The sequence below is a fragment of the Canis lupus genome, chromosome 5, assembly GCF_003254725.2.
Source record: "Canis lupus dingo isolate Sandy chromosome 5, ASM325472v2, whole genome shotgun sequence".
Taxonomy (NCBI): Eukaryota; Metazoa; Chordata; class Mammalia; order Carnivora; family Canidae; genus Canis; species Canis lupus.
The window spans coordinates 42,558,348-42,702,526 of NC_064247.1; the positions used below are offsets into that span (position 1 = coordinate 42,558,348).

The following is a 144,179-nucleotide window of genomic DNA, read 5'->3' on the forward strand; positions in this document are numbered from 1 at the left end:
ACACAAGGACCGTCAGTGAATGGTGGTTGGGGAGCAGGATGTGCAAGGTGTCAGAGTACCACCTGCGGGTGACACTCGTTGTAAAGGGGGCAGGGTGCCTCTACATGGAGACATCTGGTGTCACCACCTTAACAGGCGGTTCCAGTTGGGCATCACCACATGGGGGATCGTTGACACCACGCAGCACTAGCTGAGAATCTACATCTATTTACCCCATCACCTGGAATGTCTCCTCCCCACTTGGAGCCCAAATCCAAGCAAGTGTGCAGACCTATCATTCTGCTTCCAGGGGGCTAGAGGAACATGTTAAAGCACAGGGGACAAGCCATGAGAGATGCGGATGTGGGACATTGTATAAGACAGAGGCTGAGTCCATGTCAACCAAAGAAAGAAAAAGAAGATAAAAGAAAACAAAGAGCAAAAGGGAAAGGACTATTCTAGACCCCAAAAATGACTACACAGACATAATAATGACATGCCACGTGTGACCCTCGGCTGGATTCTGATTCAAAAGAGGCAGCCAAGAAAATCTTTGGACAACATCTGGGAAATCTTAAGTATGGACTAGATATTGGATGGGGTTTCAAGTTATTATTGATTTTCTTAGGTGTAGAAATGCTAAGTGTAGGGAAGAGAAGGTCTGTGTGTTAGGAGATGTCTGCTGGAGCGCTGAGGAGTGAATGTTACACCTTCTGCAAATGCTTTCGGGTGTCTCAGCAGGAAAGTAGACTGTAGACAGACACCAATGTGAACACTTGTCAAATGTCACTGGAGGGTCCATGGGTATTTGTTCTCTGTTACTTTTAGCCTTTCTCTGAGTTTCGAATTTTTTATAATAAAGAATTTTGAGGGGATTTTTTTTTAATGGACAGAGAAACTAGATCTTCCCACAGAAGTTTGCGGCTCTTGCTATAGAAACTGCTGTTTGCTTTTTTGAAGTGGGTTTTGCTAAAGTATTTAGAATTTCTGAGAAACTAACACAAATCGAGGGAGGGAGTGGGTACTTTAGCAACGTAGGAAATTCACATCTGAGTCGCATATGTAAATTGCAATCATGAAAATCAGGGCTTTCACTGCATTTCTAAGAAATGCCCTTTTTTGGATACTCTTGCTTTTGTCTTACCTCTAGGACTCTCAGAGAAGGTTCCACAGCATGGCCTCAAAAGGGCCTGGGGTGGGGGGTTGGCAGGTGCCAGGGTGCTGCTCACCAGACAAATCCCCACTGCCTCAGAGAGACCACGACACCGCTGGGCAGGAGTTCTCAGGCCCAAAATATCGCCGCCGTGCTTGTGTAGAGTGGAACAGTCCTGTTGGAAAATATTGATCATGGGCAGCCCGGGTCGCTCAGTGGCTTAGCGCCGCCTTCAGTCCAGGCGTGATCCCGGAGAACCGGGATCGAGTCCCACGTCGGGCTCCCTGCATGGAGCCTGCTTCTCCCTCTGCCTGTGTCTCTGCCTCTCTCCCTCTCTCTCTGTGTGTGTCTCTATGAATAAATAAATAAAATCTTTAAAAAAATAAAAAGAAAATATTGATCAATGTGACGTCTCCTTTGACCAAATAATCCACTTAGGGAATTCAAGCCATTAGATGAGACACAGAGATAAAATATATATTAAATGAATATATGTAAGGGGTTTAAAATAGTGCCTGGAACATGGTGAGTGCTACGTAAATGCTCACTATTGTTATTCTTTGTAATAGGCATTTTATTTTTTATTTATTTATTTATTTATTTTTTGTAATAGGCATTTTAAAGAACTCCTTTAAAAGGTTAGGTTTGGGCTGCTGGGGTGGCTCAGCGGTTTAGTGCTGCCTTCAGTCCAGGGCCTGATCCTGGAGACCCAGGATCGAGTCCCACGTCGGGCTCCCTGCATGGAGCCTGCTTCTCCTCTGCCTGTGTCTCTACCTCTCTCTCTCTCTCTCTCTCTCTCTGTCTCTGTCTCTCTGTGTGTGTGTCTCATGAATAAATAAATAAAATCTTAAAAAAAATAAAAAGATAAAGCTTGATAGAATATATTGGGTGAAAAAAAAAGCCAGATGTTTACAGTGTGTTGAATCCGTATGCACAAGTAATTGTGTAAAAACTGTGTATGGGGGTGGAGGGGATGGGGCAAAATCTATCATCTATCGACGTGTGCATGCATGTAAATGTCAAGGCTTGGCCGGAAGCCTGTGTGAACCAGATCTGGTCACAGTTGCCACCTTTGAACAGGGAAAGGGGCCATCTAGAGTATCTAGATAGGAGAAAAATTTCTTTTTTGCTATAGTCCCTTTCACACTGAATTTTTCTTTACCATGTGCTCATTTTAACTGTTTAGGTGACCCTATTTGAATGAATCAGCTCCCAAACCTGGAGGTATACAAGGTGCCTTCACTCTGGGTCCCAGAACTCTTCTGTCCCCTTTAAATGTGGGGACTTAAAATTAGAATCCCGCGTCCCCCCCTGGGGGAGACAGCTCTCGGAGAGGGCTGGTTTCAGAATGATGTTCAGAAACCTCCAGCACCTGTTCTGAGGGAGCCCAGGGAGGAAGGGAATCTATTTTCATAGGTCATGAAATTTGAGCTCAGTACCACAATAATAAAATTCCTTGCAATTGTGTGGCACTGGTGGGGACAGATCACACATGCTTTGGTCTGGGCTGTCCTGTTTGAGCTTAACATTCATCCATTGGATCAGGAGAAAATGAGGCTTGCAGAGGCTAAGCAAGCCCCCCCGCCAAAATGTCCCACAGCTTTGCTCTGTCTGGTTTAATAAAATCTAGTAACAACGGAAAGGAGCCAGAAGAAAGAAGTGGATAATCCCATCTGTAGGTTCCTGTTTATACGGTCAGGAACAGACAACATGAATCTGTGGGGACAGAGGTCAGAATGAGGGCGATTCTGGGGTGATGTGGTGGCTGCTGGGAGAGGCAGGGAGGGGGGCTTCTGGGGGCCCCAAGTGTTCTCAGTCTTGATCTGGGTAGCATTACCTGGGTATGCACATCTGTAAACTATTCACTGACCTGCACACTTCAAATTCTTGCATTTCACTGCACGTAAATTGCACTTTTAAATGAAGAAAATAGAAAGCAAATAAGATCCATTATTTGTAAAGACTGTTCCAGCAAAAGCATTAGCAAGCTGTGATCAGCAATGAGACATTAGGAAACCCTGCCATCCCGTTCTTGGCCTCCCCGGGAGTCAGATCTGATTCTGTTTGACTTTTGTTTCACGTGTAACTTTTGTTTTGTTGGCTTTAAAACTCAAAAGTGCTATCTCATTGAGCAAGGCAATGTGTGTGGTTCCAGAGACCAGCAGTCAGTCCAGCAGGTCTGCTTCTGGAAGGTACAGTCCGCTCAATAGATGGAGACAGCTTTCCAACGGTCAGAACTAACCCCCTGTGAGCCAGCTGCTCTGTGAGGTGCTGAGAGCCCCAGCTCCGGGGAAGAAGATAAGGGGGAAGTGCACTGAGGGCATCCAACAGTGACTCTGGGCTTGCCCTGATTCCACAGGCAGAAAGTTCCTGGCAACAGAACCCATGATTGCCTCTGGCTCTCGAATCCACCCCGCCTGCCTAGCTGTTGGCACAAGTAATACAGATGTATCTTCTCTGTGTAAACATTAAGAAATTACAAGTAGGGCTAAAGTCCCTCTTGACCATCACCCCCAAATCTGGTCCCCTCTTGTCCTACCCAGAGGCAACCATTGTCACCATGCTCATCTTGTCAGATGTCGTCTGTCTGCATCACGTTCGTATGTATGGTGTCACTGAAAATGCGATTTGTGATTTTATTTTACTAAAAGGTATCATGGTTTGTCTTGACAGTCATTCCATGTCACTGCTTACAGATCCAGACTGATCTTTGTAACCTTCTTGTAACCCTTCTTTGTAACCTTTGCATAATATTCCTGGTTGTGACCTGTGTACCTCACTCGGCCATCCTCCGCTGGATCGACATGGACGTTGCTTCCAGATGCTCCCTATTATTAACCACGCCTCTGCGAACATCCTTGTGCACCTGTGGTACACGGGGAAGAATGTCGGGGTTGTGAGTTAGGTGTATGTTGTACAGTTTAATGCACCCGGCAGGTTGCCCTCCAAAATGGTAGTAACAACAGCCTCCCTCTGGCAGGGCAAGAGATCGCATCTCCCTAGGTACCCCCCATATCTCCCTGTTATCAAGTTCGAAGATTGTGCCAACCTGGTGGATGAAAATCCGTTTTTCATTGTTTGTGTCGCTTTGATCATGAGATTGAGCAGTTTTTAGGTTACCAGCCCTATTTCCTCTCCGGTTGTGTTCACTATCATCCGGGTCAGCCTTTTGTTCCCCTCCTTTCCACCCTCACTCCTGCCGTAACTCCTCCCTGGATGTCATCCCACTTCCCCTCCACCTACCCGATCCCTCAAGGTTTCCTTCCTCAATGCCATGGGCTTCTAAATCTGTCTCAATCCAGTCTTAATCCTGTGGAGGTTTCAGGGGAGTTGGGAAGGCATGGAAAACAAGTTCCCATAGTGGGAAGGGGGCTATGGCGCTGATCCTCATCGTTTATTGAGAACTTACTATGTGCCAATAACTTCTGCTAAGGATTTAACTGGGTAACTCCTTTCATTCTCCTTTCCTTCTGCTAACTGTGAGCAGGTATTATCGTTATACTTACTCATGAGAAGAGAAAATGGAGGCACAGAGGCCAAGCTGAGATTCAATCCAGGGTGTCCTGCTCTGATGTCAGCCTCTCGAGTACTTTGATAGGGCTTAGGAAACACAGAGAATGGGCATTTAACCTGGTCTGGGACAGTCAGGGACAGCTTCCTGGAGGAGGTGGCCCCTCGGCTGAGCCTGAAGGCAGATCAAGAAGAGATGACCAAGCACTGAAATAGGAAGTGGTTGTCAAGAAGAGGGAAGGGCCTGGGAAGCCTCTTGTCTGGAGGCTGGAGACCTGGGTCACTCTGGCTGCAGCCTGGAGCGTGTGACACATCCAAGGGGTGGGTTGGGGCCAGATTGGGGTCATACCAGTTTCCATCTCTTCCCAAAGCCAATCCAACCTTTCCCTTGCTCTGTGGGTGCTGACGGGCGGTGTGTGGTGGGGGCTCTGCAGACAGCACCGGTGGGGACTCCGGAGTAGGCGCAGGCCGCCCACCTCGGCTCCTAACACGCAGGTGCAGGGGCGGGTGGGGGTGCCGCTGATTTACATCCTACAGGTTGGGGGGGGAAAACCCAGGAAGTGCAGCTCAGGCACTAATCAAATCTAAGGCTAATAATAAACGTCCTGAGTAATGCGTGGCTTGGGCCAGAGCAGGCGAGGCAGCCGGACTCGGACGGGCCAGGAGGAGTGGAGTGAGTAGTCGGGGAGGCGGCCAGTGGGGGGGAGTGGGGGCGAGGAGGGCTTGGCCGGGGCACAAGCTTCAATGGGGTTTGATGGGCACAGCACCCACAGCAGACGGGTAAGCTCGAGCAGTCTGGGGGTCACCCCAAGCCTCTGCACGTAGAGAGCCCCAAGTCTGGGAGCTTTAGGGGATCTGTACCTCGCATTCCAGGAGAGGAGCCGGGAAGATGGAGGGTCAGGACATAGGTGGGAGTCCCATCTGAGACAACCCCAACCCCACTCCTAAGCTGGTCAGGGCACCTGAGCCAGGTTGGTCCGAGCGTTTAAAAGTATTTTATTTTGGGATCCCTGGGTGGCTCAGCAGTTTGGCGCCTGCCTTTGGCCCAGGGCGCGATCCTGAAGTCCTGGGATCAAGTCCCACGTCGGGCTCCCTGCGTGGAGCCTGCTTCTCTCTCTGCCTCTCTCTCTCTCTCTCTTTCTCTCTCTCTCTCTATGTCTATCATAAATAAATAAATATTTTTTTAAAAAGTATTTTATTTTGAAGTCAATGCCAAAGCGGAGAGGAGAGTTTAATGCACTTTCTGCATACATCCCCCAGCTTTGGCAATTATCGACACAGGGCCGGCCTTACATTTTCTGTGCTTGCCATGTTCCCCCTCCAGCCCCACTGGATCAGTTTAGAGCTAATAACCAATTTCATATTGTTTGATTCATGGGTACCTTAGCATTAATCTCTAAAAAAACTCTTTAAAGGCCAAAAAACTAACCATCATGCCCTGACCAACTAAAAAAAGAAGGATCCCCTAGTATTACCAAATAAACAGTCAGTGTCAAGACTTCCCAACTGTCTTATCAATGTCTTTTCCAACTGATTTGATCAAATCAGGATCTGAACACAACCCACGTTATACCTTTGATTACATATTTTAATCTAGAACAGTCCCCATTTGCTCTCCTTTCTTCCCCCTGCTATATATTTATTGAAGACCCTGGATTACTTAGCCTGTAGAATTTTTATGAGAGTTTTAAAGATTCATTTGAAGGCACAATCCAGGAAGCTCAGGTTGCTGGAGTAGATGAGTCCAAGTCCATCACTGTGCAGAGGGGACCCAAGGCTAAACATGAGAGGGGCTGTCAGGGCCCTGGGTGGCCCAGCCCGGGATCCCACATTGCCGGCTGCTGCTCTGTCCCCCACGAGTCAGTCTCTGATTCCTTTCTTCATCCAGTGACCATGGCCTCAGACATATCCCCAGCTAAGGGCTCAGAGTCAAGACCAGAGGCCCCCTTGACTCAGGGTGAAACTGCCCAGGCCCCCAGGACCACAGGCCGGGACTCGGTCGGAACTGTGACCGGGCACCGAGCGTGGCTGCCGAGTATAGCAGAATCAGCCTTGGCCTGGAGTCCTAGCTCCCGGTGTTCACGGGCTCACTGGGTGACCTTGGGAGGGTTCTGCACCTCGCCAGGCTGTTTCCTCGGCTTTACAATGAAGAGGAGCCTCTGCCCCACCAGGTGTCCCCCAAAACCTCAAAAGGGCTTTGCCCCCTGCCAGAACCCCTCTTGAGGAGTCAAAGGTTGAGAGAGGGGCTGCAGTTAAAAGAGCTTTGACTTTCTTTAATCCGGCATTTTTCCAACTAAGTTGACCACAGAGGTCCTTCTTGGTATGGAAACTATTAAGCCAAGCACATGAGGACTCACAGGCAGAGGCCCCACAGTCATCCCTCCTGGCTGCTGTCCGGTCAGGGTGCAAGGTGCAGGAGGTGGGGGGTGTGAGCCTGGTCCGCAAAAGCAGGCGTGCAAGAGGACTTCTTCCCTTCTTCCCTACATGGCAACAGAACTTTCTCAAGCTTCCATTATGCCTGGCCAGTGTCAGTCTTAGGATTTTCCTGCCCCTCTTTGGGGCTGGACAATGATTCTTGAATTTTATGTAGATGCAGATGGTGGTGGAGGAGTGGGGAGCAGATACGGTGCCCTCCGGTCCGTTGGGTGTCTGCCGTCAGGCCAGTTGGGAACTATGTCCCGTCAGATCTCACAGCTCGGTGGCTTCCGATCATTAATGTCTTGGAAGCTCTCCATGTCTACATTGGAAGCCCAGAAAATATAAAAAGGTATATAATATGAAATCTTCCTTCCCTCAGTGTCCTTACCTTCCCAGTTCCTGCCTCTCTGGGAATAAACAGATTTGCTGACATATAATTTACGTGTCATAAAAGTGTACACGTCAATGTCACATTTAGTATATTTACAGAGTTGTGCAATCATCGCTATGATCTAATTTTAGAACATTTCCACACACTTCATTCCCCCTACCCCTGGCCTTAAGCTAACACTAATCTGCTTTCTATCTCTAAAGATCTTCTTGTGTTTTTGTTTTGTTTGTTTATAATGTGGAGGGAGGGGCAGAGTGAGAGGGAGGAGAATCCCAAGCAGATTCCCTGCTGAGCATGGAGCTCGATGCAGGGCTTGGGCCCAGGACCTTGAGATCATGAGCTGAAATCAAGAGTCAGCCACCCACGCGCCTCTAGATTTGCCTGCTTTGGACAATTTTATAAAAATCAAATGCGGTGTTTTGCAAACTACCTTCTTCCTCTTAGCATGATGTTTTTAAGGTTCTTTCATGTTGTAGCATCTATCAGCACTTTGCTCATTTTTATGGCCAAATAATATTCCATTTAATGGGTATAGCACATTTTATATATTCATTCATCAGTTGACGGACATTTGTGTTGTTTCTACTTTGGGGCTATTATGAATGATGGTGCCATGAATATCTGTCAAGCATTTGGATGGACATGTTTTCATTTCTCTTGGGAGTGGAATTTTGGGTCTTATGTTAATTCTATGCTTAACATTTTGAGGAACCACCAAACTGTTCTCTGCAGTAGCTGTACCATTTGATAATCTTGTTTCACATATGAGGATTCCAATTTCTCCACATCTTCACAAACACTTGTCATTATCCTTCATTTTCATTATAGCCATCTTAGTAGGTATCTCAGTGTGCTTTTGATTTGCATTTCCCTAATGACCAATGATGTTGAGCATCTTTTCATGCTCTTATTAGCCATTCACATATCTTTTTGGGAAGATGTCTAATTCCTTAACCTATTTTTAAATTGGATTGTTTTTTCGATATTCAGTTATAAGCATTCTTTAGACATTCTGGATCCCTTAACATATATATGGTTTGCAAATATATCCTCCCAGTCTGTGGATTGTCCTTTTATTTTCTTGATAGTATTCTGTGAAACACAAATGTATTTAATTTTGATGAAGTCTAATTTCTTAATCTTCTCTGTTGTCACTTATGCATTTGGTGTCATTCCTAACCCCAAGTCATGAAGAAACTCCTGTTTTCATCTAAATTTGTCATTTTAGCTCTTACATTTAGATCTATGATCACTGCGAGTTAACTTTTGTATAGGTAGGAGTCCAAATTTTTTCTTCTACACATGGCTATCCTGTTGTCTCAGCACTATTTGTTGAAAAGACGATCCTTTCTCCCATTGAATTGTCTTGGTATCCTTATTGAACATCAATTGACTATAAATATTGGGCTTTATTTGTGAACTCTGAGTTCTATTCCATTTGTCTATGCTTATCTTTATGCCAGTAATACCCTGTCTTATTTACTATTACTTTATAGTCAATTTTAAAATGGAAAAGTGTGAGTCTTCCAACTATGTTTTTCTTTTTTGAGATTGTTTTGGCTCTTCTGAGTCTCTTGCATTTCCATATGATTTTAGGATCAGCTTGTCAAACTCTGCAGAAAAGCCAGCTGGGATTTTTTACTAGGATTGCATTGACTCTATAGAAAAATTTGGGGAATATTGCCATCTTAACAATATTAAGTCTTTAATCCATGAACATGGGATGTCTCTCCATTTGTTTAGGTCTTTTAAGATTTCTATTAACAAGGTTTTATAGTTTTCAATGTACAAGTTTTGCACTTTTTAAAAATTTATTCCTAAGAATTTTATTTAAAACACCTTTTTTTGTTTGTTTGTTTCTTAAGTTTCTTTATAGTGTTTCTTTGTGAATATGCCAACACTTACAGATTTGAATTTCCCCCTTTTTGCAAAAAAGGAAGGAGGGAGGGAGGGAAGGAAGGCAGGAGGGGTCTCAATGAGCCATACTGTTATGTACCTGTTTGTTTTTATTTTTGCTTTTCCACATAATATACCTTGGAGCTCTGTCCATAGAAATATATAAAGAGCTTCCTAATTCTTTTTTTATAGATGCACAATAGTCCCATATATAAGCATACTATAGTTTACTTATCGGTCCTCTATTGATGGCCGTTTGAGGTTTCACCAATCTTCTGCTATCACAAACACTGCTGCAAAGAATTTATCATTTCACACTCTGGGATAAATCCCAGGGTTTAATCACTGTATCACTGATCAATGCATCAGTAATTTTGACAAATGTTGTCAGCTTGCCCTCCACGAGGGTTATCCCTATTTCCTCCCCTTTCAGAGTGAATGAAAGTGCCAGTTTCCTCATTACTCTGCTAATAGAAGGTGTTATTAAGCTTCTGGATTTTTAGGTCTATTAGAGGGAAGATAGTATCAACATAGTTTGAGTTCACCCATCTCTTAGGAATGAGACCAGACATCTTTATGATGTTTTTCTCTGTCTAAGAACTGTCTATTCATTGTGTTTGCTCAATTTTCTATTGAGTAGCTGGCCTTTTCCCTTCTGTTTATAGATATGAACTGCAATGTTTTGTTCTCATTTTTCATTTCCCTTTAGACTTCTTTGAAGGCATTTTTTGCCACATTTAGGGGCTTTTTTTCTGTAGTATAGTTTATCAGTCTTTACAGATTTTGGATATGGGGTCACAGTTAGGCCTCTCATACTCCAAGTTTACAAAGAAATATCAGATCATTTTTTCTCTAGAACTTTTTGTAATTTTATTCTTTCTCACACTTGAAAGTGTGAGAAATTTTATTTTCTCTTTGATTGGGCTATTTGCCTTTTTTTTTTTTAATATAGGGGAAATTATTTCCTGTGCTTCCTGGTTTCTGGCCCCAGTTACCTCGTCTCTGCCAAGAAACCTCTCCCCTAAGTATTAAAAGCAAAAGCCAGGATTTTTGCTTTCCCCTCTCCCCACACCAGGACACCTCTGCCCTGAGTCTACTTGCATGAAGGAAATGCAGGCAGAGGAGGGGGCAGAGTAAAACTTAAATATGTCCCAGCCCAGCTGTCTATAACTCAAAAATGGAGACCGCTTTTCATTCCACAAGTCTTTACGGAGGACAACGATGTGTCAGGTCATTTACGAGCATTTATTAAAGACCTGCTATGTCCCGGTATTTTGGAAGGCACCAGATTCAGAGATGAATGAGACAGTGTAAGGAGACAGAATGGCTACACCCTCAAACGTAAAGTACAAAACCAGAAATACCACCACGTAGACATGCTCAGGCCACATGGTCATCCAGGAAGGCACATGTAACAGCTCAGAAGGAGAGGCTAGAGGACAAGGCAGCTCTGCGGGCAAGTGTTTCTAGAAAATTATGATGCTTAAGCCACAAATTGAGATGGTGGGAGCATGAGATGGTGGGAGCAGTTCTCAGTCCTGGAGAGCTGCTTTGATGATGCTATCATTATTATTAATAATAATATTCTATCATCATAAATGATTCCATGGTTTTATATTACTCTAAAATGATTATAACTGTGACTATAATTAATCCATTATATTTTATATCACTTATACCAGATACGTAACTATCACTTGGCAGCCGAGTCTCAGGCCAGTTACATGTATGTTATGTACATGTCCTTGAGAGAACTTTCTCTGCAGAGGAAAGCCTATAACCTCCATTTTGCAGATAAGGAAAACCAACGTGCCCTTTCCCAAGGGAATTCAGTGGTGTCCCAGAGCTGTGCTTTCCCCACCACAGGCACTTGTTCCTTCACACTTGTTCTCTGTCACTGAACTGTGGCAAATCAATTTTCAAAATGACCTACCTAATGAGAGGCAAAAGTTATAATGGGTAGAGACGGTTGTCCCCTTCTTATAAACACAAAACTGAGAAAGTTACTTGACTGTACTCCCAGGACCTAGTTTAGTTCTGACTTAGATCCAGCACAGGGGTGATGGGCTCACCAGCCTCAGAATCTCTGGAAGGTAGTTTGGGGTGGGGGTGGGGGCTGGCAGGGGTCAGTCTCAGAGCTGTTCAGTATTGCAAAAAAGCCTGGTAGGAAATCACATACAATTAACTGAAGTGAAAAGCCATCTTCTTTTTTTTTTTTTAATTTTTATTTATTTATGATAGTCACACAGTGAGAGAGGCAGAGACACAGGCAGAGGGAGAAGCAGGCTCCATGCACCAGGAGCCCGACGTGGGACTTGATCCCAGGTCTCCAGGATCGCGCCCTGGGCCAAAGGCAGGCGCCAAACCACTGCGCCACCCGGAGATCCCAAAAAGCCACCTTCTTATTTCCTTCTTTGTCTCCTCCTCTCTTGTCCTCTTCTCTCACCGCCTCAATTCCTCCACCTCCTCTTCCTTCTTTGCCATGTGAATAACAGCAAGGTCACCAATGACCATTCCCAATTCTCCCGTGGGCGCCCCAGGTGTCAGGCTGTGACCTCCTCCAGGACACACACCCCTTCTCTTTATGTTGGAATCCCCTCCTGACCACACCCCACCAATGAGAACTTAGCTCAAAATTCCCATCTCATGTTGTGTTTACTCAAATATTGGATGAGAAATTGCTCCTGTCTTGAAGCTTTTATTGTCCTTTCTTTTCAAGTCACATTGACAGATTTTCTTGGCAAAATTGTGAAGATTAAGAAGGAGGAGCCAAGGCTTTCATTCATCCTGCTCCTTTTTCATGGGGACAGGACCCTCTCCCCACCATGGAGAGAGACATGGAGTTGTCTTAAGCCCTTGTGGCAGGATTGGCCCTTTTTATTCTTCCTTGACCCACATCCACGCCTTGGCCGGCACATTACTCTATATTGCAAGGAGTGGCAGTATTAATAAAGCCAAAGCTCAGGGGGTTAACCTTTTACTAATTGCACAGTACCATGGCAGGCAAAGCACTTGCCATGCATGCAATGCTCATAATGGCCTTATGAAGTAAGCAATAACATTCCTATTTTACAGATGAGGACACTGGGTTTCAAGGAGATGAAGTTCTACCCAACTTCACACCGCTAGGAAGCACTAGGCCCAGGATATACAGTCCAGTGGTTCCCAGCCATGGCTGCCTGACGGCTTCACTGGGCTCACTCTCGAAGAGTCTCAAAATATAATACTAGCAGACATACACTGCTAGTTCTGGACGTTTCAATTTTATACATTATGAATTAACTTCCCACTTTCTAAGACGAGAACTCAGTTCTTATATCACCCTCTGTATACACACAACCTCCCCTCCACCCAGTCTCACAGAGCACCATGCTTAGTTAGACCAGTGGAAACTGTGAATGACTCTGATGCAGACAATAAGGCTGACCCACAGTGGATGTGGCAGGACCAGCAGTGTGCCCAGACAGCCTGGCACATCTGCCCACTCTGATGCTGCCAGGGTTTCCAGAGAATCCATCAATAAAGGAAATTCTTTTGGATCCCCTTAGCCAACCCAGGTATTCAAGGATAGACTGCGCTCTTTGCTACCAGCTAATCAGTTTGCCCACACATGTAAAACTCTCTACGGTTTTGTTCTTCCTTTTCTCCTTTCTCTCTTTTAAGTCCTGGTATTGCCATTGTTCATTGACAGTGTTCGAATGACTATCTCCGCTCACAGAAATGAGTAAACTATTTGATGCTGGACATAATACAAAGTCTTTGAGTTATTTATTAACAGTTGCTCACACATTTATGATGTGGATTTCATTCACAGCTGAGTCATACAGGTACTATGATTTCCCTGGAGTTGATAGTGCCTCAGTTTTCTCTGCATGTATCAGTAATTTATCCTCAGCTCCATGACCAACCCAGCCTGTCAGTTGGCCAGACATACTCACTTGTCTATTGTTTCAATGTTTCCATTGGAGACCTTTTTTCCCTCTTTTCTTTTATTTTAGCTGGGATAGGATTCCCTCTAGGCTCATGGGCAGCTGTCCCCAGAGACTTCATTCATCATCACTCTGAGAATTTCTACATTCACCTCTTTGCTGAGATGGAGCCTGTCTTTCTCCCCGACTCCCCATTGTTTTGTATACTCCCTACATTTGATGGAGCATATCCTCCATTAGAAAGAAAAGAAATGGTGCATGGATAGAAGATAAAAGTTTTCAGACTTTTTATTTCTCATAACATCTTTTTTAAAAATGTTTTTTTGAGAGAGAGCGAGAGAGTGAGAGAGCATGAGCAGGAGAGGGGCAGACTGAGAGGGAGAAGCAGACTCCCCACTGAACAGGGATCCTGGGGCTCAACCCCAGGGCCCTGGGATCATGACCTGAGCAAATGGCAGATGCTTAACCAACTGAACCACTCAGGTGCCCCACCTCTCATAACATCTCTATTCAACCCCACACTTGATTAATAACATGTAGTGTTCTAGACTGAAAACATTTCTATCATAAATTTGAAGCACTGTTCCACTATCCTCTTCCTTCTGGTAAGATATATATAATAAAATTTACCATTTAGTATTTTTAAGTGCACAAGTCAGTGGCGTTAAATACACGCATAATGTTTTGCAACCATCACCACTCTCTATACCTAAAATTTTTCATTGTCTCAGTTTACCCTCCCCCCAGCCCCAGATAACCTCTAGTCTACTTTCTGCCTCTATGAACTTGCCTATTCTAGGTACCTCATGTAAGTGAAATCATACTATGTTTGTCCCTTTGTAGCTGGTTTATTTCCTTTAGTATAATGTCTGGAAAGTTCATCTATGTTGCTGCACATGTCAGTACTTCACTCATTTTCATAACCGAATAATATTCCAATGTAGATAGCACTTTTAACTTTTCCTTTCATCTAGAGATGGACATGTGGGTTTTCCACCTTGTAGCTTTTGTGAATAATGCTGCTGTGAACGTTGGTATGCAAGTATCTGTTTGAGTTGCTGCTTTCAGTTCCTTTGGATATCTTCCTAGGAGTGGAGTTGCTGGGTCAAATGGTAGTTCTATATTTAACTTTTTGAGGAATTATCAATTGTTTTCTATAGGGATTGAAGCATTTTGCATTCTCACAATCAATACATGTGGGCTCCAATTTCTCCACATTTTTGCCAACAGTTGTTATTTTCCCTTTTTTGATAAGAGCCATTTTAATGAGCATGAAGTGGTATCTCATTGTAGTTTTGATTTGAATTTCTCTAATGACTAATGATACTGAATATTTTTATATGCTTATAAGTCATTGGGGGAAATGCCAATTCAAGTCTTTTGTTTAGTTTTGACTTGACTTGTTTTGGTTTTGGTTCTTGAGTCTCAGTATATTAATCCTTTATCAGAAATATGATTTGCAAATATTTGCTCCCATTCTGTGAGCTGTTTTTTCACTCTCTTGATGCACAGAAGTTTTAAATTGTGATGAAATCCAGTTTATCTAAGAGTTGTATCAAAAGTGTCATTGCCAGGGATCCCTGGGTGGCGCAGCGGTTTGGCGCCTGCCTTTGGCCCAGGGCGCGATCCTGGAGACCCGGGATCGAATCCCACATCAGGCTCCCGGTGCATGGAGCCTGCTTCTCCCTCTGCCTGTGTCTCTGCCTCTCTCTCTCTGTCTCTCTGTGACTATCACAAATAAATAAAAATTAAAAAAAAAAAGTGTCATTGCCAGATTCAATACATGAAGATTTTCCCGTGTTTTCTTCCAAAAGTTTTATAGTTTTAGCCTTAAGGTCTTTGACGCATGTTAAATTAATGTTTGTATATATTATAAGGTAAGGGTTCAACTTCACTCTTTTGCATGTGGTTTTCTCAGCACCATTTATTGAAGACTGTCCTTTCCCCCATTGAAATATTTTGGAAAAATATTTGACTGTTGAAAATCAATTGACTGTTTATGTGAGAGTTTATTTCTGGATTCTATTCCATTCCACTGGTCTGTATGTCTGTCTTTATTTCAGTATCACATTGTTTAACTGTTTACTTTAGCTTTGTAGGAAGTCTTGAAATCAGGAAGTATTAGTTCTCCAACTGTTCCTGTTCTTCAATGTTATTTTGGCCTATTTAGGGTCCTTTGAAATTCCATATGAAGTTTTAGGATGAATTTTTGTATTTGTACAAAGAAGTTATTGGAATTTTGTTAAGGATCACATTGAATATGTGGATCATTTTGGGTAGTATTGCCATATTAACAAGCCTTCCAGTCCATGAACACAGGATGTCCTTTACTTAGGTCTTCCTTAATTTCAGCAGTTTTATTGTTTTTCAGGGTGTACTTTTTTACTACCCTGGTAAAATTTATTCTTAAGCATTTTATTCTTTTTTTTATGCCTTTGTGAATGGAATTATTTTCTAAATTCCCTTTTAGGATTGTTTGCTGCAAATATATTTTTTTGTATGTTGATTTTGTATCCTTCAACGTAATGTTAACACCAACAGGTGTGTGTGTGTGTGTGTGTGTGTGTGTAACTTTTAGGGGCTTTACATATAAGATCATGTCATCTGTAAACAGAAATAATTTTACTTTCTTCTTTCCAATTTGGATACCTTATTTCTTTTTCTTATCTGATTGCTCTGGCTAGAATTTTCAGTACTATGTTCAATCGATGCAGTAAATGTGGGCATTCTTGTCTTGTTGCTGATCTTAGGAGAAAAGCTTTCAGTCTTTTACCATTCAGTAGGATGTCACCTGTGTTTTTCATATATGGCTTTTATCATATTGAGGAAATTCTCTTTTATTCCTACTTTACTGTTTTATTTGTTTAATCATGGGAAGGTGTTGAATTTTGTCAAATAATTTATCTGCATCAGTTGAGATGAGCATATAGTTTTTCTTTTCACTCTTTTAATATAGTGTATTACACTGATTGATTTTCATGTATTCAACCATTATTGCATTCCAGGAAAAAAAAATCCCACTTTGTTGTGGTATGATTATTCATAGTATTCTCATAATCTGTAAAATCTGTAGTAATGTTCCTGCTTTCATTTTTTAAATCTCATTTTCCCCCACTTTATTTTCATCATGGTAAGTATACTCTTTAATCTCCATCACCTATTTCACTCATTCCACACACCCATCTCCTCTCTGGTAACCATCAATTTGCTCTCCATAGTTAAGTCTGTTTCTTGGGTTGTCAGTGTCTCTTTCTTTTTTTCCCTTTTCTTAAATTCCACATGTGTGAAATCATATGGTATTTGTCTTTCTCTGACTCTCTTATTTCACATAGCAGAATACTGTCTAGCTCCATCCATGTCTTTGCAAATGGAAAGATTTCATTCTTCTCTATGGCTGAGGAATATTGAATTGTAGATATATACCACATATCCATTTGTCTATCCATGGACACTTGGGTTCCATAGTTTGGCCCTTGTAAATAATACTGCAAGAAATACAGGGGTGCATTTATCCCTTTGCATTAGTGTTTCTGTATTTTTTAATTAATTAATTAATTTATTTATTAAAGATTTTATTTATTTATGAGAGAGAGAGAGAGAGAGAGAGAAAGGCAGAGACACCGGCAGAGGGAGAAGCAGGTTCCATGCATGGAGCCTGACGTGGGACTCGATCCTGGGTCTCCAGGATCACGCCCTGGGCTGAAGGCTGTGCCAAACCGCTGAGCCACCTAGGCTGCCCATGTTTTTGTATTTTTAAAAAAGATTTTATTTATTTATTTATTCATGAGAGACACACAGAGAGAGGCAGATACATAGGCAGAGCAAGAAGCAGGCTCCCTGCAGGGAGCTCAGTGGGGGACTCCATCCCAGGACCCTGAGTCAAAGGACCTGAGCCGAAGGCAGACCCCCAACCACTGAGCTACCCAGGTGCTCCGCGAGTTTTGTTTTGTTTTGCTTTGTAAATATCCAGTAGGGCAATTCCTGGATCGTAAGGTAATTTTATTTTCAATTTTTTGAGGAACCTCCACATTGTTTTCCACAGTGGCTGCACAAATTTGCATTCTCACCAACAGTGTAAGAGGATTCCTTTTTCTCCACATCCTCACCAATACTTGCTGTTTCTTGTATTTTTTATTTTAGCCATTCTGACAGGTGTAAGGTGATATTTCATTGCAGTTTTGATTTGCATTTCCCTGATGATAAGTGATGCTGAGCATCTTTTCATGTCTCACTTTCATTTCTGACTTTAGTGATTTGAGTCTTTTTTTTCTTAGTCAATCTGGCTAAAGGTTTGTCAATTTGTTAATCTATTCAAAGAACCAACTTTTGGTTTTGTTGATTTTCTCCAGTACAATTTTTCTGTTCTCTATTTTATTTTTCTCTACTGTAATCTTTATTATTTCTTTCCCTCTACCATCTTTGGGTTTAGTTCACTCTTCATTTCCTCATGGTGTACAGTTAGGTTATGATTTGAGAATTTCTTCTTTTTTAGTGTATACATTTACAGCTATAAGTTTCCCCCTTAGCATTTCTTTTGCTGTATGCCATAACTTTTGGTAAGTTGTGTTTTCATTTTAACTTATCTCAATATTTTTTCTAATTTTCCTTATGATTTCTGCTTTGATACAGCAGTTGGTTAAGAGAAGGTTGTTCAATTTCCACATATCTGTGAACTTACTAGTTTTCCTTCTGTTATTGATTTTTAGTTTCATTCCATTTTGAGCAGAAAAGATACATCGAATGATTTCAGTTTTTAAAAACCTATTAAAATTTGTTCTGTAAAAAAAATAAAAATAATTTGTTCTGTAATCTAATTTATGGTCTTTTTTTTAAGAGAAAGAGAAAATGAGAGTGGGGGGCAGAGAGAGAGAATCTTAAGCAGGCCCCACACCCGGTGTGGAGCCTCACTCGGACTTGATCTAATGACCCAGAGAGCATGACCTGAGCCAAAACCAAGAGTTGAACATCTAATTGATTGAGACACCCAGATTCCCCTATGATCTAATATATGGTGTATCATAGAGAATGTTCCATGCACAGTTGAGAAAAATGTTTATTCTGCTGTTGTGGGGTATAGTGTCCTGCATATGTCTGTTATATGTCACTAGTTTATAGATTTGCTATTTGTAATTGATTTATAGTGTTGTTTATGTCCTCAAATTCCTTATTGATCTTTTGCCTAGTGCGTCCATTACTGAAAATGGGATATTGACATATCCCAATTTATTGTAGAAATATCTATTTCTCTCTTCAATTCTGTCAGTGTCTGTTTCACATATTTTGGGCTCTGTTGTTAGGTGCATGTATGTTTACAATCTTCTTGCTGTATCAAACTTTTTATTGATATATTTTGTCCTGTGTTTCTTATAACCTCTTTTGATTTAAGGACTATTTTGTCTGGCAATAATAACCACCTCAGCTCTGTTTTGGCTATTATTTCCATGGAATATACTTGTTAATTGTTTTTACTTACAATCTCTTTTTTGTTGTTGTTGTTGTTGTTTTTTTTTATCTAAAGAAAGTCTGTTGTAGACAGCAGATAGATGGATTTTTTTAATACAATCTGCAACTTCTCCCTTTTATTTATTTATTTTTTTTAAAGATTTTATTTATTTATTCATGAGAGACACAGAGAGAAGGAGAGGCAGAGAGACACAGGCAGAGGGAGAAGCAGGCTCCTCGCAGGAAGCCCGATGTGGGACTCGATCCCGGGTCTCCAGGATCAGGCCCTGGGCTGAAGGCGGCGCTAAACCGCTGAGCCACCCGGGCTGCCCAACTTCTCCCTTTTAATAGGAGAATTTAGTCCATTTACTTTTTTGAGATTTTTATTTATTTATTTGAGAGAATGGACAAGAGAGAGAGCATAAGCAGGAGGAGGGGCAGAGAGAGAAGGAGAAGCAGGCTTTCCGCTGAGCAGGAAGTCCAATGTGGGGCTCAATCCCAGCACTCCAGGATCATGACCCAAGCTGAAGGCAGATGCTACCCAGGTGCCCTAGTCCATTTACTCTGATACAATTATTGATAAAAAAGGATTTACTTCTGTCGGTTATCTGTTTTCTGTATGTCTTACAGGTTTTTTGTTCCTTAATTCCTCCTTTACTCCCCTTTTTTATATATAGTTGATTACCTGTAGTGTAACATTTAATTCACTTTTTATTTCCTCTTTTGTATTTTTAAAAGTTACTTTCTTAGTGGTTATCTTGGGGATTACAATTAACATCTTAAACCTATGACAACTTAATTTGAAGACTAACTTAGTTTCAATAATATACACTCTCTTTCTATATCTTTGTCCCCTCTCATTTATATTGCTATTGTCAGAGATTGCCTCTTTATACATTTTATGCCCATTAACATAGGTTTATAGTCATTGTTTTATGCATTGGTCCATTAAGTCATATAGAAAAAAAACAGAGGAGTTACAAACCACACAAAAAATACAATAATACTGGCTTTTATATTTACCTATGTAGTTACCTTTACCAATATCCCTTATCTATACTTATGACTGTGTTTATGTCTAGGATATTTTCATTTCAGCAAAAAAGATTCCCTTTCACATTCCTTGTAGGGCAGGAAATGGACTGGTAATGAACTCCCTCAGCTTCTGTTTATATGGAAATATCTTAATTTCTCCTTCATTCTTGAAGGATAGTTTGCTGGATATATACTTCTTGGTTGGCAAATCTTTCCTTTCAGGAGTTTAAATATATCATCCCACTGCCACCTGGTCTCATGGTTTCTGTGGAGTAAGTAGCTATTAATTTAATTGAAGATCACCTGTGTGTGACAAGTTGTGCTCTGTTGTAGGTTTTACAATTTTCTCTCTGTCTTTGGGTTACCACGTTTTGATTACAATGTGTCTCAGTGTGGGCTCTTTGAATTTAGAGACTTTGAGAGTTCACTGAGATTTTGGAATGTATACATTCATGTCTTTCCTAAGATTTGAAAAATTCTCAGCCATTATTTCTTCAAATATTGTTTATTCCCTCTCTCTCACTCTCTCTACACTTATGGTGGCATGTTTGATGGGGCCCCACAAGTTCCTTAGGTTCTGTTCACTTTTCCTCATTTTTAAAAATTTCTTTTTTTTAAAGATTTATTTATTGATTTATTTATTCATGATAGACAGACAGAGAGAGGCAGAGACAAAGGCAGAGGGAGAAGCAGGCTCCATGCCGGGAGCCGGATGCAGGACTCGATCTCGGGACTCCAGGATCATGCCCTGGGCCAAATGCAGGCCTGAGCCACCCAGGGATCCCATTTTTAAAAATTTCTGCATCTCCGATAACATAATTCAATTGTTTCATCTTCAGGTTCACTGATCCTTTCTTCTGCCTTAGCAAATCTGCCATTGAACCCCTTTAGTAAGTTTTTTTTTTTTCCTTTCAGTTATTGGACTTTACAATTCCAGAATTTGTGTTTGTTTCTATTTCTGAGTAGACTATTTTTTAGAGCAGTTTTGGGTTCACAGAAAAATAGAGTGGGAAATACAGAGAATTTATACCTCATACCTCCAAACATGCACAGCCTCCTATACTATCAACATCCTGTACTAAAGTGGTACATTTGTTACCACTGATGAATCTACAGTAATGCATCATTATCACACAAAGTCCATAAGTTTGTACTAACATTTACTTTTAGTATTGTGTATTCTATAGTATTTCACAAATAAATATAAGTACATGTATCCACCATGGTAGTATCAAACAGAATACTTTCAGTGCTATATAAAGTCCCCTCCTTTATCTCTCCCACCCCAAACCCCCAACAATCACTCATCTTTCTACTGTTTCTGTAGGTCTGCCTTTTCTAGAATATCATATAGCTAGAATCACACAGTAGCCTTTTGGGCTTGGCTTCTTTTAGCTACTAATATGCATTTAAGATTCTTTCATGTGTTTTCATGGCTGATAATTCATTTCTTTTTAGTGATGAGTAAATTCCACTGTTTGGATGTACTATAGTTTATTTATCCATTTACCTACTTTCTTCCAAGTTTTGGTTTCTTTTTTTTTTCTACAACCTCTATCTCTTTATTCATATTCTTATACATCATTCATGCTTTGTTTTTCTGATTTCCTTTAGTTCTTTGTCCATGATTTTCTTTAGCTCATGGAACATATTTAAGATAGTTAATTTAACATTTTTGACTAATGTTTCCAATGTCTAGACTCTCTCACGGATAATTTCTGTCAAATTCTTTTTTTCTGTGAATGTGTGATGCATATTTTTCTGTTTTTTAAAAATATATTTTGTAAGGTTTTTGAGAACTGAACATTTTGAGCATCACGTTGTAGTAATTCTAATTTTCCCATTCCTCAGGGATTTCTGTATCTTGCTTGTTGGTTGCTGCAGTCCATGTGTGGCTTTTCCAAACCATTTTTGCAAAGTAGGTATTTATTCTGTGTGTTCACTGAAGTTTCTGTTCCTTTATCTCTGCACTCAGCCAGTGACCTGAAAAAGACTTCCTTAAATGTCTAGCTCCCAAGAGTGGAGGAGAGTGCTGCCCCTTTAAGTCCCCTGGAAGTCACTTCAGCTGTTGGCAGTTGAAACAATGGCCACCAACCTGTGTGCTAGCCCCTCACTGATCTAAGAGCAGCAAACAGCAGTCAGAATCTACAATCTCAATATTTGTAGAACAAGGTCCTTATTGCCCATCTAGGGGACCAGCAATATGAGCAACTCTGCCCCACCCCACCCCCCGCCACTGCATACGTGAGGAATGGTAGCCACCACCATGAAATAGGCTGAAATGCACCAAAATTTCAAAAATTCACCAGTCTCTTCATCCAGCTCTTTCCTGGATAAGTTCAGAGTTCCAAAACAGTTACTTCAAGATGGTTGCTGCCAGCTTGATAGCTGTTAGGTGGAAAAGCAGATTACTAGAGCTTCTACTCTACCATCTTCCTGGACATTGCTCTCACATCCCAGTTTTGATTTGAGATGTCCATTGACGTCCTCACAAAACTCTGTGGATAACCTGCTTATTGTCAAAAAAGATTTTAGAATCTGCTCTTAATTTCTGGTTCCCCTAAATTCTATGATGATGGGTCATGGCTTGAGATTTTATTATATCAGACATCTGACTGGCTCTTTGAATCTGGAAGCTATGTCTTTGAAATCTGTTTTCTCTAGAATTCCCATTAGTTCAACCTTTGAACCTCTTGAAATAATTCCATAATTTTCATGTCTTTTCTCTCCCTATTGTCTCTCTTGGCTCCCAGTATGTTCTTTCTGCTTGTTTTGTTTGAGTTCTCTTTCAGATCAGGTGGCTCTTGATTCACAGCTCAGACTGAGGCAGAAAGAGCTGATTGGAAGTTCTGGGTAAACAAACAGGGCCGTTAATAAAGCAGCTTTGCTGTCAGATGGTCAAGGAGCAAACTTGATCATTTTCTTGAGAGAATCTCCCAGTCAGTGCCTTTAGGCCTCTTCCTTTGGATCAGTTTTCTCAGAATCTGCTGATTTCCTGCTGGCTGCAGGATGGGGAAGGAGACATTCTTAAAAACCTGGCCACAGCACTCCTCAGGTTGTGTTTTGGGGAGAGTGGACCTTATGGCTACCCTCAGCTGTGTCTCAGAAGACCCCCAAACTTTTGCTTGGTTTTTCCAGAGGCCATTACATGCTTGGGATGGGATTTACCTGGGGTCAGGCCCTCTTTGTATAAATTTCCAACCAGTCTTTCTTCCATTGTCTTGCCTTGCCATTCCCCACTGTCATTAAACTTGGTACCTCCAATTCCAGAGACTTCCTGGAGTTCTGTGGCTCAAATCAGCTTCCTTGTCCCTGAGACCTTTAACTAAAGTCAGTCATCCCAGGTCACATGCCTTCCATATTCCAAAGTATTGCTCACACCTGTCCCCTGCTGCAATAACTTTTTTCCATTCTCTTTCTCTTTGAGGACAGGTATCTTTTCTTCTCCTTTTAGTAGGGTTTCAGGAGGGAAGAAAGATAAGTCCATGTGTTTAAGCTGCTACATTAAACCAGGAGCCACTGGTCTTCTCCCAGCTTACTTTCAATGAAGAGTAAGCAAGCACCTTGCAAAATGTTTAAAAGGAGACATTTGGGGGTATGCCTGGGTGGCTTAGTCAATTAAGCATCTGCCTTCAGCTCAGGGTACAATCTCAGGGTCCTGATATCTGGCTCTTTGTCCTCCCTGATCAACGGGGGGCCTGCTTCTCCCTCTCCCCCACTTGTGTTCTCTTGCTCACTTGCTCTCTCAAATAAATAAATAAATCCATTAAAATATTGAAAAACTGGGCAGCCTGGGTGGCTCAGCGGTTTAGCGCCGACTTCAGCCCAAGGTGTGATCTTAGAGACCCAGGATCTAGTCCCACGTTGGGCTCCCTGTATGGAGCCTGCTTCTCCCTCTGCCTGTGTCTGTGTCTCTCAATCTCTCTCTGTGTCTCTCATGAATAAATAAATAAATAAAATATTTTTTAAAAATTGAAAAATTAAAAACTTCCGTCACATGAAGTTAAACTTTAAAAAAAAAAACAAAGGAAACATTTTTGGTGAAGCAAGTATCATGAAATCAGGCAGAAAATTATAGAAAAAGTGATGCATTCATATAAAGGAAGACTTAGCATACAAAACAAATGACTGATGGAGCCTCAACTGAGATGTGTTTCAGATATCTTGTGGCGCCAACAAAACAGGACACAAAGGTTCAAGAATGGGCAATAGTAACAACCGACAGTGATAAAAATCAGAGTACAAGTTACCTCTGGAAGTATTGGATGGGGAGGAGACCCAAGGGAGTCTTCAGGGTGCAAAAAATATCTATACCTTATACCTTGATGTGGGCTGTAGTGACACAGGTATATACATATGGAAAAATACATCAAGCTGCATACTTCAGATTTGTGCACTTTACACACATCATTGAGTGTGTCTCGTACTTCAGTAAAAAAGAAAAAATGGAAGAAAAGGACATTTATTGAATGCTTTCTGTACGCTAGCCACTGGCTAGATATGCTTTTCTTTTTCTTCACTTAATGAGCACCTACTATGTCCTGGGCACTATCTAGGTTCTGAGGACCCAGCAGTGAACAAAAAAATTAGAGTACTTGCCTGCATGATGCTCACAGATAATGGGGGAGACAGCATCCAATAGTCACAGTTATAAAAGTGAAGTGAAAGCGGTGACAAGTGAAGGACACATCACTGCACAGAAGAAGTGGTGTGTCTTAATCTGGGAAAGAGAATCAGGCTTTTCTGAGGAAATGAAATTGAAACAGTGATCTAAAGGATCAGGAGAAAATAGCCAGCAGAAGGGCAGGGAAGAAGAGCATTTTATGCAAAGGTACTGTGGTAGAAAGAACCACAGTAGGCAAAGAACAGGGCTGAGCAGGGCACAGGTAATCTGAGAGAGGGAGCCTCGAACAGCCATTTCACAAATACAGAAACTGAGGCTCGAGGGAATGAGGTGGCTGCCCCAGGCCCCCAGCAGATGCAGCTGGGGTTGGAAGCTAGCTTTGTCCGGTTCCTCCTCTGCTTGCTGAGACAAAGTAGAATGTGAGTGGGAGAGGCTATCTGTGTTCTGACCCGTAGCAGGGTGCCAGCTGCCCTCATGCTCCCTGCCTCTCAGCTCCACAGGGCCTGCGGATGGGGATGGCCATGGAGCCCTGCCCTGAAGAACAGTACTGGGATCCCCTGCTGAACATGTGCCTCTCTTGCAAACCCATCTGCAGCCATCAGATTCCTCGTACCTGTGCAGCATTCTGCAGTGAGTTCTGGGGCCTGAGCCCCATGGGCTGGATCACCCCTTCCTTCCCTCTAGAGGTCCCCCAGGCCCTATTGCGCTTGGGTGGCTGAGAAGGAGATGGTAGAAGGAGATGTAGAACATGGCACCTCTTTACCCCTCAATCTTTCTGCTCTGGCTACACTAGCCTCCTTGCAGTTTCTTGAACATGCTGTGGGGTTTTTTTTCTGCCTCAGGGCCTTTGCACATGTTGTACCCTATGCTTGGAATGCATTTCCCTGTTATTCTTCCCTCAGCTCCCTCTTACTCAACCTTCAGGTCTGAGGCCAAATGTCAGAAGTCTTACCTACCTGTCCAATAGAAATGAGGCCCTCCTTTGTTTTCCTCTGTTCTGACTTTCTTTTGAAATTTTTTATTATAGGAATTATTGCAGAAAGGATAGCATAATAAATCCATTTCTGCCAATCATCAGCTTTAAAAATCTGCTGTTTTATTCCCCAACCATTTTTTTGCTGGTATAGTGTAAAGTAAATCCAAGAATTCATATAATTTTACCTGTAAATACTAGATCATGAAGAGCCTTCAAAATACAACCTTTATCTCTTATCATCCCCGGCAATAATTCCTTAACACCCTCTGTATTCAGGCTATATCCAATTTTCTCTGATTGTCTTGAAAAAGATATTTTGTCTACTGTTCTTTTTTCATAACTTATTCTTTTCCTTGATGGAACTTCCCATGATTTGCGTAACGTTCTTTTGTGTGCATTTGTTTCATGTCTGTCTTGACCCTTTGGACCGCAAGTTCCTTTCCTTATTTGAATCTTGCACAATGCCTGACACATAGTGAGTGATTCATCAATACTGATTGAGTGGAGTTCAGAGAGGCTGAGTGACTTGCCCAAGCTCACACAGTGTAACAGTGGATTTAAACCAGGACTCTCTGACTTCAAAACCGTGACTCCGAACCACTATCCATTAATGAAGTGGAATACTTGTTGTATCACTCCACATATATTCATGGAACTCTCCAGCCCCTTGAAAATGGGAAACTGACATGATCCTTCAAGAGGGTCATCGTCTAATGGAAGAAATAAATACATTTCAACAGAGAAGGATAAAGTGCCATAAAATGCTACAATTGGGAGAGACCACCTATGGCTAATGGGTTAGGGAACAGGGAAGTGTTCCTGGAGTAAATGCCACCTGAGATAAATTGTTAAGAGTTGGCAGTCAGATGGTGGGAGGTGGCGGGGAGGATACTCTGGAAGGAGGACCCGTGTGGATGAAGGCATGGACATAGAAAAACACAGTAGGGAGTACCAAGGCCCAGAGGGGAAGTTTTTGAGGTTGGGTAGTGAGAGTTGGTGGGTCTAGGGAGCTCAGACACCACCTGCAACAGCCACAATGGGGGCCTGAGGAGGGGAGGAGGTCATACATAAAACCCTAGGAACACCACTGCTGTCCTGTCAACTCCGTCCCATGAGTGGCACATCTGGCTTAGTGGAATCCCCGGGCAGAGCCAGGGCAAGAAGAGGTCATTGATCCCATCTGAGTCTTCCCTCAGGTCCCAGTTTCACCATCTTCCTGGTCTTTTCCTTTACTCTTTCAAGGACGTAAGAGTTGGTGTGTTTGTGTTGCAAAAAGGCACAAATGAATATTTTACTTAAACTTTCCATTAACCCAGCATTTATTTATTATGCATCAGGCATTATGCCAGGAACCTCAAATCCTCATGGCAACTTTAAGAAGTCAATATCAGGGCAGCCCCGGTGGCGCAGCGGTTTGGCGCCACCTGCAACCTGGGGTGTGATCGTGGGGACCCGGGATCGAGTCCCACGTCGGGCTCCCTGCATGGAGCCTGCTTCTCCCTCTGCCTGTGTCTCTGCCTCTCTCTCTCTCTGTGTCTATGAATAAATAAATAAAATCTTAAAAAAAAAAGAAGTCAATATCATTATTACCTCTGTCTTGGAAATGAGGAAACTGAGGCATGGAAACTCTACAACCTGCAAGGGTAGACTAAGGATGCTCTCAAATCTGATTGGCCTTGAAGCCTGTGTTCTTACCTGCTATCTTTCACTACCTCTGAAATGTGCCCTTAAAATCTCCAGTGTGAGTCACATTTTCATATAAATAGAATCTTAGCTTAAAGATAAGGGAGGGGATCCCCGGGTGGCTCAGAGGTTTAGCGCCTGCCTTTTGGCCCGGGGCGTGATCCTGGAGTCCCGTGATCGAGTCCCACGTCGGGCTCCTGGCATGGAGCCTGCTTCTCCCTCTGCCTGTGTCTCTGCCTCTCTCTCTCTCTCTCTGTCTATCATAAATTAATAAATAAATCTTAAAAAAAAAAAAGATAAGGGAAACCTGCCCTGTGAAAGTATAGATTTCTGTTTTGCACTCAAAATTGCTCTTTTAAAGCAAGCGTGATTCATTTCTTTAGTTTGCTTGGCTTCTGCATTTTGGCACTGATGGCTGTTTAGGTTCTTATAATTCTCATTCATTAAGACAGAAGAAACATGAGTGCCCGGGTAGCTCAGTCAGTAAAGCATCTGCCTTCAGCTCAGGTTGTGATCCCCGGGCCCTGGGATTGAGTCCTGCATGGGGCTCCCTGTTCAGCAAGGCACCTCTGCTTTTCCCTCTCTCTCTGCCCCTTCCACCTGCACTTGATCTTGCTCTCTTTTTCAAATAAATCAATAAAAAGGCTTAAAAATACAGAAGAAACACTATTATTTTGAGCTTTCCCATTTTCTTTCCAGCCTCCTCCCTCAACCTGCTGAGGTGGTTTCTAGCTTCCTTCTCCAATCCTTATGTTAATAAGAAATATGTTTCTCCTTTATGAAGTTTGAAAAGTGCAATGAAGAACTTAATGAAAATGAAGAACTTAATGTAATAACCTAGATTTCAATTTTGAAAGATAACTGGAAAATTCTTATATGCTTAGAAACTAAGAAATGCACTTTCAAGTAATCCATAGTTCGGAGACGAAGTAATAATGAAAACTGAAAACATTGAAAGTAGATACAGGAAAAATACTACGTGTCAAATTATATACTGCAGAGATGCCTGGGTGGCTCAGTGGTTGAGCATCTGCCTTTGACTCAGGGTGTGATCCCAGGGTCCAGGGATCGAGTCCCACATCGGGCTCCTTGCATGGAGCCTGCTTCTCCCTCTGCCTGTGTCTCTGCCTCTCTCTGTGTGTCTCATGAATAAATAAATAATATCTTTTTTTTTTAATGTATACATTGCAGCTAAAATAGAACTTAGAGGACAATGTATAGCCTTCCATTTACATATTGGGAAAGGAGTTGCACTACTCTGGAATTGCTTTTGGGGAATTGAATCATAATTTTTGTAAACTGTGATGCCCTTGAAGGCCAACTTCACAGGGCCTGCAGGTCTTCCCCAGTAGCATCACTCATTTCTGTCTCCTAGAGTCACTCAGTTGCCGCAAGGAGGAAGGCAGCTACTATGACCAGCTCCTGAGGAACTGCATCAGCTGTGCCTCCATCTGCGGACGTCACCCCAAGCAATGCACATATTTCTGTGAGAACAAGTTCAGGAGCCACGTGAACCTCCCACCAGAGCTCAGGAGACAGCGACCTGGGGAAGCTGAAACCAGGTCAGACAACTTGGGAAGGTACCAGGGAACAGAGCACAGAGGCTCGGAGGCAGGTAAGCTCCCCCCCTCCTCCCAGGTCGGCTGGCATAGTGTCTGAGGATCCCAGCGGGTGGAATGCGGAGTGCCAGGCATAAATAACAATGGTCTGCAAAACAGGAAGTCCAGAGTCCAGGCAAATGGCCAGAAGGCAGGGGAGGGTCATTTCAGGATAGAAAAAAATTTTAAGCAAAATATCTAGACGTCTGTGGGCCCAAAGGATGCAGGAGGAAAAAAGGTCTGATCATTGAGAGCTTATAACAGAGGCTAAATGAGTTCTGAAAACACAGATCTGAAAATAACCAGCAGAGCTAACCTCGTGAGCAAGATCTCTGATTCCATTTAAAGACAATGGGGACTTCCTAAGAATGAGAAGGAAAGAAGTATTACAAAACGATTGATAGTAGGGATTGGCCACTTGGGACGTAATGAGAAGGGTCCCTTGAACTGGGCATCTACTAAGTGTGGAGCATTGAAAGTGTCTAATTATCCTCCCAGAAAACAGCTCTTAGCTTACCTACCCTGCTCTGTGGTGTCAGAAAGGATGGGACAGGAATGCCATGTAGATCAATAAACACTTGCCTTAGTTACACTGCTCTCAGTCTATCAGTGGAGAGACAAGAAGCCCGAAGCTCCTGGAGCTATGACTGGTTTCTTTCCTCTGTTGTGACTTTCTTCACTTCATTTCCATGGCTCCAGATCCTAGTGCCAAGATACCAAAGGGAGGGAAGGTATCATGTGCCCTGATAATAGAAGTTGCCCATCCCCAAATTCTACTTGGTTAGACTGTGGTCTTTTACTCCTTTCTGTTCTCTTGTCAGTAAGTGGTTGCTGTGTAACAAACAGTCCCAAAAAATCAGTGGCTTATAATTCTCATGTGTCTGGGTTTGGGCTGGGGTCAGCTGGGTTCAGTTGGCTCAGCTAGAGGTGGCTCTGCACCATGTGTCTCTTATCCTATTCCTGGGACCAGCAGACTGACAAGGCATGTCCCTCTCATGATGGCAGAAGTGTAAGAGGTAGAAACACAAAGCTTGCTGTCACTAGGCTGGGGACATGCACTACATCCTCACTGCTGAATCGCAAAGCCAATCAGATTCAACAGAGGCTACCTTTTGGTGGGAGGAGATATAGAGAACTTGTAGCCATGGTGAGTTTGTGGCTGATTTTAATCTAGCACAGCCTCTCTCTCCTGAGAACTGTAGATTAACATGCAGAAGGGCATGGATACGAGAGGGAGTGATGTACAGAATCAGGAAGTAGGGCTGGGGGTGGGGGCAGACCTGCTCCTCCAGCATCTGGTGACCATGTTTGTCCAACCTACACTTGGCGATGTCTTTGGATTCTTCCAGCCAAAAACCTAGAACTTTCCCATCTTTGATGCATTAAGGTTCCCTTCAGATCAATTCTGCCATTTTGCAGATCGAGAAACTGAGCCTCAAAATTCAGAGTGATTTCTGAGAGTCGTACAATGAGTGCATGAGCAATGCTGAGCTGGGATTCAGGCCAGGTCTATGGGTGCCAAAGTGTATCCACTTTGCAAGATCAAAAATCCCAGAGTGGCATTCATGGGACTGTCACTTCCTGAGCGTCACCTGCCGCCCGTGGGACATGATTAGCTATTCTTGTTTGTGACTCCCCACCAAGCCTCATCCCTGGAGGGCACTGGGTAGAATCTGGGAGCCTCATCTTGGCTCCAGGGATAGATTCCTCAGGATGTGCGGATGAGGGTGTGTGAGAGCATGGTGGGGAGCCAGTGGGGTCAACATGACAGGTCATGCCCGAGCCTGCAGCGTTAGCTGTCCCATTCGTACTATGGCAGAGCCGAGGAGACCACATGCCCTCGCAGGGACTCGGTGGCTTAATGACCGTCTTGCTGTGGCCTTAATGACTGGAGGTTTGGGTCCGTTCTGGTCTCCTCTGACATGTGGGTGTGCTGGTGGGGCCGGAGCTGGGCTTGGGGGATGATGAGCAGGAAGCAGCAGGGCCCACACTGGGAAGGCTAGTTGTGCACCTGTCTGAGAGCATGGACTGGAGGATGCCATGTGGCCAGGCTGCCTCTGGCTGCAGCCAGCGGTGGAGCCAATGTGATCCCATCTCTCTGGGAGCTCCCCCAAGCCTGCCATCCCCCCTGCTAAGTCCCCATCCCTGCCAGGCCCCACCTCCAGCCTTCTCTACATCTCTTGTGCAGTCTTTCCAGATCATCATTCCTTCGTTTGACACATCGCTGTGAGGCTTTGCTGTGCATGGGTGAGTTGGCAAGAGCAAGGCAGATCCTGTCCCTAACCCCATAGAAGTCACAGTCCAATGGGAGAGACAGACAATAGACAAGACTCAGGCAACAATGAATTCATCTCCGTGCATGGTGGCAATGTCACCCACCAGGGGTGCGATGGGGGCAAGGCAGGCAGTCTTCTCTGAGGAGGGGCTTTCAAGGAGGACTAGAGCGATGCTGGAGGCCGTGGAGCCAGACCCCAGTTGCATCCCTCACCAACTGTGGGGCCTTGAGCAAGTTACTTAACCTCTCTGAGCCTTGGTTCTGTGAGAATGAGGTCATACATCTTCACGGAGTCATTGTGAAGATTACAAGAGAACGGTCATCAGGATCGATGAGTGCCCACCAAGCACATGGCAACTGCTCATTTAAAAAGAAAAACGTGTGTTTAAGAGACAAAGTGGAGGGAGAGTATTCCAGGCAGAGGGAACAGCAATGCTGTACAGATGCTCAGTAGTAAAGTTGCTGTGCCGTGAAGAGGATCTCTGCTAGAAGGGAAATCCGAGGAGAATGACACTTCATCTCTGCATCAGAGGCTCCCAGCCTGATGGCAGGGACCGCAGAGGCAGGAGGGACCCCCACCAGAAAGTGTGGCTGCTTTGAATGTTGAGATTGATGATACCACCCACTGGCCTTGAGGGTATAGAAGTCTCGTGGTCCACATAGTGAGGCATTCAAGGGAGCAAGCTGGACAGCTGACATGATGAAGGAGCCCTGGCTGGGGTTTCATTGTGGGCAGGGGTGGCCAGGTGACAGTTCCCATGTGCAGGGGGACATGTAGGGTTGGCATCTGCCACTGGCACTGAGGGCGGGAGCCCCTCGATTTTCCTGTCAGCTGGCCCGGTGTGGTGCAGAGTGTGGAGCTCGGAACATCAACATACGGGGTCCTGCTGCTAGCTCAGGGACACTCTCGGAGGGCTCAGCAAGGTGGAGGGAATGTCCCCTCTCCCTGAGCAGATGGCACGGCCAGGGGCTGCTCGGCTTCTAGGGAAAGGCAGGTGGGCACTGGGCTCAAGGGTGGAGGGAACAGAGGAGCACCCAGGGCCCTGGGGGAGGATCAGACACTCGATGACAGAGGGTCCTATCTGCCAGGCTGGGGACACTGCCGCATTCCTGGAGGCAGGGCAGCCACAGGCCCAGAGCGTGGGGACTAGGCTGCAGGGAGATCCCCCGGGGCCCCTGGAGGGTGGACCCTGGCGAAGGCAGAAGGGACCCCGAGAGGCTGTTTGGGCTGTTGACAAGGGCCTGGATCGTCCTCGAGGGGCGGTGCAATGGCGCGGGCTGGGGGGCGACGGAAGGGCCCTCAGGTCCGGACCGGGGTGGAGGCGTCGAGCACGGCAAGCTGCTCGGGCTCTGGGACGACCCGGCACCGGGGAGCCAGGCTGCGAAGCATTTTAAAGCGCATCAAGCAAAGCACATAGGGTTACGGAGACGCCAATGATGTCGAGACACTATTCACGATAGCATCTCGAAATACTAAATGAAATCACACGTTAAATCAAAATATTACCGCGGTGTTGCACAAATCAGAACGAACCTGTGCGCCTCCAGCAACGCGGCCGATGGCCAGGCGGAGCGGCGGGCTGGATGCGGACAGCGGGTCCAGACCACGCTAAGCTCAGAGGCGGCGCAGGCTGCTGAAGCCACGGCGCGGGGTGCAGAGATACCCCGGGTTCCGCAATGGACAAAGCCACACTCCTGCTCATACCACGTGGGGCTGCAGCCTCCACGTGCAGCGGAAGCAAAGGCTAAATCTCAGGGGCCATCGGTGGGGTTAACGACGTGTTTTTCTCATCCACGTCCACGGAACCCCCAGACTCTCCACGGGCCCCCGGGGTCCAGGTTAAGTGCTCTGGGCGTGTTGGCAGCAGGGCGCTATGCCAGCCTGCCAGCACCTGGATTCCAGCCCACCTCCCTGGGAGACCCGGAGAAGCTTCTGGACCACCTGTGCCTAACAGTCCCCACCTGCAATGATGATAAATGCACCGACCTCCCGGGGCTCTCTGGAGGCCTCCATGGCTCTGATCTGGGGGCACAGACCTGGTTGGGTGGGAAAAGCACAATGTGGGTCCCTTCCTGGGCCGGCTGCATTAGTGTCCTGTGGCTGCTCTGAAACTGGGGCACACATGTCCTCTCTCGCTGTTCTGGAGGCTGGAAGGTTGATACTCGAGGGGCTGGCAGGGCTGTGCTCCCTCCAAGGCTCCAGGGGAGGCTCTTTCCTTGCCCCTTCCCGCTGCTGGCGCCCTGAGGCAGCCTTCCCTCAGTCCCTGCCTCCGTCCTCATGGTCCTCATGCGGCCTCACTGTGCGACCGTCCTTTCTCCTCTTATAGGGGCACCTGTCACTGAATTTAGGGCTCACCCATATCCAGATGACCTCTTCTTGAGGTCAACTGAATTACACAAACTTTCTTCTTTCCAAATAAGGTCACAGTTGCAGGTTCCGAGGGGGCATCTCTTTGGGGGGATGGAAGGAATCAGGGTTGTGGGGAGGGAGCTGGAAGGAGGCTTGGTCCCTCCTTCCTACAGACAACCCTCCCTGGCTGAGCAGTGGAGGAGTGGGGACACTTGGGGATGAGCAGCAGCATCAGCCCCCCAGGCCTACCTGCCTCGTATACATTTATTTGCACCACCTTGCAGATGCCAAGCAATGCTGGCAGGAATCCCATTCCCCATTTTACAGAGAAAATTGAGGGCTGAGGAAGCTGAGGGCAGTGTCCAAAGCCACATTCAACTCAAGCAGTTGTGGCTGCAGGGCTCTCGGCTCCATCCATCTGAGGCCGTGCCACCTGGGTCCCCGGTCCACAGAGGCCGCTTTGCTCTGCCCCTACGTGACGAGCCATAACATTGACCACCTGGCCACCGGAGCCGGAGCCGGGGACCGCAGCAGTCTGGGGAAATTCTATTTTTAGATGTGAGAAGGCTTAGAAGGCAGTAAAACAAAACAAAACAAAAACAAAAACCCGCTTGGAAATAAACTGCCCCAGCGGAGGGCCAGCCTGGCTCCGGCGGCCAGAAGCTGTGTGTGGTGCCCTCTGCAGGTGGTTCTCGGGACCTGCACCTCCAGGGGCTGTGTCCTCAGGACTGTATTTCAGGACCAGAACAGAGAATGCATCCCTTTTACCCATGATAACTTTGCTTTTTTTTTTTTTTTTTTTTTTTTTTAATTCATAGAGACACACACACACACAGAGAGAGGCAGAGACACAGGGAGAGGGAGAAGCAGGCACCATTCAGAGAGCCTGACGTGGGACCCGATCCAGGGTCTCCAGGATCACGCCCTGGGCTGCAGGTGGCGCTAAACCGCTGGGCCACTGGGGCTGCCCCCACGATAACTTTGACTGTGTCCCTTTGCTCCCGGGGTCAGCAGAGAGGGAAGGACGGGGCAAGGCCTCTCTGCCCTGTGGGGGTTGGGGCACTGAGGGCCAAGAGAAGGCAACTTCTGAGGTCGTGACTCAAGAGACCTTCGTGATTGAACATAGGAGGGCAGAGAAGGGCACACACACACCCTCCACCCCAGGAGCGTCTTGGTGCTCCCAGCTGCCAGACGCAGGGCCAGGCCCCATTCAGGTGGTACAGAAAGAAGCAGGGGACGGCTCTCCCGTTCATGGGACCTCCAGCTGCTGGGACTCTATGACTTCCTTGGCCTTCTGGTCGGCCTTTACAAGGCCCTTTGGACATGTGGGAGACCAGAGCAGCTTCGAGTCCTTTCTCTGTTTTGAATAGATGACACACATACAAATCATTTAGAAAAGAAAAGGAAGAGGGGCGCCGAGGAGGCTGTTGGTTGAGTGTCCGACTCTTGGTCTCAGTTCAGGTCTTTGAGATCGAGCCCCATGTCGGGCTCTATACTGGGCATGGGACCTACCTTCCCACATTTCCTCATCTAGGGCACATCTTCAGCTTCTTATGTGGTTCACACCGCTGCTGGCATCCAAAGTGCTCACCTCCTGCTTTTGCTGCATACCTCTTGGGGATTGGGCCATTTTAGGACGACCCAGGCTGCGGCTCTGAACAAAGCTCCAGCAAACCCTGTGTCTGTGTGGGTGGGATGTGGCCCTGGAAGTGAAGTTGGGGAATCCACGGGAATCGGGAAAGGGTGTTCCCCATGTTGGTAGATGGTGCCAAATGGCCCTCAAACTTCTCCCCCTAGCACTACCACTAAACGAGGTGCTCTTGTGAGATAGATGGGACACCTGTACTTTTAACCTGTGCTTCCCTTCCTCGTTCGGGGGCTCTGAAGCATGTACTAGGGACAAGTCACCAGCAGGTCCGCGGGAAGCCGCAGATCGCTGCTTCTGGCCGAGGGGTGAAGAGCAGTGGGGACTAGCCCCTCACTCCCTCAGGAGCACAATCTCCATGCTGTTTGTCTACTGCAGCCTCCAAAAGCCACCAAAAACTTAGTGGCCTACAAATAACCCCTTCATTATCTTGCAGGGTTCTGTGGGTTCCTGGGCTCAGCTGGGCAGGTCTGGTGTCCACTTGGGGTTTGTGTGCAGCCGCAGGCAGGTGGTGGGAGGATGGAGTCACTTGGAGGCTTGGCTCCAAGTGGGAGGCTGGGCTGACCGGGCCACGCTCCTCCCCACGTGACCTCTCCCTGGGCAGAAGCCAGGGCTGCCAGGCCTTCGGAGGGCTCAGACCAGGACGGGCACAGAGGGCACTGCTGCCTCCCACTGGCTGCAGGGAGGCCCAGCCCAGCCATTTTGAAGGGAGGCTACGAATGGGAGGCGGTTCTTTGGGGACCATCTGGGAATACGTGCTGCCAGGTTTGGGTGTTAGAATTCGTGCTGAGAACATCTGAACTATGCAGCTGTTTAGACTCTCCTTGAATCTACGTGGCAGTTCATTTGTACCCAGCAATCTGGCGGCCAGGCATTCCAGCTCTGACGTGAATGAAGGCTGCTGGCCTCTCCCCTGTGGATTCAGTGATCTGATGTCATTTTGTGTCAGAGGCGAGTAGGAGCAGTAGACAGACAGAAAGACCTGGAAGTTGGGAAATGGGAACGGTTTCCTGGCTCTGCCCTCTGCCCTATGACCCTTCCCTGCTTCCTTTTTCCTCTGAGGGCCTTGGTCTCCAGATCTGTAGCACCCGAGTATAGTGGGTGTGCCCTGCTGGGGGTCCTTTGCTTCCCCCTGCCCCATGGCCTTCTTGAGCTCTGGGCAAGGGGCACAAAGGACAGCACTGCCCAGAGCCCCTGTTCTCCCTCTGTAAATGTCGGGGTGGCACCTGCCAGTTCTGTCACTTTATAAAACTCGGGATTCTGAGGCACGTGTGTAGGGAGTGGTGTCCTTCTCGTTGCCTCTGTGTGGCCAGCCCAGAACACTGGCCCAGAGCCCATCAGACCTACTCCCAGTGGCATCTGTGACCAGGAACAGTGTGACTCTAAATCGGTTTTGTCACCTGCAAAATGGAATGTAAAATGGTGCAGCCACTGCTGGACATTCCCCAAAAACTTAAACAGAGAATTACCATCTGACCCAGAGATTCCACTCCTAGGTATAACCCAAGAAAACTAAAAACATGTGTCTGCATGAAAACTTGCATGCAAATGTTCACAGCAGCACTATTCACAATAGCAAAACATGGCAACAACCCACACGTCCATCGGCAGATGAACGGCTAAACATGTTATGACCATACAATGGAGCATGATTCAGCCATAGGAAGGAGTACAGTCCTGCCACACACGACAGTGTGGATCAGCCTTGAAAACATGCTCAGCGAAAGCAGCCAGATGTAGAAGGACACAACTTGTATGATTCCATTCATATGAAATGCCCAGAATAGATATCACAGAGACAGTAGATTAGGGGCTGTCAGGGTCTGGGGCAAGGGACATTCAGAGTGACTACTAGTGAGTTCACAGGTAATGGAAACTTCTCCCAATCAGATGGTGGTGACGGTTACTGAACCTCGTGAATATACTAAAACCCACTGAGTTGCTCACTTTAGAATGAAGAATTTGATGCATATGAGTTCTATCTCAATACCCAAAGGTGGAGTCATCAATCCTCCTTCCCAGGAGCAGAGGAATCACGGGGGCCACTCCCCAGAGGGCCTGCACGTAGTAACGTAGTAAGGGCTCAGGGGGTCATCCACATCATCAGTGTATTACATACATGTATTGACTCTGGCCCATCTGTCCTTCCACCTGGGGCCTAGGGGGTGCCCTGATTCCAGGGGCCAGGAAAAATTTCAAGGGGAGGGCTTTGGAGCTGAGTCTTCCTCTGGCATCCAAACCAGAGGCTCAAGACCCTGAGAAGTGGGGTGACCAGCACCCCAGTTCTCCTGGGCCCTCCTGGTTTGCTATCCCAGATTCATTAGCAACTGGACCTGTCCCACTCTCGAAGTCTGCTTCCCCAGGAAGGCCACCTCTTGGAGGAAGGCCCAGGTCAGGGCAGAGTCATCTGCCCAGGACTATTGTCTCTTCACTTATCCATCCACCTCTGGTACTGGCCCGATCTAGGTCCTATGGGAAAGAGCAGATGGCACACAGAGCCAGCTCCAGAGGTGTCCAGCTCTGAGCTCTTAGAAGAAGTTGCTACCAGCCTGGGGTAGAGGGGGCTGATTGTCTCCAGAGTCTAGAGAAGGGTCCACACCAGGCAAGCCTGAGTGAGGCCGGGAATCAACTTCTCCAGGAGCCAGACAGGTGGACAGCATGCTGGGGCTGAGGGCTCTGCCCTCCAAGGGGGCAGGTGGATGGGACGGCCATGTGGCTTGCTTGGGCTCAATGAGGGAAAAGAAAGATTGCAGGACAAGGGGCTGCTAGCCTGCAGGGACACTTCAGAGAAGGGCCCTGGGTGGTGGAGAGCCCCTCCCAATCTCGTGCCTCACGGGAGCTTTGTGGCACCCCTCAGGGCTGAAGCTGAGCACCGAACAGTTGGCCCTGGTCTACAGCACTCTGGGGCTCTGCCTCTGTGCCATCATCTGCTGCTTCATCCTGGCGGTGGCCTGCTTCCTCAAGAGGAGAGGGGACCAATTCTCTTGCCAGCCCTCACCAGCACCATGCCGGACCCAGGCCAAGTCCTCCAAGGGTGAGCACAGATCGGGCCCTCAGACTCCCGGGGCCTGTGGGACAATCTGCTGGTCGGCCTTCTGTCCTGGCACTGGCCCTGCTTCCAAAAGGACAGCAGTTTGCCAGCCCTTCCTGACAAAGGCCTGGGGCACATCCCTGCAGTACTTTTTCTGTCTGGTGAGATCAGTTCACATCAAGACCTGAGGAAGCGTGGATGTGGGCTGCCGGCCGCCGGCTTGGCCCCGCACAGGGCTTCCGGGCTGAAACCTGGAGGAGGTGGTCCCCCTGGGGGGCCTAGGGGTGGTCGGCCAAGGGGCGAAACCTGTTCCTTCCCAGCAGAAAGGCAGCTGGCGCTGGGGAGTGGGCGAGCCGGCAGTCCGCTGACCGCGGGGAGCCCAACTGGCCGACAGCCCAGCCGGCCGCGGGTCCCCTGGGGCAGGGCAGGGCGCTGAGGACGGGCGGGGGCCAAGGCCAAGGCCATCGCCCTCCGCCCTTCCCGCAGATCACTGGATGGAAGCGGGGAGCGCCACGGGCGCGTCGCCGCCAGAGCCGGTGGAGACGTGCAGCTTCTGCTTCCCGGAGCGCAGGCAGCCCACCCAGGAGAGCGCGGGCGCGCCCGGGACCCCCGACACGGCGCCCTCGGGCCGGCGCGGGCTCCTCGGCCTCAGCGCCCCCGCTCGGCCCTGCGCGCGCGCCCCGGACCGCGGCCTCGAGGTCCTGTGCGCCCCCGCCCAGGAGGGAGGCCCCGCTGCCTGACGACGCGGGCAGGGTGAGCCTGGGGGACGGCTGGGGCGGAGGGGGAAGAGGTGGGGAGGGAGGGGAGGGTGGAGAGGGAAGGGGAGGGTTGAGACAGGGGGAGGGAAGAGAGATGCGGAGGGAGGCGGGGAACAGGTCGGTCACCGTCTTTATCCCACGTGTCCACTGCAGGTCACCACCCCTGCATACCTGCAGTGAAGTCATCCTTGCCTGCCGGACTCAGCCCCCAGGAGCCCTTCCTTAGAAATAAAACCTTCTCGGGCTGCCCACTCCTCCCTATCCCTGCTTTCGGTCGTGTCTCCCCTGCGGTGACTCTGGAGGTCCCACCTCTCCCGCTCGCCTCCCTGGGCTCAAGGCTCCACCGCAGCGCAGCCGCCTGGTTTCCGAAGACCTGCGAGTTGACGGTCCCCACCAGGCTCAGGACCCGCCGAGCTCGGTGACCGGTGCCGGTGGGAGGCAGCGAGCACACACGGGACTCTGCTGTGCGCTTTCTTTTAAGAGGGAAAGCCAAAGGATGGAGCGAAGCCAGTGTGCCTCTACAGGAGGGCTGGGCACACCTGCATTTCTTTTCTGAAACAAAGTCCCCACTGTGCCTCCTTAGGCATGGTGAAGCATGGTGCAACGTGTGTGTGTGTGTGTGTGCATCTGTGTGTGTGTGTGTGTGTAGTGGGCTAGGGGTGGACAGGAAGGTGCAGGCTGAGCCCAGGGCGCCAAGCTGCTCTGAGCCCGAGGCTCTTTGCCTGCCCCCCTCCCCAGGAGCCTTCTCATTTGCAGGCACCTTTGGCCTCACCTAGCTACCAACCTGCACGTCTCATGGCTTAATATTCTTTATATTAACTCCCCTTTTCTTCTAGCCCTACTTTAATCTCATGCTGAATTTTATAAGTGATAACACTAAGAATATCTGAGCATCCACACATTTTCAATGTTACCTATATTTTCTATTTGTAGTAGCATTGAAATCTATATTTCAGTGGCACTGAAAATGCATAATGATTCTTAGAAGCATTTACACAGTAAGAGAAATACACAATTGTGTAAATTAAAATGATTCATCCTGTGCCACCCAACATTACCTTGCACAGCTACGTGCACCAGAGGTTCACATAACACACTTTGGGAGGTGTAGACAGGGTGCCTGATGCTCCATCTGTCCACCCTCCAAGGGCTAACAGGCTGTCCCGGCTTCCTGAGGCAGCTGTAACAAAGTAGCACACACTGGGTAGTCTAAAGGCGAAAGTCGCTGTTCCCCACTTCTCCAGGTGTGCCATCTGGAATCAAGGTGCCAGCAGGAGCTGCTTCCTTCTGAAGGCCGCAAGGGAACCATCTGTTCAGGGCCACTATGCTTGGCCTGCATCTTCCTCTCTGTGTCTAGAGTCAAATTCTATCCTTTGTACAAGGACACCAGTCATATGGGATTAGGGCTCACCCCCACCCCTCATTTAACTTGATCACCTCAAGATTCTAAGTCCAAATAAGGTCACATTCTGGGGAACTGAGGGTTAGGGCTTTAACACATGAACTGCCGGGGGGGGGGGGGGGTGTGTGACAACATCATTCAGCCCATAACACAGGCCCTGCCCCAAGCCCACCTCTGCTTCATCTTTATGACAAGCAAGTTGGCTTCTAAAAAGTGTCTGCCCAAGACACGTGTCTGTGGCACAGTCAGCCCCACAGGGCAAGTGGTGACGCCCTGGCTGCAGTGTTTCCTACAGCCATGTCCTTGCCAGTAGCTGATCCTATTACAGGATTGAGACTAAAGCCCTGTAGCTGGTGTAGATGTCCCAGCGTGGTGACAAGATAATGGCACACTTGGGAACCTCACAGGTGCCGCTTAGGCGGGAAGGCTCCCTTGGAAGGTGTGCGGCTTTCTACCTCTTCTCAAGTTTTCCAGCTCTACCCATCCAAACCCAGAGACTCTAGGGGATGTTTCTGGTACTGTGGGGGCGGGGAGTCAGGGCTGCTGAAAACGTAAGGTGCTGAGTGTCCGATCCTGGCAGCCATCAGACCAAACTTATCTTGTTTTTTGTCAGTCATTTGATTGCTCTTTGGTGTGTGTGTGTGTGTGTGTGTGTGCGCATGCGTGCGCACATGCTTGCACATATGTGTTTTAATACAGGGATCTCGTTGGTAGACAGTAAATCTGAAACTCTAAATACTGTCCATTTTATACATGCTCTGGATAAAATTCTGTTGGTTCTATCTGAAGCATCTATTCTGACTCCTGCCACTTGTCACAGGCGTGGAGGCAGGCTCCTGTCACTGCTCCCCTGGGTGAGTGCACCAGCGTCCCCTGGCCTCTCTGTCACCTCCCTGTCCCCCAGCCCAGGGCTCAGCAAGCTTTGCTGAAAAGTATCAGAAAGTGAGTATCTTGGGCTTCAGGACCATTCGGTTCCTGCTACGGCTGCCGGACGGTTACTCAGCCCTGCCACTGTAGGGTCCATTCAGCCATAGACAGTATCGAGCAAGCAAGGATGGCTGTGTTGCATAAAACTACTTCTAGAAACAAGAGGCAGGCCAGATTCGAACCTCAGGCCATACTTGCCAAGCCCACCCTATTACAAATCCCTGCCTAATAGCTTCAACGTCCAGATCACTTCTGACCCTGGCTCTGTGGAGTGATTTGTCTCTCAGCAGTGCATTGTTTTCACTTGCTCACTTGTGTGTCTTGTATTCCTTTAAGGAATGCCGGATCTGTGTGGGGCAGCAGTCAGACAGAAGGAAGAGGTAGGGATGCCTGCAAATGGGCACACCTCTTCTCCTGCCAGGCTGTCAGTGTGAGCAGTCAAGTCAGCCAAGCTAGGAGCTGAGCTGGGTTTGGGTTTTGTTGTTACAGTCACCTTTTGTGCCTTGCTAGCTGCAAAGTGCCCTGGTGTTACCATGTTCTTGGTGGCAGGGGGTGGCTGGGCTGGTGATATTCCTGCTATGAACTCGGCTTTACACCTTCCCTGTGTGCCACTGCCTAAAGAGGCTCTTTCTCCATTCTTTGCTCTCTGTAGGTGGTAAGTCTACCATTACATCACTTGGTGCTGGCCCATCTGACGGGTGGCGGAGCCACCTTCCATCCTGGTGTCAGGCAGGCCATGTTCCTGGGCTGAGGGGCTGAGCCTTTTCCCGTGATGCTTCCCTCCCCTGGGAATGGACAGTTTCCTGCCCCTAGATAGAGTAGAGGGTATTTGCCTTCCTACTGCCCACAGTGGGTATATCATCTGTATCCTGAGTTCACAGCCCCTTCCCCAGCTTTGGTTTGTTGGGAAAGAAGAGTCTGGGGGGCTGTGAATACTTCCAGCAGCCAGGGCCCCACGCCTGCTCCTCTGATAGAGGCTTCCTGTGGTCCCTGCCTGGTGCCTGGTTTTTATGAGGTCCAGTGGAAGTCTGTGGAGAAGCACCTGCAAGTGGGTATCAACTCCACTTGTTTGACTTTCCCAGAAGTTCTGTGCTCTCATGCAAGCCTTCAAATCATGGGAGGACTTGCTCTTGCCCATTTTCATGGCAGCTTTGCCTTCTTCCTTGCACTTGGCCACAGGTGGCCACTGTTCATGTCCCCTCTCTCCTTGGAGGCACCTGCCTTCCTTAGACTCCAGGCTAGTCGGTTGCCCTGCAACTTTAGCTCACAGATGGGCTCAGAGAAGATATAGTTTTGTGGATTATCCAGCTATATTATCATTTGGGAAGGAGTGGCCTTCTCTCTGGCTTTCTCCTTCCTAGGTGGCCTTGGAAGCCAGGGTGATCTTATAAAAATATCAATGACATCGTGTCTTTTCACTGCTTAAAACTCTCTCATGGGTTCTTGACACAGAACAAAATCTCCACCTTTTACAGGGGCCTCTGAGCCCATGTGTTCTGGCCCCTGGCCTCCTCTCAAACTCAGCTCATATCACACTCCAGGGCACCCACCACCCTGCAGCCCCACTCACCCTCATCCTCCTGCCCTGAGGCCTTTGCGTTTGCTGTTCCCTCTACCAGGAATGTGCTTCCCTGCATCTTCACCCAGGTTGGAGGGGGTGCTCCTTTTTAAAAAAAAAAAAAAAAAAAAAAAGATTTTATTTACTTATTCATGAGAGACACAGAGAGAGGGGCAGAGACATAGGCAGAGGGAGAAGCAGGCTCCATGGAAGGAGCCCAATGTGGGACTCGATCCTGGGACTCTGGGATCACACCCTGAGCCGAAGGCAGGCGCTCAACCGCTGAGCCACCCAGGCATGGAGGGGGTACTCCTATTGTGCAAAAGTCAGCTCAAATGCCATCTTCTCAGAGCCCCCTCCCCCCACCCCCAGCAGTTTCTCTTTTCCCTGATTTCTTAAAATCTCAGAAATCTCAGAGAAATGATTTTGGAAACTTCTCAAAATTAATTTTTGGTACAAAGGAGATAGGGAAGGGAGAGATTTCCTCCAGCTGTGCTTCTCTGGCTCTTGGTATTTTACATGAGCTATCTGGGCCGGCAGTTCTCAGCCTTAGCTGAACATGAGAATCCCTGGGGGGAAAAATCTGCAAAAAAAACTCCCAAAACTCCAGATGCCTGCACCACACTTTAGATCAATTAAATCAGATTCTCAAGAATGGGGAGGGCCAGGCATCCAGAGGCTTTTTAGGCTCCCAAGTGGCTCCAGGTGAAGAACCAGTGGTCTGGTCCTAAAACGGGCCATATCACCCACCAGCCTGACATTTGATCTCTTTCCAAGAGACCAGGGACAGGTCCACCATCTGCTTAGCAAAATACCTTGTTTCTCCTTCCTAATTTTTGTTGACACTCCCTCATTTATAGATTCATCAAAGGAAAAATACCAAACATATGCTAGGAAATGGACATAAGGGCTTGGTATGCATTTTTCCTTGTGAGTCAGAAGGCACACCACAGATCCCAAGAGCCCCAAGCTTGGCTTTCAGGTTTAGGGTTTTAAAAATTATTTATGTAAGTCTTACTACATGCCACGCATTTTTCTAAGCACTTTCCACATATTAACTCAAATTTTTTCCATATAATAATCCTATGAGAGGATACTAGTAGTGTCCCCCATTTTCTAGATGAGTTTAAGTAGCTCACCCAAAGGTACCCAGAACCAGGATTTGTGTGCAGGCAGCCTGGTTCCACATCCTGTCTCTTAATCACTGGACTGTACCACAGAGAAAGTTTAAATCACAAGTGAAAACATTAGAGAAGCTGGAACTTGCATCTTAGCATGCGGTGACATGCCCCTGACAAGGCAGAGAAACCACATGAATGCATCGGCATGGAAAGCATGAAAAATCCTGGCTGGAGACCAGGAGGAATTTTTCCACTGGCTGCTCAGGAGAAGCAGGCCACAGCATAGGTCAGAGGTGGCAGTGGTCACACAGTGTCTCTCCCCCAAGCCTTCCAGACTTGGCTTTTAGAATTGACGGGAAACCACGGCGTGGGCTGGATTCAACAGTGGAGCCAAGGGAGCTCGCTAAGGTGTCCCTCTGAGCCTTCATCTTCCCATCTTCAAGGACACGCTGTTCCTTTTACCTGGAATGTTCTACCTCTGATAGCCTGTGCTCAGTTTCTTACTTCCTTCAGGACTCTGCTGGGAGGTTGTCTTATTGAAGAGCTATTTGACCACCTGTGTAAACAGCACACCCACTGCTGTCGCGCTCTGGCCCCCAGCCTCTCTACGCAGAGCTCAGCACAGTCTGACGTATATGTGTGTCCCCCACACTGACTGTACCCTCCGTGAGCACAGGACTGTGGGCTCGCTCCTGATGTCCACAACAGTACAAGCCCTGAATGATACAGGGCGTCAAATAGTTGCCAAATGAGTGAATTCAGGAGCCCAATGGGATCACTGTTAAACTCTACTAGTTTGAACACTCTATAGAAATGCAACTTATTTACATTTCATCTTTCTCTCTTAGCCACTGGCATGGACATCCATTCATGACTGACTGGTATCACCATCAGGAGAAGCAGGGAGAAAAAAAAATCTCTAGACTCCTCAGATGTCAGGATTGGGGAGGAGTGTTTCCCAACCACCCATTTTAAACTCTGCCTCTTCTCATCCTACAACGGAGGGGCCAGAGGGCTCAAAAGAACCACCAGCCCGAGGAGCACCCTCAGTGAGTGCAGAGCCCCAACTAGTGCTCATCTCTTGTCCCCTGAAAAGATCCTTTCCTGTCCATCAAACTGCTTTTTCAGGAGCAGACCGATCCACTGACAGAAATGGGGTGGGGGGGGTGGACGTGGAGTTACGATCAGGCCACAGTAGTATTCACAGATTTGCTGCATGAGGAGTATTTGTCTCCAACTTATAGGAGCTCCCACACTGGGATAAAGTGTGTAAGATTTCAGGTGGATACATTTCTTCTTATGAAAAAGGTGGAGTATGCCTCCTTCATTGGCAGAGTTGTGTGTGCAGACAGGGAGCTGGGGACCTGGAGAAAGTCAGGGGGTCCTGCCCCAGGAGACTGGTCCAGGTTGGGGCTTCAGCTTTGCCCTGAATTACACTGGCCATCATGCCCATTGCAGGAGGGGACTTTGTGTTTGTTTTAATGCATGAGTCTGAGAGTCCCAGGAGACAGAGATGTCAGAGTGCGGTGGATGCTTGGTGCACACCCCAGGCCCTCCCAGGACTGAAGCATCCGGTTCCCCCTCTGGAGGAGGGAACAACAATCAACAGGGCCACCTCATCCACACCACTGTTGCCCCTGTCCTGCTAAGTGTCACTTCCTCAGCCAGGCCCCCAACTGCCCTGTAAGGTTGCCAGAGCACTCTGTACCCACGATTGTTCACAATTCTTACAGACATTAGGTCCATGCTTATTTCCTTTCCTGCAAGTTCCTCAGGGACAGGACCTGGCCTCTTTCTGCTCACCATCACACTCCACTGGAGATCTGTTATCAAAGTCCCACACTGAGCAGGAGAGTCATTTATTCAGTGAATACTGTGGACCAGGTGCTATGTTAAGCGCTGTAGACTAGATCTGGGCCATCCCCATTTTCACATATCATTCTTTTATTGAAGCAGCCCAAGACAATAGTTTTTCTTTAATCAAAAAAAATTATCTCTTGCTCACGTAACATGTCTGTCCAGTCACCTATAGGTTCTCCTCCATGTCATCCTTCCCCCAGGATATTCTGGTTGATGGAGACTAACTGAACTTTGCCAGCTGTTGTGGCAGACAGGTAAAGAGAGCGCAGAGAAACATGCACTGGCTGAGTCTGCCCAGAGAGCGTGCATATGATTTTTTTTTTTTTTTGTAATGGAAGTATGTTTGACCCATTCTGATTATTCCCCCAGCTCCCAAGTGTAAAGTGGGCATACTTGGCACTTTGGCAGGATCTCCATGTGACTTTTAACCCGCTAGGTGAGGTCTACTGTGGTTGGAAGGACTCTGGAAATTCCTGGAACTTCATCTCCCTTACCAAGACAGTAAACCAGAAGCAATACGTATCCTTGGGGTGGGGGGTGGGGGGAGGGTCTTTTCTTTCCTTCTTTTTTTTTAAGATTTTATTTTAGAAAAAAAGAGAAGATTTTATTTTAGAGAATGAGCATGAGTGGGAAGGAGGGACAGAGGGAGAGCAGCAGACTCCCCGCTGAGCAGGGAGGCAACTTGGGGCTCAATCCCAGGACCCCGGCATCATAACCTGAGCCAAGAGCAGATGCCCAACCAAGCCACCCAGGTGCCCCTCCTGGGAGGACTTTGGATTTACACCCCCATCAAAGAATTAAAAGACACAGCAGCGGTATTACCAATCACAGTCCCATTTAATTCACCTGTATGGCCTGTGCAGATCTGTGGGAATGATGGCTGACTACTATAAGCCTAATCAAATGCTGTCCAGTTGCAGTTGCTGCCACAGAAGGGGTGCCACATTTACTGGAACAAATCAACATGGCTCCTGGCCCTAAGTATGCATCAATTGATCTGATGAATGCAGTTTTTTTTTTTTTCCATACCAATTTATAAGGACCACCAAGGCACTTTGCTTTTATGTGACAGGGCCAGCAGTACCCCTCACAGTATAGACTAGGGCTACATTAATTCTGCTTTCTGTTGTAAGAGTCTATATACATTATCTACTGCCTTGATATTCCATAATTCATCACCCTGGTCCACTATATTGATAGCACTTTGCTGGCTGGACCTGATAAGCAAGTAGTAGTAAATCCTACAGAAGCTTTAATAAGACAAGTGAACCAAAGCATGAGAAATAAACACCCCAAACCTCAAGCCTCCACAACTCAATGAAGTTTCTGGGGGCTCAGTAGTCTGAAGCCTGTTCAAGAGATCTTCAAGGTAAAGCATAAATTGCTGCAAGTTATACCACCTACTCTATAGAAAGAGGAACAATTCCTGACAGGGCTTGTTGGGTTTTGGAGGTAGCATACACCACAGTTGAGTGTGTTAATTTGACCATCTCCAAAGGCAGCATATGGCTCCCAGTTGCATAAGGACTTAAGTTCAGGTTGTCATACATGCTATACTATCACTCAAATCTTATAATCCAGAAGATCCAATGATACTCAAAGTGTCCATGGCAAATAAGGATGCTTTACGGAGACTCTAGCAAGAGCCAATAGGAGAGAAATGACACAGATCTCCAGGATTTCAGGGCGACTCCAATCTATGTCCTCCTCCTCAGATATGTATTCTCCTTTCTAGAAATAGCTCCTGCTTATTTCTTGGACTTAGCAGATTGAACATGTAATCATAAGACATGAGTTGGCCAGGCAGCCCAAGCATCCCGTAACAAGTGGTCTGACCCACTTGGCCTTAAGGTTGGGCTTGTCCAGTGGCCATCTATCATGTATGGGAATGGCATGTGGAAGAGTGAGTGTAGGCATGTCCAGAAGGTAAATTGCATGAACAGGTGCCTCAGACTTGCAACAGACACCTACTACATGGCATCAAGTGTTTTTTTGTGGCCAGATGACTGAGGACACTTACAGTGATGAAGGAAAATCCTGAGTGAAACTCTGAGCTGTGCATCTGGGTACCCACTTTGTCTGGAGTAAGAAAGGGCCAAAAGTAGTGACCTACATTGATTTGTGGTAAGTTGCCAGCAGCTTGGCTAGATGGTCAAACACCTGAACAGGATTGACTGATTGATTTAAAGATATTATCTATTTATTCATGAGAGACATAAAGAGAGAAGCAGAGACATAAGCAGAGGGAGAAGCAGGCTCCTCACAAGGATCCTGATGTGGGACTCAATCCTGGGACTCTGGGATCATGCCCTGAGCCAAAGACAGATGCTCAACCACTGAGCCACCCAGGCATCCCACCTGAACAGGATTTAAAGAATTAGTGACAAGGTCTGGTTGGGGACAGACCTCTCAAAATGGGCACCGACCACAAAGATATCTGTACCCATGTGAGCCCACCAGAGACTCCCTATAGGTGATGCTCTTAATGATCAGAAGACAAAATGGCATGCCGTCTGGATGTGGTCAGCTTCCTTCCCCAGGAAGACCCATGAACCGAAGAGCCATGAAGACGGGTGGGAGCTAGAATAGGCTCAACGTCTTAGACCTGCTCTGCCCGAGACTCACTAAGCTAACTACAGCTGAGTGCCTAAGCAGCTAACAACGAACACTAACACAGAGGCCCTAGGATGGCATTTCTTAAGAGGACCAGCTAGCCCCACCCGGTGGCAGGTTGACTTCACTGGGCCTCTTGCATCATGGAGGGGGCAGAGATTTGTCTTCACTGGAATAAACTCATATTCTGATGACAGACAGCCCTGTCAGCAGCACCAATCAGTCACATTCCACAAATTGCTTCTGATCACAGAACCCAAATCACAGCAAAGGGCATTTGTGAGCAACAGGCTTGTATCCATGGAACTAACTGTTCTCACTACATCACCCCCCTCCTGGAAGCAGCTGGGCATACTGAGGACTCAGCTATGGTGAAAGAATGAGGTTCTACCTTTCAGGATGATTTTTTTTATGTCTTTAGCCAGAGACCATTATCTTGTGCGGACTCCCTCCCTTACAGCCAGAATATATGGGTCTGAGGATCAAGGTGTGGGAGTGGGGTTGGCATTTCCCAGTACTTTTTTTTTTTTTTCTTAATTCATGAGAGAGAGAATGAGAGAGAGAGAGAGAGAGAGAGAGGCAGAGACACAAGTAGAGGGAGAAGCAGGCTCCATGCAGGGAGCCTGACATGGGACTCGATCCCGGGTCTTCAGATCAGGCCCTGGGCCAAAAGCAGGAACTAAAGCGCTGAGCCACCCGGGCTGCCCGGCACTTCCCAGTATTACACTAATAATCCAATCAAAGCATCTTTTTATTCCACGCCTGGAAAATTTGGTCTTTGTTGGCTTAGTAGTCTTAGACCCTAAGGGGAATATTTTCCACTGAGCGACACAACACTGGTTCTGAGTAATAGGAAGAGCATGCTACTCTGTGGGGACAGAAGACTACACCTGGGACTCGGGGGGATTCTCCGGTATCTCTTGATGTTTCCATGTAAGGGAAGTAAAGGCAATTGCAGCAAAGGTTCCTTAAAAAAAGGGTATTTCAGCAATAAGGGTTTGGGTCAACCTGGTAAAAAATCAGTTAAGGGAGTTTCTGAGGACAAGGGAAGTGTGGAGGGAGTAGGAATTGGGGGGGGGGGTCACAAATGTCAACTACAATCCTGTGACCAATTACAGAATCAAGGGTAGCCATAACCGTGCACATTTTCTCCTTATATTCTCATGCACTTTTCTCATTTGGGGCACTTACTCCAAATGCATGTTGTTATACCACATCCTGGGCCTGGTCACTAAACGTGGGCAAGGATTCCTGCATTTAAGAAGCTCCTCGGGATGCCTGAATGGCTCCGTGGTTTGGCACCTGCCTTCAGCCCGGGAGCATGATCCTGGAGTCCCAGGATCGAGTCCCACATCGGGCTCCCCACAGGGAGCCTGCTTCTCCCTCTGCCTGTGTCTCTGCCTCTCTCTCTCTGTGTCTCTCACGAATAAATAAATCCTTAAAAACTAAAAAAATAAAGAAGCTCCTCTGTTGACTATTCCAGTGACTAACTCTGAGAGGGCATGGTTGTCCTGAATCCCAGATATGTCACCATGCTGCCCACCAAGAGGAAGAAAGGAGGGTCAGAGAAGCAGTGAGCCAATCAGAGAAAATGAGAACATGTGGGGTGCATGGACATCCCCCCACCGCCCCTCCCCACCCCCCAGGCAGTCACTGGACCCGCCCAAACCAAGTAGGAGCTCTGGTCGCTGACCTCGGCAGGGTTCCTGTCACCACAGCTCAGCCCTGGCATCCGCACACAGGAGCCTCTCATCCACAGCACCCTCTCTGGCTGCTGTCATTAGGAAGAGGAGAGTCGGCTAGTTTTCAGAGAAAATGTTGCTTTATTATGACATAGGAAAGACTACAAGCCATTAAGGGAGAAGATTCGACAGTTCCTCAAAATGACAGGTAAAAGGGAGGTGTAAACATCTTGGTAATAAAATCCACAGCACGATCATTGGAATCTTTTCTTACAGTTTTTGTTTTCAAGGTTATAGTAAACAAAACAGTCACTTGAATTGTCAAAAGAACGGCCATTTTACCCAAGGAAAGCATACACACCAAGCCAAAGGACAACAGCACGGGGCTATGTGTTGTGGGGGTGGGGGCGCTGCCGCAGGAAGGAGGCCTGGGCGATCCCGCGCCCTGGAGAGGAGGCCCGGCTGCTCGGGCTGCCCACCCCCGGCCCTAGCTCGCCCCCACTCTCCCAGCACAGACGCTGCTCAGAACTCACTTCAGACCTCAGAAGAGGAAAAAAAAGCCCAGTTTCACTGTGAAGCACTGAAGTGATAGCCAAGATCTCAGAAATACAGCTTATTTTAAAACCACTGGAGGGAGTGCAGGAGAGGCTCACCCAATGATCCCTTAGTGTCAGATGCACTTGGTAATGACCTGAACACATACACAGGGGTGGTTACTAGGAAACAAGGAAGCCATTTTCCTGAATCGAATAACTGGCTTGGGAGCAAGAGAAAAACTCCAGGCCCATCAGAGTATTTTGTTGGTAACAAGGTAAATCCCAGCACACTTGGCGGTGGCAGGATGTCCTGCTGGCAGCACTGCCCATGGTGCCTGCAGTCATGGGAGCTTCCCAGTGGCACACAGACAGGTGACTAGTTGGAACCCTAGTGCCAACAGGGAATAACGAGAATGAATCTGGATATAAACATTTATTAAAATCCTGTCTACAAAAGATAAACGTGGCCTCACTGTCCTCAGACTTCATGCTCTTGGAACAGCTGAACCCTCCTGAACATAAGCAGAAACAGATGTGGGAAGCAGGGCCGGCTGACCACAGGGAACCTATCAGAAAACCCAGGACAATCCAGTAGAGCCAGGTCACAAGGTAGCAAAGTTCATGGCTCAGAACTCTGCAGGTCAGCTTTAGTCAGCTCCTCTTTTTGCTTCTTAAGAAAAGGCAATGGCTCTCCCAAAAAGAAATCTCCAAGTCTCTCTCAAACACACACACATGGCTCAGGCATGTGGGGTTTGAAAACCAGCACCCACCCATATTTCTGATGATGACGATCTTAAAATGCATATTCCTAAAATGCAGAAACACATTGAGCCTGAACTGAGCAAGTACTTTAAAAGCTGCATCACTAAGGACTTTGTCATATATGATGCTGCTGCAGCTATGGATCGTTGTTTCATGTATTCTAGCGTCTTCCACATTGAGCAATAACTACCCAGCTGCTGCTGCTCCTACCCACCTCCTAACCTGACCAGCTAGTGAGCCAGATTAGGAGCACTATTTTTGTATGGCCTACCAGCTAAGAATAGTTAGCACATTTTTAAATAGGGGGGAAAAAAATCCATGATATGTGAAAATTATCAAATTTCAGTATCCACAAAAAGTTTTATTAGAACACACCCATGCTCATCTGTTTATGTATTAACTACGACAGAGACCACATGGCCCAGAAAGCCTCAAATATTTACTCTCTGGCTCTTTACAAAAAAAAAAAAAAAAATTTGTGGTGAGCCTGAAACAGAGGGGCTCCCAGGGCAAGCAGTGCGTGTTCTAAGAACTACAGTAAAGCAGTTTCTCCTCCCTTACATCTCTGGGTTAAGTTCTCAGAAATGGACAATCTACGTGTGGGTGTGACCAGACAGATGCATGCAAGATATCTTACAAGGAACACTGCAAACTGTTCCATCTCCCCAGGCGGCTCCTCCCTCTTCTGACCGGCTCATCACAAAGCCATCTCCCCACTATGGTTTAACCAACATCAAAGGTAAAGCAGAGGCAACAGCACTGGCATGCAGACTCCGCTGGAAGCCACCCCGGCTTCCCTCCCACACATGAGCCGCCATGCAACGACAGGGACAGTGAGTGGGACAGGTGGCCAGGAAGCAAATAGGAGGAAGGGGACAATGAAGCCACTGGACCCTTCATTCACTCCAAAGATTCCTAGGAGATACCTGTTAGCCTCAGCCTGACTCTTGTCCGCTGCACCCGTCTTAACCAGGACATCGATGCTTCGAAAGGGAAGGGGAGCAACAAAACCACCACCGATCAAAAAGCAAGATTCACTCTCGAGAATAAAGGAAAACAATCTAATAAATTTCAGTATAAATTCAATAATTCATTCACGTTACTACCATTACGTTTATGAAAATCACCATTGTGGAAAAAGAGAGAAAAGGGGAGAGAGCTCAGAAAATGTCTATTTCTAAAAAAAAACAAGAGAGAACACCTGGGCTGACGCTTCCACATGCAGTTTGATGCTAAGTTATTTGTGGAACAGACGTGCTTGGAAACCCGTTAGTGTCTTCTGTTCCACAGGCTCGGGGACAAGGCGGAGGTTAAGAGCTCCACGCTGTATGTATTTAATACTAAACTCACAGAGAAAGATGCTTTGTGGAGTCCTCTGTCCTTACACGATGTCTGTGGCTCCTGTACTTCGCTGCTTTAATGGACCCATGACTCTCAACCAGGCCGGCGCCTTGTTAAACTGCACCACCGAGTGTAAGCACCGGGACCAGTCCCGCTCCCCCCTCCCCCCACCCCCACTCTCCCCCATGTGGTCTCGAGGGGCACCGGAGCAGAGCCAGTGACACATCAAAGGTGCCCAGTCCCGCACACAGCGCGCCTGCCATTTGGCTGCTTCTGTCATGCGGGTCCTGGAGCCTGGTTCCAAGCACAGCGCTTGTCCATGCAGACGGCACGAGCCCAGGCACCAATTGTGGCTGTGGTGGGGCCCAGACCACAGAGGAATCCGATGTTCTCGGGGGGCACTTCTGTGTGGGTGGTGGCTTCATGACGGGGAGAATGGGGATCATTCTGTGAGGCTAGCCAACTGATCGCCTTCATTGTTTTCAAACCAACTGCAGATAAGGCTACTCATACTCCAGGAACTGTTTGTGGTAGAACAGCAGGTATCTGAGGAGGTGAAGACAGGAAGCATGCTTATAGTCTAACCCATGGAGGTTGAAGCAAAACCAACCCTCCTCCTGCAGGAACACTCGTGTGGTAGGCTCAACACATGCTGGTGGTCTGTTTGCTGGGCTGGGTTTGGGTCCTTGGTCCCCATGGAGGAGGGGCCTTGGCTCAGCAGCAGTGAGCCCACAGTGAATGCCTGTCCTCTCACTTGCGCACCAGGAAGTCACAAGCCCCATCAGCCCTGCTTCCCACACACCCCCAGACTCCGCTTCTTTGCTCTTCCATAGCTACTGCCCTTGTGGTGGAGACTACTCTGGAGGAAACTCTTGCAGCGGCTTCTAGTTCAAAATCCACCCCTTTGGGCAGCCTCCTCACTGTCCACAAAGCCATCCTTTCAAGCACAAATCCTTCTACACAGACTTTCTCAAAGGGCACTCCACTGCTTGGGGTAAACAAAGTGCAGATGCCTCCAGAGTGCTCATGGCAGCTCATCTCAGCCTGTCCCTGGACCCGGGGGCTCTATGGACAGTCTCGAGATGAACAGGGACTTAAAGTAAAAGGTGGATGACAATGGGCCAGGAAGGGATGAAATGGGCAAAGAGTAGAGGAATTCCCTAAGGACCCACATGGCTGCTCATGCCATAGTGAACATAAATGACCACCACCCCATTATCTGTGTTAAGTGATCGACAGTGACCTCGCCCATCCAGTGACCAATCAAGGCTGGCTTCCTGTCAAGCCTTGTTCCTTCAGAGCCTCAAGGCAAACACCCCAGAATGGATGTACACCAAGGTAGTTAGCTGCCAGCCTGGACCTACCCCTCACTGTCCAGCACGTCCTCAATGCTGGCCTTGGTGATGATGGCATCGTCACATTTGAACCACTGGTCCTTGTGCTGCCGAATGAAGCTGGTGTAGTGGCCACTCTCCAGGGTCCCCTGGTGGTTAACTACGGCAAACAAGGAGTACCTGGATTGGGAGCACGGGCAGGGGAGAGATGGAGCAGTCAACTCAGTTTTATTACCACCAGAAGCAGCTGGAAGCCTGCAGAGTGAATAGCCCACTGACCCCAAATGGGAACACCCCAGGAATGAGCGCTGCTGTACAGAGAGCATGAACGCCTGCCTGGTCCGCTCAGCTCTCCAGCTGCTTTGCCAGAAACCACACTTTGTGGAAGTGCAGACAGCTTCAGTACTGGGGATGCTATAAGCAGGTTGTCCTTTGTTCTATCAACCCACGGTAAGCAGGGTAGTAAAGAAGAGAACAGAGGTCTTCCTGCAATGGGAGCTTTATGGTACAGGTGTGAAAAGTCCTTTCCCAACAGGGCTTGAGCATTCTCAACAAGGCTGGATAGCAGCAAGACAGGCAGCAGGCCAGTGGCCAAAAGAAACCAGGGCTCTGCCATCATGGAGCCCTCCCTGCCAAGCCTTCCAGTGGTCCCCGGCTCCCCACTCACCCTCGAGAGGCCCGTGGCAAACCCACAAGGCAACCACTTACTTATTGTCATTGTTGAGACTATCCGTTGGCTGCTGGTACTGTCCATTCATCCTGCTCTCTTTGCTGTAACAAACAACAGCAGCTACTCAGCAGTACTTAAAATAATCAACCGAGCAGACGCATGGCTCCAATAATGATGGTACTACTACCACTGGGGCCTCCCAGAGCAGGTGCAAGACCAGGTGCGTTTCAGACAAGCTTTCTAGTTCTTCCAGCAACCCTGCTTTCTAGGGGGAGCCTATCCCTGTGTGAAGGTGAGGAAGTGAGGCCAAGGCCAGCCCACACAGACCTGACGCCACCTTACTGCTTCAAGCCGAGTCTGTAGTGATCCCCAGGAGACTAATGCACGTTGAACGTATGAGCAAGTGTCACAGTTATTAGGAGGATATATTTTAAGTGGTCCAGGATTATCAAGATTTAAAAATGAGGGAAACTGAATCTATAACTGCAAAATCCACTGTTGCTTAGCTGTATCCAAAGTCCATGACATCAACAGCCACGCTGCTTTGTGTGATCCCACCCGATCACTTGCCAAGTCTGACAGAGGATTTGCTAGAGAAAACTCAAAGCTGAAGCAGCAGGGCTGAGGGAACTCAACTGTGTCCTGATTTAAGATCAGGATAACAATTCAGTTTTAGCAGGTATGCTTCTATCAATGTCAACCCCGGACCCCATGGAGCCATGCCCTTCCGGATCACACATATAGTGTGCCAAACCCTTTCATACCTGGATGCCATGAAGGGGGTCATGTCCAGTTCCAGGGGGAATGACACGTATGTGGTGATCTTCCGCCTCAGCTTGGCCGAGTGTTCAAATCGCTAGAGAAATTGGGTAGAAGGGGAGAGAAGGAAGAGGATGAGGCTATAGGGATTTCCTCCAACAGTGTGTCTCTGGGCACTCCCAAAAGCGGGCTTTTTCATTTTCTTTCTCAACTGCCCTTTGGCCACATTCAGAGCGTTGAGACTCAGTAACACAGTATTAATCCATACAAATCTCATTTGTGGGGTCCAAAAACAGTCTTAAAACAATGGGATTGTTCAAGGCGACTGACACCAAGTGTGCAGGAAAGTAATCTTACATCAAACCCAGCAAAGTGTAAGGTGGCAGAAAATAGAACAGGTATCCATAAGCTCTGGAAGCAAAAATGGACATACTATTCCTCTCACCAAAGACATTCCTTTGACTAGACTGGGGCTACTGAATCCAGCTAGCAAGCCAGGAATGGTTTGGATTTTTTGTTGAAAGGGTCATAAAATAAAACAAAGACCATAAAAACAAAGATCCTATGTGGCCACGAAGCCTAAAATACTTACTATCTGATCCTATACAGAAAAGGCTGACCAGTCTCTGGACCGGATCATAATGCTCTGTGTTTGTTTGCTTTTAAGTAAAAGAAAACCAGAAAACTTTGGTGTTGGGTGTGGTGGTGGTGGGGAATCTGGGGAGGAAGAGGACTAAAATCTTAACCCCCAGCCCCAGTAGAGTAACTCACACCCTACTTTCTTTATGAAGCGATTACTCTGGTTCACCACAAACCTCTCTGGGCAACAGAGAACAGGGGAAGAGTTACAACTTCTGTTCTTCACTGTTCCTTACTGAGTCACTAGAGTTACAAAATGTACCTCTATACACCAAACCCACAGACTCTAAATTGTACTGGGGTTTAAAAATTGAGTTGGCTACTGGAGTCTGCTTTCTAGAAAACTTACTTTGAGATGAAAACAGGCTACAATGGGCAGTTTCTTCATGGTGAGCTGCTTGGTGGACTCCTGGTAGCTATGGCAGCCACTACACTTGATCTTGGCACTGCTTCCTAAGTGCTCTGGTCTGGTAAACCTGCAAGGCATTTTAAAAACATATTTTTAGGGGAAAAAAGATGAGAGAGGAGAAAAAAGAAAAGAATTAGTTTATCATTTTCAATGGATTAATTTCTCTACTAAAAACATGAATACAGTTAGGAGTATTTATAATTTCACAATGAAAACAACAAACTATTTCTTCTTTCGTATCCCCTTATCACTTTAAAAGCTATCTTAAATTTTTTAAAATTAGGGCAGCCCAGATGGCTCAGTGGTTTAGCGCAGCCTTCAGCTCAGGGCTGATCCTGGAGACCCGGGATCGAGTCCCACGATGGGCTCCCTGTGTGGAGCCCGCTTCTCCCTCTGCCTGTGTCTCTGCCTCTCTCTCTCTCGGTCTCTCATGAATAAATAAAGTCTTTAAAAAATTTTTAATTAAAAGTCCAGTGAAATAGTAGTAATAACTTTCTAACTACTTTAAGACCCACCAATTCAAATTTTCAGAAAAATGAGAACTCACGTTCTTGAAAAAAAAAAACTGTACACAAATGTTTTTGGCAGATTTTTTAATAACCAAAAATCTCGGAAGCAAGAGGTCCTTCAGTGTGTGAATGGTTAAAGAAAATAGTACATGATGCCATGGAACACTAGTCAGGAACGAACAGGAACAAGCTATGGGTACACACAACCTGGATGAGTCTCCCCAGAATGTTGGGGGACTGGGGGAGGAGACCCAAAATGTTACATGTTCTATGATTCCATTTACATAACATTCCCAGAATGTTGAATTTGGAAATGGAGCACAGACTCATGGCTGTCAGGGGTTAAGAGGCAATAGTGGTAGGAGGGACCCGCAGGGATGGAAATGCCTGCTTCAATGTCAACATCCTGATTGTGATATTGTACTATAATTTTACAAGCTGTTAGCACTGGGGGAAACTCAGTAGAGAATACTCAGTTATTTTTTATTTATTTTTTAATTAAAGATTTTATTTATTTATTCATGAGAGACACAGAGAGAGAGAGAGATAGAGAAGGGCAGAGACACAGGCAGAGGGAGAAGCATGCTCCATGCAGGGAGCCCGACGTGGGACTCAATCCTGGGTCTCCAGGATCACACCCCAGGCCAAAGGCAGTGCTAAACGCTGGGCCACCGGGGCTGCCCCTCAGTTATTTTTTATAAATGCACGTGAATCTGTATCTTAAAATAGAAGTTAAATTTTAAAAATGGGGAAATGATCATTTTCTAATGATGAAAATAGATCACACCATAGATAGTAAGTTGGCAAGCATTTCTGACACAGGTGGTGGCTACTAAAAAGAAAAATCCATAAAACAGATGTTTCGGTATGGTGTTGTTTTTTTTTTTTTTTAATTTTATAAAGTATGCTTCTTTCCTTTTTTTTTTTAAAGATTTTATTTATTTATTCATGGGAGACACAGAGAGAGAGAGAGAGAGAGAGAGAGAGAGAGAGAGAGAGAGGCAGAGACATAGGCAGAGGGAGAAGCAGGCTCTATGCAGGGAGCCTGACATGGGACTTGATCCCAGGTCTCCAGGATCACACCTTGGGCTGAAGGCGGCGCTAAACCGCTGAGCCACCCAGGGTGCCCTCAATATGGCAAAATTTTGTAAATGTAAAGCTGAAAAACAAATAAAATTCACCTTTCACCACTGGGTCTGGAAATCTTTGTTTACCCTTCAGAACTCTGTCATCTCACTAGGGCAAGACGATGCCCCCTTCTGACCACTGCCTGCCCCGGAGGTGCCCCGGGAGTGGGAAGCCAATGAGACAGCAGGTAGATCTTATAAAGGAAGAACACAATAAAAAATAAAAAAATAAAGGAGAAACACCAGAAAACAAGGCATCTGAACTGTGGAAGGAGCCTTGGTATCCATTGACAGATGAATGGATAAAGGAGATGTGGTCTATGTATACACTGGAATATTTCTCAGTCATTAGACATGACAAATACCCACAATTTGCTTCAACGTGGATGGAACTGGAGGGTATTATGCTGAGTGAAGAAAGTCAGTTGGAGAAGGACAAACATTATATGGTCTCATTCATTTGGGGAATATAAAAAATAGTGAAAGGGAATAAAGGGGAAAGGAGAGAAAATGAGTGGGAAATATCAGAGAGGGTGACAGATCATGAGAGACTCCTAACTCTGGGAAAGGAACAAGGGGTAGTGGAAAGGGATGTGAGCGGGAGGATGGGGTGACTGGGTGACAGGCACTGAGGGGGGCACTTGACGAGATACGCACTGGATGTTATGCTGTATGTTGGCAAATTGAACTCCAATAAAAAAAATAGGATAGGATAGGATAGGAAAGGAAAGGAAAGGGGAAAGGAATCTGAGCGGGCTTGCTGCAACCTACAAGAACGAGCCCATAAATGCAATCTGCAACCTGCAGAGCATGGGTAATTCTGTGGAAAGTGATGTTGTCTTTTCAACATAGAAATGGTTAAGGAAACCAAAGGGAGACTGAAGCCTACGGATTTGCGAGGGGCTTGTGAAACCAAACAACGAAGTGTAGTGTGTAGGCCTCATTTGGATCCTGAGTTGAATGGACTGTACAGAATAGTTTTTTATAAAGCCAACCAGGGCAGTTTGAACACTGGGTATCTGACTGGAAGAGAGAAGGTGCCCAGGTTTATAGTGAAGACTTTGGATACACATGACTAACCATGACACTAGCTCATAATCCAATTTTCCAACTAAAACCAATTTGGCACCACTCCAACCCAACCACTCAGGAACACACTGGGGGCCACGACCACTTCCCTGACATCTACATGGACTTCCCCATTCAGCATAGGGTGACAGCAGGGCCTAGTATTCAGGCCAGTGTCATTACCAGGCAGAAATAGCACTGTGCACTGAGGATAAACACTGACTCTTAGAACTGAAGTCCAAGGCCGGCCCACAGCTGAAACTGGGCTGAAGACTCTGCCCATCCAGCAAGCATTCAGAAAACAGGTGACTGATGGTGGAAAGCAAAGTGCCTGAGGCAACAAACCTACCCAGCCTGGTGGCAAACAACACTTCCTTAAAGGAGCCCTCAAGTGCCTTCCCCAGTGAAGGAAGGAAGCGCCTCTGAGGCTCGTGCTACCAGAACTCACTTCCGTGATAGGTCCGAGTTTCCTGACATGCCGCCTTCGTGGCTTGTGAAGTCACACTAGAGGTGTAAACATTTTACTCACCCTTGCATTTGGATAAACATGCTTCAGCCAGTTATAACCACTTTGCCAACTAGTACCAATTAACCAACTTATCAATAAACAACACACTGCTTCTCATGAGGAGGCACGTTTTTTTAAACATACGCCAGTGCCGTAGAAAATGCTGAGTCCAAAGTCCTCTTTTGATGTTTTCTCATTTATTTTTCTGGAAGTTCCTGATACTTTGTCATTTTTCTTTCCATGTGCAGTGCCCCTAAACTGAAATACACTTATCCCCATATCCTTGTCATCTCTGCCAAATTATGCTAACTTTCTGGCACCAAGTATGTCAACCAAACCTGCTTCAACACGAAGAAAACATCCCACAATGTCAGACATGAAGAGGGTCCTACCTTCAAATTCACATAACCCTGAGTAAAGAATGGACAACAGAGCTCAACTCACATATCTTCTCCATTATCTATCTGTGCTACCCCTCCACCAAAACTAGGTGGGAGACGGGATCCATCTTCCTTCATGAAGTTTACCACAAAAGCCAGGTATCTGCTTTTCCCACCCACTAGCAATTTGGCCACACGACCTACGCTCGACCAGCTGAATACTCCTAATTTGGAATCTATCTGGAAAAATCGTTCTAAAGAAGCAACGGTAGGAACAATGTGTCCTGCTGGGAGCAGCACCTCAACTGCACCTGAGAGCGTCCAGGCCAGTAGCAGGCTGTATGTTTCTGGATCCTGGTCCCCAAGCCATCTCAGGGTGACCACCTGTTCACTAAGCTGCGTCCTCTCTAGCCTTCCTGTGGATGTTGTGAGCTAACCAGTATCTCTGCCTGCTTCAGTCCACCAGAGTCCATTTCTGCCACTTGCAGTTGCCAGCACTCTGACCTGGTATACACAGGTAGTCACACGTGTGTCGGGCAGAAGACCATCACCACGCAAGGTGCTGCGGGGGGACACGAACGTTGTAGGAGACAGTCTCCTCCCCTGAAAAGGCTGCATTTCAATCCTGACTGAGGAAGTATAGCACAGACAGTAAGAGCTGAGACAGCAACACAGTGAGGGAGCCAAGGGCTCCAACCACAGCCACATGCAGGCTATCATATCTTGTCTCATTTTCTATATCGGACATTTGAAAGAAAATCCTACTGGGCCCCGGGTGGCCCTGAATTTCTTAGGACTTTCCTCTGACCAATACTACCCTGAGGAGCCTCAAGGCAAGGAGAAGACAGGTGCCTGCATAGAAAGACCAGTCTTGGGACACCTGGGTGGCTCAACGGTTGAGCATCTGCATTCAGCTCAGGGCGTGATCCCAGTGAGTCCCAGGATCAAGTCCTGCATCAGACTTCTTGCAGGAAGCCTGTTTCTCCCTCTGCCTATGTCTTTGCATCATTCTGTGTCTTATGAATAAATAAATAAATCTTTAAAAAAAGGAAAAGAAAAAGAAAGACCAGTCTTTGTCTACAAAAGCGCCATTGGCAATCTTACCTCCTCAAGCAGTCCGTAAGCGTAGTGGTTCCTGCTACATGGCTTTCCCCATTCACCACGCTGCCTTCACTCCCTGGGCTCAGGGGCCAAAACGGGGTGGAAGAGCCAGGCAGATCTAAACTGATGTCCCAGAAGGGGTCTATGGTGGTAGAGACTCCACTAGAAGCAAGAGGAGATAAACATACCAGTGAGAATGGACAGCCACATGGCTTCAGAGGTAGCACCTGGCCAACAGCATCCACATGTTCTCACAGCTCTGCCCTTCCATCCAAATGACATGGAAGGTCAGAAAACGCAGGAGAGCTCCCACTCCATGCATCCTGGGCTTCCAAGGGGGCCCTATGGAGGAATAGCAGGTAAGCCACTTCAGGCAAAGGCTACTTTTACAGCAACAGTTTCCTAAAGAACCCAGAAGATCATCACACTCATTTTGAGGTTTTTCAAAAAACTGTAAGAATCAGGGACACTACCTTGGAGATCATAGAAAAGGAAACTGAAACGAAAAGCAACACTCTTTGGAACCCAGGTGCCAAGTGTTTGCTGTCTGTGTGCCAGTCCCTCTGGAAGGCAGGGCTCTCTTATTTAGCTCCTGGTGTTAGGGACTCCAAGGGAAGCAGAGATTCAGTGGGAGGCTTCGAAGCACACCTCACTGGGTGGCAGAGGAATAAAGATGGCCCCGGGGACCGTGCTCCAGATGACCTGCACCACTCAGGGTGACCTACTCATCTGTGGATCTGTCCTGGAGCTACTTTATCTCAACATATCTGATGGCTTGGCTGTTTAAGCTCAACTTGTCCGGCTTCACATCTGGTTGCTGCTGCAGATGCTCCTCTATAAAAGCCAAACAATCTATTTATCCACACATCACCAAAAAGATACAGCTGTGGGGGAACCCACTAAACTTCTGGCTCTAAGTAAAACTTAGAGAACACAGCAGTTTTGTTAGCTGAAAATGTACCATGATGTCCAATAAGCAACACCCAGAATAAAGTAAGCCTCACAGACAGGACCTGGGGTACCGCATCCCGATCTGGTCAGAAGAATGCACAGTGCTGTGCAGGAACCTCGCACTTACTGGCAGACTTGGCAGGTGACGTCCGACTGCAGCCCGCCCGTGAAGATTTGATCTATGATGCAGTTGCAGTGATTGGGGTTGTTGGCCTTCTTCCCATTATCGTCACCTGGGGATAGATCGCAGCTGTGTGATTTGCACCTGTGCCCCCGAGTCCGCAAGTTTCCGAGAGCTACAGGCCCAAGGCATGAGGCCATTCACCTGCAGAGGTGATGAAGCCACAAGGATCGATACTTTCAAAAGCGCACAGAGAACCCTAGTTCAAACAGGGAGACTTGGTGGGCAAAGAGGAAACAACCCTGCTAGTTTATTTTCAATTTTCTTCTTTTACTCCATTCCCTAAGACCTGCTTGGCTTCTCTCTAGGTACCAAGATATAGCTAATGCCCAGTCACTGGGGAGAGTTACAGATTCCCCTGTTCACGCAGAGAACGACTAAACTGTCATGCAGTGGCGTGGTGCCACATGCTGCCAGCAAAGCCCCTGCTCTCCCCTCCTCTCCTCCTACTCTACACGTACACGGTGCCCTGGCTTCAGAAAGTGTCCCTGCAGGACTCACCTCAGTCTGCTTTGCTCATCAGCTCCTGCACTCTGGAACTTCAGGAACAGTTCTGCTTTCCCATCAGCAGCACATAGAGAAGTACCATTCCTATCCTCTCTAGTTCAATACAGGTTTTATTTCTATATTTGGGTGCAGATATATGGATACTAACTAAGCTTACATGGTGGAATGTAACACATGTTGATATATACCATAAATACATACTACAGAACTTTCAAATAGACAAAAGGACTGGACTGTGTCTATCTGCATATGTATCACTTATCTAAAAAGTGAAATTATTACATAGAAATAAAGGATGTCCACCCAGCCTTTTGACAGCAAACTGCCTGGAGCAATTATGGAGAAAATGCTACCCAGAAAGATTTCAAATTCATGAGACAAAATGTTAGGAAGTAAAAAAATACATATAGGAAGACACAAAGGAAAAAAGGCCTCAAGATAGCTGAGGCTCCCAACCACCACACAACCAAGTGCATGGAGGGCCTGGCTGTGGCAGTGAACTAGGAGGGTTGAGGGAGGATTCTGAACACTCTGCTTCCAGCGAGAGAAGCCTTACGCTTCTCGTGATTTGTGAGATGGAAATACCTCAGACAAGTGCATCACAGTCACTGCATTGTGCTTCTGTCCCCTGAATGTTTTCACAATAAAGCCTTTCAAGCAGCTGATTTTTCAGGTTAGACTAACGCTGATAACAGAAGTCACCTGACTATCCTCAAGTGCTGGAATAATTTCACAGCCTTACACACCAGCTCTTTTGTTTGTATGCTGTACTCCATACTAGGAAGCTAAACCTTACCTAAGCTATTAAGCACCGTTTATTTGGTTCCTCAGGTGAACACTGAAAGGATGTGTATGTTTTTCAGGAGAAAAAAATTCAAGTACACAAAAAAGCCAGAAGCCTGACAGCTGATGAGAACAAGCCATCTTATTTGGAGTTTGGCTTGCCTCTCAGCTGTAATGTCAGACAACACATGTTGAGAGCAGCCCCGTGACTAGGGAGAGGCTGAGGAGCAGCAGTAGGAGGCAATTCAGTAAGACCTGGAAGACAGGCAGCTGTACCATCCTGGAGGCCACAGGTACCCAGGTAACTTGGTTACCCCGCACACCTCCACTACACTTGTGTGTGCTCCCCTGAACCGGCAGCCTCAGCATCACCAGGGACCCATCAGGAATGAACACCTGGGGCAGCCCCGGTGGTGCAGCGGTTTAGCGCCGCCTGCAGCCCAGGGCGTGATCCTGGAGACCCTGGATCGAGTCCCACGTCAGGCTCTCTGCATGGAGCCTGTTTCTCCCACTGCTTATGTCTCCAGCTCTCTGTGTCTCTCATGAGAAAATAAATAAAATCTTTAAAAAAAAAAAAAAAGGAATGAACACCTGCCTTTGCTCCACACCCACTGAACAGGAACACCAGCAAGCCCTCCAGGGGACGCTGACCCACAGTTAAATTTGAGAACCACCCCCCCCCCCTTCATAGGACACCTGTGTCAGCACACTTTGGTGTAGGGCCTTCTGACTGGGAGCCCGCCATGGGGAGGGGAAGAGGAGGAACCATGGTGGCTTGTGATTCAGTCCTAAACTCCTGCTCCGAATGGAAGAGCTGCTGCCCACTGTCCCTTTCCCCAGACTATCCAAACCCACACATATCTGAGGCCCCTGAGGAGGCTGTCACCCTCTGGGGGCCAGGCTGTGGGACAGAAACCAAGATCCAGTGAGATCCAAAGAGAGACTTTAAAAGCCCCTGGCTGGATCCCAGAAGGAACATGACTGAGGGTTGGAGTGGCCCTGGCAAGTGTGCTGGTCCAGTTCTCAGCTCTCTCTCTAGCTACCTTAAAACAACAATCAAAAACAAAAACAAAACAAAAACAAAACAAAAAAAACAATCAGTCCTTCTGGAGACCCCACAAGGGGAGGGGCCAGTTTTGATGGTTCTGCTGTGTCTGGAGCAATTTGTAAGTTTCCAGCACACCACAGGCTATGACAACCCCAAGGAGCCACACATGAGCTCCCTCACAGTCAGGCCCAGAGGACCCCAGCAGCAGAGGACTCCAGGCAAAGGCCCGTCAAGGACAAAGAGTCCTGCTCACTGTTACAGCTCTTCCAGGACCAACCACCATGCTGGTCCACTCCCAGAAAGGTCGGAGGGAACACCCCAAACCACTTCCTCCTCTCTTCAAAACTATCAAGAACCTCTTCAGGGTATGAAGGATGTTTCTCTTCTTGTGGGGGGAAAGTCACAATGAAAAGACAAGTTCCCCAGAAGAGGTGCCTGCTGCGGCAGTGCCCCCACCCCTGCCCCAGGCACAAGGACAAGGAAGAGGACGGCCCAGGCGCACCTTTGCAGTGTCGGTGCAGGACGTCCAGGGCTGCGATGAGGAACTCGTGCGCATCCTGCTGCTCGTACCCCGCCAGGTGCCGCGCGTGAGTCCACACCAGGTGCAGCAACTTGTACGGGATATGGGGGGAGCGGTGCCCCGAGTAAAACTGCTCAGACGTGGAGAGGAAGGAAAAGGGGGAAGATGTCAAGAAAGAGTACACATCACACGTGACAACAAACATGTAACAGCAGCCAAGAATTTCCTGCAGCTGCTCTAATGGAAAAGGATTCCATTTTATATCCTTGTTTCCATTTTGTTGTTGTTTGCAAAATATATTTTTATGTGGACTCACTGGTCTTTCTGAATCTATCATTTTGTCCCTTTCCATTGTTGGTTTTCTACCAATAGGTCCAAACGATGAATCAGGAGTGCCCAATGCGTAAACAAGGCAGGTGGCTGCTGAGTGAGTGCAAGATACTTCAGGCCAGATCTGCTGGCTCCTCTGCTGGACCCCTAAAGTACACCTGGGCACTCTCAGCAACTAACAGGGCACATACCAGCCCCATTCTGTTGCCGAAGCAGCCAAGGGACTTCAGGTCAGAGACCCTTTCCAGTGCTTGGGTGCAGAAGAGAATCCAAACCCAGGACACCGGAGCTCAACCTGCACCCTATCCTGCCACATGGGGACAGGTACGGCCTGAGAGCAGCCTAGGATCTAAACAGAACAGACCCTCATGCTCAGGGTAGAGAGCCACAAAGCCAGAGATGGCCACAAAGCCAGAGGTGTTCTGCTGAAGCACACTCAGGCCTGGCAAGAGAAGGGCCACTCACCATGAGAACAAAGGATGGCAGACCATGAGGGAAGGGTAAAAGGACCATAGCATTTACGGACAAATGTCTTCCCCTGGCAGGGCCCCTTCGAAAAGGCTCTTTCTTATCCTCCAAGTTAGCACCATGCTTCTAAGTGATGCCAACAGACCCTAACGATTCCCTTTGGAAAAAATGTTCCCGGGATGCCTGTGTAGCCCAGTGGTTGAGCATCTGCCTTTGGCTCAGGTCGTGATCCCAGGGTCCTGGGATCGAGTCCCCTTATCAGGCTCCCCATGGGGAGCCTGCTTCTCGCTCTGCCTATGTCTCTGCCTCTCTCTCTGTGTCTCTCACGAATAAATAAGATCTTAGAAAAAAAAGTTCCATAATAAACGCACGTATTAAGTATTCACTGTATATAAGATGTCAGAAACCTGCCTTCATTAGGTCAATCTTTTTTCTTTTTTTTTTTTTTTTTAAAGGAAAAACACAAGTGGTTACAGAAGCCATACACTGCCAAGGTCAAGAGCGCTCACCTCCTGAAAAAGTGACGACATCTCACAGACCAGACATGAGCTGGGGCTCTGCATCTCACACCGGTGCCTGTCGGAGAGGAAGAAATCTCGCAGAAGTGGCGTGTGGGTGAGAGCCTGGACGATGCAGTTCATGAAGCACGTGTTTCCAAGGTTGATCAGTCCCCGCAGACCTGGCCGGGAGGCAGACAGGAGAGTGGGGCTGACAGGCTCTGCACCACAAGGACCACTGAGGCCCGATGGCACTGCTGTGCCTCTACATTTATTCACTCATTCAAGAGGTAAGAGGAAATGTCTTTTTCTAATTTTTAGGCCTTTTCTAGTAACTGTCCTGAGGAATGTTTACCATCATCCTTCCGCTCACCTCAGCCACTAAGTTTTGATAGAATGACCCACAGATAGAGCAACAGGTCAGAAAGGAGCTGCTCTAACAAAACCTATTAAAAAGCTTCTAAAACATATTCTTGAAGTGTTAGAAAACCCAGAGAACCCTCTCACACACACATTTCTCTCCCTAAAAGTCATGTACACAGCGTCAACCTGACCATAATGAGTCTTTTTACAGGATAGACTGTCAGGGCTGTTTCCATCACTATGGGGCCCCCCTCAACCTCACTGCAGCACCACCTCCCAAGAACAGGTGTTCCAGAAGTAGTGGGGGGAAAAGGGGGTGAAGACAACTGATGTACAAGGGGTTAGAGAGAACTGCACTATGCAATCCTCCTGTTCACATCTACGTTGGAATAGCCAGCCGTGCTGGCAGTGACAACAGACCACCACGCCCAGCACTGCCACCCACCTACCTATGGTGCAGTTGGAGGTGATCTTTCGCCTTTTCGGGTTGTGTTTCAGCAGTTCAAGCTCTCGTTTGGTTGGCTCCCAAGTTGAAAACTTCTCCCCAACACCTAAACACATGGAAGACAGTCCAGGTGCCATGAGCTCAATACTCATCAGGCGTGTTTGTAAGTAAAAGTGATGGTGACAGACCACTTATCAACTTGTATTTCAAAGATGGGCATCCACAACATGAGGTCTTTCTAGAACCATATTATATTACAACAGACTAAAAAAGAACAATTAAAAGGAGTTTTAGAAAAATGTGTGGTGAATGAGTTTTCCCCTGAGAAAGAAGGAAATGCCTCCCATCGACGCTACTGTAATGCTAATGCCAAGATGGTTTTTGTTTTTTCTTTTGCAAAGCCTATAATCCTTGAGTAGACAGAGGAGAAGCGGGGCACCCCGAGGTGATGTACCCTCCCAGAAAGAGTGAAAGCAACAAGGAGAAAACACTGGCTGAAACACCGTCTGAAAATGCATCATGTTGGACAGCTGTCCCCACAAGAGACTTATAACACAGATAATGGTGCAGATGCTAATTAAGTGTCCCAATACCTACTTGTTTCCCACGACTTGTTTCCCATATTTCTGCAAAATTCAATGAACTTTAAAAGACATAATATCTCATTGACACATGGGAACTATAGAATGATTTAGAAAAGCTCTGATTTATTCTGGGCCATGCATTTCTTAGTTCTTGTAGGGTAAATGTTCTTCCCAAAGAAATAATATATTCAGACTCAGTTGCAATGTTACTAAATTATTGAGGGAGAAAAGAATAGGAAGTTGTTCTCCAGAAAAGATTTGTTACATACAAACAAATCTGATCACAGAGAGCACCTGTTTGTATTGTTTCATTCTCGGAAAATGGTGTTTTTTCAAAAGCAGAGCAATTAAGCCCAAAAAGTGTAAAAGAGATACTGGGTTCTCTTTGTAAACAGTGACGGTTCTGCTAATTGACAGATGCTCACCAGTCAAGCGGGGTAAACTACACCTCTTACTGTTGTAACCCATGAGCATCTATCTGCTGGAAATGAAAACTAAAAAAAAATCAAGGAAACAAGAAACAAAGAAATGAATAGGGAAAACATACGTATGAGGTTTGTGTGTACCCTGACTACATATCCAAGGAAGAAAGTGTGAGGTCAAGGAAGTGACAGCAACTGAGAACCGCATGCTGGTACCACAGCTACTAGGAGAAAACAGAAAACGTATGTATTGGTCTCCACCCCTGGTTCCTGGCACAGGGTTCTTAAAACCCTTATACTCTCTAAGTGATAAGAGAGCAGAAGCATCTTTTATTCTAATGAGGTGACTCTTGGTGGGTTCCTGGAGAGGGGCTGGTCGCCAGAAAGACCACCAGCCATGAGAAGCTTGGATTTCCAGCTGCCTCCCCGGGGCCCCTGCAGAAGGAGCCTGCACACCTGTCTGGCGAGTCACTTCACCTGCTTTTCCTGGATCCTCAGCTGGTGCCTACAGGAGGAAGTAAGCAGCTGTGGGGGTTCTTCCCACTAAATCAGGACCCACCCTGCAAAAACCCAGCTGCTGTCCTATCTCCCTATACTGACTTTTTCCCTAGATACTGATCTTTCTCTTGATCAGCTCTGCCCTGGACAGACATGAGAGAATGCAGGATTAAGAGACAAATCAGGCACATAAATCTAGGCAAAACCAAACCTTGCATTTTCCAAGCTTTCCGCTGTTCCTCTTTGGCAATGATTTCTATATCTTTGTCATATATGTAGTCCTGACACAAAAAGCAGTAGATGCCTCCATACATAAGTTCTATGGCTGAAAAGAGAAAGGAGGAGAGAGAGCAAATTTAATTAAAAATGTAAAGGCAACATTTAAGGTTACAAATGAAACATCTAAGTGTTTTACACATCTTACTGTTTCCACTGTTTCCCTACTCTCAAATCACAGAACCCCTTTTTATGAAAGGATTCATCCCTCCCACTTCAGACCTTTATCCTAAGCAGGTACAGTACATGTAGTTTCCTTGGAAGCTCAGGACTTACAAGTCTGAGGAATCTGAGTGAGAATGAGAGCCATCGCGCGTCCACATTTTACAAAAGACTTAATCCTCAAGTATGAGGACTCTATTTTCTTTTTTTTTTTTTAATTTTTTTTTTTAATTTATTTATGACAGTCACAGAGAGAGAGAGAGGCAGAGACACAGGCAGAGGGAGAAGCAGGCTCCATGCACCGGGAGCCCGATGTGGGATTCGATCCCGGGTCTCCAGGATCGCGCCCTGGGCCAAAGGCAGGCGCCAAACCGCTGCGCCACCCAGGGATCCCAGGACTCTATTTTCTGAAAGAGTGGTATTTAAAACAAGGGAAGGGATGCGTGGGAGGCTCAGCCAGTTAAGCGTCTGCCTTCAGCTCAGCCCCGCCCCCTCAACACGTGCTCCTGTTCTCTCAAATAAATAAATAAAATTCAAAAAAACAAAAAGGGAAAACTTTCATCGTGTATGATCAGTTCATAAGGACTCTTAGCCACCTGACATACATAACCGTGTTCTATTATATCTAGAACTCCTGATACGATTACGAAAAGGAATGCAGATGCTGTTTGCTTTAAGGACAGTGGTAAAATGTTCCCTAACCAGATAATCTTGACTTCTTGACCCACAGAGTTGGCTCCTGCCCACCTGTGAGTGGGTTTTGTGCACTTTCTTGTCTGCATCATCTATAAAACCTGCTCTTAGTTACTTCATTATAAAGTAAGATAAAGTCCTTTAATGTAAGCACCTGGAAGAAAGGCATCTCAATTGAACAATTAAAAAGAATTTTTTCTGGCTTAGATTCACCAAGCCACAGAAGCAACGCAGCATGAAGAGCACAGATGTAGAAAACTGGTCTGCCTCCTAGTTCTGCCACTTACTAGTCACGCACCACTTCTTTGAGTCTCAGCTTCCCCTTTGGCATAATGGTAACAGTAACAGCACTGACACCTCACAGGTTTGTGTGATAATTTTACAACTTTACAGTACACCTCGTACATGGGAATGTCTTCATAAATCACAACTTTTTATTCCATGTCTTCTGTCACCATGACGCAGATCAGTAATATTGTGGTGGATCTTTAAAGTCCTCTAGAACAGATGTATTAAAGCTCAATTTAAGAATCCCATGCCCGAAACAAACAATCCAATCATGAAATGGGCAAAAGACATGAACAGAAATCTCACAGAGGAAGACATAGACATGGCGAACAAGCACATGAGAAAATGCTCCGCATCACTGGCCATCAGGGAGATACAAATCAAAACCACAATGAGATACCACCTCACACCAGTGAGAAAGGGGAAATTAACAAGACAGGAAACAACAAATGTTGGAGAGGATGTGGAGAAAGGGGAACCCTCTTGCACTGTTGGTGGGAATGGGAACTGGTGCAGCCACTCTGGAAAACTGTGTGCACGTTCCTCAAAGAGTTAAAAATAGATCTGCCCTATGACCCAGCAACTGCATTGCTGAGGATTTCCCCAAAGATACAGATGCAGTGAAACGCCGGACACCTGCACCCCGATGTTTCTAGCAGCAATGTCCACAATAGCCAAACTGTGGAAGGAGCCTCGGTGTCCATGGAAAGATGAGTGGATAAAGAAGATGTGGTTTATGTATACAATGGAATATTCCTCAGCCATTAGAAACAACAAATACCCACCATTTGCTTCAACGTGGATGGAACTGGTGGGTATTATGCTGAGTGAAATAAGTCAATCAGAAAAGGGCAAACATTCTATGGTCTCATTCATTTAGGGAATATAAAAAATAGTAAAGGGAATAAGGGGGAAAGGAGAGAAAATGAGTGGGAAATATCAGAGAAGGTCATGAGAGACTCCTAATTCTGGGAAACGAAGAAGGGGTGGTGGAAAGGGAGGTGGGCAGGGGGTAGGGGTGACTGGGTGATGGGCACTGAGAGGGGCACTTGATGGGATGAGCACTAGGTGTTATGCTATATGTTGGCAAACTGAACTCAAAAAAAAAAAAAATCCCATGCCTATCCCACCCTTGCCCCTAACCCAAAACTGACAAAATTCCTACAAATTCTTTGAAAGTCTCCAACAAAGCTGTTGCATGGAGCTTGGCAGCCCTTTAGCACTGCGTATTCCTTAAATGGGATAGTTCCTGGCACAGGGATACCAAAGCCAGAGGCAGACTACAGCGAGGATGACAGAAATTTTCAGGAAAGCAAAGGCAGTCAATAAAAAATATGCCAAGCAAGCCCCTCATTGAGCTCTGTGCTCAGCAGGGATTCTGCTTGAGATTCTCTCCCTCTGCCCCTCCCCCCCCTAAGTAAATAAGTAAATCTTAAAAAAAATATATGCCAAGCATACAGTCAACAACAGCACAATTACCAGCCCGGGGAAGGCATATAAATATTTCAATGTGTGTTCAAGTCTTCCTAGACAAGGTCTTCTTCAAGGCACCTTTCCAAACTCAACACCTAACTATGTAAAATTAGTGAAGTCTACTGGAGTGCCAAGATCATCCAATGGAAGAAGTACCACCTGCTCAAGAAACAGTGGTGGGATGACCAGAAGTTCAACAAACAAAAGATGAAGCTCACCCCTACATCATATACAAAAATGAAGAAGGGATCAGCAACCTCAATAAAGCACTAAGGGTACAAAACCATTAGAAGAAAACCTAGGGGTTAAGTCTTCATGACCTCGGATTTGGCAGTGGACTCACAATTTGACACCAAAAACATTAACAACTGAAACATGAACAACTAAAGAAAAAAACTGATAAATTGGGCTTGATCAAAACTAGACTTTGTGCCTTCAAGGACATTATTAAGAAAGACAACCCACAAAATGGGAGAAAATATCTGCAAAGCATATATCTATATCTAGTCAGGGTTCACTACCCAGGAGACAGAAATCTCCAAGAGATGTGTGTTTGTGTGTGTGTATATATATCATAAAGCACAACAAAAAGACAACCCAACCCAATTAAAAACATGAACAAGTGACTTGCATAGACATTTCTCCAAAGAAGATATACCAAGGACCAAGAAGCACATGAAAAAAACATTTAACATCACTGGTCATTGAGAAAATGCATATCAAAGCCACACTAAGATACCACTTCACACTCATCATAATGGCCAGAGTTACTAAAAAAGAAAGTAAGTGTTGGCCAGGATGTGGAGAAACTGCTGGCAGGAACAAAGGATAGTGCCGCCACCGTAGACAACTCTGGTGGCCCCACAAAAACTCGACACACACTTACCATATGAGCACCCTGCTATTTCACTCTGAGGTATATATCTAAATGAGATGGAAACTTATGTCCACACAGAAACTCACACGACTGTTTATGCAGCATTACTCAGAAGAGCCAAAAGGTGGGAACAACCAAAATGTCCATTAATGGATGAAAAGATGAATAAAATATGGAAGATGTACACAATGCGATATTACCTCAACATACACAGCAATGAATTATTGATACATGCTATAGCATGGATGAACCCCGAAAACATGCTGAGAGAAAGAAGCTAGACACAAAGGGTCATCCTCTGTATAATTCCTTTTACAAAATATTCAGAACAGGCAAGTTCAGGGAGACAAAGAGCAGATCAGCAATTGCCGGGGGTTGGAGGGATTGGAGGTCGGGGGGTGGGGGGTGGGGACACACCTGGAAGTGGGCTATTCTTCTGAGATGATGAAAAAGTTCTGAAGTGGAAAGATGCTGATTGCACAATGTGGTGAGAGAGTGAATGCCACTGAAGTGTACGCTTTAAACTTTGTATGTTATGTGAATTTCACCTCAATATAAAATTTAAAAACCCAAAGCAACACATACAATCAAGGTAGTTCCCCTGGAAAATTCTTTTGTAGTGAAGATGCACCACATGCACCACGTGAGGTCCTTTCCCTTCGGTCACAGGGTAATCTTGAGAATGGAGGGGGAAACACTACCAATTCCTAAGTGAGCTGGTTTCCCCACACCCACCAGCGCATGGTCTTTTGGGAGCAGCTACAATACCTCTTCAAAGACACATGGAACAAAGCTAAAGGCATTACTTTCACACTTTTGTGTCTCATAGTGGCAAAATCTAAGTACCTTGTGACTCAACATAAAAAAACCTGTAAGCAGCCAGAAAGTATGAAATCAAACAGCTCCAAGTTTGTCGCCCTACTCATTGCAACAGGCCCCACAGTGAACTAGAATTCCAACATCCAGTTTAGGACACCAACCAGTCCAGGTGGAAGTATACCAGCAAATTGGAGTGGCCATCCCAAATGAGAGGAAGCCCTTTTTCCTGATGTATGTTTTTATCACATTGGATTAAGGCAACTACTTTTAGGAAAGGACAGACCAAGAAGTAGAATGTTTGAGGAGACTGCTGTAGGGCCAACTTATCCCATGCCATACTTGACAGGCCATACCTGTCCTTCCACATGATCTTCAACAATGACCTTATTGCTATCAATACTCTATTTTTAAATGCATTATCCACAATATTCAGACAAGATTCAGTTTAGGCCTCTCGCTCTAATCCAACAAAAAAGTAGACACCTGTTAAGAGTTTCCCTACTAATCCACTTCAGGTCCCACTATTATACTACGGAATATCCCTGGAAGGTGGAAGAACCTGAACACAAGGAAATCAAGGCGCCTTAGTCCCCCTACCACTGCTCAATTACTCTGCCCTTGGACGTCCTGCAAAATACCCTTATAAAATGACAACCAAAATATGGACAGCCTAGAAGTTGCTCTAGAGATAAGCAGGTGGGAGCAGCAGTGAGATGCACAGGGCAGAGGACAGGCAGGTGCTCTTGGCTAGTCGGGAACCAAACCACCAGGTGGGAGTCAGGGCTGCCAGGATTATGTTCTCCTCTAGCACTTCTACACTTCAGCCTCTCTCTCTTGTGCCCGTTGCCCTCCACTCCTCCCCTCCCAGACACAGAAAACTCCTAGCCTGGATGAACACATACACGAGCAATCTTCAATAAATTCACAGACTCTAACAGTGAAGGACTAGATCTTTCTCCCATCTCAAGGTTTTGTTTCTGAAAACAAACCTAAAATGCATGCACTCTACCAAAAGTAGTGGCAGAGTTTATCAATCAGGTTAATAAAATGAATAAATTTCTAAAGTCATTTTTATAAATGACTCTGGGTAACAACAAAATTCTTCAGATAGCTTTTTAAGTGCAAATATATTTCCAATGTTCCATAACTCTTTAGCCCACAGAATCACAGCCCAGGCGTAACAGCAGAGCAGCCTAAATGGGTCTAAAACTCAGGGCAGGAATACTCTTCATTTACACTGTAAATGCAAGTGTCTACATTAGGTAAATACTGCACACTTTTATCACATCCACACTGTCCTGAGCAGTGTCTTTTTCGTCTGATTGGTCAATGTAAGAAGAGATCCCTCATTTCTCCATGGGACATAATTCATGAAAGCATTACTGGCACCACGAGCTCTCTCCCCAAAAAACCCCTCATTCCAGGAGCCTTCTTAACAGCACTTGCTGTATGTTCTCCGTTATGAATGCAGTAGTCCGCCATAGAGGACTTAGTACATTCCATCCCTACTATTTAAGATTTTATTTATTTATTCATTCATGAGAGACACACAGAGAGAGGCAGAGACATAGGCAGAGGGAGAAGCAGGCTCCATGCAGGAAGCATGATGCAGAACTCAATACCAGGACCCAGGGACCACCACCTGAGGCTCAATGACTGAGCCACCAGGTTGTCCCCCATCCCTACTATTTAAAAAGGCTCTAAAAAGATCTTTAACTGGGGGGACACCTGGGTGGCTCAGCTGTTGAGCACTTGCCTTCAGCCCAGGGCGTGATCCTGGGGTCCCAGGATCAAGTCCCACATTGGGCTCCCCGTGTGGAGCCTGCTTCTCTCTCTGTCTCTCTGCCTACGTCTCTGCCTCTCTCTCGGTGTCCCTCATGAATAAATAAATAAAATCTTATTTAAAAAAAAAAAAAAAAGATCTTTAACTGGAACTGCAGAGCCCCCATGAAGTAAGAGGTTCTTTGGGCTGGACTTTTTCAAAGTGATTTTCTCAAGGAGTGCCTAAAAACCTCACCATCACTTAAAACATCATTATGAAGGAGAGAGAAACACCTAATGAGCACAATTAGAAAATAAAGCCAGGGACAAAACTTTGCTTTATGTAACTTCCAGAACGTGTGACAGTCTGAACTGGTAAGTATAAGAGATATAAATTCATCATAATGCCACAGTGTCATGAACTGTTAGCCTTTCCATGACTGTGTTGTGGAGAGGAGTGAAAATCCATAAAAAGTAAAAAACCCCCAGCTGGCTGCCATCTGTGCTGACCTCAATAACCCAGCACTTCATCTAAGATCTTTCTTTGTGGGGTTTTGCCTAATCTAACCTAATTAGGCTTTTCAGAGAGAAAGAGGACTCCGACACTGCATTAAAAAACAAGGTTTCAAAGAACACTGAAACAGTGAGCTGCTTTAAATTATCATTTCCAGTTGCACACAATATTCACATCAACCCCAGTGCCTCCAGGCAAAAGCTGGGTGCATGGTCCTTCTGTGCCCTGTGTAGTCCTCCGACCCTGGACTCTCACAAGGGCCTCAGACGGGCCCCTGGGGGAGGGCGGCCCCACACCCTAAAGCCGTGTCCCAGAGCGCCTTACCCAGGTTGTGCCGCTTGGACTTCGCATGTTCATGAATATGTTTCTTTGTGAAGCAGCCAAAGAAGACACAGTGCAGGCAGGAGTGGAGCCTGTTCAGGTGAACACCACAAACGTGACAGACGCATGACTTGGCCTGAAAGGGAGTGAAGAGAATTAAAAACCTTACGTTCTCAGAGAGAGAAAGTGGTCAAGCAAAATGATCACAAACGACAAGGGAACCGGAGGAAAGGAAATCACAGGGTATCTTCGTTAATCCTTTCAACTGCTCCAAAAGGTACTTTAGCTCCAAACTAGCTCCGTGTTAAGAAAGTTCAACCCACCATCTCAATTCACAAAACCCATCAGCTGCTCAGGTGTTTACCACATGAGGCTTTAGGGACCATCAGTCTCTGCGTTCTCTTCCTGCCACTGTCTCGGCTCCTGTCCCCATTTCAGACCAGCAACTCATAGCCTAGCCACCCTTACTGTGGACCTCACTATATATTTGATATTCCAGGTCACAAGACCACAGCAAACTTAGAAGCACTCCATCAACCAACAGAGAGGGACATGAGTCAAAATGATACAGAAGAACAAGAAAAAGAAAGTGTTGCCAAGAATTAGACCACAGAAACCTAAAATTTTAATCTCAGCAATTGTGAGCAGTGATAATTCTTATACACCCAAACCACCCAGAACACCACTGTTTTCTAGCACAATATGACCTCTACGCTGTAGTAACTGTAAACTCCCTGCAGATCATCAAACTGAATTTCCAACCTCTGAGATGACACCACAGTATAAGATTTTCTTCTGTTGCGATGGATGGGCAGGAAGCAAGGAGATGAAGGAGAAGATAAACAGGGTATGGAGAAGGAAGGTTAAAACAGAAGGACTGCCCCCACAAATATTCCACACCACACACCGAATGTACTCTAGACTCTGGTGCCAGAGGCTTTCAGATGATTTGCGTCATTCAATGCTCACAATCACCCCCTGGGGAAGATTTTAGGCTCTTCTGACATCTGCAGAAAGTTAGTGTACATGCTCATGACCATTGTGGGGAGTGAGGTGTGTGTGACACAGAATGTGGCCTAGGATGTGCCTAACCCTAGGAATCCCTCAGCTTGGAGACAGCCCCGCCTAAGCTTCACTCTGCACTCCCACGATCAAGGGCCAAGCCCAGGGCTGACAGGCTGTGCATTCACCTAGAATGGAGGGCACAGACAGAGGAGAGGCTCTGGGGACTAGTCTCAAACCTAATTTACATAAAACACGAATCACCATTTTCACCTAGAGGGTAACTGCCTTAAGGGAAGCCATCTGGGGACACTGGCCACTTCATCAGCCTCCAGGAGATGCAGAACTGGTGCAGATGGGCTGGACAGGGACGGTACATGGACCTATGCTCCTTAAAGACAGGAGCCATGTGGCCAAAATCCCAAATCACAGGACAAATCAGACATGTTCCTCTCTCTCACCCTTGCCCTCCTACTCATGTGCTCGTGTGCTCTCTCTCAAATAAATCAATCTTTAAAACAAAAATAGGGCAGCCTGGGTGGCTGGAGATTCTGGAAGGTTTAGCACCGCCTTCAGCCCATGGTGTGATCCTGGAGACCCGGGATCGAGTCCCTCGTCGGGCTCCGGGCATGGAGCCTGATTCTCCTTCTGCCTGTGCCTGTGCTTCTCTCTCTGTGTCTCTCATGAATAAATAAAATCTTAAAAAAAATAAAAATAAAAACAAAACAAAAATTTAAAAAATATTTTTAAATTTATTTTAAAAAATAAAATGCCATATTAGTATAGTTGTATAATCCATTCTTCCAGTGATAAAGAAATTGAGTAACCATAATTGCTTTCAGAATACAGGGGACATTTTAAATTACACATACAGTTATATTAGATGTGAACGAGTGATACCTTCAGGTATCATGGAAAATTTCCCTGTAGCTCAAAATACTGTAAGCAACAGAACAAGATTCTGAGATTATAATCACAAGCTAAAGTCCATTTACTACTCACTACAAATACAGATATAAAGAATGGGAAAGATTAAGAGATGTCCTTTATTTTCATCACCCAGGATATTTAAAAGGCATTACAGTGATCAAAAAAATTTCTCTATGAGCTTAAAACAGTAAATCCAAATCTATTTATATAACAAAAAATTCAAGAACAGCGTTACCTTGAAAATATTAGCTCATCTGGATAATTACACATCTGTAACACTAAGTTTTCCCTTAAAACACACAAAAATTTTAAAAAGCGATGTATTTACTTTAGAGATAGAGAGTGCATGCGAGTGGGGGTACGAGCAGAAGGGAAGAATCTTCAAGCAGACTCCCCACTAAGCATGGAGCCTAACTTGGGGCTCAATCTAATGACCCTGAGAACACAACCTGAGCTGAAATCAAGAGTCAGACACCCAAGGAATCCCAAAATACACAAAAAGTTTTTTTAAAAGATCAAAATTAAGCCCTGAACTTTATTTTTTTTTAAGATTTTATTTATTCATGAGAGACAGAGACAGAGAGAGGCAGAGACACAGGCAAAGGGAGAAGCAGGCTCCATGCAGGGAGCCTGACATGAGACTCGATCCTGGGTCTCCAGAATTGTGCCCTAGGCTGAAGGCGGCGCTCAGCCCAACCCCTGAACTTTTTTTTTTTTTTTAAGATTTTATTCATTTATTCATGAGAGACAGAGAGAGAGAGAGAGGAGAGAGGCAGAGGGAGAAGCAGGCTCCATGCAGGGAGCCCGACGTGGGACTCGATCCCGGGTCACCAGGACCAGGCCCTGGACCGAAGGCGGCGCCAAACCGTTGAGCCACCAGGGCTGCCCCCAAGCCCTGAACTTTAAATGTAAAAATACATTACCTGTCGTCCTACAGAATTTCATGAAATAAAAATCTGCCTCAAGAAAAAGATCTCAGCTGCACAAAAAAATATAGCAATTTACAGGTAGAGAGCTCCTCTAAAAACACAGAAACTGATAATGTCCTGATACTACCAGGTCAGGGAAAGAAAGCCTTAATTACAAATAAATGCACACACATATTCACAATTCAGCTAAATCTTTTTCATTTAAATAAAATCCACGCTTGGGGTGCCTGGGTGGCTCAGTCTTGAGTCTTCATTTCGGCTCAGGTCATGATCTCAGGGTTGTGAGATCAAGCCCCATGGTGGGCTCTGAGCTGAGCATGGAGCCTGCTTTTGGGATTCTCTCTCCCTCTCCCTTTGCTCCTCCCTCCCAACTCATACAAGAGAGCATTCTCTCTCTCAAATAAATAAATCTTTTTTAAAAAGCCACTGACTCCAACACTGAGAGAGGCATGTTATAAAGAATGGTGAGCCAGCTTAAGGAATTCCCACTAGGGAATTCTGGTACAATCTGACTATAAAAATGAATAATAACGAGAATAGATTACATACCGAATAAAAAAGAATCCCCAAGTCCCTTCTGATTATTAATACTAAACACACACAGTCTTAACAGTCTTCACAGGAGAATTCCATCTAATCAATGTAGTTGGAAAGACAAAAATACACATACAAAAATCTTCATTTTCCAATCATCATCATCATCAATGGATTCAGGAAAAAGTCATCAATGGATGCTAAAACCACAGAGTAGAAAAATACTGGGTCATTCACAATAGTTAAAAGGTAGAAGAAACAGACCAAATTCCCATTAAAGGATGAATGGATACACAAAATATAGTATATCCACACAATGGAGTATTATTCAGCCATAAAAAAGAATGAAGTTCTGACACAGTTGCAACATAGATGAACCTTGAGAACGTAATGCCAAGTGAGAGCAGATGGACACAGAGGGTCACATAATGTGTGATTCCATTCATATGAAATATTCAGAACAGGTAAATCCAGAGAGACAGAATAGAGATTAGAGGCTACTAAGGGCTGAAGAGAGAGAATAGGGAGCAGATAGAAATGATCTGAAACTTGGTAGAGGTGGAGTGATGACTATAGAACATCCTGAATATAGTGAATTGTTCATCTTTAATTTTTATTAATTTTACATCAATAAAAAATACATTAAATTACTTATATGCATGTGTACACATATGCCTGTGTCTACATATGTCTGTATGTATGTACACTGGGGCACTGGATACTCAGTTTCAAAGTAACAAAGACTACTTTTGTTAATTAGAGGGGAAAAGGTCACCTTTAGAACAGAGTACTCTGGCCAACAAACACCACCTTATCCAAACCTTAATATACCCAAAAGAAACTGATGAGTATAGATAAATGTATATGATATTTTGGTATTCTTGCTATTTTTGTAGGCTTTGTATTTCTTTTAAATAAAGGGAAAACGGGATCCCTGGGTGGCTCAGCGGTTTAGCACCTGCCTTCCGCCCAGGGTGTGATCCTGGAGTCCTGGGATCGAGTCCCACATCAGACTCCCTGCATGGAGCCTGCTTCTCCCTCTGCCTGTGTCTCTGCCTCTCTCTTTCTCTCTTTCTGTGTCTCTCACGAAAAAAATAAATAAAATCTTTAGAAAAAAAGAATCTTTAAAAAAAAATTTTTTTAAGGGTAAACTACTCAACAATACATAGCCTGTAACTCAATAATTCCCAAGTTTATATATAACAGAAATAGAAACATATACATGACAGTACTGCATGTATCAAGGACACCAAAAGACACATAAAAGAATGTCATAATTGTAATACCTCAAACCTGAAAATAAATAAAAATACTCATCGGGAGCAAAAAGCACAAACTGTGGTATAGACATTGAATGCAATGAGCAGAGCAATAGAAAGGAACTCATGGTACATCCAGCAGCAGAGATGAATCTCACAAGAGAACACAGAGGAACCTGGCCACAAAAAGGACATACTGTTTGCAACCACCGTCATACAAAAGTACAAAGGCAGGCAAAGGTCCTTTGCTGGCCATGTAAAGGTAGACAGTCGACACTCCTCAGAGGGACCAGGAAAGGGCTTAAAGGGGACATTTGGAGCACTGGGCGCTGTTCACAAGGACAGGAGCATGTTCACTTAACAAAGATTCATCAAGGATTGTGCTTTAATAGGAGGGATAAAAAGCCGTAACAGGAAATAATAAACACACAGATAATATATACAGTTATAGTGTGAGACATAAACCAAATGCTCTGAAATTTAAAAGAACAACCACATCTGATTAAGGAGGACTGGGGAAATAAAAAAAGTCTGTATACAATTTCTGCTCGAATTCTATGGAATTCTAAAGAACAAATGTTTCTTATAAGGCGTATGACCTCAATTCATATGGAATAGAGAACTCAAAGTGGGAAAACTCAAAGAACAGAAGGAAAGTATGTAATTAAGGACTTAAATACTCATCTGGGTGACTATGTTCTAGCACATTAAGACCTAGACTACTCAACTACAGGTGGTTTAGAACTCACCACTGAAGGCCTCGATGGATTCAACTCAGTTCTCTAACATTAATCAAGCAGCCAGTCAATAGGCTACAGACACTAAATACAAAAAGCAGAAATTTGTCTTTGGTGTTGTCTTTTACATTGTTATTTGTCTGTATCAGCACTGTCCAATAGAACGTTCTATGTTGCTGCAAGTGTTCTGGATCTGCACTGTCCATTACAGTAGTCATTCCCTACAACTGACTAGAACCACCAAGAAACTGGATGTTTATTTCCTATTACAAATAGCACATGTGGCTAGTGAACAGCACAGTTCTAGATCCTAAAATGAGCAATACTAACTTACACAAGGAAGTTCATAATATCTGCCTCCTGAGTTAAAACAAAGGCAGGTGAGTAGTACTGTTAAGTACTAGTGAAAATAATTAGGATGGGCAGCCCAGGTGGCTCAGCGGTTTAGCGCCACCTTCAGCCCAGGGTGTGATCCTGGAGACCTGGGATTGAGTACCGCATCGGGCTCCCAGCATGGAGCCTGCTTCTCCCTCTGCCTGTGTCTCTGCCCCTCTCTCCCTCTCTCTCTCGATGTGTGCCTCTCATGAACAAATAAAATATTAAAAAAATAAAGTAACTTTTTTACTGTAGCTGCTGACTTCCAGTTAATTCTTTAAAAAGATGTGGCTTTCAGTTGTAGCTGATCCGGAGACCCACTCAACATCGGTCACAGGACACAGGAGCGGATTCAATTCCATCACTCTCGCTATGAGATATGAAGCAAGGTACATGATTCTCTTTGCCTCGGTTTCCTGACTTCTAAAATGTGGACACATATCTACCTCAAACCAGTATTACAAAGATTAAATGATCTGATGCTTTTTAACACACTGAGGACAGTGCCTCTATGTGTTAGGATTTGTAGTGGGGCTAACCTGGCTCCTGCTAGCTCCCCAAAAGGTGTATCCCTGTTTTAATCTTTTTTTTTTTTTTTAAAGATTTTATTTATTTATTCATGACAGTCACACAGAGAGAGAGAGAGGCAGAGACACAGGCAGAGGGAGAAGCAGGCTCCATGCAGGGAGCCCGACGCGGGACTCGATCCCGGGTCTCCAGGATCGCGCCCTGGGCCAAAGGCAGGCGCCAAACCGCTGCGCCACCCAGGGATCCCTGTTTTAATCTTTAGAACCAGTGAATGCTATCTTATTTGGAAAAAGTATTTTGCATAAGTAATCAAGTTAAGGGTGTAGAGATGAGATTTTTTTTTTTTAAGATTTATTTATTTATGATAGACATAGAGAGAGCGAGCCAGAGACACAGGCAGAGGGAGAAGCAGGCTCCATGCACTGGGAGCCCGACATGGGATTTGATCCCGGGTCTCCAGGATCGCGCCCTGGGCCAAAGGCAGGCGCCAAACCGCTGCACCACCCAGGGATCCCTAGAGATGAGATTATATTTGATGATCTGGGTGGGCCCCAAATGCCATCTTGAGTGTCCCTGAGAAAGGGACACAGAGACTGTGCACCCAGGAATAAAGGCCTGGTGAAGGAGGCAGAAACCAGAGTGGGGGGTGGCGGGAGCTGGAACAGTCCAGGAAGCCTTCCACCCCAGGAGCTTCTGGAGGGGCATGGTCCTACCTACCAGACTTTGGGCTTCTGACCTCTAGAACTTGTTCTAAACCCCCCACTTTGTGGGCACTTGTTAAAGCAGCTGCAGGAAAGAACAGAGTTTGTGTCAGTTATTATTCCAACCCCCTCCTATTGGCACTGAAAAGGTGAGGACACTCGTGTATCACACACTACTGTTCTGAGTGGGCTGGGGAGGCACAGGGTGGCTGCTTTCTGGAGTGTCTGGTGCGGCAGGGCTGGCGAGGTTCCTCCCTCAGTTCCCCAGGCAGCTTCCTGTTGGGGAGGCAACCCTGGCAACTTTCCTGGCTCAGCAGAGGCAACAGAATTCTGGACGCTGGCAGGGGTTCCAGAAAACTCAACTAAGAATCTACTGCTCCTGGAGCCCTTACAGTGGTTTCTTGTATTAAAGCCTTTTCTCCTATAAATTAATTCAAGTTGATTCGGGTAGCCTGCAAGTAAATCCTGAAACACAGCTGTGATTCTTAGTGATAGGAAAAGCAGCCAGGCCAATGATTTACCAGCTCTGTCTGCATCCACGTGGCTGGAGCTAGAGAGGATTATAGTAAATGAAGTCAGTCAGATCTCATGCACATGTGGAATTTAAGAAACAGAACATAGGAGCAAAGGAGGAAAGAGAGAGGAAAACCAAGAAACAGACTCTGAACTATAGAGAACTGGTGGTGACTGTGGAGGCCGAGAAAAATTAAGGCCATTCCACCTCAAGTTTAGCATTAGCACAAGTACAGCCATCTTAGGCCCCTGTGAATAAGAGCTCAACTTTACAGGAAAAACTGAAGAATGTCCTCAGCAGGGAATCCCGTATCAGAAGGACAACAGAGCCCAAGGCAGTGGCAGAAAGTCCCATATTAGAATGAGAACAGAGCTCAATGCCCCTGAAAGTCCCATATCAGAATGTAAACAGAACTTGAGAAATTCCTCCATGCCTTCTGGAGGTCCCCTAGACCAGCCCATAAAACTAAGCTGGAACCCATCTCGGGGTCCAAGTCCCTGCTCTGCTGTGTCGGGTATACTTGGACCCAAGCTCAAGCTTGTTAATAAATCCTCGTGCGCTTGCATCGGTGTTGGCTCCTTGGTGGTTTCTCGGATTCGCAATCTTGGGCACAACAGTGACCAGAGGGAAGGTGGGTGGGAGGATTGGCGATTAAGGAGGGCACTTGTGATTAGCATGGAGTCCTTACAGAACTGCTGCATCACTCTATTTTACACCTGAAACTAATATCATGCTGAATGTTAACTGGGATTTAAATAAAAACTTTTAAAAACAAACAGTTCTGAGCTTACATGGTGCAAGAAATTCACAGAAAGTCCATTCATTGGGCCTCAATATTAACAATATTTCCTTGGATACCCTAATCTCTATTATCTTTTCTCCCCATCTTCCTCCTCACCCCAAGAAGGACAGGGCAGGGACAGAAGAGGCACTTGAAGTCGAGGATGACTCAGCTGTACAGTGAATTTTGATTCCAGCTTAAAGAAAATGACAACCACGAGGCAGCACCTGCAGAGCTAATGCATACGTCCCATATTACCCGCCACTTCCCACCACCACTGGTCTAGTCACATCTGACAACTGTAAGAAGGTAAGTATACCTGTCGTGCTTCTCTTCAATGACTTTTTCTTTTCTTTTTATATGAAATTTTTTTTAAAGATTTTATTTATTTATTCATGAGAGACAAAGAGAGATAGACAGAGACACAGGCAGAGGGAGAAACAGGCTCCATACAGGGAGCCCGACGTGGGACTCGATCCCGGGTCTCCAGGACCAGGCCCTGGGCTGAAGGCGGCGCTAAACTGCTGAGCCACCCGGGCTGCCCATCTTCAATGACTTTTTCAAGGCTCATAATACTTTTATACCATCGTGGACTCTGATATAAGCAAAGGGACAGGATAAACATTCTATTTCCTACATGAACTGAGGCACTAAAAGGCAAAAAAAATAAATTAATCTCAAATTCCCCAACCTCAGAAAGCCACACTCAGGCCTTTGAATCTCAACTAAAATAGATTCCGTCCAACTCCCTCCAGGTACAAAAGTGGCAGTGACATAACTGATAAGTAGTACATATTTTGGCCTTACTTCAAAGTTCTAAGCACAAAGCTCTCAATTTGGAATTTGCAAAGTGATAAGATTGATAAAGGGGTCTTTTGTTATTCAAACAAGTTCCTTTCAACCAGGTCTGTTTATGCTAATGAGATGATTTTTGAAAAGCTTCTGGACAGCCTCAAGATGGGGTCTGGGTTCCAGGAAACCAACCCTGTGATTAGAGGGGTGGACCCTTCAGCCCCCTCCAACAGACAGTAGTTTAATCAATCACGCCTGTGTAACGGTTTAACTAATGTCTGCTTAATCAGTCATAACGGTGTAATGAAGTTTTCATAAAAATGCTAAAAGACAGGTCGAGAGGGCTTCTGGGTTGGTTAATGCATCCATGTGATGAGGGAAATAAAAGCAGAAAAGAAATTATTAAATTTCCTTACTATTCACAGCCCACTGACAAGTCCTTGAAACAGGCAGTGACCTTCCTCTAGGAACTCAGGTGCCTCCATGTTAATACCTTGCTAAGGGCAAAAGACAATCTTAGCCTGACCCCCAGGATCCTGAAATCCTTTTATATTTTAACATATAAAAGTTCCTTTGGGGGCACCTGGGTGGCTCAGTCAGTTAAGTGGTTGCCTTCAGCTCAGGTCATGATCTCAGGGTCCTGGGATCAAGCCCTGTGTCTCCCCAAGTCCAGCTCCCTGCTCAGCGGGGAGCCTGCTTCTCCCTCCGCCCCTCCCCTCCACGTTCTCTCTCAAATAAATAAAAAATCTTAAAGGAAGTTTACAAAAGTTTGTTTTTTTTTTAATCTACACCCCAAGATATATGTTGGCAATCATCGCCCAAGCCTATGACTCACTGATATATATCTGATGGATCTCATGACTCAGGTTTTATTAGACATTAAAAAATGACTTTTTCCTAATAGCAGCTAGCCCCCTCAAGGTCCTGGAAACTTTGCTTCCAAAATTCTTTTTGGAGACTTCCACTGGCCCTAATCCCCTCCCAACTTGAAAGGATATAACAGGCCACTCCTCACGAGCCCAGTGCAGCGCTTTCGGCCCACAGGTCCTGTCCTCGTGCTTTAATAAAACCTTTGCACCAAAAACATCTCAATTCTTTGTCTGTTGGCTTCGAACGCTTAATATCTTCCTATATCACGTGACTTGGGAGTATGATGCACCTCTACTCCACTGGGAGAAAGCTCCTGTGCCTAGGGCCCTCCCAGACCTGATCCTATGTACCTCTTCATCTGACTGTCCATCTGTACACTTTAGAATATCCTTTACAATAAACTGGTAAACCTAAGTAAATGTTCCCCTGAGTTTTGGAAACCATTTTAACAAATTACTGGACCCAAAGAAGGGATCCTAACCAGTTGCAAGCACAGATGACAACCTGGACTTGTGACTAGTGTGTATAGCAGGAACAGTGCTGCAGGAGTAAACTCCTTAACCTAGGCAATCTTACACTGTCTGAGTAAGTGTCAGAATTAAGTCTAACTTGTACAGCACCGGGTCAATATCTGCTGATATTAGAGAATTTACTCAGTGATACTGTAAAACATTCCAGAATAATTTAGTGGGAGCACAAACTTCAGACTCAGAGTAACCTAATTTCAAGGCCGACTTAGTGTTTACATCAGTGCTCTTGGATGAGACTTATCTGCCACCCTCCCTGAAAAGTATATCATGAGTACCCAAACCAAGTGAAATTTTCTGTAAGATATACTTTATGAAATATAAAATGTTATGTAAATGTAAAGCACTATGATCATAAATGAGAAATAAGTGCAAGAGAGATTTGGGGACCTGGTCAGGTCACACTTTTGGGCAGAAACAAGGGCCACCCCCCCCACCCGACCCCCCCTGTACTGACTGCCTCAGGCTACTTTTTTTTTCTCCCTTGGGCTAGTCTCAATTTAAACTCTACACCACCTGGGGATCCCTGGTTGGCTCAGGGGTTTAGCGCCTGCCTTCGGCCCAGGGTGTGATCCTGGATGGAGTCCCGCATTGGGCTTCTGGCATGGAGCCTGCTTCTCTGCCTCTCTCTCTGTCTCTCTCTCGAATAAATAAAGTCTTTAAAAAATAAAGAAATTCTACACCACCTTCCAACTGTCAACTATAAGTGTGTATAGGGAGTGATCAGATTACCTTAAACCTTCATTTTAACCTGCACTTCCCACTTTATTCCCCAAAATCTTTTACCAGAGCTGCTAAAAAGTAATAATAAAAGCTACTGAAGGTCACTTCAGACCCTGAAAATGGAGTTTCTGTACTTTCTACTTAATCTTGTGAACTTTTTCTTTTTTTGGAGAGAAAGAGAGAGAGAGAGAGAGAGAGAGAGAGAGACGAGCAGGCAAAGGGAAAAGGGAGAAGCAGACTCTGCTGAGCAGGGAGCCTGATGTGGGGCTGGATCCCAGGACCCCAAGATCATGACCTGGGCTGAAGGCAGAAGCTTAACCAACTGAGCCACCCATTCACCCAATCTTCTGAACTTTCACAGTACAAAGGGCAAACCACAATACATGCAAATCTGTAAATAACTGGTTAGGCAGTCAGAGGATGCCAGAACGCAGCTCAAGCCATGATAAAAGAATCTGACTGTTTTACAAATAAATGTATGAGATAACTCTCATTTACGTAAAGGGCATGGGACAACCTGCCTACATAACTTGGAAATGAGTGGAGGATATAAAACTAAAGGCAAAAGGAGCCATACCTAAGCCAGGTGATAACACTGCTTCCCAAGGCAGGGCAGGTTAAAAATTCTGAAACAGCTGTTAGGAAAATTTTTCTTCTACCCTTCAAGATTCTTCCAGCTGGTCTAAGAATTACAAAGTTTAAATATGCTCACACGGGCAGCCCGGGTGGCTCAGCAGTTTAGCGCCTCCTTCAGCCCAGGGCCTGATCCTGGAGACCCGGGATCGAGTCCCGTGTCGGGGTCCCTGCGTGGAGCCTGCTTCTCCCTCTGCCTGTGTCTCTGCCTCTCTTTCCTCTCTGTGTATTCTCATGAATAAATAAATAAAATCTTTAAAAAAATAAAATAAATATGCTCATACGGAGACCAATACTGACATCAAGGCCCAAAGAAATTAACGCTGGCAGTTTTTGTACTCTTTGGACAAAGAGACAATAAATTTGAGAGGAATCAACAGGACAAAAACTTATGTTCAGGAGCTTCAATTAATAAGGAATTCTACACAGATTTTGTGCTAAATGATAAATTGGTAAAAAGTAACAAAGGTTATATAGTTTTCTAGGTTCTAAATTCCCTGTGATAAGAATGTCTCTTTACTTCCTGGCACATTTGACATGGGAGATTTATTTCTTGCTTTCTGGACACAAAGGAGGATCAGAGTGTTCTTGCATGGGCCCTTTTTTTTTTTTTTAAGGAACTTTAAAGATTTCATTCATCCATTTGACAGAGAGAGAGAGAAAAAAAAAAAAAAACACATGCACACAAGAGCGCACAAGCAGGGGGAGCAGCAGGCAAATGGAGAGGGAGAAGCAGGCGGGCTCCCTGATGAGCAAGGACCCCGACACACAGGGTTTGATCCCAGGCCCCTGGAATCATGACCTGAGCTGAAGGCAGATGCTTAACCAACTGAGCCACGCAGAGGTCCCTTTAAGAACTTTTACGTCAGAATAAACAATATGCCAAAGTGTCACATTTTTGAAGGCTGGGGGGGCTACCCTTGGGCCCTATACAACTATACAAGTGAACTGAAAATAAACAGGCAAGTACATGGATGGGGGATAAGTTGAACTCTGCTGGGCAGAGAAGTTACATATAAGCAAGAGGGGAAGGCTAGAATGATACATGTAGTATTGGATTAGAGTTGGAGACAGCACTATGAACTCAGGTATACTTTAATAGGGGTGGAGATGCATAACCAGAGACTTGTGTGTACAAGCATTAGTATACCCACGTTTGTTCTTAACTCTCCCAAGAGCTTAGAAGCCACAACACTGGTATCAACAAGCACAGCCATTGCTCAAGCCATATTTTCTTTTCTTTCTTTTTTTTTTTTGTTTTTTTTTAATTTATTTATGATAGTCACACAGAGAGAGAGAGAGAGAGAGAGAGAGAGAGAGGGGCAGAGACATAGGCAGAGGGAGAAGCAGGCTCCATGCACCGGGAGCCCGATATGGGATTCAATCCCGGGTCTCCAGGATCGCGCCCTGGGCCAAAGGCAGGCGCTAAACCACTGCGCCACCCAGGGATCCCTCTTTTCTTTTCTTTTCTTTTTTTTTTTTTTTTTTTTTTTTTTTAATTTTTTTTAATTTTATTTATTTATGATAGTCACATAGAGAGAGAGAGAGAGAGGCAGAGACACAGGCAGAGGGAGAAGCAGGCTCCATGCACCGGGAGCCTGACGTGGGATTCGATCCAGGGTCTCCAGGATCGCGCCCTGGGCCAAAGGCAGGCGCCAAACCGCTGCGCCACCCAGGGATCCCTCTTTTCTTTTTTTTTTAAGATTTTATTTATTTATTCGTGATAGACACAGAGAGAGAGGCAGAGACACAGGCAGAGGAAGAGGGAGAAGCAGGCTCCACGCAGGAAGCCCAATGTGGGACTCGATCCCGGGACTCCAGGATCACGCCCTGGGCCGAAGGCAGCGCTAAGCCACTGAGCCACCCAGGGATCCCCTTGAACCATATTTTCTAATTCCATTCTCCAGTGAAAGGAACCATGGCCCCTCAGTGAAATGGCAGATTCTAAGACCAGGGCAGAAAATATAAAATATAGGGGCATTCTATAAAATGCTTGAGCACTATGCCTTAAAACTGGTAAGGTCATCAAAATCAAGGAGAATCTGAGAAAATGTCACAATCCAGAGAAGCCTACGAAGACATAACAACTAAATGTAATGTGGAATCCTGGATGGGCTTCTGAAAAAGAAAATGGGCAACCCCGGGTGGCTCTGTGGTTTAGCGCCGCCTTCAGCCCAGGGCCTGATCCTGGAGACCAGGGATCAAGTCCCACGCCGGGCTCCCCGCATGGAGCTTGCTTCTCCCTCTGCCTGTGTCTCTGCTTCTGTGTGTCTCTCATGAATAAATAAAAATCGTTTTTTAAAAAAAGGAAATTAGGGAAAAAACTAATGATCTCTATGACTTCTAGTTCATAACAACGTATCAAGCTTGGTCATTAGTTGTGACAAAAGGTACCACAGTAACAATAAGAGGATAATAATCAGGGGTGGGGGGGGCTGAATAAAATGGGTACATTGTGTAAAGATGAACTGTATCAATGCTGACATCCTGGTTGTTAATACTGTTACAGTTTGCAAGATGTTACCATTCCGGTAACTGGGTAAAGAATACAGGGAGTTCCATGTATTTTTTTTTTTACAATAGCACATCAATCTACAATTATCTCAAAAGAAAAATTTTTTTCCATTTTGGATCTTTTACTTGGAATGACCTGTCCCCTGCTTAGTTGATTGTATGTTTTGTTGTAAGGATTTGAAAGATTCAAAGCATCGATAAATAAGGCAAAAGTTAATTTCTCAAGACAATAAATTTTGAAAAGAAAAAAAATGTACTTTAAAAAAACAAACAGGGATCCCTGGGTGGCACAGCGGTTTGGCGCCTGCCTTTGGCCCAGGGCGCGATCCTGGAGATCCGGGATCGAATCCCATGTCGGGCTCCCTGCATGGAGCCTGCTTCTCCCTCTGCCTGTGTCTCTGCCTCTCTGTCTCTCTCTGTGTGACTATCATGAATAAATAAATAAAATCTTTAAAAACAAACAAACAAACAAACAAAAACATCCAAAAAATGACAACTTTAAAAAACAAAACCCAGAGTGGGCTCAGCAGCATTTTCAACGTCATGCTTAAGCGCCAGGCTGAGTCAATGAGGACTAACCGGTCTCAGTGGTGAAGCCAGCAACACATGGATATTTCATGGCTCTCAGTTTATGATCTGCCAATGTGTCCTGTCACTCTAGGTATTTTGTCTAAGTAACAGCATAACTGTTTTTCCCCAACGATGATTTCTGCTAAAAAGTTCAAAATATAAGAGATTCATTCAGATCTCAAGGGAGGCTCTCAGACTCCAGAACTAAAGCAGTACATATAAAGAGATGACCAGCACAGTGCAGTCCTAGACCAGTACATCTTTTTCTAAAACACATGGCAAAGGACCACTGACTCAAGAGAAATAAGACCATATTCCTCCTGCAATGATTTCCCTTTCCACACAATAGCCAAACACCTGAGCCACATTTACACAGCCCTGACTGTTAGAGCTACTCTCATCTTAGGCAAGTGCCCACAGGCTAACAATCTGTATTTCTCACTTTGTAAAGACTCAAAATCAAAGGGCATTACCCTATGAAATTATACTATCTTCAACTTTAATCTTTCATGTTTAGTTTTGTACTTGTCTCCTTTTGGCTACCTCCCTTCCTACGATTGTCCATAAATAAAAAAGTGCGCTTTTTAAAGGTGTCTCAAGTTTGATGTCAAGTAGACAAATCACATTTCACTCCCTCAACTAACAAAAATATACATAAAAATTACTTGCCTAAGATTATTACTTTAAACTGATTACCAGGGATCCCTGGGTGGCGCAGCGGTTGGGCGCCTGCCTTTGGCCCAGGGCGCCATCCTGGAGACCCGGGATCGAATCCCACATCGGGCTCCCGGTGCATGGAGCCTGCTTCTCCCTCTGCCTGTGTCTCTGCCTCTCTCTCTTTCTCTCTCTGTGACTATCATAAATAAATAAAAATTTTAAAATAAATAAATAAATAAATAAATAAATAAATAAATAAACTGATTACCAAAAAATAAAAAATAAAAAAATAAAATAAAATAAAATAAAAATAAACTGATTACCAGGCTTATACGAATTCTTAGCAAATCCTCCAAACTGAAAGCTTGAAAAAAAGGAAAATACACAATGCTGTTTCTATCCAACGGAATATTAACTGCACAGTTCAACAGATCTATACACATGGGCAACAGGTGAAAAATGGAAAACAAGACACACAGCATGTATGTTTACATAAATAAAATCATGTAACTTTGTTTTATTCATATATATACTCAAAAAACTTTTTGAAGATTTTATTTGACAGACAGCCTGTGCGCACATAAGCAGGTGGAGCAGCAGGCCGAAGGAGAGGGAGAAGCAGGCTTCCTATTGAGGCTCAATTCCCAGGACTCTGGAATCATGACCTGAACCAAAGACAGACAGTTAACTGACTGAGCCACTCAGGTGCCCATATATAATTTTTTAAAAATCTGAAGGACCCAGGCAATAAACATATCTTGACAGTAATTGTGTATAGCCAGAAAAGACTCACCTTATATATTCTATAAGCCTATAAGGTATTTTAATTTTTACACATTAAGAACATGTTCATAATGTCACTTTGCAATTGTTTTAATACACAGATCATGCATTTTAATCTTCCTCAGTAAAACTGACCAACAATTAAGCATCTAGAATTATTTTATGCAATGGTTTATGTAAGTTCTGGCTCTAACTACCCTAAGTGTAGGAATTATCATTGGGCATCTACAAATACTTTAAATTTTAAGGCAGATATTTATTATCTCGCTGTGTGACACCTATTTAATGGCCTTTGGACAATTATCATTTCAATTCGTCAAGACAGAAACCCAGAATTCGAATTTGACTCTAGACTGGAGAATGAGAGGTCTAAAAAAAAATAGGGAATCATTCTACTTTCTTCCAAAGGATACCCATTCCACATTTAAATAGTGGTGTGAAGACCACAAATGTAGAAAACAACAAAATGTTAAAAGTACAATTACTGGATCTTCGAGCCCTCTGGCCTCTTATCTATTATTTCCCAGGTAAATTTCCTTCTCTCTAGCCCCTTTCTCAAACAAAATAAGAATTTCAACCCAAAGGCTTGCTTTAGGCCCCAAATTCTGTGCCTCAGGTAGAAACCTTCGAAAGCAGTTTCCTGCCCTCCAGATTAGTGACCAAACTAAACCAGAACTATAACAATCCAAAATTACAGTATGTTTGACACCTCTTCTTCACTTGTGGCCAAGTATATTTGGTAAAAGTTACTACAGCTACAAAGAGGGCTGTATCTTGAGGACAAGCTGCTGCAAAATTTTAGAGTCACAAAGAATTTTTTTAAAAAGAGGAGTGAATATTTTAAAAAATATCACTGAAGGGACGTCTGGGTGGCTCAGCAGTTTGGCACCTGCCTTCAGCACAGGGCATGATCCTGGAGTCCTGGGATCAAGTCCCACGTTGGAATCCCTATGTGGAGCCTGCTTCTCCCTCTGCCTGTCTCTCTGCCTCTCTCTCCCTCTCTGTGTGTGTCTCTCATGAGTAAATAAATAAAATCTGAAAAAAAAAATCACCAAAATATCACCTTCCAAGGATCTATATATTCAAAATACAGTGTAGACTATGTTATGTCATAATAACCAGTAGCACTGTAAATTCTCAATGTTTTTACTGCCAGTTTCTTTTTCACACCCTAAAATGGTAAGATATTTGCTCTATTCAACACATGCCGCTGTGGTAGCACTCAGTCCTAAATCATAGGAACACTTTTACATTCAGTAGTACACAAGATTTACTGCAATTCAAGCCTAAATTGGACAGAAAGTCATGTTCTTCTCACTCTGTGCCTACCAAAAGAAGAATCAAAAGTGGATACAAAATCATAACCCTTTTCTACTTAGACAAAGTTCTAACTCCTGTTTATCCAGGGCTTTGTTTCTATGGTTACATTGTAGCTGAAACTTCAGCCTCAAAAGGCACCTTTATTTACAAAGATTATAACTTGAGTTGAAATATTTTTGTAGGAAATTTCATATTGTTAAAATCAAAAATATACTAAGCCTACAGAGCTGAGAAATCTACAAACTGCCAAACACGTATTGTTCATTGTTAACCATCAAGTTAAACTATTTATCCAACCAACTGTTCATTAGCTAGGCCACTAGAGAGTGCTAGATACACCATTACACAGGACCCAAGTGATTCAAAAAGGACTATCCCCGAAAATCTGGAGCATAAAAGATGAAGAACTTGCTGGTATACTGCCAAGAGGTACTGCAACACTGACAGGTCTGAATTTTAGAGGTAAGCATTTGTCACCACATCTTGTCTGTCAATAGCTCAAGTTCCCACAAGTGAATATAGAGATGTGTGCTTCAACAGCTTCCAAACTAAGCAACTGACATTAAAGGATTAATCCAAGACATACATAGCAAAAGGAAAAGTGACTGCTTCCTTTAGGAGACAAAGGTGCTCGCTTCAGCAGCACATATACTAAAATAGGAAAGGAGACAAAGTTAATGATGGGTTAAACTTGGCTCCTTAAGCACTGTTAAACATTTACAGGGGAAGGGGAGGCAGTGAGAAAAAAAGGCATGGGATTTCTTACTTAACCCAACGTGGAGAGGAATCTTACACCATATAAATCTCAACCAATAAACTAACAATATGGAGTAGTAACAAGATTATCACCTGAAGAGCATCGGTTTCAACCAGGCTATTTTTTTAGGAGCACACAATTCCATTAGCAAGAATCTCACTCTGATCCTAATAGAGCACCTCCAATGTTTAGTTCATTCTAAGAGGTAATGCTTCCCAACACCATTACTGATACAAAGAAAACTGATGCTTAACATTCCCTACAATCTCAGTGGATGTCAGCTTTTCAAAAAAAGGGTTACTCAAGGTGGAAAGAGACTAACACCCCTCCCAACCTCACTAAACTGCAAAATCGCGTTACCCTGTAATAAGACTTATTCAGATAAGAATATGGTTATCTTGATTTCCACATCACTAATAAGCCTAATGGGATGTATAGCTGAAAAATATAACACTAAATGTAATTTCCTCAACGTCTCACGAAGGTGATCAGTTTCTTTCTGAAGCCTCTTAACGCAGAAGCCCCGCCACTGTCCCACCTTCCCAGCAAACCCATCTTTTAAATCCACTCCTCCGGAGCTACCAGCGACCCTCCCTCACACTCCGCGCTGACAGCGAAACGGCTTTCCAGGTAGAGGTGCAAGCAGTGGCCTGAGTCGCTCCACTTCCAACCGCTCACCCCTCCACCCACGTCCGAGTCTGAAATGAGGCCAGGGCGACGCCATCTCCCCGCCTTGGTTCCCGCGGACCCCGGAGCCGGCGCGGGGTTCGGCCCGCGCACCACTCGACCCCCGATCCCGACACACGGTTCCGGTTCCTCGACCCAGGTAAGCCTCAATGCACACTCTGGAGGAACGGGCGCTCAGCATGGTGGCAAGGGGCTGACCCCACGGCGGACCACCCAAGAGGCCCCGGGGTCTTCGTCCCTTTTCAACGTTCTGTCCTACGTTTTCTCAGGACCCCCATCCCCGCCCCGGAGGGTTCCTGGGGGAGGCCAAGCGCTGGAACGCCGGACACCTTGGTCCGCGGTCAGCAGGCTTCCACCGCCGCCGGGGAAGAGAAAACCGCCCCCTTCCCAGAGCAGCACCAGCCCACCCCCGGAACTGGGCACGCCCCAAACCCCGCCCCCGCGGCGGAGGGGGGCCCGGAGGAAGATGGGGGAGGGGAAGAGAGGGCGCGGGAGGACCGCGGAGGAGGGGGGAGGGGGGAGGGGGAGGGGGAGGGGGGAGGGGGAGGGAGGGGGGGAGGGGGAGGGAGGGGGGGGAGGGGGAACGGAGGGAAAGAGGGGAGGCGGAAGGGAGAGATGGAGAGAAGAGGAAGGGGGGGGAGAAGGAGGGACGGAGGAGGCAGGGAGCAGGGAATGAGAAAGCAGAAGCGCCCTCTCGCCCCCAACCCGGCCCGCGAGCGCAGCCGGGGAGGGGTCCGCAGGCGACTAACCAGCCCTCCTCCCTCCCCCCTTGCTAGGCAGCGCTGCAAACGAGGGGTCTCGCGCGGCTGCCAGCGCCGCCCGCAGCGGCCCGGGGACGCAGGGGGCCGCACCTTGCGCTTGCGGGCCTCCGCCGTGCCGCTCCACACGAAGCACTGGTAGATGGCCCGCAGGTTCTGCTTCCAGTTGTCCACCTTGAAGCTGCTCAGGTGCGAGCAGCCCGGCGGCGTCACCACCAGCTCCGCGTCCATGGCCTCGCTCTCCGGCTCGGGCCGGGAGACCATGGGGGGCAAGGCCCGGCCGCGCGCGGGGGGCGGCGAGGGGGACGAGGACGACGCCAGCGCGGCGCGGAGGGCTGCTCGGTGGCGCGCCCCGGCCTGGGGGGGAACGGGCGCCGGGAACAAAGCGCGGACGGCCGCGGGGCCGGCGGACAAAGCCCGGGCTGCGCGGACGCCGAGCGGGAGGCGGCGGCCAGCCAGGCGCCGCCCGCGCTGCGCTCGCCCGGTTCGCGGAGCTCGGCGCGGGGCGGGGCGCCGAAGCCGCAGGCGGAGGTTACGTCATCCCCCGCCGGCCGCGGGCGCCGCACTGCGCAGGCTCGGGCCGCTCCCGGGCCCGCCCCCGCCCCCGCCCCCGCGCCCGCCCCCGCGCCCGCAGGCTCCGCGGCAGACTGCGCCCGGGCGCTCGGCGGCGGCGAGGAGCCGACCCGGGCCCGCCCTCGCGCCTACGCCCGCTGTCGCGGGTCTGCCCGCGGCGGTGGTCGCCAGCTGTCGGTACAGGCCGCCGGGGTCAGAGCAGCCGCCCGGGAAGCTGGCCACCACCCCTGCCGCGTCTCCCTCCAGGAACTGCGGAGGTGGGGGCCGGCCGGGGTTGGGTGGCGCGGGGTGTCCGTCTGGGTACGAGCCGAGCTCTGCCGCAAAGAGGCGGAGCAATGGGCCGGGTCTTGCAAGTCGGTGCAGTCTCCCTCGGCCTCCCCATCTGTGCCGAGCCCCGGCGTGGGCCTAGCCACCCCAGGCGGTGCTTCCCTGGATCGCTGTCAGTCTGGGTGGCAACCGGAGGCCCTCATCTGCAGGCCTCTCCCATCTTTGTGGCCTGTCTGGTAGTTGCTGGGCATTGAAATGATTAAGACCATGTCCTACTTTGAGAATCCCAGGATGGGTGCCCTATGACTTCACTCATGCAGAATTGAAACAACAAAGCAAACAAGACCCCAGACTCAAAAAAACAAAACAAAACAAAGAACAAACTGGTGGCTGCCTAAGGGAAGGTGGGTGGGTGCATGGGTGAAATAAAGGGGATTAAGAATACACTTAAAATAATGAGCACTGAGAAATCTATAGAATTGTTGAAAAATTATATTGTACATGGGAAACTAACATTTTATGTTAATTTTACTTCAATAAGAAAAAAACCCCAGAGTGGAATGTAAATCGATGTAGCCACTGTGGAAAAACAGTATGGAGGTTCCTCAAGCATTAAAAATAGAAACAGTGCATAAGCCAGTAATTCTACTACTGGGTATTTACCCCAAGAAAATAACACAAACTCAAGGGTATATGTCCCCCTCTGCTTATTGTAGCATTATTTATAATAGACAAGATATGGAAGCAACCTAAGTGTCAATCAATACATGAATGGCTAAAGATGCGATATATATATATATATATATATATATATAATAGAATATTACACCAGTTAGAAAGAATAAGAGCTTGGCATTTGCGATAGCATGCGTGGACCTACAAGGTATTATGCTAGGTGAAGTAAATCAGACAGAGAAAGACAAATACCATATGATTTCATTTATATGTGGAATCTAAAAAAAAAAAAAAAAAAACGAACCAGCAATAAATGCGGAAACAGACCCATAAATACTGAAAACAATCTGGTGGTCGCCAGAGAGGAGTGGAAGATGGAGGGGTTGCACAAAAGGGGGTAAAGGGGAGTGGGAGGTACAGGCTTCCAGTTAAAAAATGAATAAGTCATGGGGATGAAAGGTACAAGGATCCCTGGGTGGCGCAGCGGTTTGGCGCCTGCCTTTGGCCCAGGGCGCGATCCTGGAGACCCGGGATCGAATCCCACGTCGGGCTCCCGGTGCATGGAGCCTGCTTCTCCCTCTGCCTGTGTCTCTGCCTCTCTCTCTCTCTGTGTGTGTGTGACTATCATAAATAAATAAAAAGTTTTTTAAAAAAAAGAAAGAAAGGTACAGCATGGAATAGTTAATGGTATTGTAATAGGGTTGTATAGTGACAGATGGTAGCTAGACTTGTGGCGAGCATAGCATAGTGCATGGAATTGTGGAAGCACTTACTATGCTGTATACCTGAAACTAATGTAACATTGTGTGTCAACTAAACTTAAATTAAAAAAAGAAAGAATCCTACAATGTAATGAGATAAATAGCAATATTAGCAGGCAATCACATTAATATGAAATTGCAGAGATAAAGGAAAGTCCAGGTAACATGAAAACACTCCAAGACTCCTTTTACCCTCACCCTGCTGCGCAGTCACAGTGGAAGGGATCCAGAAATAAGTGCCATGGTGAGAGATTTGCCTTAAGCCGTATTTCCCACCGTCCATGAGACTAACATGATCTAAAATGGGTACCTGGGTTTTGATTGTTTGTTTTCAAATTTAAAGAAATTTAAAACACCCAGGGAATTTTGCTTCTATGATGATCAAGTAATATCCTACACTAATCCTCCCTCAGATAAGAACTATGATCTTTGGACAGAATACAAAAACAAACACCTGAAAGCATTGGAGAGTAAACCAAAAGAGCAGATTCTGGAGGGAGCAGACACATGGAAGACAGAACTTGCCCAAAGAAAAGAACGTGTTTGTTTTGGTTTGGTTTTTGTTTGGTTTGGTTTTTTATGGCTTATAGACTGAGGAGAGGCTACTTGGAGGAACCCAGACAGGGAGGCTGAAACTCTGACAAAAGACCCCCCTCTTTCTGGACTGAGGAAGCAAGAGAAGAGTACAGAACAAAAAACCGCTGAAAAGTGAAAAGAGAGAAGGTTAACCTCAGAGTCTACGTATAAACTATGTCTACAAAAAACAACAACAACAAAAAAAAAAAACACAAAACTATGCCTACATATCTAGACATCTGGTTGAGTGAGTCAAAGCCAAGCAGTCCAAGTAGAACAAAAAGAAGTGAGCAGAGATTCAAGCTGCTGCCCAAGAAATACTTAAATTCTAAGTTAGTGCCTTCTAAAGCAAAAATATCAACTCTCTTTGGAGGTATATGACAAAATCCATACTCAAAACAATATAATATTTATGACATTCAGGATACAATTCAAAATTATTTGACATATGAAGAAAAATATAAAAATATGAATCATTTTCAAGAGATAAGACAGTCAGACGTGAGCAACCCTAAGAAGTATGAGATGTTAAACTTAGCATCTGAGGACCTCAAAGTGAATATGGTAACTGTGCTTGGGAAAGGAGAGGACAATTTCCTGGAAATGAATGAAAAGATAGGAAATTGCAGCTGTGAAATATGAACTAAATGTAAGAATCAAATGGAAGAACTGGAACTGACGTGTACAGTATCTCCAATAAAAAGATCACCAAGAGGGCTTAAGAGCAGAATAGAAATGACACAGGGTGGTAAGTAAACTTGAAAATAGGTCAATTGAAATTACCCAATCAGAACAAAGAAAAAAATATTGGAAAACCTGCACAGAGCCTCAGAGACCTGTGAGACAATATCAAAAGGCCTGTGATCTTTTGTGCGTGTGATTCAAATCTTAGAAGAAGTGGGAGAATATGAGAGTGAAAATATATATGAAGGAATAATGGAAGAAATTTTCCCTAGTTTGGTGAAGGATATAAATGTACAGATTCAAAACTGCCATTGAATCCCAAGTAAAATAAATGTGCGGAAAACATGCTGAGGCACAACACAGTTCACTAAAAACAAATAATAAAGAGCAAATCTTGATAGCAGCTAGAGAAAAGACATTATATACAGGAAAACAATGATGTATTTTTTAAATCAGAAAGCTTGGAAGCCAGAAGAGAGTGGAATAACTTTGAAAGTACAGAGACACTTACTATTGAAAATGTCAGGATTTCTTTTTTTAATTTTTTTAATGCTTTTTTTTTAATTTTTTATTTATTTATGATAGTCACACACAGAGAGAGAGAGAGGCAAAGACATAGGCAGAGGGAGAAGCAGGCTCCATGCAGGGAGCCCGACGTGGGATTCGATCCCGGGTCTCCAGGATCGTGCCCTGGGCCAAAGGCAGGAGCCAAACCGCTGCACCACCCAGGGATCCCTTTTTAATTTTTTTAAAAACGATTTATTTATTTATTTTAGAGAGCGAGCCTGTGAATGGAGGGAGGGACAAAGGGAGAGACTGTTAAATCGACTTCCTGCTGAGTGTAGAGCCCAACTCCAGGCTGGATCCCATGACCCATGAGATCACAACCTCAGCTGAAACCAAGAGTCGGATACTTAACTGACTGAGCCACCCAAGTCCCTCAGGATTTCTTTTTTAATGGCTGACTAATATCCCATTGTATCTATGTAGATACGTCACATTTTCTCTATCGTGTTCAATATGGGATATTGGTCAGCCATTAAAATGGAAATTCTTCCATTTACAATAGCATGGATGGACCCTGAGGGCATTATAATAAGTGAAATAAATCAGAAAAGACAAATACCATATGATCTCACTTGTATGTAGAATAAAAAAAAAAAAAAAACAGAAAACAAAACAAACTCACAGATATAGAGATTAGATTGGGAGTTGCCAGAGATGATCATGGAGGATAGGCAAATTTGTGTGATGTTGGATATTTTTTTATGTTGGATATTAAATGAAATATATTGTCATAATCATTCTGCAATATATACTTATGTCAAATCATTTTGTTGCACACTGAAAACTAATGTTATATGTCAATTGTATCTCAATTTAACAACAACCAAAAATAGCACACCGCAAAGTTTTATTTTTTTTTTATTTTTTTTTTATTGGTGTTCAATTTACTAACATACCGCAAAGTTTTATTTAACTTATCAACAAGGAACAACAAGAGAACAACAGGAAGATATAGATGGGTCATCTGAGAAAATGGGACATTTTTGGTCAGTGGAGAAAAAGGGAATGATGAGATAAGGTTTTCTAATTATTACTTTATAGCTTGGCTAATGTCCTAGAGCAGTGGTTCTCAAACTGGAGCACATAACAGAGGAACCTTGGGTTGCTGGGCTTTACCCCTAGAATTTGTGATTTCATAGGTCCAGAGCAGAGCCTGAGAAACCTCATTTCTAACACCTTCCCAAATAATGCTAATGCTGCTGGTCTAGGAGGCACACTTTGAGAGCCACTGTTCTCCAAGGAAATGCAACTGTAAGCTTTGGAGTAGTCTTCTTTCCTGCTGGTCGTAAAAGAACATCCTCAGACCGTATTACACTCTATCATTAATCTTTAAGCTTAGAGAATTGTATGTCTGGTTCCTAGTTAAGTAAATAGTAGGAATCTCCAAGGTTCCTTGGAGAACAGATGTCTAGCGCATTAAAAGTCATGCAATCATCTTTTACTTTGTTCCTTTCTCTCTCTCTCTCTCTCTCTCTTTTTAAGAGAAAGAGAGCACATGTGTGCACAGGAGAGCAGGGTGGGGCTTAACAGGCAGAGGGAGCAGGAAAAATAGAATCTTAGGCAGATTCCATGCCCAGGGCAGAGCCAGATGGGGGGCTTGATCTCAAAACCCTGAGATCATAACCTGAGCTGAAATCAAGAGTCGGACATTTAACCCACCGAGCTACCCAGGTGCCCTCTTTTACTTTGTCTCTAAGTTTTGGATAATATTTCTAAACAGTTGGGCAGATTGCACAAATGTATTACTAGATAACTTCTTTTGCATTGCCAAAGTAGAGATTGGTCTATATCATTTGGGGTAATATTTTCCAGTAATGGGGGAAAAGGAGGAGAAGAGAAATATCACCATCCTTATGTGTTATCCTTTATAGGTTTCAAAGGGCTTTTATGCATATCATCTCATTTGACTCTGGTCATAAGCCTATGAGGAAAATGGTTTGATCTCATTTTTTAGAATTAAGTTCCCTGTTAAGTCACTTGTCCAAGGTCACAGCAAATGTGGAGAATGCGTAGAATGAAATTTGAATGGAGTCCTGAAGTCAGTGAGAATGTGGCTCTGGCCACAACCTTGCAGCCTCATTGCCTCTGGTCATTTGTGTTGTTTTGTTGCTAATTCAGTTTTACGAAATGAAAATCTTGCTGGTTTGCCCTAGCCAACTGGGACTTCTTGAAATAGCTTGGCTATTCAAATCTCCTTTGTTCAGAAGAAAGTTTTTTTTTTTTTTTCTAAGATGGCTTTTAGAGTATACATCTCTAAAAGGGACAAAATATGACGGGCTGTGTCAGAAATTGCACCAGCCTATTCAGAATTTGATGAATGCTCTGTCTCCTTAGTGAGAAGTACTTTTTGACCACTGTTTTCTGTCACTGTGGTGTGACACATCTGGTGACGCACTCACCAGCCTGCTAAGGACTCCAAAAAGCAAATTGTAGCCTGCTGGCTGGTCTTCAGGCTTTGGTGAAGGGACCACCCTATGCTGTGTCATGCATGAGCCGCCTCTGCTGAGGAGGGTGACCCATTCAGCAGTCTGAACACGCAGCACGCTGGGCTGGATGCCCTGCAGCCTAGCAACGGTGTCCTTGTCCATTGCCAAGAGATGGCACAGGGATGATGGCTTTTCCTTTACAAAGCCACCAACTCTTCCTCTCCCCCTCCTCCTCTCTGCCTTTCTCTCTTCTATTTTGTACTCCCATCTCCATGTCATTTCTGTGGTCCCTCGTAAGTCATTTCTTCCTGTCTTTGACATGTGGGGAAGAGCTGGCATTTTGAAACTGATGAGGCATTGCAGCCAGGGAGGGAAGGGACAGCTCTGCTCTGGGCTCCCCATGTATTCTTCCCTAAGTGACTAAGGCTCCCCTGCCCCCTTCCAAGAAAGGAGACATGTATGTGCGTATATATGTGCACACCAAGGCACGTACACAGTTCACTGAATGCTTGAAGCAGAAAATCCTTGTTTCCTTTTACTGTCCCCATCACGTTGCTGCCTACCCTCTGGACTTCTATCCTGACCTTTCATCTGTCCCCACTGCCCATTCTATCCTGAGCAGAGGTGGTCGAGCATTGAGGGTAAGAGCATAGGTCTGGGGCCAGACCACTCAGGTTCAACCCTGTCTCCAGTACTTACGGGTGTGTGACTTCTAGCAAATTAATCGTGCCTCAGTTTCCTCATTTGTAACATGGGGGGTGACAAGAGCATCCACCTCAAAAGCCTGTCATGAGGATTAAATAAATGAGTTACACCTAGTGAGGAATTTAGGACCACGCCCAGCACGTGGTAAACTTGAGTCATGCATTTGGCTCAAGCATCTTACTTACTGCACGACTTGGAGGTAGAGACACACACCAGATGGGATCATGCAGAAGTAAACAACATCATTACCACTAAAGCATTGATGAAACACCTACAGTGCGCCAGGCATCATGCTGGTCATGTGGAGCCAGCATCCTGCAGGGACGTGATATTCACCCCCCTTTAGAGATGAGGGGACTGGGACTAGACAAATTGGACCACTTGCCCAAGGTCACATGCCATCCAATCCCCAAGGCCAAATTCTTCCCATTGTGCCCTGCTGCTCTGCCCGTGTAGTGGATCAGAACTGGAGTCTCCCTCTGATTTTCATACTTCTTGTTAATTCCATAATTGTCCCACAATCAAACCACTATAGATCGCCTTAAGCAAGCTAACCCCATCAGCTTCTGGCAAGACAGGGGAAGAGGAAGCAGTGGCTGCCTCCCCAGCCCACGAGTAGAGAGGGCTAAGAATAGAGGAAGAATGTGTCTATCAAGGCCAAATTCAGCAAATCTCACACTTTCCTGGGTTCTAGCACTAGTGGCAACTGGGCAGGAAATCAGTCCCCTGGAAACTTCAGGTCCACCCTGCAATCCTTCAGTGTGTCCTTGACACTTGGATAGTGGGACACAGAGAAGTCTTGCTCAGCATGAAGCAGGATCCAGCCATCATGTGATTACTTTGTATGCTGGGCTCAGAAGTTTTTCCAAGGAACCAGTGACGGAGGATATGCGGATGAGATGGGAGGACGGGTCTCTACTCACTTCTGCTGGGAGTCATAAAGGTAGAGCCCTACACGGGGTGCCTGCCCTTCTGCCATCAGGATGCCGGAGACCCAAGGATGATAAGAGCTGAGCTGAATGGACGGCAAATGCAAGCCCTAGGGTGACTGTGATGGATGCTTCCAGGGTTATCTCAGTCCAGGTGGCAGCTGGGGAGTCACTAAGTCTTTGCGGTGCATGGGAGGAAGAGGGATACCCCATGGCCACCCCTTACCACTCAGGTCAGGTGATTCAGCTGGCTCTGAGTTGGGGGTCAGAGCCCATGGCTCTTATTTCTATCCTCGAGATGTGCTTTTCCTTCCACAGAGTTTTCTTGCTTGGATGATAAAGGACTCTGTTTTCCATTTGTCCTCCATTGCTCTTGTTCGAAGAAGACCTCTCCTCCACAGCCAGGTGGTATTCTGGCGGGTTAGAGACCTGGCAAGACAGCAAGCAAAGCTGGCCACAAAAGGAGGGCTCACAAAGAGTGTGAGAGGGCTCCTCTGCAAGATGCCCGCCCTGCCCTCCATCCCCCTGCTCTTCGTGGCTTCCAGAAAGCTGAAGGAGGGTCAGAACCTCCACTGTTAGCACTCTAGGCAAACCCACCAGCATCTCTTCCCTGGATGATTGCTCTAAACCGCAACAAGCGTCCCCCCGCCGCTGTCTGCTCTCCTGCAGCAGTCAGAGGGATCCTGTCAGAACAGGCACCAGGTCCTGTACTCTGCTCAGAGCAATGTCCAACACCTCACCCAGAATCAAAGCTTAGTCCTTAAGAAAACCCAAAAACCCACAGAGGAATGGTCCAGGCAAAGAACATCTATCCAATGGCCTACTGCCCCGCTATAAACAGGCATGAAGTTCTGACACACGCTAAAACATTCATGAGGCCCAAAATTGTATGCTAAGCGAGAAAGGCTGGACACAAAGGACCACATATCGAATGATTCTAATTTTTGTGAAATGTCCAGAATAGGCAAATCCATAGAGACAGAAACTAGATTCGTGGTTGCCAGGGGCTGCAAGGAGGGGACTGACTGCTTAATGGAAACGGGGTTTCCATCTGGCTCAATGAAAACGTTCTGGAACTAGACTGAGGTGGTGATTGCACAATAGCGAGAATGCACTTACTGTTGCTGAATTGTACACTTCAAAATGGTTAATCTGGGGGCGCCTGGGTGGCTCAGTGGTTGACAGTCTGCCTTCAGCTCAGGTCATGGTTCCGGGGTCCTGGGATCGAGTCCCACATCAGGCTCCCTGCAGGGAGCCTGCTTCTCCCTCTGCCTATGTTTCTGCCTCTTTCTGTGTTGCTCATGAATGAATGAATAAAATCTTTTTAAAAAATGGTTCATTTTATGTCACATGAATTTCATCTCAATAAAAAGTATTTGAAACTATTATATTACAAAAATAGAAATGGCTAAAGTGATAAATATTGTGTTTTGTGTGTTTTACCACACACATGAGAAAATGAGTTGTCTTTGCCATGCATCATCCCTCCACAGCTCTCTCCTACTGCTTCTTGCTCTTCCACTCCAGTCACACGCAACTCCTTCCATGCCCTCTAACACACCAGAAATACTTCTGCCTCAGGACCTTTGCATCTGCTGTTTGAGGCCTTCCCCAGATATAGCTTGCTCCCTCCCCGAAATTTGGTCAGTGAGCAGTTTCTGACCATTCTATTTAAAATACAAATGTCTCTTCACTCGGCATTTCAGATGCCTCTTAGCCTGTTTTACATTTCTGCATAGCACGTTACTTTTTTTTTATAATTTATTTTCTCTCTGCCTATAGCAGAACGCAAACTCCTTGCAGGTCAGATTTTTTACCTCCCAATGTGTACCCAGGGCTCAACCCATGCCCAACAGTCCAGAAGGTCAGTAGATTCGCACAGCAGCCCACCTGCTGACCCAGAGGCTCCAGCACCATTCCCCTTGAGGACCTGTGGTCTCTCCACACCCTCCCCAATCCTGTAGCCCCTCCCCCGCAGGGCCCCTGCCTTGCTCTTCTTTCTGCCCAAAGAGCCCACCCTGTAACTTCATGGGCTTCTGCATTTTTGTCTTTTACTAAGCCCTTCTCACACTTCCCTCAAAGAAAATCTACTTTCTTCCCTTGCAAATCCATCACCCAGTCCTGAACCTTCTTCCACTGCCAGTGACTCAGACTCCTTTCTTGATCTTATTACCCTAGAGCTATCTTGTAGAGATACAAATCCGATCGCATCGCTCCAGTAGTTTCCGTTGCCCTTGGATAAAATCCAAACTCCTTGCCACACCCTTTGAGGTCCCGAGTGACCCCTGCCAGCCTCACTCCCACCTCAAGGGAGGGGCACCAGCTCTTCTTTCTCCCCCAGATTTTTTTTTCTCCCCCTGATTTTTATTGTCACTCAGATGCACCCTCGGCAGCCAGAGCTCATGTGGCTGTCCTTGATCTCTCTCAGAAGCCTCCCTGCACCCAGCAGGCACCCAGCGTGGTGTCCTACTACATTTTGTTCCTGACACCAAATCTCTCACAGCCTGTGTCCACTCCTGTGAGGATAGGAAAGCATGAAGTGGGCATCCCCGTACAGACCAGCTGTCTGCATCCCCCACTGCTCTTCGAGATCACCAGGGAACTTTTAAATAAAGGACTCATGTCCACACCCCATGCCCTTCAAACTCCTTTTAATCATTCTGCAACAAGAAAGAGGCATCCATATATATTTTTTAAGCTCTTTAAATCATTGTAGTGTGCCCCTGCACATTACAAAAGCACCTCTTCCTGCTATTTTATGGATAATGGATCATGTCTATTGAATGAATGCATGAATTATTTTTGCATTCTTTTTAAAACTTGAAAATTTTTTTATTGTTTTTATGTATTTATTTTTAAGGTACACTGTTTTATTTTTGTATTAAGCTTTTTATTTTAATTCTAGTGTAATTGGGATGCCTGGGTGGCTCAGCGGTTGAGCGCCTACCTTTGGCTCAGGGCGGGATCCCAGGATCCAGGATCAAGTCCCACATCAGGCTCCCTGTGGGGAGCCTACTTCTCCCTCTACCTATGTCTCCCTCTCTCTGTGTGTGTCTCTCATGAATAAATAAATAAATGAATCTTTTAAAAAAATAATAATTCTGATGTAATTAACATACTGTATTAGTTTCAGGGATACGATATAGTGATTCCACAATTCTGTACATTACAGTGCTCATCATGCTAAGGGTACTCTTACTCTCCTTCACCTATTTCACCCATCCCCTCACCCACGTTCCCTCTGGTCACAGCCAGTTTGTTTTCCAGAGTTAAGGGTCTGTTTCTCGGTTTGTCGCTCTCCTTTTTTTCCTTTGCTCTTTTGTTGTGTTTCTTAAACGCCACATATTTGTGAAATCATATGATATTTGTCTTTCTCTGACATTTCACTTAGCATTATGCTCTCTAGCTCCATCCACATTTTTGCAAATGGCAAGATTTCATTCTTTTTTATGGCTGAGAAATATTCCATATTCCATATATATATATATATAGAGAGAGAGAGATATACCATATTTTTATCTATTCATCTATCATTGGACACTTGGGCTGCTTTCATAATTTGGCTATGGTAATTTCACATAATCTAGTAAATAAAGGCGATAAATGTAGGAGTGCATATATCCCTTTGAATTTGTGTTTTTGCATTTTTTTGGTAAATACCCAGTAGTGTGATTACTGGATCATAAGGTGGTTCTATTTTTAACTTCTTGAGGCCTCCATACCGTTTTCCACAGTGGCTGCCCTAGTTTGCATGCCCACCAACAATGCAGGAGAGTTCCTTTTTCTCCACATCCTCATTATCACCTGTTGTTTCTTGTGGTTTATATTTTAGCCATCCTGATGTGAGGTAGTACCTCATTGCCATTTGGATTTGCATTTCCCTGATGATGAGTGATGGTGAGCATCTTTTCATGTGTCTATTGGCCATCTGTATGTCTTCTTTGGAAATATGTCTGTTCATGTTTTCTGCCCATTTTTAACTGGATTATTTGGGGTTTTTTGGCATTGAGTTGTATAAGTTTTTTATGTATTTTGGATATTAGCCCCTTGCTAGATATGTCCTTTGCAAGTATCTTCTCCCATTCAGTAGATTGTCTTTCAGTTTTGTTGATCATTTCCTTCTCTGTGCAGAAGCTTTTTATTTTTGATGTAGTCCCAATAGTTTATTTTTGTTTTTATTTTCCTTGCCTCAGGAGACATATCTAGAAAAAGGTTGTTATTTCCAATATCAGAGAAATCATTATCTATGCCCTCTTCTAGGATTTTTATGGTTTCAAGTCTCACATTAGGTCCTTCAATTTTGAATTTATTTTTGTATATGCTGTAAGAAAGTGGTCTAGTTTCATTCTGTGTGTAGCTGTCCAGTTTTCCCAACACTATTTGTTGAAGAGACTTTTTACCTTTGGATATTCTTTCCTTCTTTGTTGAAGTTTAATTAAACCATATAATTGTGGGTTTATTTCTGGGTGTTCTGTTCTGTTGATCTATGTATCTATTTTTGTGCCAGTACACCATACTGGATTGATTACTATAGCTTTGTAATATAAATTGAAGTCTAGAGTTGTGACGCCTCTAGTTTTGTTTTCCTTTTTCAAGATTGCTTTGGCTACTTGGGGTCTTCTGTGGTTCTATACAAATTTTAGGATTGTTTGTTCTAGTTCTGTGAAAAATGCTGTTGGTACTTTGATAGAGATTGCATTAAATGTGGAGATTTATTTGGGTAGTATGGACATCATAACACTATTTGTTCTTCCAATCCATAAGCATGAAATGTCTTTCCATTTCTTTGTGTTCTCTTCAGTTTCTTTATTTTTATTTTTTATTTTTTTAAAGATTTTGTTTATTTATTCATAGAGACACAGGGGGGCGGGGAGAGAGGCAGAGACACAGACAGTGGGAGAAGCAGGCTCCATGCAGAAAGCCTGATGTGGGACTCGATTCCGGGTCTCTAAGATCACACCCCAGGCTGCAGGTGGCGCTAAACCGCTGCGCCACCGGGGCTGCCCTCTTTCTTTTTTATTTTTAAAGATTTTATTTACTTATTCATGAGAGACAGAGAGAGAGAGAGGCAGAGACACGGGCAGAGGGAGAGATAGGCCCCATGCAGGGAGCCGGACATGGGATTCATCCCGGGTCTCCAGGATCACACCCCGGGCTGAAGGCGGCGCTAAACCGCTAGGCCACCGGGGCTGCCTGGGGTTGTTTTCTTAATTTCTCATTCCGCTGCTTCATTTTGGTGTATAGAAAGGCAAAATATTTTCTGTACATTGATTTTCTATCCTGCGAATTTACTGAATTCATTGATCAGTTCCAGTAGTTTTTTGGTAAAGTCTTTAGGGTTTTCTATATATAGTATCATGTCATCTGCAAATAAGGAAAGTTTTACTTCTTCCTTACCAATTTGGATGACTTTTATTCCTTTTTCTTATCTAATTGCTGTGACTAGGTCTTCCGGTACCATGTTGAATAAAAGTGGTGAGAGTGGATCTCCTTGTCTTGTTCCTGACCTTAGGGGAAAAGCTCTCAGTTTTTCACCATTGAGTTTGATGTTAGCTGTGGGTTTTTCATTTAAGGACTTTATTATGTTGAGGCATGTTCCTTCCAGACTTACTTTATTGAGGACTTTATCATGGATGTTGTACTTTGTCAGATGCTTTTTCTGCATCTGTTGAAATGATTATGTGGTTTTTATTTTATTGGTGTGATATATCATGTTGATTGGTTTGCAAATATTGAACCCTACTTGCATCCTAGGAATAAATCCCACTTGATCATGGTGAATGATTTTTTTTAATGTGTTGTTGAATTCAGTTTTCTAGTATTTTGTTGAGGATGTTTGCATCTATACTAATCAGAGATATTGGCCTGTAGTTCTTTTTTTTTTATGGTGTTTTTATCTGGTTTTGGTATCAGGGTAATAATACTGGCTCATAGAATGACTTTGAAAGTTTTCCTTTCTCTTCATTTTTTTTTGAATAGTTTCAGAATAGGTATTAACTCTTCTTTAGGAGTTTCCGGTAAAATTTGCCTGTGAGCCATCTGGTCCTGGACATCTTTTGGTTAGGAGTTTTCGATAACTGATTCAAATTCATTGCTGATAATTAGTCTGTTCAAATTTTCTATTTCTTCCTGATTGAATTTTGGGAGGTTATCTTTTTCTAGGAATTTATCCATTCCTTCTGGGTTGTCCAGTTTTTTGGCATATAATTTTTCATATTTTCTTACATTTTTTTGTATCTGTGGTGTTAGTTGTTATTGCTCCTCTTTCATTGGTGATTTTGTTTATTTGAGTCCTCTTTTTTTTAAGAGTCTTACTACAGTTTTATCAATTTTGTTGATCTTTTCAAAGAACCAGCTCCTGGTTTCATTTATCTATTTTTTTTTAAGTTTCTACATCATTTATTTCTGCTCTAATCTTTATCATTTCCTTCCTTCTACCGGTTTTGAGTTTTGTTTCTTCTTCTTTTTCTAGCTTCTTTAGGTATAAGGTTAGGCTGCTTATTTGCTATTTTTCTCACTTCTTGAGGTAGGCTTTATTGCTATAAACTTTCCTCTTAGAACTGCTTTTGCTGGGATCCCTGGGTGGTGCAGCGGTATGGCGCCTGCCTTTGGCCCAGGGTGCGATCCTGGAGACCCGGGATCGAATCCCACATCGGGCTCCCGGTGCATGGAGCCTGCTTCTCCCTCTGCCTGTGTCTCTGCCTCTCTCTCTCTCTGTGACTATCATAAATAAATAAATTAAAATTAAAAAAAAAGAACTGCTTTTGCTGCATCCCAAAGATTTTGGATTATTGTGTTTTCATTTTCATTTATTTCCATGTAATTTTTTATTTCTTCATTGATACACTCATTATTAGTAACATGTAATTTAGCCTCCACGTATTTTTATTCTTTCCAGATCTTTTCCTGTGGTTGATTTCTGGTTTCATGGCTTTGTCATAAGAAAAGATACATGGTATGACTTCCATCTTTTTAATTTGTTGAGACTTGTTTCATGGCCTATATGTGATCTATTCTGAAGAATGTTCCATGTTCAGTTGAAAATAATGTGTATTCTGCTGTTTTAGGATGGAATGTTCTGAATATGTCTGTTAAGTTCATCTGGTCCAAAGTGTCATTTAAAGCCCCTGTCTCGGGATCCCTGGGTGGCGCAGCGGTTTGGCGCCTGCCTTTGGCCTAGGGCGCGATCCTGGAGACCCGGGATCGAATCCCATGTCGGGCTCCCGGTGCATGGAGCCTGCTTCTCCCTCTGCCTGTGTTTCTGCCTCTCTCTCTCTCTCTCTGTGACTATCATAAATAAATAAAATTAGGGATCCCTGGGTGGCGCAGCGGTTTGGCGCCTGCCTTTGGCCCAGGGCACGATCCTGGAGACCCGGGATCGAATCCCACATCAGGCTCCCGGTGCATGGAGCCTGCTTCTCCCTCTGCCTATGTCTCTGCCTCTCTCTCTTTCTCTCTCTGTGACTATTATAAATAAATAAAAATTAAAATAAATAAATAAATAAATAAAATTTAAAAAATAAATAAATAAATAAAGCCCCTGTCTCAAAAAATAAAATAAAAATAAAAATAAAATAAAATAAAATAAATAAAGCCCCTGTCTCCTAGTTGACTTTCTATTTGGGTGATCTGTCCATTGATGTAATTTGGAGTGTTAAAGCCATCTACAATTATTATGTTACTATTGATTAGTTCCTTTATGTTTGTTATTAACTGTTTTATGTATTTGTGTGCTCCTATGTTAGGTATGTAAATATTTACAATTGTTGTATCTTCTTGTTAGATTGTTCCCTTTACTATTATATAATGTCCTTCTTTGTCTTTTCTTACAGTCTTTGTTTTGAAGTTGATTTTGTCTGATGTAAGTATTGCTACCCTGCTTTCTTTAGACATATATTTGCATGATAAATACTTCTCCATTCACTCACTTTCAATCTGCAAGTGTCTTTAGGTCTGAGGTGAGTCTCATATAGGAAGCCTATGGATGGGTCTTGTTTTTTTTTTATCCACTATCTCACCCTATGTCTTTTGATTGGAGTGCTTAGTCCATTTATAGTCAAAGTAATTATTTTTTTCAAAGTAATTATTGATAGTAATTTATTGCCATTTTATTACTTGTTTTGTGATAGTTTCTATGGGTTTTCTCAGATCCTTTCTTCCCTTGCTCTCTTTCATGGTTTGTTGGCTTTCTTTAGTGATATACTTAGATTCGTTTCTATTTATTCTTTGCATATCTATTGCTGGTTTTTTATTTGTGGTTACTATTACATTTGTATATAATGTCTGCATATAGCAGTCTATGCTAAGTTCCTTAAGTCTGAACCCATACTTTATTCCTTTCCCCCCACCTTTTAGGTATATGGTGTCATATTTTACATCCTTTTATTTTGTGAGTCCCTTGGCTGATTTTTACAGCTATATTTTTTTATTGCTTTTATGCTTCCAACTTTTTATGCTCTCACTTATGATCTTTCCTTTTCGTTCAAAGAGTCTCCCTTAACGTTTCTTATAAGGCTGGTTTAATTGTTCTGAATTCCTTTAGTTTTTGTCTGGGAAACTCTTTATCTCTACTTCTTTTCTGAATGATAGCCTTGCTGAATAGAGTATTCTTGGCTGCAGATTTTCCCCATTTTTGAATATATCATGCCACTTTCTTCTGGTCTGTAAAGTTTCTGCTGAAAAATCCACTGATAGCCTAGGTGTCTTATATGTAACTGTCTTCTTTTCTCTTGCTGCTTAAAAAATTTTTTTAATCACTATTTTTTGTCCTTTTAATTGCTATGTGTCTAGGTATGGACCTCCTTTGGTTGATTTTGTTGGGGGGATATCTGTGCCTTCTGGATCTGGATATCTGTTTCCTTCCCCAGATTAGGGAATTTTTCAGTTCTTATTTCTTCAGATACATTTTCTACCCCCCTTTCTCTTTCTTTTCCTTCTTCTGGGATCCCTACAATGTAAATGTTATTATGCTTGATATTGTTGTTGAGTTCTCTGAGTCTATTGTCATTCTGCATAATTCTTTTTTCTCTCATTTTCTCAGCTTGATTACTTTCCATTACTCTGTCTTCCAGGTCATTGATTCATTCCTCTACTTCTTCTAGCCTGATATTTATTACTCAAGTGTATTTTTTATTTCATTCATTTTGTTCTTCATCTCTGATTGGTTCTTTTTTATCTCTTTATTAAAGCTCTCACTGATACCCTCCACTCTTCTCAAGTTCAGTGAGTATCTTTATGATCATTACTTTAAATTCCCTATCCAGCATACTACTTATATTCATTTCAGTTAGGCCTCTTGCTGTGGTTCATTTGGGAGATGTTCCTCTCTGTGTCTGTTTTTCCGTGTTAGGAAAGTCAGCTACATCTTCTGCTCTTGAAGCTAATGACATTATGAAGAAGAGGTCCTATAGGGCCCTGTAGTGCAGTGTTCCCTGTTCCCCAGGATCTGGCCCTTCAGGGATTGTCTCCTATGTGTGTACATGTGTCCTGCTCTTGAGTCCTGGCTGCTTTTCCCTTCAGTCTAGTTTTCTGCAGAGGCTCTCTTTGTCTGTTGTGGGTAGTGTTTTGTCCCTGGCCAGGTGGGGGGCATTTTAACAAGGTATAAAATAGTCTGCTTTCAAAATGAGATCTGGTGCCACCATTGCCAGAAAGGAGGCCCCACAAACGGCATGGGTCAGGAGACAAATTGTTGGTGCAGCTTGCAGATCTTTTGGGGGAAGGGGCCTGCAACACCAGGCCTTAGGCAAGCTTGAGTAAAGAGGGTGGATCTGCCCATACGTGAGATGGTGGGGCTTGATATAAACGAGTTAGGTAGCAAGATTGGCACTGCTGGTTCCTGCAGGTAGCTATGTGTTTATGCTGAGTGGTTGAGAGGGAAATGGTGCCTTCCTGTGATTCCTGCCCCTTCCATAACACAGATAAGGAAATTGAGGCCCAGAGCATTCCAATATCTGACAACCAATAAGCACAGAGCTGAGATTTGAACATGGAACACATATTCTTACTAATCTAAATGCATTGACTTTTTCATAAGGGCTACACCACTTTTAAGTAAATCAGACATTTGGTTTCATTGCATACAAGATCTACAGTAAGGAACATGTTTTCTTAACAACACAGTACACACACACAAACACACACACACACACACACACACACACACAGATACAATAACCAAAATAACTACTTCACAAAACAGCACTTCATCCTACTCTTTGGTATATTTTCCTTTATTTTATTAAGATTTGTCTGATATCCATTTCCTGGCTATTATTTGGTCCTGACTTACAGTTTGAAAGCTCAAGACCACATGACCTGTGAAGTTCTAGGGCATAACATGGGATAACTGCAGAGACATAGAAGTCTGCTAAACCCCAGGCCAGCTTTGCTTGTTTAATGCATTTTGCACATTTTAGCCTGTTACCTATATTTTTAGGTCTATAGCTAAGACCTGCCAATTTTCCCAGCTCTTGCAGCTGTCCTTCCCTATCACTGAAATCATGTGCTCCAATTCCACCCCTACCTGCTTCAAGCTTCAGGCTGAGCTGTGCCCTTTCTCTCCACTACTGCCACTGCTATATGACTTTGATTTCATTCCCCAATTCTAGGTCTATGTTAATATATTATATAGATAATATATGTTAAAATGTAATTTTGGCTCATGTAACAGAAACAATAGAAGCTTGAACAAAATTAAGTTAATTTCAAAATAATCTGGCTATAAGAACTGTAAGGTTGGTACAGCTGCTCTAATGGGCAGAAATCCAAGTTCCTCCCATCCTGCTGTTCAACCATCCCTTTGAAATTCCCATGTCTGCACTGTACAAGATGGCACACTGCCATCTCCAGCAACCATTGGGAAGAAGAAAGGGGGAAAGGGGAGGAAAAGCATAGCCCTGCCCCTTAAAGGACATTAATACATTTTATCTATACTCCAATCCCACTCGTTGGAACTTAATCACATGGCAACATCTACTCATAAAAGACTAGGGTATAATCTGTATTCTGAGTGGTCATGTCCCAAGCTAAAGATTGAGGGTTCTATTGCTACAGCAGTGGGAGTGGATGGTTATTGGAGGCAAGTCATAATCTCTCCATTTCCACAGTCCATTTTTAACCTTGGGTACGGGTGGCCCAGTAGGCAATACTTCTGGGACCCCAGGACCACAGCTTTTTAGGACTAAGAATTTTGTCTTGCTCTTATAAATTCTCATTTAAGGAGAGATGTCCCATCTCATCCAGTGTCCCATGTTTTATGCTGGGCCCTATTTAGAGACTGGCCTGATGACAACACTTTTCATGTTGACACCTGCAGTAGTTTCCTGAGATGCCACAACAAATTACCACAAACTGGGTGGCTTAAAACAACAGGATTTCAATATATCTCTTGGGGATGGGGGACACATTTATACCCACAACAGTCTGCCCTTTGGCTCCCAAAAATTTATGCCTTTCTCATGTGCAAAGCATATTCACCCCATCCTAACATCTCCCGAAGCCTTAACACATTCCAGTATCAACTGTAATTACAAAAGATCATCTAAATACCATCAAATCAAAAAGTCCCAAATCTCACCTTCTAAATCATCTCAACCAGGTAGAAATGAATGAACCAGGTAGGTATGGTCCATCCTGGAGCAAATTCTTCTCCATCCACAGGTCTGTGAAAATAAGTTGTCTGCTTCTAGAATACAAAAGTGGGAAAGGTATCAGATCAACATTTCCATTCCCAAAGAGTTAAATTGGAAGGTATAAAAGGACCACAGGTTCCAAGCAAGACAAAACCCAGAAGGGCAAAATTAATTAGTTTTCAAGGCCTGAGAATAATTTTGCAGAGCCTGATGCTTCACCCTCTGGACCTGCAGTAATCCCACTGACTCCTACTTCTGGGCTCACAGAGATACCCCATCAGCCTCCTTGACCTCTGAGCCACCACTGGAGTTATTCTTCCTTTTTCTTGAAGGATAATGCATATTTATAGCTGACTAGTTCTATCAGTTATCTACCTATAGAATTCGAAAAGTCTAACAGCCTTCCTTCAGGTCATCCTGTCACTGTTGTCTTCAGTCAAAGTTGGCAGTGTTTTTGGTGCTATATTAGTTTCAAAATTATTGTGGGTCTCCTATGTATTCAAGGGGATCCACATCATTAAACATGAGGATTTGTCATAGATTGTTCCTGGATAATCCCATCTCTATTTCTGGCTTCTGCTGAGATGCTTGATGGGATCCATGAATCACATGCTTACCCTTGGTATTTTCTCCAGAGCATGCCTTAGCATCTTTTGTGATATGGATACACTGAGAATCTCTCCAGTCATCGAGTTCTGATTCCTTTCTCCTAACTGATTCATCCCTCCATTTATGTCTTTCCTCTCACATTTTATTATAAGCAGGAAAGAGAAACCACACTTTGCTTGGAAATCTCTTCACCTAAATAGCCAAGTTCCACCCAACAGAGAACACAATTCAATCAACTTTTTAATCCTTTTTTACAAAGGATCATCTTTCCTCCTGTGTCCAATGACATGCTGTCCTTTTCATCTAAGGCTTCACAACATGTACCTTGAAGATTCACATACCAGGTTGTTGGTCTGTTCACAAGGGTACATGTATTCTCCAGAATAATGGAAGCTTTCTCTGTAGCCCTCATTTTCCTCTGGGCTCTCACTAGAATCTTCTTTAACATGCATATTTCTATCATCAATCTCTTCAAGGCAATCTGGCCTTTTTCTACCATGCATCTCAAAATTACAACAATGTAAATGTATTTTCTCATAGTTTTCTGGAGCTAGAAGTCTGAAATAAAGGTGTCAGTAGGGTTGATTCCCCCTGGAGGCTCTGTAGGAGAATCTCTTCCATGCTCCTTCCTAGCTTCTGGTGATTGTCATGATCCTTGGTGTCTCTCAGCTTATAGATGCATCACTCCAATCTCTGCCTCCATCTTCAGATGGCCTTCTCCCCTCTGTGTGCCTGTGTCTTTGTTTTATTTTCTTATAATGACACTAGTCACTGAATTAGGGCCCACTCTAACCCAGCATAATGTCATCTTAATTTTATTATATGTGCAAAGACCCTATTTCCAAATAAGGTCACATTCACAGATATCAGGGATTAAGACTTGTACATATTGGGACACCTGGGTGGCTCAATGGTTAAGCGTCTGCTCAGGGGGTGATCCTGGGGTCCCAGGATTGAGTCCCACATCAGGCTTCCTGCATGGAGCTTCTTTCTCCCTCTGCCTGTCTCTCTCTCTTTCTCTCTCTCTCTCTATCTCTATCTCTGTGTCTCTCATGAATAAATAAATAAAACTTTTTAAAAAATGACTTGTACATATCATTTTTGGGGATACAACTAACAGAAAGGCCTGCAAGTGGGCCAGGAAATAGTGGCTCTCTAAATAGCCTGTGAGAGCCATGCTGCAGAGAGAAGGTGCTTTCCTTCTGACTCTAGGCTTCTAAATGCCCTTCAATGAGGTCGCTGAGCTCAGTTTTTCTCTTAGAAGTGAACAGCTGGCGACTACATCCAGGATTTGGTCATCAACTCAGCCTCTCAACTTCTTCCTAACTCAAATGACTGCTGCTATGAATAATCATGGAAATGTACACTAGCCCTTGCCAAGTTTAGAAAAACCCAAAGGAAGGGAGAGAGGAAGCTCCCATCTCCATCTGGTGCCTGACTCCTTTTCTTTTGGTACCAGCAATCTTAGGAATCTTCTCACTCAGTGCAGCCTTACTGGGATTGTATGTCAAGGTGGGAGAGGAACATTTCTGACAGAGAAGCAGAAAGGACAGAGGCCCTCAAGCTGAAATAGGTCTGGCATGCTTGAGAAATAACATGGCAAAGAGCAAGCAGGCAGAGCCACAAGAGTGAATCCAACAGGGATTGAGTAAAACAAGCTCATATTTTGTTTCTCAAACTCACCCATCAGACAAGTTAGTCTACCTACCTTAAGGTATGTATCATGTCCACAAATCTCCCTTCTCAGAAGTGCAGCTAAAATTACCTCTCTTTTGAGGAAACCTTGAATGCAAGGACAGTGTGGGCAATAAAAGGTTAACTTAGCAGGTGTGGGTTACTCAAATTCTGCACATTCCAAAAGAAGGACTGGCTCTCAAGAGCTCCATGGAGACAGCACCAGGAGCCCCTAAGTCCTTGGAGTATCCTGCTTGATAAGAGTGTCATTGTGTAACTAGAATTTGGCCATGCCCGTAGTTTCTGTGGACAATGTAATTTATGGTAAATGCCTTTTTTTTATTTGCTGGAAGTGCTGGGCCACACCATATCAGACTGATCTCTGAGCTGGGGCTGGAGTATGAGGAGCTAAGTTTAGTGTGCGGATCCTCCATGGCTATGTGACTGGCAGCCAATAAAAACCCAAGATTCAAGTGAACTCTCCTGATTGACAATACTTTGTGTAGGTTGTCACACATCATGGTGGAAGAATTAAGCACATAGAAATCTATTGGGAGAAGGCAACTGTAAGCTCATCCCTAGTTTCTCCTGGATTGCCCTATTGTACCCTTTCCTTTGTTAGTTCTAATCTATATCTTTTCACAAGGATAAACTAAAACCATGAGTACTACAGTTTCTCTGAGTTCTGTGAGCACTTCTAGTGAATCACCAATCTTATAAGTAGTCTGGGAGACCCCTGACACAAAGTTGACTTTATTCCACCTATTTTTCCATCCTTGGGCAGGGGAGGGGGGGTGTCAAAGGCCCAGCAGGAAGATCCTGATTGGCTTAACTTGAGTCACTCTACCTCCCCTTGGCTACAGGAGTGCAGGACACCTTGACATACAATACCAGTAAGGCTGCACTGAGTGAGAAGATTCCTAAGATTGCTGGTACCAAAAGAAAAGGAGTCAGGCACCAGATGGAGATGGGAGCCCAGGCCAGCAGGAAAAGCCTAGAGTCTTGAGGAGAGTTTCCAATAAGCCATATGATATCCAGGTTTGTGTCCATCCAGCTGTTGGTATCAGGAAATCACACCACCAGAAATGAAGCTCTCAGCTGCAGGATAAAGACAAAACATGTCAAAGATTTAGAGAGTTTTATTGTGTGTTGAATTGTTCCCAGCCTCCCCCTAAAGATGTTTTAGAATCCTAACCTCCAGTACTTTATTTCTAAATAAGGTCTTTATAAATATGATCAAGATGAGAAGATACTAGATTGAGATGAGCCCTAAGTCTAATGACCAGAATCCCTATAAGGACAGAAGGAGATTAGAGACACAGATGCATAGGAACAACACAGAGAGAGAGAGACACAGGTTGGAGTGGTGGAGTTCTAAGCCAAGGGATACCAAAGGTGGCTGGCAACCACCAGGAAGGAGGAAGAAGCAAGGAAGGATTTCTCCCCTAGAAACTTCAGAGAGAGCACAGCCCTGCCAACACCTCAATTTCAGACTTCTGGCCTTCAGAACTGTGGGAAAATACATCTCTGTTGTTAAACCATCTATTTTGCCATAATGTGTTACAGCAGCCCTAGGAAATGAATGCAGATTTTGGTACCTGTCAGTGGGGTTCTGGTGTAACCAATGCCCAAAAACACAGAAGGGGCTTTGGAATTGGGTTATGGGTAGAAAGAGACTGGAAGAATTTTGAGATCCTTGATAGAAAAAGGCTAAATTGCCTTGAAGAAACTGCTGATAGAAATATGTGTGTGAAAGGTAATTCTGCTGAAAGATCCAAAAAGAAGTGAAGAGAGAAGGCTTCTGTTGTCTTAGAAAATACGTATGTCATCATGAGCAGAATATTGGCATGGCAGCCTAGGATATGGATGTCAAAGTTTCCTGTTAAGGTTTCAAAGGAAATGAGCAGGTCATTGGACACTGGAAAAAAGTGATGCCTGTTATAAAGTGGCAGAAATTGGGATGCCTGGGTGGTTCAGCGGTTGAACGTCTGCCTTCGGCTCAGGGTGTGATCCCAGGATCCGGGATTAAGTCCCACATCAGGCTCCCGGCGAGGAGCCTGCTTCTCCCTCTGCCTATGTCTCTGCCTCTCTTTCTCTGTCTCCAATAAATAAATAAATAAATAAATAAATAAATAAATCTTTAAAAAAAAAATAAAGTGGCAGGAATTTGGTTGAATTGGTTTCTGCTGTCAAATGTGAAGTAGAACTTGCAAGGGATGAACTTGGCTATTTGGGTAAGGAAAGTCCAGCAAAATATGGAAGGTATTGGTATGGAAGCCTGGTTTCTCCTTCCTGCTAATAGGAAAATGCAAGATGAGAGTGATAAATGGAGGAAGGAATTGTGAAGCAAGGAAAAGGAACCAGAACTCAAAGATTTGGAGAAGCCTCCTCATATCCAAAAGATGAGAAAGCGTGAGAGAATACCAGTGCCGTGCCTGGATCATTCTTTGCTGGAGAGATTAGGTGTGTGAGTTGTGGATCTACTCACATATCCTTACAGAAATACTACCAGCTGGGACTGGCAGAAAAACAAAGATATTGTGACACAGAGACACAAGGGAGAAGGCTAGGTGAAGATGGAGAAAGAGACTGGAGTGAAGCATCTGCAAGCCAAGGAATGCCAAGGATCTCTGGCAACTTCCAGAAGCTAGGAGAGAAGCATGAAATAGTTTCTCCTTCAGAGCCCCCAGTAGGAACCAGCCCTGTCGACTCCTGGATTTCAGACTTTCAGCTCTAGAAGTGTGAGAGAAAAAGGATTTTGTGGTTTTAAACCCCCCAGCTTGTGTCCATGTGTTATGGTAGCCCTAGAAAACTAATGTGACACACTTTAAAAACTAATTACATAGCACAAACTTTTGGGGAGGCAGATATCCTTGGAAGGTAAAGTGACATAAATTCTTAGAGGGCAATATCTGTAAATATAAATACAAGTACCATCTGACTAAGCAAAACTACATCATATATGGTTACATATTTGCACACAGGATGGAGGTTCCAGGTCAATTCATTGCCACATTGTTTGAAACAATCATCAGGAGTTAGGATGGATACATTATGGAACATCCTTTCAACCAATGCCTCACAAAAAGAATACACCAGAGTTAGGCACATTTTATTTCTTCAAAAACAGTAAGAGAGACTTGAGGAAATATGACGAAATTTTTTTTAGAATAAAATTATGTCATGGTGATGCGATAGCAAAATATCCAAGTGGGGAACATCCACAGGACCAACTATTCCATTTCTTCAACAAGCAAATTAAAAGGAAGGAAAAACAGAGAAATGAGGTCTATAGCTTAAAAGAGATTTAAACAGGTTCTGTTTCTGATGTGGTTGAGCAAGCTCCTAATGGAACTGACCTGTCTGCAGAGAACTAGAATCTCTGAACAGCAACAACAAGAGAAACAAAACGAAGCAAAAGCAATGACTACAATATCAGAAAGTGAACAAAAGCCAGCAGTTTCTGGAGGGCAGTCAACACCTGGGAGAAAGAACAACTTGCAATGAATTTCCTGTTTTTATAGCTTTTAGCCTAAGGGTAAGCAATAGTCTATATTGCAGGGGTGGCTAAAACTCCAATAGTAAACCTACAGATGTTCTGACCTGAAAATCCAGAGTTCAGACAAACCATAGCTGCTAGCAAGTGACAGAGGAATTCTGGAAGAAAGAGGAGCCAGAGAAAAGAAGCCTCAAATTCTGTATGGTAACCAATCCCTGTCTCTGGCTTACCCCCAAAGTAGCACAGCAAAGAATGAAGAACTGAACTGAGATTTGAGCTGCTATCCAAAGACACAGAATCTAAAGTTATGACAATTAAAAAAAAAAAACACTCTTCAGAGGATTGGAATAGAGTTTAGAATCTGCACAACATAACATTCACAGTGTCTATGTTAAAATAAAAAATTACTCCACTATGAACAACCAGGAAGAAGTGACCAATTCTGAAGAAAGGAGACTATCCTTAAAGACTAATCCTAAACTGACTTAAATACTGTATAGCAAACAAGAATTTTAATAGTAACTATGCTCAATGACATAAAGCAGAAGTTACCTAAGTTTTCCTGTAAAAGGTCAAATAACAAGTATTTTTAAAAATTTTTTCTAAAAATTTATTTATGATAGTCACAGAGAGAGAGAGAGAGAGAGAGAGAGGCAGAGACACAGGCAGAGGGAGATGCAGGCTCCACGCACCGGGAGCCCGACGTGGGATTCGATCCTGGTTCTCCAGGATCACACCCTGGGCCAAAGGCAGGCGCCAAACCGCTGCACCACCCAGGGATCCCATATTTTTGGTTTTGTGGCCCACATAAGATCTCTGTTGCAACTGCTCAGCTCTGCAATTGTACTGTAAAAGCAGTTACAAACAACATGTACACCTATATACATCCTATAAACAAAGAGTGTGGTGATTTAGCAATTAAATTTTGTTTACAAAAATAGCCAAATTAGGCCCACAGATTGTCATTTGCTGACCGCTGACACAAAGAAAAATATTGTCACAATGAATGAAAAGATAGGAAATCTCAGCAGAGAAATAGAAACTACAGAAAGAATCCATAGGAAACTCTGCAGTTGAACCCTGTTGCCTGTCACAAAAAAATTCACTGGATTGGGCTTAACAGTGAAATATAGATGACAATGAAATAGTAAGTGAATCTGAGGATAGATCAATAGAAATAATTCAATTTGAAAAATAGAGAAAATAAAAACCAAATAGTAACCCAGGGACCAATGCAATAATAGCAAAAAGTCTAACATAAATGCAATTCAAGTTCCAGAAGGACAGGGGAAAGAGAATGAAGAAATGATAGCTAAGAACTCAACAATAAAAGCAAATAATCCTGATTTTAAAATGGGGGGGGGAGATCCACAAAAAAACAAACAACTCTCACCTGGCAGAAGAGATACCATGGTTGCAAAAGTGGTTTTCCTAGAGCAAGTCTCATTCATTGCTACCCCCCTACAATTTTCTATATGGTGGTAGGGGACTGTGTTAACACTCCCCTGAGGAAAAAAAAAAAGATCAAAATACCCAAATTGATACTTCACCAAAGAAGATGTACACATGGCTAATTAGCCAAGTAATTCATAAATCAAAGAACTAATCACAAGAAAAATTAGAAAAGATTTTGAACCAAATGATAATAAAAATAAAAATTTCTAGGCTATAGTTAAGGCAATGCTTAGAGAAAAGTTTAGAGGTTCAAATGCTTCTATTAAAAAAGAAATGTCTTGGGCAGCCCTGGTGGCTCAGTGGTTTAGTGCTGCCTTTAGCCCAGGGCCTGATCCTGGGGACCTGGGATCAAGTCCCACATCAGGCTCCCTGCATGGGGCCTGCTTCTCTCTCTGACTGTCTCTGCCTCTCTCTCTCTCTCACTGCATCTCTCATAAATAAATAAAATATTTTAAAAAAAAGAAAGAAAAGAAATGTCTTAAGTCAATTACCTAAGGATCTACCTTAGAAAGCTAGAAAATGAAGAGCAAAGTTACCTCAGAATAGTAGAAGAGAGGAAATTATAAAATTAAGTCAATAAATTAATAAAATGAAAAATAATTTTTAAGCTAGCAAGGCCAGTGTTTCTTTGGCAAGATTAACAAAATTGATATACCTTAGCTAGAGTAATTTTAAAAATATAGAAATAATACAAGTTAGCAATATGAGGGGTGAAAGAGGGACTTTGCAACAGAACCCAAAAGTATTAAAAGAAAAAAATAAATTAAAAAAAGTATTAAAAGAATAATAAGAGATTATTATGAACAATGTCATGCCTACAAATTTCATGTACTTAGAAGAAAGGAATATATCACTTGAAAAATACAACTTACCAAAACTTAAACAAGATGACAAAATAATAGATAGAAACAAAATTGTGTCTATTAAAGAAATGCAATTCATTAAAAAAAAAAAATCCACAAAGAAACCAGGCCCAGGGGTGACTGGGTAACTCAGTGGTTGAGCATCTGCCTTTGGCTCAGGTCATGATCTCAGGGTCCTGGGACAGAGCCCTGCATTGGGCTTGGGGCAGGGAGCCTGCTTCTCTTCCTGCCTATGTCTCTGCCTCTCTCTCTCTGTGTCTCTCATGAATAAATAAATAAAATATTTAGGAAGAAAGAAAGAAGAAAGAAAGAAAGAAAGAAAGAAAGAAAGAAAGAAAGAAAGAAAGAAGAAAGAAAGAAAGAGAAATAGAGAAAGAGAAAGAAATTAGGCCCAGATGATTTCATTAGTACATTCTACCAAATATTCAAGAGATAAATAGCACCAATCTTACATAAATTCTTTCAGGCCACGTGGGTGGCTCAGGTGGTTAAGCATCTCCCTTTAGCTTAGGGTCCTGGGGTTGAGTCCAGCTCCCTGGTCAGCAGGGAGTCTGCTTCAACCTCTTTCGCTCTCCCCACTTATAATCTCTCTCTCTCAAATAAATAAATAAGTAAATTTTTAAAGATTTTATTTATTCATTCATGAGAGGGAGAGAGAGAGAGAGAGAGGCAGAGACATAAGCAGAGGGAGAAGCAGGCAGGGAGCCTGATGTGGGACTCAATCCCGGGACCCCAGGATCACGCCCTGGGCCTAAGGCAGGTGCTAGACCACTGAGCCACTCAGGGATTCCCAAATAAAATCTTTTTAAAAAATTCTTTCAAAAAATAGGAATATGGAATACTTTCCAAAGTAGAACTCTAATGCCAAAATACATTTTTTATACATTTTTTTTCTTATGAAGAGTATGTTAAAAAATTATAGGCCAATAGTCTATTAACATGGATGAAAAAATCAATAAGAAAATAATAAAAAATTTAATCCAACAGTAGATAAAAGAATAATACATCATGACCAAATAACATTTATCCCAGTAAGGCAAAATAGGTTTAGCATTAGAAAAACAAATGTTATTCATTATATTAGGATAATAAAGGACAACCATACTTCAATAAATTCAGGAAAAGCATTTGACAAAATGTTCAATACTCATTCATCATAAAAACTCCCAGTAAACTAGGAATAATAAGGAAATCCGTCAAACTGATAAAAGACATCTGTAAAAAAGAAACCCTACCCTTAATATCTTGTTTAATGGAATTCTATAAGATTGTGAACAAACTAATACCAACTCTATTCAAACAACAAAGCAGGGCAGCCCTGGTGGTGCAGCGGTTTAGCGCTGCCTGCAGCCCGGGGCGTGATCCTGGAGTTCCGGGATTGAGTCCCATGTCAGGCTCTCTGCGTGGAGCCTGCTTCTCCCTCCGCCTGTCTCTCTCTCTCTCTCTCTGCATCTCTATGAGTAAATAAATAAAATCTTAAAAAAAATTTAAAAAAACAACAACAACAAAGCAAGAAAAGAAGAAATAAAAGGCACAAAAATCCAAAAGGAAGAATTAAAACTGACTCTCTGATAATAAGATTGTTTAGATAGAAAATGCTATGGAATTTACAACTACTAGAACCTGGAAGTGAATTAAGCAATTCCACAAGAAACAAAATTACTATACAAAATTTAATTGTATTTTATTCACCAAGAGCAAAGAATTGGAAATAAAACCTTAAAGCATTTCCATTTATAATAATGTCTCCAAAACAATAAAATTACTAGGAATAAATGTAACAAAAGACATACAGCACTTCTTTTTTTTTCTTTTAGATTTTATTTAATTATTTGACAAAGAGAGAGAGAGAGCACAAGCAGGGGGAGTAGCAGGCAGAGGGAGAGGAAAAAGCAGGCTCCCTACAGAGCAGGACCCTGGATCTTGACCTGAGCTGAGGGCAGATGCTTAATTAACTGAGCCTCCCAGGTGCCCAACATGCAAGGCTTCTATGTCGAAAAGTACAAAACATTTTGCTAAGAGAAATCAGGGAATATTTAAATAAACAGCAAAATGTCATACTCATGAATAGGAAGACTCCTCATTCTTAGGGTATCAATTCCCTCTCACATTGATCAATAGCAGAAATTGGCATACTTTTTCTTAAAGGGCTAGATAGTAAATATTTTAGGCTTGTGTGCCTAAAATATGGTAATATTGTGGTAATCTCTGTTGCAACTGCTTAACTCTGCATAGTTAGATATAGACAATAAATAAACAGGTAGGGCTGTGCTCCAGTAAACCTTTATTTACAAAATAGGTGGCTGGCTGCCTGAGATCTCTGCCCCAGGCCTCGGATAGAGAGAGACCTGAAAACGAAGGCGCCTGGGCCAGGAATGCACCTAGGCAAGGAGTGTGGCCAGCCAGGGGTTGACTGAAGTCAAGGAGGTGGAAGTGCTCCTGCTAAGCCCAAGGGGGAGAAAGCTTTGACCAAGCAACCCCCTCCCACCCAGGCCTGTGATGCTTGATAAGGAAAGCCTTTGTGATGGCCTGTGGTCAGGCCTGAGAAGTCACTCAAAGGTTTCTAACCAGGAGCTAGACTTCTCACTAGATACATCACATAAGTGGAATCTCATACCACTTGTCCTTTTGAGTCTGGCTTTTTTCACTTAGCATAATGTTACATGGTTCATCCATGCTGTAGCATGAACCAAAACTTCATTCCTTTTTGTGGTTGAATATTATTCCATTGTATGTATACAAATTTGGTTACCCATTCTTCTGCTGATGGACATTCGGTTGTTTCCACCCATTGGTTATTATGAATAATGCTGCTGTGAATACTGGTGTAGAATTATCTGTTTGAATCATTGTTTTCGGTTTGTTTTTTTTTTTTTTAGTATATACCAAGGAATAGAATTACTGGGTCATGTACAAATTCTATGTTTACCTTTGTGAGGAACTGACAAGCTTTTTCACAGCAGCTGAACCATTTTACATTCCCACAGCAACACATGACCAGTGTCTCCACATCCTTACCAACAAGTTATTTTCCTTTTCAAAAAGAAATTATAGCCATCCTCATGGATGCAAAATGGTATCTCATGTGGTTTTTTTTTTTTTTTTTTTTTTTTTTTTAATTTATTTATTTACGATAGTCACACTCAGAGAGAGAGAGAGAGAGGCAGAGACACAGTCAGAGAGAGAAGCAGGCTCCATGCACCGGGAGCCTGACGTGGGATTCGATCCCGGGTCTCCAGGATCGCGCCCTGAGCCAAAGGCAGGCGCCAAACCGCTGCGCCACCCAGGGATCCCTCTCATGTGGTTTTGATTTGCATTTTCCTAATGACTAATGCTGTGCTCATTAACTTATATGCTAATTGGTTATTTGTATGTCTACTCAAGTCCTTTGCCCGTTTTTAAATTTGGTTGTTTGATGTCAAGTTGTAGAAATTCTTTATATATTCTGGGTATTAAACCGTTATTAGATAAATGATTTGCAAATATTTTCTCCCACTCTGCTAGTTGTCTTTTCACTTATTTTATGGTGTTGCTTGATGCACCAGAGTCTCACATTTTGAAGAACTCCAATTTATCTAGATTTTATTTGATTGCATGGACTTTTGTTGTTGTATTTAAGAGCCCTCTGACAAATGCAAATTCACAAAGATTTTCCCTCATGTTGTTTTCAAAGTGTTTTAGCCATTCAATTTAAGTCTTTGATCCATTTTCAGTAAATTTTTGCACATGGAGTAAAGTAAAAGTCCAACTTCACTCTGCACACAGATTTCTAGCTTCCCTCCCATGTTTGTTATAGAGAATATTATTTCTCCATTGACTGATATTGGCACCCTTGGTGAAAATCCACTGGCCATACACATGAGAGTTAATTCCTGGGCTGTTTATTCCATTGGTCTGTTATTTTTCCCTATGCCAATGCCATGCTGTTTAATTATTGTAGCTTCTTAGATTGTATATAGATGATTGTAGTAAGTTTTGACATTGAGAAATGTGAGTCTTCCAATTGATTTTTGTTTTTTGAGACTGTTTTGGGTGGCTCAGTCAGTTAAGCCTCCAAATCTTGATTTCAGCTCAGGTCATGACCTTGGGATCGAGCCTGTGGTGGAGCTCCAAGATCATCACGGAATCCGCTTGTCCCTCTCCCTCTGCTCCTCCCTCTCTCCCTCTCTCTCAAATAAATAAATACATAAAATCTTTACCAAAAAAATTGTTTTGGCTACTTGGGGTCCCTTGAGATTCCAGATTAATTTTAGGTTGGGTTTTCTATTCCTGCAAGAAATACCTTAGGGATTTTAGTAGGGATTTCATTGATTTTGTAGATTGCTTTGGGTAGCATTGACAATATTAACAATATTAAGTCTTCCATTCCATGAACACAGAATGTCTTTCCATTAATTAAGTCTTCTTCTTCTTCTTTTTTTTTTTTTAAGAGTTTATTTACTTATTTGAGGGAGAGATTGAGCACAGAGGGAGAGGGAGAAGCAGATTTTCCACTGAGCAGAGACCCAGATGTAGGGCTTGATCCCTGGGATTATGACCTGAGCTAAAGGCAGATGCTTAACCAACTGAGCCACCCAGTTGCCCCTATTTAGTTTTCTTTAAATTTTTTCATCACTGTGTTGTGGTTTTCAGAAGGAATTTCTTCTGCCAATTCTACTTGTTTTCTGCATGTCTTATGTGATTATTGTTCCTCAGTTCCTCCAATACTACTCTTTTTGTATTCAATTTATTGTAGTGCCTCATTTTTATTTACCTCTTCTTTCCCTTTCTGTATATTTTTTAGTTATTTTCTTTGGGGTTGACTTTTTTTCATAAATTTATTTTTTATTGGTGTTTTGCCAACATATAGAGTAACACCCAGTGCTCATATAGAATAACACCCAGTGCTCATCCCATCAAGTGCCCCCCTCAGTGCCCGTCACCCCCACCCCCCCCCCCCACCTCCCCTTCCACCATCCCTAGTTCTTTTCCAGAGTTAGGAGTCTCTCATGTTCTGTCTCCCTTTCTGATATTTCCCACTCATTTTTTCTCCTTTCCCCTTTATTCCCTTTGACTATTTTTTTATATTCCCCAAATGAATGAGACCATATAATGTTGGTCCTTCTCCAGTTGACTTATTTCACTCAGCATAATACCCTCCAGTTCCATCCACGTTGAAGCAAATGGTGGGTATTTGTCGTTTCTAATGGCTCAGTAATATGCTATTGTATATATAGATCACATCTTCTTTATCCATTCATCTGTTGAAGGACACAGAGGCTCCTTCCACAGTTTGGCTATTGTGGACATTGCTGCTATAAACATCGGGGTGGGGATCCCTGGGTGGCGCAGCGGTTTGGCGCCTGCCTTTGGCCCAGGGCGCGATCCTGGAGACCCGGGATCGAATCCCACATCAGGCTCCCGGTGCATGGAGCCTGCTTCTCCCTCTGCCTATGTCTCTGCCTCTCTCTCTCTCTCTCTGTGACTATCATAAATAAATAAAAATTAAAAAAAAATTAAAAAAAAAAAAAAAGAATCTAAAAAACATCGGGGTGCAGGTGTCCCCGCATTTCACTGCATCTGTATCTTTGGGGTAAATCCCCAGCAGTGCAATTGCTGGGTCGTAGGGCAAATCTCTTTTTAACTCTTTGAGGAACGTGCACACAGTTTTCCAGAGTGGCTGCACCAGTTCAAGAGGTTCCCCTTTCTCCACAGCCTCTCCAACATTTGTTATTTCCTGCCTTGTTAATTTTCCCCATTCTCACTGGTGTGAGGTGGCATCTCATTGTGGTTTTGGTTTGTATCTCCCTGATGGCCAGTGATGCAGAGCATTTTCTCATGTGCTTGTTGGCCATGTCTATGTCTTCCTCTGTGAGATTTCTGTTCATGTCTTTTGCCCATTTCATGAGTGGATTGTTTGTTTCTTTGCTGTTGAGTTTTGTTTTTGTTTTTGTTTTTTAGAGGCAGAGACACAGGCAGAGGGAGAAGCAGGCTCCATGCACCGGGAGCCCGACGTGGGACTCGATCCCGGATCTCCAGGATCACGCCCTGGGCCAAAGGCAGGCGCCAGACCGCTGCACCACCCAGGGAACCCTGCTGTTGAGTTTAATAAGTTCTTTATAGATCTTGGATACTAGCCCTTTATCTGATAGGTCATTTGCAAATACCTTCTCCCATTCTGTAGGTTGTCTTTTAGTTTTGTTGACTGTTTCTTTGGCTGTGAAAAAGCTTCTTACCTTGATGAAGTCCCAATAGTTCATTTTTGCTTTTCTCTTGCCTTCATGGATGTATCTTGCAAGAAGTTACTGTGGCCAAGTTCAAAAGGGTGTTATCTGTGTTCTTGGGGTTGACTTTTGAATTACAATTAGCATCTTAAGCTTATAATAACCTAATTTGAATAATACCCAGTGTTATTTAAATAGTACATACTCTGCTCCCATACCTCTCCCTTCTTCCCCTTTTTATTGTTGTGTCACAGGTTACATTTTTATACAATGTGCCCATATATATATAGATTTATAATTATTGCTTTATGCATTTGTCTTTTAATTATATGAAGAAACAGAGGAGTTACAAATCAAAAGTACATTATTACCAGTCTTTATGTTTACCTGTGTGGTTACCTTGTTCTTTCCCCTTTTTTTTTTTTTTAAGATTTTATTTATTTATTCTTGATAGACATAGAGAGAAAGAGGCAGAGACACAGACAGAAGGAGAAGCAGGCTCCATGCCGGGAGCCTGTTGTGGGACTGGATTCGGGGACTCCAGGATCATGCCCTGGGCTGAAGGCAGGCGCTAAACCACTGAGCCACCCAGGGATCCCCTACCTTGTTCTTTCCTGTCTTCATATAGCTTCAGGGTACTGCCAGGTGTCCTACAGCCTGGAGGTATTTCTTTAGCATTTCTTGTAGGGCAGATCTACTAATGACAAACTCCCTTAGCTTTTGTTTATCTGGGGCTTTTTGAAACATAGTTTTGCCAGATGTAGAATTCTTACTTGGTGGTTTTTATTCTTCGGCACTTTTAATATGCTATCCCATTGCTTTCTGCTCTCCATGATTCTGATAAAAATTAGCTGTTAATCTAATTGAAGATCTCTTGTACATAATGAGTTGACTTTTGCTGCTTTCAAAATTCTTTATCTTTGGCTTTGAAGATTTATTTTTTTTTTTTGTTTTGAAGATTTATTATACTGTATCTCACTGTGGATCTCTTTGAGTTTATCTCTTAGAGTTTACTGTGGTTTTTGGATGTATAGATTTAGGTGTTACTTCAAATCTGGGATGTTTTTGGCCATTATTTCTTCAAAATTTTTTGTTTCCCTTTCTGTCTCTAGAGAATTTTCACTTCAGTTATTGTACTTTTGAACTTTAGAGTTTTGATTTAGTTCCTTGTGTAATTTTTCTCTCATTTACATTTTCTACTTGTTCATATGTTATTCTCCTGGTTTCCTTTAGTCTTTGTCCATAGTTTTCTTTACCTCATTGAGCATGTTAAGACAGTTGATTTAATGTCCTCAAGTAGTAATCCCAATGCCTGAGCTTCCTCAGAGATAATTTCTGTCAAATTATTTTTTCCCTGTGAATGACTGATATATACTTGTTACTTTGTATTCTTTATAATTTTTTTATTTATAATTGGATATTTGAGTACTATAATGTGGTAGCCCTAGAATTAAATTTTCTCCCTCCTCAGAAATTGTTTTTGTTTCTTGTGGAGGGCTGTATTTGTCCGTTTGCAAAGTGACTTTTCCAAAATATTTTTCAAACTTTGTATTCCTTATTGTGTGTGGTCACTGAAGTTTCTGTTCCATTATCTCTATGATCAGTTTGTGACTTGATAGAGATTTCCATAAATGTCTAAATCAAAAAATAAATTTTCTAATAAATGCCACCAGGGAAGCCACTCCAGCTGATGTTGAGCAACCTCTTCATTCATCAACTACTCTGCTAGTTGCTATAAATGTCTGATCACATTCCAGAGTTCTGAAATTATTCTGATTATTTTTTACAGCTTGATGGTTATTACAGTGGAGGCACCAAGGTCTAGCCACCATTTTCTAAGACTTTGCTCTGTATGTAAATTCTACAAAAAAGGGGGGGGGGGAATAAAGGATTGTAGTTAGTGATATGCAGAGTGAAATTTTAAAAGAAAGTATATGATGGGAAGTTTACTTTTAAATGCATAACAAAATACACTGGCTTAATGAACGGATAGAGAAATGATAAATATGTGATAAAGCAAGTATATCATTTAGGGTTCAACTAGAGAAGCATAACACATAAGAGATATATATTAAGAGACTTATTGCAAATAATTGGCTTATAGGATAGTGGGGGCTGGCTGGGCAAGCCTGACATCCAAGGGGCAGGCTGTTGGGAAGATCAGGCCAGAACTCATGGGTGTGGGCTAAAACTTATTCCTTCAGGGAACCCTCAGCCCTGGTTTTAAGGCCTTTCAATAAATCATATCAGGTCCACCAAGATTATTCTAATTTATTACCAGATTGTTCTAGGTTTAATCACATCTACAAAATACCTTCATAGCAACATCAACACTAATGTTTGATTGAGTATTTAGGAACTGAGTCTAACCAAGTAGACTCATGAAAAAGACCATCACAAGAAAAAAATTTTTAATTGAATTCATGTTCTTGATTCCTTTAGCTGCTGTTGAAACTTTGAACATAGTTTTAAACTTTTTTAAAAGAAAAAAGAAAAAGATAATCCCAGTCCACCCCTAATCCCTCTATAAAACACATAACTTATGTATATATTAGATATCTCTAGAATAAAATATAACTAACAGGTGAACATCATTTCCTCTGAGGAGAAAGAAGGATAGGATAAAGGCTTATTATGTGATAAAGGCCTATTTTACAGTGTTTGAATTTTTACCATGGGCTCATATTACTCTCTTCAAAATAATTCTTAAATATGTAAATATAGCCAACTATTGTTGGAGGCACTGTGCCTCATACCTGCTGTGCTGTATCTCCTCTATGCTTTCCAAAATGGAAGCCCCAAAACTACATTTCCCAGGTTCCTTTGTCAGATGCAGCCCAATTAGCTTCCACCACCAGGAAGCCAATGACAGATTTGCAAATGTGATGGAAGATGAAGCTTTTCTGCTGCCAACAACTCCTTTATCAGCCGCAGTGTTACGTACAGACTCACGGACTCTATTACAGATCAGTAACACCATCTTCCCACTTTTGCTCCTCCAGGCTTTTCGACTATTTTCACTGATTCCTTGTAATGAGTAGGAAGGAATTGGGCAGGACATTTGAGTGAATTTGGATATATCTGAAAACATTGAACTCATATGTAATCCAAGCCTTTCTTGCTTGGACAATGTAATGACCTCATTTGAGGCCGTTGGTTTGTAAGAGGTTAGTGATCTTCTTCAGGGACTCCCTGCCCCTACCCCCCATTTCTCCTCATTGCCTTCAGACCCTAACTAGAGTCAGATCCCAACATGCCCCAAGAAGACAACTACTATGTTGTCTACATACCAAAAGAACTACAGGATGATGAAAGAATTATATGATTTTACTAACTTATCTGCCAAAATCTGGGGGAAATGCATGGAAATGGATTGTAAGGAGATTAGATCAAGGGGAAGAGAGTATTTTATTTGATTAGACAGGAGTTAGGGATATGGATTCAACTTACTAGGACTTCAGGATTTGTGTAGCTTGAGTAGCTAGAAGTGGGTTTAATGGATTGTTTGATTGGTTGACTAAAACCTGAAATTATCTCAGCCTACATTTGATGATGCTGAGAGGCAGAACATTCCTAGTTGGGATGCCTGGATGGCTCAGCAGTTGAGCATCTGCCTGTGGCTCAGGGTGTGATCCCAGAGTCCTGGGGTGGGATCCCACATTAGGCTCCTTTCAGGGAGCCTGCTTCTCCCTCTGCCTGTATCTCTGCCTGTCTCTCTGTGTCTCTTATGAATAAATAAATAAAATCTTTGGGGGAAAAAAAGAACATTCCTAGTTTAATACTGAACAGCTGCTTTCACACTTGCATATGCCTATTAGAACACAAATTGGTGAGCTTCACTCCTGAAAATTCTAATACAGTAGGTTTGTGGCAGAAGCCAACAATTTCCATTTCTAAGAAGTTTCTCCATGGCTTATGCTTGGAGAATCACTGATATAAAGGACAGAATCCAGGCTGACTGAGGTAGACATGGTGGAGGAAATATCTCACCTGTGACTCTCCCTGTAACCTGAGAGTGTGCAGAGCATGCCTCTTGGGAATTGAGAAATGCTTTTGTACGGGAGCCTCACATCTTTGAAAAGCTGTGGAGCTTTTAGAATATTGATGTGGCCCATAGAAGAGTTCATTTTTTGTGCTAGCTGTCAGATAATGCCTGCAAGCTTGGGAGTCTGTCCTATAGGATACAGCACACACTTAGAGCCAACGATCAGCATCTAGGGCTGTTTTTCTCCCATAGCCAGAACCCTGGGGCTGGAAATCAAAGGTAGAATTGGAAATGGTTCCTTTCATTCTCTCTTTCCTTTATTATGGTAGAATATGCATAACAAAATTGACCATCTTAACTATTTTTAAGTGTAAAGTCTGGTGGCTTTAACTATGTTCACATTGCTGTGCAACCATCACCACCATCCATAACCAGGACTCTTCATTTTGCAAAACTGAAACTCTGTTCCCATTAAACAATAACTGCCATCCCCTTTCCTTTTCCCCCAAATCCCTGGCAGCCCTTCGACTATCCATTTTTGTGATTTTAACTACTATAGATACCTCCCATAAGCAAAACCATACAATATTTGTCCTTTTGTGACTGGCTTATAAACTTAGCATAATATCCTTAAGGTTCATCCATATGTCAGAATTTCCTCCTTTTAAAGGCTAAATGATACTCCATTGTATGGATATACCACCTTTTGTTTATTCATTCACTCATTTGTGGACATTTGTGTTGCTTTTATGTTTTAGCTGTTGTGAATAATGCAGCTATGAACATGGGTGTACAAATATCTCTTTTAGACCTTGCTTTCAATTCTTTTGAGTATATGCCCCAAAGTGGAATTGCTGGATCATATGGTAATTCTATTTTTCATTTTTTTGAGGAACATTATACTATTTTCCATAGTAGCTGTACCATGCTACATTCCCACCAACAGTGTGCAAGGGTTCCAATTTCTCCACATCTTCACAAACATTACTTTTTTTTTTTTTTTTTTGGATAGTAGTGATCCTAATGGATGTAAGATGATCTTTTATTCTTACACATAGATTCATGTGCAAAAATTTTCACTTTTCATCACCATTACATTGGGCTCAACCTGGGTAGAGGTCTTAGTGTCTAATGGAGGAATGCTTCCACAGGGGACACAGTAATCACTCTATTGAACTAGAAGTTTAGATATCTCCCAGCTATTTTTTCCCCCAGCTATTTTTTAGCTCTCCCTGAACCAACAGGCAATTAAAGGAATTATCGTGCTGGCTTAGATGATTGATCCTGATTACCAGATAGGATTGCCAATGCAAAATGTGTACAGGGAGGGCCATATCTGGATACTAAGAGGTTTCAGAGTGGGGTGCAGATCTCTTTCAGAGGGGACCCTGGGCTTCCAGATCTCAGTAGCAAAAGTCAATGGAAGATTATAGCAACATACTATAAATGACAACACTCGTGGCTCACATCCCTCTGGAGGTATAGTGCCCTAATTAGCAGGGTAGATGTAACACGAAACACATTGTGAAGGAAGGAGTTGTAAACATCAATATGGCATCTGACCAGGTAGAGTAAACACTCGAGGAAATATGCATACTTCTGTTTTTGCTTGTATTTGTGTATATTAATCATTCTGTGTTTTTCTGTTGCACCTTTCCCCAGCTATTTTAAATAAGGTAAGTGGTGGTGATTAATCTCAGAGCCTTTAGGTACAGACCAGACTGTCCAGGACTGTGGCTGAAATAAAGAGGAATTAATATCACACAGAATTCTACGTAATGACTAGTGGGATTCTGTGTCTCTTCTTTCAGGATGAGAACCTGTGTGAAGGAGAATCCTATATGTTAAGCAGGAGCATACTGTTATTGTTCTTTGGAAAGTTAAACAAAGATGCCCACTACAAGCTGCTAAGCAATTTTCTTGATGAATCTAAGTGCTCATGATTCTCACTGAAACATCTCATATTTCTTTTTTTTTTTTAATTTTTTTTTTTATTTATTTATGATAGTCACAGAGAGAGAGAGAGAGAGAGAGGCAGAGACACAGGCAGAGGGAGAAGCAGGCTCCATGCACCGGGAACCCGATGTGGGACTCGATCCCGGGTCTCCGGGATCGCGCCCCCGGCCAAAGGCAGGCGCCAAACCGCTGCGCCACCCAGGGATCCCACATCTCATATTTCTTATCTCCTCTCCCTCATTCTTCTTTCCTCTTTCTCCTCTCTCTCTCTGAAAAGCCCACAGCAGAATCCACTGAGTCCTTCCAATAGGGCAAAGTCCTGTTTAAATTTAGAAAATCCTGGGATCCCTGGGTGGCGCAGCGGTTTGGCGCCTGCCTTTGGCCCAGGGCACGATCCTGGAGACCCGGGATCGAATCCCACATCAGGCTCCCGATGCATGGAGCCTGCTTCTCCCTCTGCCTGTGTCTCTGCCTCTCTCTCTCTGTGTGACTATCATAAATAAATTTAAAAAAATAAAAATAAAAATAAATTTAGAAAATCCTGAAATGTAAAAAAAAAAAAAGAAAATCCTGAAATGTGAAAATTTCAGGATTTCACCAAGTCCTGTTATGACTTTCCCACCAGAATTAAGTGTTAACAAAGTAATTCCAGATGTAATATTTTGTATCATTTTGAAATTAGTAATGCCTACCATATTCAAGCAGTAAACATGTGATATCTTTAAGAACTGTTTTCTAGATGAAACAAGAGTCAACTTCTGTCCTAAGGAGATTGAATGATCACAATTTCTTAGTCAGCAGAATTCAAACTTATTTTAAACTCTCAAACTCATTGTTAAATAATAAACCGAGAAAAGTTGGACATTCTCCATCGTGCATGTGGGGAAAGAGAAAGAGGACAATGATCCTTTTCAGATTTAACAGATAAATCTTAAAAGTATCTTTTAGGAATACAGAGACATCAGTTTAAGACTGTCCCTCTCAGCAACAAACTATCAACTAAAATAACCATGTAGGAATAATGTCCTTTTTGAAGATTTTGTTTGTTTTTGCAGAACATGGCAACAATTGCTAAAGTTTCTTTGTTCAAATAACACTTGAAACAAAAAAGTTTATTCTAATCACAAACAGTTGGTAACTCTTCTAAATATTCACACCATGCTCCATTGTGCAGCAGAGGGTATACCTTGTGACCACTCTCAACTTACTATTTTATCAAATCAGATTATTTTAATTTTTTTATGAATACAATAGATTGTTTAAATAATAAATTTAGAAGAGGTTATAAATGGTTTAAACTATTATTTTTAATAGTCTGAGATGTAGAACATTCTTTCTAACCCTTACATCTTTGGTTCTTTCTGAGAATCCCTTTATTAATTCTTCAGACTTGTGGTTTTTAAGGCCTGGCTCTGAAATGATGCTACTGAGCATCATACACAAAGAATAAGCTGCAAAGTGCCTTTTCACTGTCAGAAATGGGGGAAAGATTGATAACAGATTTTACTTAATAACAGTGAAATGAAAATGAAGAGTGCATGAAATTTTTCTTCTCTGAAACAAATTAGCTTTCTATTGGAAAATATTCAAGATGTTAATAATCTCCTACACTTCTTGAAAAAAGCCATTTTCCCATCTATACTTTTGTGTAATTGTCACAATGGCCCTGTGAAGTAGGCATTAATTTCCATTTTGCCCACAAGAGACCTCAGGGTCAGAGGCCCAAACTCACATAGCCTTAGTGGCAAGAGAATTGGAAGCCTGGCTTTGCCAGGGTTTGATGATGGTGGTGACATCAATAACAATGAATGAATATTCACTGAATACTTACTATATACCAAGCACTGTTCTGTGATATACCATATTTAATCTAGTCCTCATAAAAGTCCAATTAAGGAGTTACCGAGAGTAAGTGTATTCCACATAGATGCATTTGTCTCTTCAGCCCAGAAAATGTTTATACTTCAAAAAGTGAAAAGGTTTACATTTCTAAAAACCTTGCATTCTGACATAGGATATGGATAAAGAAGCTTCCAGAAAGCCTGGAAGTACAAATTCCAGTAGCTTGGCATCTTTAGATAAACTGTGCCTTGCTTTTCATTAATAAAAGACAGGGATTTCCAGTTTTCATTAGCAAGAATACACTATCCAATCAGGATTGACAATTTGTATGTAGTAATCTGAACTATTAGTACCATCTCTTTTCATCTCCTACACAGTTGTTTAAAGCCAGACTCCTTTGTGTGTTTTACATGGAAAGAAAAAAAGCTTTCATTCAGTGCTCAAAACTAAGATATGGGGGGGCAACCCCGGTGGCACAGCGGTTTAGCGCCGCCTGCAGCCCGGGGTGTGATCCTGGAGACCTGGGATGGAGTCCCACGTTGGGCTCCCTGCATGGAGCCTGCTTCTCCCTCTGCCTGTGTCTCTGCCTCTCTCTCTGTGTCTCTCATGAATGAATAAATAAAAGAAAAAAAAAAAGAAAAAAAAAACTAAGATATGGGACTTTTCCTTTACCATTACCACACTACAGAAACTAGGACACAGAAAAGTTTGCTAACTTGCCCGAGGTTACCCAGCTAAGATAGGGAGCCAGGCAGTCTGTTCCCTAAGCCCACTTTGACTCTCCCTACCACATTCTGGTCATCACTTGACTTGTAAGTCCCTGCTTTGTTGAAAAAGTTGTTGATTCCAGATTATTTACTAGCTCCTACTTTTTTCTAGCTCTGCCCTAGCCACTGGGAATGCAGAAGATGAAAAACACAATCATTGCCCACATGAACATAAGTTTTAAAAGGGGGCATCGGATAATTAAACCATGATTATAGAGCATGGTGGGGATGCCCAGAGATCTGTGGGGGTCCAGGTGAAGGGCAACTCACCCAGCATTAAAGGTTAGAGAATGCTTTCCAGAGGTGGAATACTAGAGCCAAGTCTTGAAGAACAAGAAGGATTATCCAGATGGGGAAAGAGAGGGAGGGTAAGAGTGTCCCATTAAAATTGCCTCAGTTATGGGACACCTGGGTGGCTCAGCAGTTGAGCCTCTGTCTTCAGCTCAGGGCATGATCCCGGGGTCCTGGGATCAAGTCCCACCTTGGGCTCCTTGCGGGGAGCCTGCTTCTCCCTCTGCCTGTGTCTCTGCCTCTGAATAAATAAATAATGAATAAATAAATAAAATCTTTTTTTAAAAAATGCCTCAGTTATCCATTGCTTTATAAAAAATCACTCCCAAACTTGGTGGTTTAAAACAACAAGAATCATGACATTCTCTCATGGTTATGAGAGTTGATTGGTATGGTTCTGTGTCAGGATCTCAGACAGTTGCAAGAAGACAGCTGGCTTTAGATTTATCTTGAGGGCATCCTCGGTGACATGTCTGACAGTTGACTCTGATTGTTGGTTAGAGCTATAGTTGTGGCTGTGAAAGTCCTCAAGTTGTCTTCATATGGCCTGGGCTTCCTCAGCTGAATTCCAAGAGCATGGATCCCAAAGGAGTCAGAAGGAATTGATCTCACCTTGACTTCGAAGTGGCAGGAATGCCTGGGTGATGGTTGAGTATCTGTCTGTGACTCAGGCATGATCCCAGGATCCTGGGATCAAGTCCCACATCGAGGTCCCTGCGTGGAGCCTGCTTCTCCCTCTGCCTATGTCTCTGCTTCTCTTTCTCTGTGTCTCTCATGAATAAATAAATAAAGTCTTAAAAAAAAAAAAAAAAAAAAGGAAGTGGCATGGCCTCATGTCTCCATAGTCACAAGCCCTCCCAGATTCAAGAAGAGAGTTTCCACATCTCAATAGGAGCATCAAAGTCATCTCTCTTCCTACCACACAGATGCAATTCAAACACAAAAAATTCTAGATCATAAAAAGGTGTAATGTAGCTCAGGAAACTATTGACTTGCCTATAATGACCCCTTCCATGCATTTTGGATTTGTTTTAGGAGGGGGCTTTTAGGGGGCTGTCCCTGATTGCTGGTTCTCTATGTCTGTGCTCAAACTATGTGTTAGTCTGGGGAAGGGTGTTCAGGCAGAAGGAGCAGCGTACGAAAAGAGGAGAAGTAAAAGAGCATGGTTAAATATGCCTGAGTGAGCAGATACTGGAAGGTGAATGGGGAGACCTCTTGCTGGAAGGTTGATAGGGCACAAAGGATGAATGGCCTTGAGCACCAATAATAGTAGCATGGAGGGACGCCTGGGTGGCTCAATGGTTGAGCATCTGCCTTCAGCCCAGGGCATAATCTCAGAGTCCTGGGATCGAGTCCCCACATCGGGCTCCCTGCATAGAACCTGCTTCTCCCCCATCTTCCTGTGTCTCTGCCTCTCTCTGTGTGTCTCTCATAAATACATAAATAAATAAATAAATAAATAAATAAATAAATAAATAAAATCTTTAAAAAAATAGTAGCATGCATTCTTTTATTCTTAGTATTCTAGGCGCTTTTCATATATTAACTCATTTAATCATTCAACAATCCTGTGGAGCAGGAAATATAATTGCTTCACTTTACAAGCAAGGAAAACTGGTTAAACACTTTCTTCAGGTTCATGTGGCCAGTGAGAGGGAGAGGTATGATTTAAGGCCCAAAAGTCTGACTCCAGAATCTGTTCCTTTAACCACAATTATTATGTCACTAATCAAAAGAGTTTGTAGTTCAGCCCCAAGATGATACAGGGAATCAATTATTAAAAAATGAAATTTGATTAAAATGAAAGTAGAGAATTCCCATTGAAACCTTCTGAGCTGATTTTGGATCCTATGGGAATACTGATGCTATAATGAAGTGGTACCTCTGCCAAGAAGAAAACTACAAGCCTTAAATGGCATTGCTTAGGTTAAAGCCCCAAGTCAGTAAACCGAGACTTAATACCTAACCTAAATGCAGTCAATCCCCCAGAAATGTAACCTTTAACCACCCATCATGGAAGTTTTCTGGTTGGCACTAGAAAGTCTGCTGGTAGATTCCTTCCATTCCCTTTAGAAGGGTGACCTTTGTAGTACAACTTGAAATCTAGCATTGTGATGCCCTTGGCTCTCGTTTTCTTTTTCTTTTTTCTTTTCTTTTTTCCTTTTTTTTTTTTTTTTAAGATTTGATTTATTTATTCATGAGAGACACAGAAAGAGAGAGGCAAAGACACAGGCAGAGGGCGAAGCAGGCTCCATGCAGGGAGCCCGACATGGGACTCCATCCGGGGTCCCCAGGATCATGCCCTGGGCTGAAGGCAACACTAAACTGCTGAGCCACCCGGGCTGCCCTGATTTTCTTTTTCAATATTTCCCTGGCTATTTGGGGTCTTTTCTGATTCCACACAAATCTTAAGATTATTTATTCCAACTCTCAGAAGAAAGTCCATGGGATTTTGATAGGGATTGCACTGAATGTGTAAATTGCCCTGGGTAGCATTGACATTTTCACAATATTAATTCTTCCAATCCATGAGCATGGAATATTTTTCCATCTCTTTGTGTCTTCCTTAATTTCTTTTATAAGTGTTCTGTAGTTTTTACGGTATAGATCCTTTACCTCATTGGTTAGTTTATTCCTAGGTATCTTACACTTTTGGGTGCAATTGTAAATGGGATTGACTCTTTAATTTCTCTTTCTTCAGTCTCATTGTTACTGTATAGAAATGCCACTGATTTCTGGGCATTGATTTTATATCCTGCCACATTGCCAAATTGCTGTATGAGTTCTAGCAATCTTTGGGGTGGAGTATTTTGGGTTTTCTATGTACAGTCTCATGTCATCTGTGAAAAGAGAGAGTTCAGTGTGGTATTAGCACAAAAACAAACACATAGATCAATGGGTCAAAATAGAGGACCCAGAAATGGGCCCTCAACTTTATGGTCAACTAATATTCGACAAAGGAGGAAAGACTATCCACTGGAAAAAGGCCAGTCTCTTCAATGAATGGTGCTGGGAAAATTGGACAGCCACGTGCAGAAGAATGAAACTAGATCATTCTCTTACACCAGACACAAAGATAAACTCAAAATGGATGAAAGATCTAAATGTGAGACAAGAATCCATGAAAATCCTAGAGAAAACACAGGCAACACCTCCCCCCCATTTTTTTTTTTTTTGCAACACCCTTTTTGAACTTGGCCACAGCAACTTCTTGCAAGATACATCCATGAAGGCAAGAGAAACAAAAGCAAAAATGAACTATTGGGACTTCATCAAGATAAGAAGCTTTTGCACAGCCAAAGAAACAGTCAACAAAACTAAAAGACAACCCACAGAATGGGAGAAAATATTTGCAAATGCCCTATCAGATAAAGGGCTAGTATCCAAGATCTATAAAGAACTTATTAAACTCAACAGCAAAGAAACAAACAATCCACTCATGAAATGGGCAAAAGACATGAACAGAAATCTCACAGAGGAAGACATGGCCAACAAGCACATGAGAAAATGCTCCGCATCACTGGCCATCAGGGAGATACAAATCAAAACCACAATGAGATACCACCTCACACCAGTGAGAATCGAGAAAGTTAACAAGACAGGAAACAACAAATGTTGGAGAGGATGTGGAGAAAGGGGAACCCTCCTGTACTGTTGGTGGGAATGGGAACTGGTGCAGCCACTCTGGAAAAATGTGTGCACGTTCCTCAAAGAGTTAAAAAGAGATCTGCCCTACGACCCAGCAATTGCACTGCTGGGGATTTACCCCAAAGATACAGATGCAGTGAAACGCCAGGACACCTGCACCCCGATGTTTATAGCAGCAATGTCCAAAATAGCCAAACTGTGGAAGGAGCCTCAGTGTCCATCGACAGATGAATGGATAAAGAAGATGTGGTCTATGTATACAACGGAATGTTACTGAGCCATTAGAAACGACAAATACCCACCATTTGCTTCAACGTGGATAGAACTGAAGGGTATTATGCTGAGTAAGTCAATTGGAGAAGGACAAACATTCTATGCTCATTCCTTCGGGGAATATAAAAAACAGTAAAAGTGAATAAAGGGGAAAGGAGAGAAAATGAGTGGGAAATATAGAGAAGGTGACAGATCATCAGACTCCTAACTCTGGGAAACGAAGAAGGGGTGGTGGAAAGGGAGGTGGGCAGGGAGTTGGGGTGACTGGGTGATGAGCACTGAGGAGGGCACTTGATGGGATGAGCACTGGGTGTAATTCTATATGTTGGCAAATCAAACTCCAATAAAAAAATATCCAAAAATAAATAGAAGGGGACCTTACCTAAAACAACGAATTCCTGCTAATGGTTTCCTGTTTTCTGCTCCCTCTCTACTTAAAAAACCCTTTCTATTCTGTAGCCCTTTGACATTCCCCTGGACTTGCTAGTTGGGATGCTGCCTAATTCATGACTCAATCATAAAGCCAATTAAATCGTTAAATCGTACTTAGCTGGGGCCTGGGATCGAGTCCCACATTAGGCTCCCTGCATGGAGCCTGCTTCTCCCTCGGCCTGTATCTCTGCCTCTCTCCCTCTCTCGCTTATGAATCAATAAGTAAAATATTAAAAAAAAAAAAAACCTAAAATGTTAAAAAAATGTACTCAGTTGAATTATTGTTATTTAGGACATCCTTCACTTTTTTTGCAGTGTAACATACACACAGTGGTGTATATATATATATATTATATATATAGGTATTATATATATATATTATATATTATATATATAATAAAGTGCACTAATCTTAAGTGCACAACGTGAAGAATGTTTACATATGTATACATCTACGCAATCATTCCCAGATCAACATGTAGACTAATTCCTGTACCACAAGGCTTTCTCATGCCCCTTTCCTCCTCGCAATCCGGGCCCCAGGAGCCACTGTTTTGGCCTCTGCCACTTCCATCGCCTGTTCCTAGACTTCATGAGATGCCACTCATATTCGTGTGTTCGTGAAAGATCACGCATCACTATGTCTGTGATACTCATCCGAATTGCCTCTAGCTGCAGCTAATTATTTTCCCTTGCTTTGTTAACAATGCCTCTATGATGATGCTCCAATATATCTGTTGATGAACGTTTGGGGTCATTTCTGCGTTTTGGCGATTACGAATAAAGCAGCCGTGCACATTTCTCTTGGCAATGCACCCAGCAGTGGAATCACTGCGTGGCAGGGTGGCGTACACCTTCACTTACTCAGTTCTGCTGCCTTTCCCGCAGGCAATCCCCGGCCTAACACCCCGGGACCACGAGCTACTTCTGAAGGCAAGGACCCCTCGGCATCACGGGGGACACTGCGCTCAGCGCCGGCTCCTCGGGACACGGGACTCGTCACGTCTCGGGTACTGACATCTCATTGGCTCTGTAGTCTGCAAGGCATGCTGGGGAATGTAGTCTTTTGTTGAAGCCTGCGTGACCTGATAAAAATCGGGGGACTTCCATGCCAATAGCGATCGAGAGGATCAATATTTATCCCTGTTACAATGACGAAAAGAGATTTTATAGGAAGGAAAGAGTAGGGATTGAGGGAACAGAAATTAACGCGTAACTTTGCAGTTCG

The 144,179-nt window shown here is 44.2% G+C and overlaps 2 protein-coding genes across 9 annotated transcripts; one reads left to right on the forward strand and one right to left on the reverse strand.

The window, feature by feature from the left end:
- Nucleotides 1-5,169: 5,169 nt before the first annotated feature.
- On the forward strand, nucleotides 5,170-38,954 carry TNFRSF13B (TNF receptor superfamily member 13B). 4 transcript variants are annotated; one of them, XM_035716937.1, is made up of 7 exons: nucleotides 5,235-5,315; nucleotides 7,233-7,409; nucleotides 24,870-25,007; nucleotides 28,412-28,651; nucleotides 37,762-37,938; nucleotides 38,422-38,688; nucleotides 38,847-38,954. In XM_035716937.1, exons 3-6 carry the CDS (start codon nucleotides 24,887-24,889, stop codon nucleotides 38,673-38,675), a joined length of 792 nt encoding a protein of 263 aa, XP_035572830.1. In that variant the 5' UTR covers nucleotides 5,235-5,315; nucleotides 7,233-7,409; nucleotides 24,870-24,886; the 3' UTR covers nucleotides 38,676-38,688; nucleotides 38,847-38,954. The 4 variants fall into 4 exon arrangements, with proteins under 4 accessions (XP_025283890.1, XP_025283889.1, XP_035572830.1 ...); XM_025428104.2 differs by lacking the exon at nucleotides 7,233-7,409 and having other exon boundaries at nucleotides 5,176-5,315; XM_049109512.1 differs by lacking the exons at nucleotides 5,235-5,315; nucleotides 7,233-7,409 and adding an exon at nucleotides 21,626-21,671.
- Nucleotides 34,100-96,145, reverse strand: USP22 (ubiquitin specific peptidase 22). Of its 5 annotated transcripts, none has more exons than XM_035716928.2 (14): nucleotides 95,755-96,145; nucleotides 75,784-75,916; nucleotides 68,808-68,921; nucleotides 67,097-67,198; nucleotides 66,297-66,466; nucleotides 64,972-65,119; nucleotides 62,078-62,183; nucleotides 61,003-61,161; nucleotides 56,247-56,373; nucleotides 55,264-55,355; nucleotides 54,538-54,600; nucleotides 53,860-54,009; nucleotides 42,593-42,685; nucleotides 34,100-34,616 (listed from the first exon to the last, which is right to left on the reverse strand). In XM_035716928.2, the coding sequence occupies exons 1-13, from the start codon at nucleotides 95,923-95,925 to the stop codon at nucleotides 42,595-42,597; spliced, it is 1,626 nt and encodes a 541-aa protein (XP_035572821.1). In that variant the 5' UTR covers nucleotides 95,926-96,145; the 3' UTR covers nucleotides 34,100-34,616; nucleotides 42,593-42,594. The 5 variants fall into 5 exon arrangements, with proteins under 5 accessions (XP_035572821.1, XP_035572824.1, XP_035572823.1 ...); XM_035716931.2 differs by lacking the exon at nucleotides 34,100-34,616 and adding an exon at nucleotides 39,591-39,873; XM_035716930.2 differs by lacking the exon at nucleotides 34,100-34,616 and adding an exon at nucleotides 39,591-39,980.
- Nucleotides 96,146-144,179: the final 48,034 nt, after the last annotated feature.

Bases quoted from the DNA above. Each gene is read 5' to 3' on its own strand.
- TNFRSF13B (XM_025428104.2), top strand. From the start codon at position 5,255: ATGCGTGGCTTGGGCCAGAGCAGGCGAGGCAGCCGGACTCGGACGGGC. The intron at 25,008-28,411 runs GTGAGTTCTGGG...TCTGTCTCCTAG, and splicing joins TACCTGTGCAGCATTCTGCA to AGTCACTCAGTTGCCGCAAG. The intron at 28,652-37,761 runs GTAAGCTCCCCC...GGCACCCCTCAG, and splicing joins GCACAGAGGCTCGGAGGCAG to GGCTGAAGCTGAGCACCGAA.
- USP22 (XM_035716928.2), bottom strand. From the start codon at position 95,925: ATGGTCTCCCGGCCCGAGCCGGAGAGCGAGGCCATGGACGCGGAGCTG. The intron at 75,917-95,754 runs GTGCGGCCCCCT...ACTCCCTTTCAG, and splicing joins CGGAGGCCCGCAAGCGCAAG to GCCAAGTCATGCGTCTGTCA. The intron at 55,356-56,246 runs GTAAGTTTTCTA...CAATTTCTCTAG, and splicing joins TAGCCTGTTTTCATCTCAAA to CGATTTGAACACTCGGCCAA.